The sequence below is a fragment of the Ranitomeya variabilis genome, chromosome 1 (genome assembly GCF_051348905.1).
Source record: "Ranitomeya variabilis isolate aRanVar5 chromosome 1, aRanVar5.hap1, whole genome shotgun sequence".
NCBI classification, from domain to species: domain Eukaryota; kingdom Metazoa; phylum Chordata; class Amphibia; order Anura; family Dendrobatidae; genus Ranitomeya; species Ranitomeya variabilis.
The window spans coordinates 187,124,913-187,269,091 of NC_135232.1; positions in this window are offsets into that span (position 1 = coordinate 187,124,913).

Below are 144,179 nucleotides of genomic sequence, written 5' to 3' on the forward strand. Positions count from 1 at the left end.
AACAAAAAAATAGATAATTGCTCCTTGCTGGTTTTGGCATCAGAGAGTATGATATACAAGGCAGCATTTAAAGTTCTGGTAGATGGAATTAGATGCAAAACACAAAATTATCATCCTATTTTAGACACGTTTTCATTAAAAAAAAAAAAGTTCTTGTGGTGACTATCAGATAATATCAATAGATAAATAATAAAATCAATAGATACCAGAGCAAACAGACATTATGGAGGTGGAATAAAGGGAAGAAAAGGTATTGTTTTTTTCTCATATTACAATAGTTATTGTTACCAATATTATTAATAATAATGCAATTTTCACTCTGGCCTCTCCATTTTTTTACTTCATAAATCCTGTTGTTTTAGGAAGATTTTTCAGTAAGGCTCCATATTATGGCTATATTCACACGCCTGCATCGTTGCAGCATTTTTTTTCTGCAGTCAAAACCTGCTCTCTTGGCAGTACAGATGATGCATTCAAAAAACCTGCTTTTTTGCGGTTTGACATAATTTTTTGCAGATGAAAAAAAAGGAGGTTAAAGTAATACTAGCATTTCTTGCAGTGTTTTTGTTCACTTTTTCACTGCCTGAAAACTGCAGTGAAAAAATGATGCAAAAAGCTGAAAACTCACTAAAAGAAATAACATGCTGCATATTTTAAAAATGCTACAGTTTTCAAATTCACTAATGAAAATAATAAACAGGATTTAAGAAATCTCATAGCTCTCGCTGGTACAGTAGAAAGGAGAGTTAATGTACATAACAAATGCTGAAAAAACACTGAACATAACCTACAAGGACACGTATCACCTCTATACACATCTACACAGGATCCACCAATTACAAAAGGTGATGTCACAGCTGACCCTGCTTTTCCTAGCTTCACAAATGACTTCGTTTGACATGCATAAAACTTGCCAAGAATTAAAAAAAAAAAAAAGAACTCCTCGCTCAGGACACCTTCAGTTTTGACACATGCAGAAATCTATGTGCCATTAATGCACAACAGCTTATAAACAATCTAGAGTAATCTTTAGCTCCAAACTCCCCTCTCTTCTGTTCAGACTCAGAATTATCCCATTATAATAATACATACTAGATATTTTTGCACAATCTACTCAGAACCTGGATCTGCATCTCTCTCCCATCTCAAGCTCACTTTCCACCTTTGAAACTGTTACAGTAGAAGAAGTTACCAGGCTTATTGCTTCTTCATACTCGATAACATGCACCAGCGACCCTACTGTCTCACATTTCCATCAGTCTTTCTCCTTGGCTGTTACTGCCCACCTAACTAAAATATTTAGCATCTCTCTTTCTTCTGCTATCTTTCCCTCTTCATTTAAACATGCCAACATAACCCCTTTACTAAAAAAGAATGCCTTGTCCAAAACTGGACTTCTAACTAATCTTCTATTCAGTTGAAACTCCTGGAATACGTGGTTGACTCTTGTTTAATCCACTATTTTTCAAATAACTGTCTTCCTACGATTTGATCCATGTGGTTTCCGTTCTTTACAATTTACTGAAACAGCCCTTACTAATGTCTCTAATGATCTAATAACAGCTTAATCTATTGGTGACTGCTGCTTGCTGATTCTCTCGGATCTCACTGCAGCATTGGACACTGTGGATCACCAGCTCCTTCTCACAATTCCCTTCTCTTTTGGCCTGAAGGACACTATTGTCTCTTGGTTCTATTCCTACCTCCATGACAGCGTCTTCAATGTATCTGTTGTGAATTCTGCTCTTGGGTTCCCTCCGGTGGTTGTTGATAGTAATGCAGTTGTCCCTGGGTTGCAATCCTGGGCAGGTGTCCCTGCTGATTGCAGCTCTGACTGGGATATTTAGGTGTGCAGGATTCATTAGCCCTTGCCAGTTGTCCATTGTTCTTGGAGGTTTTGCATCTCTGTCTGGTTCCTCCTGCCCTGCTGCCAAATCAGCAAAGATAAGTGTCTGGTTTTTGTTTCTACAGCACACATGCTGTGTGCTTTACAATTCAGTGCTATTCATGGTTTCTTCTTGTCCAGCTTAGACTGTGTTTGGATATTTTCAGTCAAGTTGGATTCTCTGGAGAAGCAGATATACATTCCATGTCTTTAGTTAGATGGTGGAATTTTTGTATTATCTGCTGTGGATATTTTTAGGGTTTTAATACTGACCGCTTAGTATTCTGTCCTATCCTTTCCTATTTAGCTAGCGTGGCCTCTTTTTCTAAATCCTGATTTCTGCCTGCGTGTGTCTTTTCCTCTAATACTCACAGTCAGTATTTGTGGGGGGCTGCCTATCCTTTGGGGTTCTGCTCTGAGGCAAGATAGAATTCCCATTTCCATCTATAAGGGTATTTAGTCCTCCAGCTGTGTCGAGGTGTCTAGGATGTGTTAGGTACACCCCACGGCTACTTCTAGTTGCGGTGTCAGTTTAGGGTTTGCGGTCAGTACAGGTTCCACCTACTCCTGAGAAAGTCCCATGCGGCTCCAAGGTCACCAGATCATAACAGTATCACCTACTGGCTCTTCTTCCTCTTCTTCCTCTTATTGTTGGGGTTCCCCTGGGCTCAGTTCTAAGTCTCCTCCCCCTCTCTCTATACATCCCTCCTATTGGATAAACATTCAGCAGATTTGGTTTCTAGTACAATCTCTATGCTGATGACACCCCCCACTTTAATTCAAAATGCTAGGAATTGTCTGTCGGCCTTCTCTAACAACATGTTCTCCATTTAGTTAAAACTAAATCTCTCCAAAACAGAACTTTTTGTGCTTTTTCCCCCTCTACTACCTTACCTATACTCCATATTGAAATTGCCTTGGGTGGTTAACTATAACTCGTAAGCAGCATGTTCGCTCTTTTGATGTCATATTTGACACAAAATTATCCTTTATATCCAAGAAAAATATTTAGAATTAAGAGTTCTCAGTGGTTGATACCTTTTAATGGCCAACTAAAAAGATGGTAACAAATTGCAAGCTTTCGATACTACTCAGGTCTAATATGCCTGATGAAGGGACCTGAGTAGTCTGAAATGCTTGCAATTCATTACCATCTTTTCAGTTAGCCATTAAAAGGTATCAAGTACCACTGAGGACTCTCAATTCTAAATATTTTTCTATCTACTGGCTAACACAGTACCAAGATACAGTATATATCTTTCCTATACCTTTACATCCAATCACTTACTTATTCTTGTCTTGGCTACTGCAACTCTCTACTGATCGGTGCCCCTCTAATCAAATTTTTTCCTCTCCAATACATCCTTAGTGTGACAGCCAGGGTCATATTTTTGTCCAACCCCTACTCCGGTGCCTCAACCTTGTGCAAGTCATTGCACTGGTTGCACATTCGGTACAGAATGTAAATGGAAACATATTTATCTCAAAAATCAAACTCTCCACAGTTGTGCATCACCCTATATCTCCATCATCACTATCTATCACCCTACATGTGCTCTCCACTGATCTAAAGGTACCTTCACACATAACGATTTCTTTAACGAAATCGTTGCAACATCACGCTTTTGGTGACGTAGCAACGATCCCGCTTAACGTTCTCATTATGTGTGACAGCGACCAATGATCAGGCCCCTGCTGGGAGATCATTGGTCGTAGGGAATGATCAGGACCTTCTTTTGGTCGCTGATCACCCGCTGTCATCGCTGGATTGGCGTGTGTGATGCTGATCCAGCGATGTGTTCACTTGTAACCAGGGTAAATATCGGGTTACTAAGCGCAGGGCCGCGCTTAGTAACCCGATATTTACCCTGGTTACCATTGTAAAAGTAAAAAAAAAAAACCACTACATACTCACATTCCGATGTCTGTCACGTCCCCCGCCGTCAGCTTTCCTGCACTGACTGTCAGCGCCGGCCGTAAAGCAGAGCACAGCGGTGACTTCGGCATCGTTGAAGACAGTTTCAACGATGCCGAAGTTGTTCCCCTGATCGTTGGTCGCTGGAGAGACCTGTCTGTGTGACAACTCCCCAGCGACCACACAACGACTTACCAATGATCACGGCCAGGTCGTATCGCTGGTCATGATCGTTAGTAAGTCGTTTAGTGTAACGGTACCTTAAGACTAACATCCTCTATAATTAGAACCTCACACCTCCATCTCCAAGACTTCTTTCATGATGTGCCTGTTTTCTGGAATGCACTACCCTGGAAGTTCAGACTAATACCCAGCCTGCACATTTTTAAGCACACTTTCAAAATACATCTATTTAGATGAGCTTATCACATCACTTCACCAATTTAACTATTCACTGTTTCCTGTTGCCACAACATTGCTGCATATAGCAAAAATCACAGTCTTCTTCTAAGTCAGGCTACAAGCAGGGTATCAAAATAGCTCCATGATAACAGGCACAGGGGCCATAAGCTGACCACCAACTGTCAAGACTATCCATCATGTCACGGCCCCAGAGATGTGTGGACAAAATGATGCTTTCATAGCAGCAAATGTTAAATGCTGCTGTCAGAGATTGACATATCACATTATGATCACATAGTACCAAAAGTGTCTACAAAAGATTGTGCCAGTCTATGATTAGTCTATGGAGCCTATTAGTTTTTATTGCTCAGTCTGATGGATAGAATCATTTGCTGCCAATAGCACCATAGTATTAGAACCACCATGCATAGAATAATTTATTACAGTATTAATTACCTGTAGAGGCAGAATATTCCATTCAAATACAACGACTCATAGCTGTTACCTTAACCCTTAAGCCCAAAGGGTGGTTTGCACTTTTATGACCGGGCCAATTTTTACAATTCTGACCACTTTCCCTTTATGAGGTTATAACTCTGGAACGCTTCAACGGATCCTGATGATTCTGACATTGTTTTCTCGTGACATATTGTACTTCATGATAGTGGTAAAATTTCTTCGATAAAACTTGCATTTATTTGTGAAAAAGTGGAAATTTGGCGAAAAGTTTGAAAATTTCACAATTTTCCAAATTTGAATTTTTATGCCCTTAAATCACAGAGATACAGTACAGACCAAAAGTTTGGACACACCTTCTCATTTAAATATTTTTCTGTATTTTCATGACTATGAAAATTGTACATTCACACTGAAGGCATCAAAACTATGAATTATCACATGTGGAATTATATACTTAACAAAAAAGTGTGAAACCACTGAAAATATGTCTTATATTCTAGGTTCTTCAAAGTAGCCACCTTTTGCTTTGATGACTGCTTTGCACACTCTTGGCATTCTCTTGGCATTTCTCTCACGGAAACACCACACTGGTAAATATGTAACCTTTTTATATTTTTTTATGCTAAATAGCGCTGTATATAATTTCAGTAACAGACAGCAAAAAAAAGTGGTCTTCTGACCTACAATGACAAAACTTGGAGCAAGCAGATATATGAGGGCTGTCATGGAAATACCACACTGGCAAATATGTGGCCTTTTTGTAATTTTGGTAAATAGTGCTGTATAGAATTAGAGTCTCTGACAGCCAAAAAAGGGGTCCACCGACCTACAATGCCCAAAGTTGGAGCACGCAGATATATGAGGCCTTTTTCGGTGAATTTAAAACACACAAAAAATGTGGCACAAGGCTAGAACACACAACTATGCTACGTATGCCTGACAAACTATGATTTTTCAACAGGCCTCAGTCTGACAGAACAGACTGTATATTATTGTTTTTTTAGGGGTGAATTTTTTGGGGAAAAAATGCAACTAGGTATATAGTAAAGAAGCTGCAGCAGCAGACAGTTATGGAGCTTTGGGAGGGATGCAGTGGGAGCAATGGATGCACATACAGTGCCTGCAGGCCTTCCTCTTATGTGGATATGCTGTGCATTGCCTACCTAACGCTGCAATATCGGGACCCACGAATTAGCCTTACAAAGGACTTTTGGTTTCTGAGGAGTTGTGGATTTAAGAGTTGCAGACCTACACTAACTCTAAAACCATGATTCTGACCATATCTCGGCACCAGAATGCAGTGAGCAGGGCGGCGCCAGGCCTCTTATACACGGGATCATGCTATGCGGTCAGGCCAATCACCACACGACCACAACAAAGATGGCTGCGGCGTTTTATGGCCCGGCAGACAATCCCTGCACCATGATTGGGTCTCTAAAGTCAGCCAAAAATGCTGGGTGGAGACACCAGTTACCGCCGAATAATCCCAGAAATGCTCACTGCTCCCCGAGTACACCGAGCATAGTAATACTCGTACGAGTAACAAGTAGTGGCGAGTACATTCACTCATCTCTAGTTATAACAGATAGACACTTTCACATGTCAATGGAAAGTGCTGACAGGCTCACTCTGATTAAAACTTAAGGTACCGTTACACTAAACGATTTACCAACGATCACGACCAGCGATACGACCTGGCCGTGATCGTTGGTAAGTCGTTGTGTGATCGCTGGGGAGCTGACACACAAACAGCTCTCTCCAGCCACCAACGATCAGGGGAATGACTTCGGCATCTTTGAAACTGTCTTCAACGATGCCGAAGTCCCCCTGCAGCACCCGGGTAAACAGGGTAAACATCGGGTTACTAAGTGCAGGGCCGCGCTTAGTAACCCGATATTTACCCTGGTTACCATTGTAAAAGTAAAAAAAACAAAACACTACATACTCACATTCTGATGTCTGTCACATCCCCCGCCGGCGTCCACAGGGTTAAAACTGCTTTCGGCAGGAGCGCTTGCTAATGCTGTTCTGCTGCCGAGAGCTTCCTGCACCTAATGTGTCAGTGCCGGCAGTAACAGCGATGACGTCACCTGTTATGATCCCAGTGGCTTAGGATCACAAATCTAACCAGCTAAGTCAGAGATAATAGGACAAGCTCTGGGGATGTGGTAACTGGACTGACTGCAAACCTGATCCTAACCAAACACACTAAAGGTAGTCGTGGAACGTTTCCTGAAATCCTAGACGTCTCTTCACGGCCTGAGAAACTGACTACCCCTAGAGATAAAGTAAGACCTCACTTGCCTCAGAGAAATAACCCCAATAATATAGAACAGCCCCCCACAAATAATAACGGTGAGTTAAGAGGAAAAGACAAACGCAGAGATGAAACAGGTTAAGCAAATGAGGCCCGCTAACACTAGATAGCAGAAAATAGCAAGGGATCTGTGCGGTCAGTAAAAAACCCTATACAAAAATATCCACGCAGAGAATGCGAGAACCCCCACACCAACTAACGATGTGGGGGGAGCAACTCAGCACCCCAGAGCTACCAGCAAGCAGAGAAATCACATATTAGCAAGCTGGACAAAACTCATAATATTCTAGGAAACATATTGAACATAGATGAGCAAGAATAAGCAAACAGAACTTAGCTTCTAATGGAGAGACTGATAACGGATGTAGACAGGAGCAATCAGAATAGCACTGAATACAACGACAGCAGGCATAGACTGATAGTCCAAGTGAGCTTAAATAGAAAACCAGCCCACAGATAACGAGACAGCTGATGCCAGTCACAAACCTGCAGAAAGACAGCACTCACACAGTACCACTTGTGACCACAAGAGGGAGCCCAGAAATAGAGTTCACAACAGTCACCGCTGTGCTCTGCTTTACGGCCGGCGCTGACACAGTCAGAGCAGGAAGCTCTCGGCAGCAGCGCAGCATGAGCAAGCGCTCCTGCCGAAAGCAGTTTTAACCCTGTGGATGCCGGGGCACATGAAATACATCAGAATGTGAGTATGTAGTGGTTTTTTTTTTAACTTTTACAATGGTAACCAGGGTAAATATCGGGTTACTAAGCGTGGCCCTGCACTTAGTAACCCGATGTTTACCCTGGTTACAAGTGAACACATCGCTGGATCGGCGTCACACATGCCGATCCATCGATGACAGCGGGTGATCAGCGATGAAATAAAGTTCTGGACTTCTAGCTCTGACCAGCAATATCACAGCGGGATCCAGATCGCTGCTGCATGTCAAACACAACGAGATCGCTATCCAGGACGCTGCAATGTCACGGATCGCTGTCTAGCTGATTAGCCCTGACTCCTCCACACCACCATATGACAGCAGCACATAAAGTGTTTTTAATCTTCAAAATCTGAATGAGACCCACAAGTTGTTGCCTTCAAGGGTCTTTAGATGACTATATTACCCTCTTTGTAATTTTTTTTCGTGGTGTTGCACTTAGTGCAAAGCCTTTATGCATGCAGGAGTACCAATACATGAAAATTTGAACATAATGTGTATAAGGTTCCTTATTATTCCTCTTTTTGTTACTACCAAACTTTCCTTCCTTGCCATCACCGAAACCTGGCTCACCCCTTCTGACACAGCCTCCCCTGCTGCACTCTCTTACGGTGGCTTCCACCTTTCTCACACACCCCGCCCCAGCAGCAAGCATGGCGGAGGAGTTGGTTTTCTCCTGTCAGATAACTGCTCCTTCACCCCAATCCGACTGCCACCCTCTGTTACCCTCCCTTCCTTTGAGGTGCACTCTGTGTGCATCTACTCCCCCTCCAACCTCCAACTGGCTGCCATTTACCGCCCCCCAGGGCCAGCCACCACCTTCTTTGACCACTTCACCACCTGGCTACTTCATTTCCTTTCTGCGGACATCCCCACTATCATCATGGGCGATTTCAACATCCCCATTGACACTTCCCTCTCAGCTGCCACTAAACTTCTATCTCTCACTTCCTCCTTTGGCCTCACTCAATGGTCTTCTGCAGCCACTCACAAAGATGGTCACACACTGGACCTCATCTTCACCCGCCTCTGCTCCCTATCTAACCTCGCTAACTCACCTCTTCCACTCTCTGACCACAACCTTCTCACATTCTCATCTCTCTCCACTCCATGTCTACAATCCCCACCCCACAAACTTTCACATCCTCGCAGAAATCTTAAACATCTTGACCTACATTAATTCTCCGAATCCCTCCTCCCTCTCACAGACATAAGTTCCATACACAATGCGGATGATGCTGCCGCTCTATATAACACCACAATAGCTGTAGCTTTGGAATCTGCTGCCCCACTTACACATACCAAAGCTCGCAAAATCAACAGACAGCCCTGGCACACCAGCCTGACCAAAGAACTGAGGCGAGCTTCCAGGGCTGCTGAGCGCAGATGGAAAAGATCCCACTCCAACGACCACTTTATCGCATTCAAACAGTCCCTCACTACTTTCAAGACCACACTCGCCACAGCTAAACAAACCTACTTCTCATCTCTCATATCCTCCCTGTCTCACAACCCTAAACAGTTATTTAACACCTTCAATTCTCTCCTCCGTCCCCCAGCACCTCCTCCCTCCCCACTTATCTCCGCTGAAGACTTTGCCTCATTCTTCAAGCAGAAGATTGATAGCATCAGAGACAGTTTTGGTCAACAAGCCCCAGAGCCCTTCCTCCCGACTTCCCTGCCCTCCACCTCCAAAACCAACTTCTCCACCATTACAGAAGATCAACTCTCCACTCTACTCTCAAGATCGCATCTCACCACCTGTGCGCTTGACCCGCTCCCATCCCACCTCATCCCAAACCTCACCACAGTCTTCATCCCAACCCTAACCCATCTCTTCAACCTATCACTGACAACTGGTGTTTTACCCTCAAGCTATAAACATGCCTCCATCACACCTATCCTCAAAAAGCCCTCTCTTGACCCATCCTCTGTATCTAGCTATCGCCCTATATCACTTCTCCCTTATGCCTCCAAACTACTGGAACAACACATCTACCTTGAACTGTCCTCCCATCTCTCTTCTTGCTCCCTCTTTGACCGCTTAAAATCTGGCTTCCGGTCACACCATTCCACTGAAACTGCCCTATCTAAGGTCACCAACGACCTCTTAACCGCAAAGAGCAAGCGACACTACTCTGTTCTCCTCCTCCTCGACCTGTCGGCTGCCTTTGACACAGTGGACCATTCCCTCTTATTACAGATCCTCTCATCCCTTGGCATCACAGACTTGGCCCTATCCTGTATCTCATCATACCTAACAGACAGGACATTCAGCGTCTCCCACTCACACACCACCTCCTCACCTCGCCCCCTATCTGTCGGAGTCCCACAAGGTTCAGTCCTTGGGCCCCTGCTCTTCTCCATTTACACCTTTGGCCTGGGACAGCTCATAGAATCTCATGGCTTCCAGTATCACCTCTATGCTGATGACACACAGATCTACATCTCTGGACCAGATATCACCTCACAGTCCCTACTAACCAGAATCCCTCAATGTCTGTCCACTATTTCATCCTTCTTCTCCGCTAGATTTCTGAAACTTAACATGGACAAAACAGAACTCATCATCTTTCCCCCATCTCACGCGACCCCCCCAACGAACCTAACCATTACAGTAAATGGCTGCCCACTCTCCCCAGTCCCACAAGCTCGCTGCCTCGGGGTAATCCTTGATGCTGATCTCTCCTTCAAACCACATATCCAAGCCCTTTCCACTTCCTGCCGACTTCAACTCAAAAATATTTCATGAATCCGTTCATTCCTCAACCAAGAATCTGCAAAAACCCTAGTCCATGCCCTCATCATCTCTCGCCTTGACTACTGCAACCTCCTGCTCTGTGGCCTCCCCGCGAACACTCTCGCACCCCTCCAATCTATTCTAAACTCTGCTGCCCAACTAATCCACCTGTCCCCCCGCTATTCTCCGGCCTCTCCCCTCTTTCAATCCCTTCACTGGCTCCCCATATCCCAGAGACTCCAGTACAAAACCCTAACCATGACATACAAAGCCATCCACAACCTGTCTCCTCCATACATCTGTGACCTCGTCTCCCGGTACTTACCTACACGCAACCTCCAATCCTCACAAGATCTCCTTCTCTACTCCCCTCTTATCTCCTCTTCCCACAATCGCATACAAGATTTCTCTCGCGTATCACCCCTACTCTGGAACCCTCTACCACAACACATCAGACTCTCGCCTACCATCGAAATCTTCAAAAAGAACCTGAAGACCCACCTCTTCCGACAAGCCTACAACCTGCAGTAACCACCGATCAACCAAACCGCTGCATGACCAGCTCTATCCTCACCTACTGTATTCTCACCCATCCCTTGTAGATTGTGAGCCTTCGCGGGCAGGGTCCTCACTCCTCCTGTACCAGTTATGACTTGTATTGTTCAAGATTATTGTACTTGTTTTTATTATGTATACCCCTCCTCACATGTAAAGCGCCATGGAATAAATGGCGCTATAACAATAAATAATAATAATAATAATTTATGCTTACTTCATAATTACACTGAAATTTACAATTTTTAATAAAAATTTATAAAAATATAATGCAAGTTAATGAAAAAGTTCAATTGTTGTTTACTTAAAGTATTATTTTTTAAATCCTTTTTATATTTTGCCTTGTTTGCAAGTCATTAATATGACACCATTGTAAATGTTTGGACTAAAAGTGTGACGCCATTGTTCTCAGCAGTGATCTGGGAGACTGAGCTGCTCCCAGGGGTCTACCACATGCTGTTCTTCCATTTCAAAATTTTCACTGCCCACAGACCTCCTTGTAGGGTCTGCCAGAAATATGCTTGGATTTCCCTTTGACTACCATTATACTCATTACTCGAAACAAGCATTCGAGCATTAGGAATTACTTGAATTGAGTAACGAATTTCCGAGCATTTTAGTGCTCATTCATCTCTAATAGCAAATAAAATATAGGGTGCAAAAAATATATAATAATACTTACCTTGCTTCTCACCTGTTCCACAGCATCTCACCCTTAGGCCCTTTGCTCTGTCTGGCCTCTTCTCTACTCATTTCTGCTATGCAAAATTTGTGATAAAGCCATCTTTATTCTGTGTTTGGAATTTGGGCACTAATCTCAAACATCACAGCGCATGTTATTACATCATGACTTCATAATGTACTTTGCCCAAGTTCTAGTCAGTGCCGTGCATATCATTCTTGGTGCTGGGAACCGCAGCGCAGAGAGAAGATTGTCGAAGAGGTTGTTGAACGCAAGAAGAAAAGAAGAGATTGGATGTAGCAGAAAACTGAACAGTGGCATGTGGCTTTGGGGAAAAAGGAGACCTGCAGTGTCAATACTAATTTATTTTACCCTTTCTCAGTCATTTATGATTTGAGGCAAATTGTAAATAATGTGGAGTCAGTAGAAACTTATTTATTCTTGAACAATTTGCTCATCTAGCAATATTGAAAATACTATGTTGAAACCATCTTGGTAATGATATCAGACAGCACAGACAGATGGTATTTATTGCTGCAGCTGTAATTTCTCTTGCAGTTTATTATGCAAACTATGTTTCAATGATCTAGCTATGACACAGGCTGAATATCCTTTTTATACCCATATTCTTTCTATATTTTATTATATTGTGACAAAAAGCAGGATAGAATGGCCTGCTGGGCCTCTTCTTTTGTTTTTGGCAACAGAACGTGGATGTACATTATATAACACTTAAGCTTCATGCTACAGGCCATATTCAGGTCGCTTTAGAAGGGTTTATGATGACATCCCTATAAATTTAAGCTATGAAACGAAAGTATAAGGTACTAATGTGGGGTGCCATATTATGACATTCAATACAGAAGTATAGTATTGGCCCATAGGTTTCTATGGGTGCCTTGTTAGTTTTATACAACTCATCATTGATATAGAACCATTACATGGCCATTTGAATGCGGTCTACCACTGAACTGTAAGAACAGGGCAAAGCTTGGAAACTAGTTAAAAGAGTCAAAAGCACAAAAATGTTTGTATGCGGTAACTGTTGGGACGATCTGCATAAAATTTCTATGGCGATATCAATATTCATAGCTATATTATTTTATGTAGTTTCAAATTCAAAATAAAAATAATATTTGCAGAATAATTTTGATCACTGCATTAAAATAGCTATGCAGTTTTTATGTTTTTCACTTACTGAATAAACAAAATAAAATTAAAAACACAAATGATGAGATGTAACTTAGAACCACCATTTCATTACCATACTGCAATTATTTTTCAGCTTTCCTTTATCTACTCCACTATATGCTACATAGTGTGCACACTGAGTCACATACAAAATAGGAATGAGCCCTCGTGTGAACATTAGATTATTTACTTTCTCAACCAATCAATAATTGTTATAATTAAAATTGATAGTTGCAATAACATGACAGAAGGCTACTGCCAGAATACTGATTGTATATTTGGCTTGGATAGATCAGCAGCCAGAGTGTAGAACACTTATTTTCCAATTTGTTTTTTGCTGTGTGCAAATTGCTTTAGCAGTAGCCAGCTGATTCAGTCCTTGCCTAGAGGTACGCTAGATTAATTGAGAACCACGTATTCATTCCATACTGAATAGACTGCATAATTGGTGAATTTTCTGTTCTGGTTACCAAGTTGTTGTTTTTTTAAAGCATTTGACTTTGCTTTAGCATAATTGTGTTCTAAAAAACAAAAGCTGTAAAATAAAAAAGTAAAATATATTTTAAAAGGAATTTAACTATTTTTACTATAAATATTAATGATGACTCAATCATTTCAAAGCAAATCGAATTCATGTCAAATTGTTCAAATTTGCAGGTCCTCAGGAATTTGAACAATTAGCATTTTGATTTACATAAATTGCCTAAAAAATGCCCAATGTCATGTTGCAAATTGCATCAACGAAAGAAGGCTCACTTGACATGAAGTAAAACCATATAGATTTCCTATAATGACTTGAAGATATCACATCACAGCAGCCAATGAAAATGAACTATCAGAGACTCTATTAAAACCCAGGCAGGGAATGCAGCAATCATTTTAAGGTGATTAAGGATAGTAAGAGGACATCAGAACTCACAGTTTAACAACAAAAGATAGGAAGAGAAAGCCCTAGAACATGGAAGAAAAAACACAGACAGTAATATGTAGTACAACCGAGGCACTGAATGAGATTAGTTTATTAGTGTGCAAATAGTTGAGCATTATTCAGTGATATGGTGCAGCTGCCATTTGACCTGCTGCAATTGAATTACAATTACAATCTGTCATGCTGCTGCAGTGCAGTATAACACAACCTTCACCAGAGGGAGCTTGAGAGGGAAGTGGGACTTCCTACACAGAGAAGCACCACAGAGCAGCAGCATAGGTGCCACCAAGTGATGAGAGAGTGGTCAAACAAGCCGAGTCAAAAAACAACAGAAGTACTAAAGGGATCAGCAATACATGTGGTCAGGAACAAGCCAGGAGGTTCAGCAAGGGTCAGAAGCAGATAAGGCAAAGTCAGAAGGCAGAAGAGAGTCTGAATAAAAGCCAAGTCAGAAACCAGAGAATCAAAACTGAAACACAGGGAAACGCTGGGAAAAGGGCAGACATGGGGCAAGTCAGGGATCACAGCAGGACAAACCAAGAGCTCCCAGAGTCAGGTTTACATGCCAAAGACAGAACTATAGCTGACACCGCCAGCAGGATGCATGGGAGCTAAATAGCAAACCTGAGTCAAGAATGAGGCAGAGCAAAGTTAACCCTTGACATGATCCACCCCAGAAAAAGGGCAGACAGGATTAAACCCTGGAATGGATCATGACACAATCTTTCTTCTTTCTAAATGCACTAAAAAACAGCAGCTAGCTACACAACAAAAATCTAATGTCAGTAATTGTTGGAGATCGTATGTGTTAGGGCTAGTGGAACGCACCGAGCAAATAGATGAAGTTATTGGTGCGTTCGCAGCCCGGTGTCCACCGTGCAGGAGGAACCTGCTGCTAGCAAATGTTACTATATGGCTGTATAAGCGAACTCTGTTACTTCACAGAGTCACCGACAAAAGAAAGCACTTCCCCTTTTAGACTCACAGGAGTACACAGCTAACTGCTGAGCTAATAGCAGTCAGTGGTCTTGCACACACACAAACTCCTCACCGGAGGTGCCAGTATACTAGGGGCTTATTTCAGCCGGGGCCCTAAATACATACACACAAGACCACACTGGCGCAAAGCACATAACATAGATTGATACTAGCGAATGCAAACCTTTTATAGCTGCAGCAACTTCAGGACCTTCCCACAAGGACCAATGGGAGGCTGACACAGAACTTGAGCAACTTCAGGACCTTCCTAGAGGACCAAATGGGAGTTGCTGCAGTACCTGAGCATGTCACCCTTGATCTCCAATGAGAGATCTTACCCTGGGCATGCTCAGAAGGGGAAAAGTAGGACTTAGTCCCAAAGACATCTGCTCGCCGCTGACCAGTACTGGCTACAATGGCAGATGCTGGAAAGGCAGCAGTAACCCTTTGCACAGTAGCAGACTGAGCGAGACGCTGGGACCGATGCCTCCGCTGAGCAGGCTCCACTGCAGCAGGAGAAGAATGGGAGACCGCAGCGGAGATGGCTCGAGATTCCCCCTGTGAAGAGGTGGGAACTTGACCCCTAACAGTATGCTTAATAATCACAAGCTACTATACTAAGCTGCTTTATTTATTTTGCAATTCTTTTTGGGAAGGTAGTCACAGCTAAAAATATTTTCTGTACAGGAAGGATGAAACAATTAATTCACCGTGTGAAAATACTGTACTTATAAATGTTTATTAATGTCTTGATGCAAACATTTGTGATATTAAAAAGAGACCACAATCAACATTAAAAAAGATAAAGATAGAAACCAAGAGGTGCCTATACCTATCAGGTAGCTAGACTGCTCCTACCTGCCAGCAGAGGTTGGCACCCTAAAACCTGCACACTGGAGCCCCCACTCACCATCGGCTGTCCCTTCTTTCCCTACTCAGCCCATGGGAATTAGGAAGAGATTGGAAAGGAAGAAGGGGGGTTGATGTATAAATTGCAAAAAAAGCTAATATGTATATTATATTGCACCAGTTGGATGTAACCTGTGAGTGATATAATTGTGTATATTTGATATTACTACTCACAGTTATATATTTAGTTTTTTGATGTGTAATTTCTATTAGCTCATATCCCGGTAATATGAATCTTTTTTACGAGCCTTTTTTTCTCACATGCCTGTATAGAGTTACATGTGATTTAATTTCTATTAGCTTCCTTTTTGATATTTTGCAAATTTTCTGAGCTAATTGGCATACATGTTTAACATTTGGGATGGTGCAATATTATATTTGGATTCCTGAACATAAGTTTGAAACTATATGTGATTGCTAGGCACTCCTTACTTTTCTAACCATTTACTCAGTGCCCAACTCTTGTTATCTTTTATAGATACATGAGTATTTAAGGAAAGGAGGGACAGCCATCTGCAGAGAGGGCGCCAATTTTGTTTTATCATTTAGGGTGCCAACCTCCACTGTTAGGCAGGGGATAGATGTAGGAAATTTGCCCAAACCCTATTCTATTAGATTTGATCATCTATGAATGATAGCAATGCACCTAATATAGCTGTGGGTAGTAATATCACATATACACAACTATATCAAACTGTGCAATATAATATAAATTTTGACCTTTTTTGCAATTTATACATCATCCCCTCTCTTCCTTCTTCCTTTCCAATCTATTCCTAATTTCCACAATGCTGAGTAGGGATAGAGGGATAGAGGGGACAGCCGACGGTGAGCAGGGGAGCCAGTGCGCAGGTTTTAGGGTGTCTCTATCAGTGGTGGCAGGCAGGTAGGTCATGCACTTGGGTAGAAGTAATAAGATGTATAACTATGTGCTTAATTCTAAAACTCTGGGCAAAACCGTCAATGAAAAAGACCTGGGTGTATGGGTGGATGAGAAACTCATATTCAGTGGCCAGTGTCAGGCAGCTGCTACAAAGGCAAATAAAATAATGGGATGCATTAAAAGAGGAATAGATGCTCATGAGGAGAACATAATTTTACCTCTATACAAGTCACTAGTTTGACCACACTTAGAATACTGTGCACAGTTCTGGTCTCTGGTGTATAAGAAAGACATAGCTGAACTAGAGCGGGTGCAGAGAAGAGCGACCAAGGTTATTAGAGGACTGGGGGGTCTGAAATACCAAGATAGGTTATTACACTTGGGGCTAATTAGTTTGGTAAAACGAAGGCTAAGGGTGATCTTATGTTAATGTATAAATATATGAGGGGACAGTACAAAGACCTTTCTGATGATCTTTTTAATCATAGACCGGTGACAGGGACAAGGGGGCATCCTCTACGTCTGGAGGAAAAAAGGTTTAAGCGTAATAACAGACGTGGATTCTTACTGTAAGAGCAGTGAGACTATGGAACTCTCTGCCGTATGATGTTGTAATGAGTGAGTCATTACTTAAATTTAAGAGGGGACTGGATGCCTTTCTGGGAAAGTATAATGTTACAGGGTATATATATTAGATTCTTTGATAGGGCGTTGATCCAGGGAACTAGTCTGATTGCCGTATGTGGGGTCGGGAAGGAATTTTTTTCCCCATGGTGGAGCTTACTCTTACCACATGGGGTTTTTTGCCTTCCCCTGGATCAACATGTTAGGGCATGTTAGGCAATGGGTTGAACTAGATGGACTTAAAGTCTTCCTTCAACCTTAATAACGATGTTACTATGTTACTAGCTACAGGCACTTCTTGGTTTCTATCTTTATCTTTATTAATGGTGATAGTGGTCTCTTTTTAATATCACAAATTTTTACATCAAGGCGTTAATAAACATTTATAAGTACACTTTTTTGTGAAAAATGTAATTTATGATTTTTTTAAACCCTTAATCCCATATGACGTACTATCCCGTCGAGGTGGGGTGGGCCTTAATTCCCACCGACGGGATAGTACGTCATAGCGATCGGCCGCGCTCACAGGGGGAGCGCGGCCGATCGCGGCCGGGTGTCAGCTGCCTATCGCAGCTGACATCCGGCACTATGTGCCAGGAGCGGTCACGGACCGCCCCCAGCACATTAACCCCGGCACACCGCGATCAAACATGATCGCAGTGTACCGGCGGTACAGGGAAGCATCGTGCAGGGAGGGGGCTCCCTGCGTGCTTCCCTGAGATGATCGGTACAAGGCGATGTACTCACCTTGTGCCGAGCGTCTCCTCCCTGCAGTCCCTGGATCCAAAATGGCCGAGGGGCTGCATCCGGGTCCTGCAGGGAGTACTTCCGGGTGCCGTGCAGGCGCTGGTAAGCCTGCAGCGATGTGAGTGAGATCGCCAAAGTAAAAAAAAAAATTTGCACATGTGTAAAAAAAAAAAAAAAAAAAAATTCCTAAATAAAGAAGAAAAAAAAAATATTCCCATAAATACATTTCTTTATCTTAAAAAAAATAAAAATAAATAAAAGTACACATATTTAGTATTGCCGCGTCTGTAACGACCCAACCTATAAAACTGTCCCACTAGTTTACCCCTTTAGTGAACACCGTAAGAAAAAAAAAAAAAACGAGCCAAAAAACAACGCTTTATTATCATACCGCCAAACAAAAAGTGGAATAACACGCGATCAAAAAGACGGATGTAAATAACCATGTTACTGCTGAAAACGTCATCTTGTCCCGCAAAAAACGAGCTACCATATAGCATCATAAGAAAAAAAATAAAAAAGTTATAGTCCTCAGAATAAAGCGATGCCAAAATAATTATTTTTTCTATAAAATAACTTTTATCGTATAAAAGCGCCAAAACATAAAAAAATGATATAAATGAGATATCGCTGTAATCGTACTGACCCGACGAATAAAACTGCTTTATCAATTTTACCAAAGTGGAACGGTATAAACGCCTCCCCCAAAAGAAATTCATGAATAGCTGGTTTTTGGTCATTCTGCCTCACAAAAATTGGAATAAAAAGTGATCAAAAACTGTCACATGTCCGAAAACGTTACCAATAAAAACGTCAACTCGTCCCGCAAAAAACAAGACCTCACATGACTCTGTGGATCAAAATACGGAAAAATTCTAGGTCTCAAAATGTGGAGACGCAAAAACTTTTTTGCTATAAAAAGCGTCTTTTAGTGCGTGACAGCTGCCAATCATAAAAATTTGATATAAAAAACGCTATAAAAGTAAATCAAACCCCCCTTCATCACCCCCTTAGCTAGAGAAAAATAATAAAATTAAAAAAATGTATTTATTTCCATTTTCCCATTAGGGTTAGGGTTAGGGCTAGGGTTAGGGGGTTAGGGCTAGGGTTAGGGCTAGGGTTAGGGCTAGGGTTGGGGCTAGGGTTGGAGCTAAAGTTAGGGTTGGGGCTAAAGTTAGGGATAGGGTTGGGGCTAAAGTTAGGGTTAGGGTTGGGGCTAAAGTTAGGGTTAGGGTTTGGATTACATTTACGGTTGGGATTAGAATTAGGGGTGTGTCAGGGTTAGGGGTGTGGTTAGGGTTACAGTTGGGATTAGGGTTAGGGGTGTGTTTGGATAAGAGTTTCAGGTAGAATTGGGGATTTTCCACTGTTCAGGCACATCAGGGGCTCTCCAAAAGCGACATGGCGTCCGATCTCAATTCCAGACAATTCTGCGTTGAAAAAGTAAAACAGTGCTCCTTCCCTTCCGAGCTCTCCCATGCGCCCAAACAGGGGATTACCCCAACATATGGGGCATCAGCGTACTCGGGACAAATTGGACAACAACTTTTGGGGTCCAAGTTCTCTTGTTATCCTTGGGAAAATAAAAATTTGGGGGGCTAAAAATCATTTTTGTTAAAAAAAAAAAAAATAATTTTTATTTTCACGGCTCTGCGTTATAAACTGTAGTGAAACACTTGGGGGGTTCAAAGTTCTCACAACACATCTAGATAAGTTCCTTGGGGGGTCTAGTTTCCAATATGGGGTCACTTGTGGGGGGGTTGTACTGTTTGGGTACATCAGGGGCTCTGCAAATGCAACGTGACGCCTGCAGACCAATCCATCTAAGTCTGCATTCCAAATGGCACTCCTTCCCTTCCGAGCTCTGCCATGCGCCCAAACAGTGGTTCCCCCCACATATGGGGTATCAGCGTACTCAGGACAAATTGGACAACAACTTTTGGGGTCCAATTTCTCCTGTTACCCTTGGAAAAATAAAAAACTGGGGGCTAAAAAATTATTTTTGTGGAAAAAAAAAGAATTCTTATTTTCACGGCTCTGCGTTATAAACTGTAGTGAAACACTTGGGGGTTCAAAGCTCTCAAAACACATCTAGATAAGTTCCTTAGGGGGTTTTCTTTCCAAAATGGTGTCACTTGTGGGGGGATTTAATGTTTAGGCATCAGGGGCTCTTCAAACGCGACATGGTGTCCCATCTCAATTCCAGTCAATTTTGCATTGAAAAGTAAAATGGCGCTCCTTCCCTTCCGAGCTCTGCTATGCGCCCAAACAGTGGTTTACCCCCACATATGGGGTATTGTTGTACTCAGGACAAATTGCACAACAACTATTGTGGTCTAATTTCTTCTCTTACCCTTGGGAAAATAAAAAATTGGGGGCAAAAAGATCATTTTTGTGAAAAAATATGATTTTGTATTTTTATGGCTCTGCATTATAAACTTCTGTGAAGCACTTGTTGGGTCAAAGTGCTCACCACACATCTAGATAAGTTCCTTAAGGGGTCTACTTTCCAAAATGGTGTCACTTGTGGGGGGTTTCAATGTTTAAGCACATCAGGGGCTCTCCAAACGCAACATGGCGTCCCATCTCAATTCCAGTCAATTTTGCATTGAAAAGTCAAATGGCGCTCCTTCGCTTCTGAGCTCTGCCATGCACCCAAACAATGGTTTACACCCACATATGGGATATTAGCGTACTCAGGACAAATTGCACAACAATTTTTGGGGTCCATTTTCTCCTGTTACCCTTGGTAAAATAAAACAAATTGGAGCTGAAATAAATTTTGTGTGAAAAAAAGTTAAATGTTCATTTTTATTTAAACATTCCAAAAATTCCTGTGAAACACCTGAAGGGTTAATAAACTTCTTGAAAGTGTTTTTGAGCACCTTGATGGGTGCAGTTTTTAGAATGGTGTCACACTTGGGTATTTTCTATCATATAGACCCTTCAAAATTACTTCAAATGAGATGTGGTCACTAAAAAAAATGGTGTTGTAAAAATGAGAAATTTCTGGTCAACTTTTAACCCTTATAACTCCCTAACAAAAAAAAAAATTTTGGTTCCAAGATTGTGCTGATGTAAAGTAGACATGTGGAAAATGTTACTTATTAAGTATTTTGCGTGACATATCTCTGTGATTTAAGGGCATAAAAATTCAAAGTTGGAAAATTGTGAAATTTTCAAAATTTTCGCCAAATTTCCGTTTTTTTCACAAATAAGCACAAGTTATATCGAATAAATTTTACCACTAACATGAAGTACAACATCTCACGAGAAAACAATGTCAGAATCGCCAAGATCCGTTGAATCGTTCCAGAGTTATAACCTCATAAAGGGACAGTGGTCAGAATTGTAAAAATTGGCCCGGTCATTAACATGCAAACCACCCTCGGGGCTTAAGGGGTTAAATACATAAAAAATCATCCAAGTCAAGAAATGTTACTGTAACTAACTACCTTGGAAAGTGTATGGGTATCAAACATATCTTTTTCACATTTTGCCAATACATTGCAAGTGCTGGCAGTTTGTATGTGTAGCTAGCATTTGCTAATTCATCATTTTGGGAAGGGGGTTAAATTATTAAAAAAATTTTTTTTGTATTTCTGAATGTTTGTTTTTTTTTCATATTTTTAGCCTACCACCACATTTTGCTTTCTGCATGTGTACTAACCTCCCTAACAATTCTTATCATGTTTTTCTATAGCAGTTGAAAATATTATTAAAAGTTAATTACAGTGTGGTACTACATGAAAGGGAATAGTGCTACTGGAAATGGACTGGTTATTGTAAATGAAGAAGAACTCCATATCACAGCTAAGTATGTCTGAGCCACCAGCAGCATCAAAAGTTCTTGAACCCCTTAGTGACCACCAATATGACTTATAACTGACCCTCAATGGATAAAAACTGGAGCAGATGTCAACTGTACACTATAGCTAATACCCTGCTGCATCAGTCACGATCCGTGTTGACAGTGACCATAGTTAATTCCTTAGATGTTGCTCTGACTAGGGCATAAATATGGTCAACAGAGTGTGGGAGCTCCCTCTTTAACCTCTTCGACTCACTGGATGGTCATGATGGCTGCCATGACAATACATAGCAAAATAATGGCCAGCTACTAGCTACTGTATATTAAAGATAACATTTTTCTTTTCCATCATGTCACTTTGCATTAATTCCTGAAAAGCATCTGAAAGGTTAATAAATTATCTGAGAGCAGTTCCAAATATGTGGGGTGGTGCTGTTTTAATATGGTATTATTTTTGGGGGTTTATAATAAATAGTTAACCCAAAAGTGGCTTCAAACCTTCAAGTCCCTAAAAAAATAAGCTTTGTCAATTTTCTTGAAAAAATGAAAAATTGCTTCTAAAATTTTAAAGCTTCTTACATCATAATATAATAAAAGAACATTTTATAGATTGTGCTGATGTAAAGCAGACATGGGATAAATTATTTATTAAAGCAAACCTGTTAGTACGATATTGCTAAGTAACCTAAAGACACTGTCAGATTGGCAATTATACTGATTAAAGGGAACCTGTCACCTGAATTTGGCGGGACCCGTTTTGGGTCATATGGGCGGGGTTTTCGGGTGTTTGATTCACCCTTTCCTTACCCGCTGGCTGCATGCTGGCTGCAATATTGGATTGAAGTTCATTCTCTTTCCTCCGGAGTACACACCAGCGCAAGCAATCTTGCCTTACGCAGGCATGTACTCCGGAGGACAGAGAATGAACTTCAATCCAATATTGCGGCCAGCATGCAGCCAGTTGGTAAGGAAAGGGTGAATCAAACACCCGAAAACCCCGCCCATATGACCCAAATTTGGTCCCGCCAAATTCAGGTGACAGGTTCCCTTTAAAATGATAACTGTGGTGAAGAAATCTGTATTATGGTTCTTGTGTAATCAGTGTTAAAAGATTGCAGCTAACGAGATGCTCATGCTTTGTGATGGGACTGTAGGCAGTGTCTTATCTTCCTACTATATACTGCTCTAAAGCTGGAGTCACACTAAACGACTTACCAACGATCACGACCAGCGATAGGACCTGGCCGTGATCGTTGGTAAGTCGTTGTGTGGTTGCTGGGGAGCTGTCACACAGACAGCTGTCTCCAGCGACCAATGATCAGGGGAACGACTTCGGCATCATTGAAACTGTCTTCAACGATGCCGAAGTCCCCCTGCACCACCCGGGTAACCAGGGTAAACATCGGGTTACTAAGTGCAGGGCCGCGCTTAGTAACCCAATATTTACCCTGGTTACCATTGTAAAAGTAAAAAAAAAAAAAAACACTACATACTCACATTCTGATGTCTGTCATATCCCCCGCCGGCGTCCACAGGGTTAAAACTGCTTTCGGCAAGAGCGCTGCTAATGCAAGCGCTGCTGCCGAGAGGTTCCCTGCACTGAATGTGTCAGCACCAGCAGTAACAGCGGTGACGTCACCGCTGTGCTCTGCTTTACGGCCGGCGCTGACACAGTCAGTGCAGAGAAGCTCTCGGCCGGAGCGCGTGCATTAGCAGCGCTCCTGCCGAAAGCAGTTTTAACCCTGTGGACGCCGGGGGACGTGACAGACATCGGAATGTGAGTATGTACTGTTTTTTTTTAACTTTTACAATGGTAACCAGGGTAAATATCGGGTTACTAAGCGTGGCCCTGCGCTTAGTAACCCGATATTTACCCTGGTTACAAGTGAACACATCGCTGGATCGGCATCACACATGCAGCGATGACAGCGGGTGATCTGCGACCAAAAAATGGTCCTGATCATTCCCCAACGACCACTGATCTCCCAGCAGGGGCCTGATTGTTGGTCGCTGTCACACATAACGAGATCGTTAGCGGGATCGTTGCTACGTCACCAAAAGCGTGACGTTGCAACGATATCGTTAACGATATCGTTATGTGTGACTCAGCCTTTAGCCAGAGAAACCAAGATAAGACTCAGAGCACAAACATATCAATAATTGAAAACTTCTAACACTGATTACACTAGATGGATTTCTTCACCCCAGGTATCATCTTAATCAGTTTAACAGCAGCAACCTGACAGTGTCTGTAGATTGCTAAGCAAAATCCTGCTGACAGGTTCAGTTTAACTATTTTGCGTAGCATTATTTGTATTAAAAGGAGGAATGTTCAAAGTTTTAAAATTGCCAATTTTTAGACATTTTTGTCTAATTTCTGCTTCTTTTATAAGTAAACGCAAAATATATAAACCTAAATTTACCATTATCATAAAATGTCATGTGTCATGAAAAAACAATCTCAAAATCACTGGGATATTTTGAAACATTCCAAAGTTATTGCCACATAATGTGATCATTATTAGGCTTGAAAAAATTGTGCTGCCACTAAGTGGTTAATGGGTATGAGGTGGAGGGTATTATGGAATAAATGGAACATCACTTGTTATGTGCAAAAAGAAAAAAAAAGAGCATGAACCGCACATCCCAAAATCATACGTTGATCTAAAGCCGCTAGGCAAAAATTTAAATACTGAACATGAGGTTTTCAGTTTAACATTCTGATCAGACTGTATGAAGCCCACTGCCCCTTCACGGCAAACCTCGTAGTGGGTCCTAACGCCCTAACGGAGCGGAGCCGTGCGGCGACCACCGCCGCAGCGGCCATGCACCAGCAGGGCGGACGGCCTGTTGCCCCACAGCACCCATGCTGCGAGACTGAGTCCCCAAGACTCCAGACCGCGCCGCCCCACCAGCACAAAGCCACAGCAACAATGGCCGCCACACAGCACCAGCACCAAAATGAAGGGAGCATTTCAACTCACCTTCCTCCAGCTCTTCAGTGAGAGCCAAAATGGGCTAGACCCCTTACTTTGCAGTCTCCTGCTAATTAAAATCACCTGAGCCAAATGGGAGGAGTGCTGGTCCAAAAAAAGAGACAAGTACATGCTATGTGCAAAAAGAAAAAAAAGAGCATGAACCGCACATCCCAAAATCATACGTTGATCTAAAGCCGCTAGGCAAAAATTTAAATACTGAACATGAGGTTTTCAGTTTAACATTCTGATCAGACTGTATGAAGCCCACTGCCCCTTCACGGCAAACCTCGTAGTGGGTCCTAACGCCCTAACGGAGCGGAGCCGTGCGGCGACCACCGCCGCAGCGGCCATGCACCAGCAGGGCGGACGGCCTGTTGCCCCACAGCACCCATGCTGCGAGACTGAGTCCCCAAGACTCCAGACCGCGCCGCCCCACCAGCACAAAGCCACAGCAACAATGGCCGCCACACAGCACCAGCACCAAAATGAAGGGAGCATTTCAACTCACCTTCCTCCAGCTCTTCAGTGAGAGCCAAAATGGGCTAGACCCCTTACTTTGCAGTCTCCTGCTAATTAAAATCACCTGAGCCAAATGGGAGGAGTGCTGGTCCAAAAAAAGAGACAAGTACATGCTATGTGCAAAAAGAAAAAAAAGAGCATGAACCGCACATCCCAAAATCATACGTTGATCTAAAGCCGCTAGGCAAAAATTTAAATACTGAACATGAGGTTTTCAGTTTAACATTCTGATCAGACTGTATGAAGCCCACTGCCCCTTCACGGCAAACCTCGTAGTGGGTCCTAACGCCCTAACGGAGCGGAGCCGTGCGGCGACCACCGCCGCAGCGGCCATGCACCAGCAGGGCGGACGGCCTGTTGCCCCACAGCACCCATGCTGCGAGACTGAGTCCCCAAGACTCCAGACCGCGCCGCCCCACCAGCACAAAGCCACAGCAACAATGGCCGCCACACAGCACCAGCACCAAAATGAAGGGAGCATTTCAACTCACCTTCCTCCAGCTCTTCAGTGAGAGCCAAAATGGGCTAGACCCCTTACTTTGCAGTCTCCTGCTAATTAAAATCACCTGAGCCAAATGGGAGGAGTGCTGGTCCAAAAAAAGAGACAAGTACATGCTATGTGCAAAAAGAAAAAAAAGAGCATGAACCGCACATCCCAAAATCATACGTTGATCTAAAGCCGCTAGGCTCCGCTCCGTTAGGGCGTTAGGACCCACTACGAGGTTTGCCGTGAAGGGGCAGTGGGCTTCATACAGTCTGATCAGAATGTTAAACTGAAAACCTCATGTTCAGTATTTAAATTTTTGCCTAGCGGCTTTAGATCAACGTATGATTTTGGGATGTGCGGTTCATGCTCTTTTTTTTCTTTTTGCACATAGCATGTACTTGTCTCTTTTTTTGGACCAGCACTCCTCCCATTTGGCTCAGGTGATTTTAATTAGCAGGAGACTGCAAAGTAAGGGGTCTAGCCCATTTTGGCTCTCACTGAAGAGCTGGAGGAAGGTGAGTTGAAATGCTCCCTTCATTTTGGTGCTGGTGCTGTGTGGCGGCCATTGTTGCTGTGGCTTTGTGCTGGTGGGGCGGCGCGGTCTGGAGTCTTGTGGACTCAGTCTCGCAGCATGGGTGCTGTGGGGCAACAGGCCGTCCGCCCTGCTGGTGCATGGCCGCTGCGGCGGTGGTCGCCGCACGGCTCCGCTCCGTTAGGGCGTTAGGACCCACTACGAGGTTTGCCGTGAAGGGGCAGTGGGCTTCATACAGTCTGATCAGAATGTTAAACTGAAAACCTCATGTTCAGTATTTAAATTTTTGCCTAGCGGCTTTAGATCAACGTATGATTTTGGGATGTGCGGTTCATGCTCTTTTTTTTCTTTTTGCACATAGCATGTACTTGTCTCTTTTTTTGGACCAGCACTCCTCCCATTTGGCTCAGGTGATTTTAATTAGCAGGAGACTGCAAAGTAAGGGGTCTAGCCCATTTTGGCTCTCACTGAAGAGCTGGAGGAAGGTGAGTTGAAATGCTCCCTTCATTTTGGTGCTGGTGCTGTGTGGCGGCCATTGTTGCTGTGGCTTTGTGCTGGTGGGGCGGCGCGGTCTGGAGTCTTGGGGACTCAGTCTCGCAGCATGGGTGCTGTGGGGCAACAGGCCGTCCGCCCTGCTGGTGCATGGCCGCTGCGGCGGTGGTCGCCGCACGGCTCCGCTCCGTTAGGGCGTTAGGACCCACTACGAGGTTTGCCGTGAAGGGGCAGTGGGCTTCATACAGTCTGATCAGAATGTTAAACTGAAAACCTCATGTTCAGTATTTAAATTTTTGCCTAGCGGCTTTAGATCAACGTATGATTTTGGGATGTGCGGTTCATGCTCTTTTTTTTCTTTTTGCACATAGCATGTACTTGTCTCTTTTTTTGGACCAGCACTCCTCCCATTTGGCTCAGGTGATTTTAATTAGCAGGAGACTGCAAAGTAAGGGGTCTAGCCCATTTTGGCTCTCACTGAAGAGCTGGAGGAAGGTGAGTTGAAATGCTCCCTTCATTTTGGTGCTGGTGCTGTGTGGCGGCCATTGTTGCTGTGGCTTTGTGCTGGTGGGGCGGCGCGGTCTGGAGTCTTGGGGACTCAGTCTCGCAGCATGGGTGCTGTGGGGCAACAGGCCGTCCGCCCTGCTGGTGCATGGCCGCTGCGGCGGTGGTCGCCGCACGGCTCCGCTCCGTTAGGGCGTTAGGACCCACTACGAGGTTTGCCGTGAAGGGGCAGTGGGCTTCATACAGTCTGATCAGAATGTTAAACTGAAAACCTCATGTTCAGTATTTAAATTTTTGCCTAGCGGCTTTAGATCAACGTATGATTTTGGGATGTGCGGTTCATGCTCTTTTTTTTCTTTTTGCACATAGCATGTACTTGTCTCTTTTTTTGGACCAGCACTCCTCCCATTTGGCTCAGGTGATTTTAATTAGCAGGAGACTGCAAAGTAAGGGGTCTAGCCCATTTTGGCTCTCACTGAAGAGCTGGAGGAAGGTGAGTTGAAATGCTCCCTTCATTTTGGTGCTGGTGCTGTGTGGCGGCCATTGTTGCTGTGGCTTTGTGCTGGTGGGGCGGCGCGGTCTGGAGTCTTGGGGACTCAGTCTCGCAGCATGGGTGCTGTGGGGCAACAGGCCGTCCGCCCTGCTGGTGCATGGCCGCTGCGGCGGTGGTCGCCGCACGGCTCCGCTCCGTTAGGGCGTTAGGACCCACTACGAGGTTTGCCGTGAAGGGGCAGTGGGCTTCATACAGTCTGATCAGAATGTTAAACTGAAAACCTCATGTTCAGTATTTAAATTTTTGCCTAGCGGCTTTAGATCAACGTATGATTTTGGGATGTGCGGTTCATGCTCTTTTTTTTCTTTTTGCACATAGCATGTACTTGTCTCTTTTTTTGGACCAGCACTCCTCCCATTTGGCTCAGGTGATTTTAATTAGCAGGAGACTGCAAAGTAAGGGGTCTAGCCCATTTTGGCTCTCACTGAAGAGCTGGAGGAAGGTGAGTTGAAATGCTCCCTTCATTTTGGTGCTGGTGCTGTGTGGCGGCCATTGTTGCTGTGGCTTTGTGCTGGTGGGGCGGCGCGGTCTGGAGTCTTGGGGACTCAGTCTCGCAGCATGGGTGCTGTGGGGCAACAGGCCGTCCGCCCTGCTGGTGCATGGCCGCTGCGGCGGTGGTCGCCGCACGGCTCCGCTCCGTTAGGGCGTTAGGACCCACTACGAGGTTTGCCGTGAAGGGGCAGTGGGCTTCATACAGTCTGATCAGAATGTTAAACTGAAAACCTCATGTTCAGTATTTAAATTTTTGCCTAGCGGCTTTAGATCAACGTATGATTTTGGGATGTGCGGTTCATGCTCTTTTTTTTCTTTTTGCACATAGCATGTACTTGTCTCTTTTTTTGGACCAGCACTCCTCCCATTTGGCTCAGGTGATTTTAATTAGCAGGAGACTGCAAAGTAAGGGGTCTAGCCCATTTTGGCTCTCACTGAAGAGCTGGAGGAAGGTGAGTTGAAATGCTCCCTTCATTTTGGTGCTGGTGCTGTGTGGCGGCCATTGTTGCTGTGGCTTTGTGCTGGTGGGGCGGCGCGGTCTGGAGTCTTGGGGACTCAGTCTCGCAGCATGGGTGCTGTGGGGCAACAGGCCGTCCGCCCTGCTGGTGCATGGCCGCTGCGGCGGTGGTCGCCGCACGGCTCCGCTCCGTTAGGGCGTTAGGACCCACTACGAGGTTTGCCGTGAAGGGGCAGTGGGCTTCATACAGTCTGATCAGAATGTTAAACTGAAAACCTCATGTTCAGTATTTAAATTTTTGCCTAGCGGCTTTAGATCAACGTATGATTTTGGGATGTGCGGTTCATGCTCTTTTTTTTCTTTTTGCACGGAACATCACTTGTCTTTGTCAAATCTGAATGATTTCACCAATGATAGATACACCAACAGTTTGAGTCAGTGTTCTTCAAAGAACAAGAGGTATAATTTCAGGACCATTATTTTTATTTAAAAAAAATGAAAATTTGCATTTTGACATTAAATGGGCTGTCTTTTTACTATTGAGTTCATTTCTGTTTCTATGGCGAGGTCACATTGATAATATTAAGGCTGTGTTTGTGTTAAAGAGCTGGAAATGGATTGGATACAGTTCTACGAAATCTCAGAGGGGTACACTGATTTTTTCAGAGCAATTGAAGGCTTTACTGTATATTATTTTGACTCACGAGAATTGATTCACTGCAAATCAGAGATCATTTATGTTTCAAAAGTCTTCAAGTGATCCTCTCCAAACAGCCAAAAATTGCTGTCAAAGACAAAGAGAGAGATTTACAAAGCTGCTGCAGAGAAAAAGTGGACTTATTGCCAAAAGCATCAAATCAGATTTAAGCTTAATAATTTGATTGAACCTTTCTCCAGCTTTCTGGTGCAATATTAATGATAAATCTTCTCCCAGTGGGTATTGGCACATCTCCTTGAATATGGCTATAATTTCACCATGTATATGGTGGTGCTATACAAAAATTCATTGTGATCCCAAACACCAGTATGTATAATTGACACTCATAAAGAAGAGATATTCTTGTGTTGAAGAGTGTGAACAATTGTATACAAAATTATTTCTCTATTGAGAAGAAGAGAGTGGAGCTCTCTTTCAGCTATTATACAGATTAAATGCCTAAGTTATGGTTAATGAGGGTGCACAAACTGTTGATTGCAACAATAATGATGTGGAATGAGATCAAGTTGCGTTATGTCTGAAATATACACTTTCACATAACCCGGACCTTTTAGGCCCTTTTGCAAATCATATGGAGATGCTCGAACAAATAACTTTTACAAATTTAATTCAAAATTGCAGAATAAGATATAAAAAATGCACTAAATTAATTTTGCATTCTAGGGAAGGATAGTGAATAGTGTTAAAAAAGAAAAATTTGGTGTAAGGACTTTCCATTAAAAAGCAGCCATTGGAAATGATTTTGAAACTCTGTTTAGAGGTATTCAGGTGGTTAATAAAGATTTTTGAGCATTTTCTGGAGGGTGTAAAAATTTGGCATAACTGGCTGCTGACTAGTGATCATTCAACCTGCGAAAGTTGGAGTCTGGCAGGTCCAGCCAAACAGCTAAAAAAAGTTCAGTTTGGGTACCAGAATGGTACACGAACCTGAACCCAGACCCCGTTTAGATAAAAGGGAGGTCCGAATATCTGTTGTTTGCCAAGCTGTCATCTATGTGACAGAGCAGCAAACCCGGCGTCTGATCACGCAGTAAGATCATTATCGCTGGTCATGGAGCTGTGGTTTCCACACTGCCAGAAGACAGCATCAGCCAGCAGCTGTGACGGCGGTAAAAAGGTTACGGTGATCATAGGTGTTGGCTGATGAGAGAGTACTACTCTCATCATCGTATGTCTGCTGTTGCCAATAACAGCAATAGCCGGCACAGCTGATGTGAGTATTCATCAGCCTGTGCTATAACGAAATAAATCTAAAAATAAAATTATTGGGGGCCTTTACTATTTTTGATAACCAGCGCAGGCAAAACCGACAGCTGCAGGCTGCAACCCTTAGCTCTCAGCTTTATCATGGCTGGTTATCAAGAATAGAGGGGTCCCATGCTTTTTTTATTTATTTAAATAAATAATTTAAAAAAATGCCATGGGATCCCCACATTGTTGATAACTAGCCAAGCTAAAGGAGACAGCTGTGGGCTGGTATTCTCAGATTGGTAAAGGGCCAAGGATATTAACCTCCCAGCCTAAAAATAGCAGACCACAGCCACCCCAGAAAAGGAGCATCTATTAGATGCCCCAATTCTGAAATTTTCAGAACAAACTTGAGTGAATGGCACCAGGACGCACAATATTATAATGGAGCGGATGTATGTAACCCTTTTCAGACCCACAGCATGCAAGGGTAATTTGTAACTGCAAAGTGGTGCTCAGCTTTCAAAAATACAAAAGCATGCAACACAAACAAAGAGCCGAGAACAGAAAAAAGCGGCACTCACCAATGTCAGCGCAGTGATGTTCTTTAATGTGTCATATTTGTTAAAATACAACAGCAGGTTGTAGGCGATGAGGGTGCGGGGAGGGTGAACTGGACGACGGCCATTTCACGCAATCAGCGCTTCAGCGCATTGGTGAGTGCCGCTTTTTTCTGTTCTCGGCTCTGTACTTCTGAAATTTTGCTCAGCTCTTCCCACTTGCCCTGGTGCAAGTGGACTAATATTTTTGGGGTTAATGTCATCTAGTTTATGGCCACTGACATCCAGCCCATCAAGCTGACAGGTTAGTAATGGAGAGGTGTTGGGAGATGCTATTTTTAAGCTGGGGGGCAATATCCATGACTGCTTGCCAACCTGCATTTGTGTGCATATACACTTGTAGGCCTAATTCATCAAGGCCTGCATTGGTCACGCCAGTCTTAGTGAGATGTGCCTCTGTATACCTCTGTGTGTGCCTTGCCACAAATCCTACTCTAGTTCCTGCTCCAGTAAGAGTTGTGGCATATCAAAAGTTGCTCCTCATTATGAATTTTATGAGTGGTGGTCACTGTGCCCCTTCAGGTCCAAGCTCTGCTCACTTTTCAGAGCTGGGTGAAAGTGGCATGTGAATGTAAAAGTAGCCAAAGATTTTGCATAGCCTCAAGTTGCACAAAAATTACGTGACTTTTCAAAGCTTTTTATGCCAGAATAATGGAAGAATAGTTTTGAGGAATGAGGCCCATAATGGCTATCTGCCTTTGCACTGTTTTCAGAAGTTAATGAGGAATTTTATGAATATAAGTAGCTATGAAAAAAGACTGACCATATCTTGATGCATCAAGATGTTGCCATTTATTTCAACAACATGGTCATGTTTTCTTTCAGAGTCTGTGCTTAGATCTCTTTAATGACATTGTAGTCACACTACCATAGAATACCGGTGAGTACTATGCGAGAAAATGTTGTATAGCACTCAGTCCAGTGTTAAGCTAAAAGGCAGCTCACATCAACGTTTTTTCCTCAGGCGTATTTGATGTACGTGTTAAATTGCAGCATGCTGGGATTGGCACTGAGACTCGGCTGAGACTCGCCAATGAAAGTCTATGGGTGCGTGAAAAAAATCACACAGCACTCCGACCATGCGAGTGCTGTCCGATTTTTACGCATCAATGTCCTTTGAAAAGTCGGCAATTCATCTACCGCATACAGTTAAATAACAGAGTGACAGGTTAGAATAGAATAGATAGAATAGATATATGCACATAGAACACATAAATATATAGATATCAGTTGCACACCCATATACTGTATATATATATGTACAGTATATATATTACATAGATAACATAACAGCTGGCAATTCAGCAGCCACGTACTGTAGAATCACTTCAGGACACGACAGCATACAAAAGATGGATTACATACAGTAAATACATATAGAATAGATAGATGTACAGATGTAAGTGACATTTACAATTAATACAGTGTGTGTGTGTGAATCTTACTGTACATGTATTTAATTAATAAAAGATTATTTTTCTGAAAAAAATGGTGTGGGCACCTGCATAATTTTCTTAGCCAGCAGAGGGAAAGCTTATGGCTGAGGGCCGATGTTTATAGGCTGGGAAGGGGGTAAATAATACCCATGGGACTTCCTAGGCTATTAATATCAGCTGACAGCTTTATTCTTAGCCTTTACTGGCTACTAAAATGGGGGACTCTAAAAATATGATGTAGGGTCCCCCCATAATTAATTACCAGCTAAGGCTATAAAGACAGGAGTGGGCTGATATTAATAGCCTAGGAAGGGACCATGGATACGAGCCCCCTCAGGCTAAAAACATCAGCTCTCAGCCATCACAGAAAAGGTGCATCTCTAATATGTGCCAATTCTGGCACTTAGCATCGCTCTTCCAAATCGCCCTGTAGCAGTGGCAAGTGTGGTGATAGTTGAGGGGAGTTGATGTCACCTTTGTATTGTCAGGTGTTAAGGCTAGCGGAACGCACCAAATAATTATAAGGATGGCATCAGGTGCTTTCGCAGCCCGGGGTCCACCGTGCAGAGATGGAACCTGCTGCTGAGTAATGACGGACTATATGGCGGTATAATGTGGATACACACACAGGTTAGCTTCACCCGGTATGAAGGAAGCAAACCCTGTTGCATCACAGGGCCGCGGTACCGCACAATGAGCGCAAGCAAAGAGTCACAGAACTCTGTCCCAAGACTCAGGGAAAGCTTTCGTCTAGATCTCTTGCACTCGACACCGCTACTGGGGTGTCAGAGATTAAAAGAACTAATAATTTATTGCACAAGAGTGCGTGCAGTGCCGCTCTGGCAGACGCTACTAACCACCCAGACTTGGGTCAGGAAAGTGCTCTATTAGCGTATGGCACTGCACTGGACGTCACTGCTATCAGACTCTGTATCATGTGCTAGCTGTGCGGGATAGCACTGTCAGGTGCTAGGTAGCTTCCATCATTCGCGAACAGTCAACAACACTAGGGATGGGAATGATTCTGAGCTTTCATCCATCGACAGGCATACATTCACACACACAATAATAAATTTATATTAGCTCATGGCCGTGCGGCCATGCAAACCTTTTATAGCAGAAGCTCTCCAGGACCTTCCTAGTGGTCCAATAGGAGCTGCTACAGGACTTGAGCATGTGACCCCCTGACCTCCAATGAGAGGTCGTGCCTTGGGCATGCGCAGAAGAAGAAAAGCAGGACTTAGTCCCAGGGATGCCTGCTTGCCGCTGATCTGTACTGGTTACAATGGCTGAGCCTGGAAGGACAGCAGTAACCAGCTGCACAGTATCAGCTTGAGCCAGATGCTGGGACCGATGTCTTTGCTGAGCAGGCTCCACTGCGGCTGGAGGAGAATGGGAGACCGCAGTGGAGATGGTTTGAGATTCCCCCTGTGCAGTGGTGGGAACTTGACGCCTAACAGTCAGGTGACACCAAGCCCCAAGGTTAGTAATGGGACCAACGTCTGTGCTGAGCAGCACCCTTCTTGGCTGAACCTAAATGGGAGCATCAGGCAATGTTTGGGATCTCTGCCACGCAGCGGGAGAATTCTCAATGCTTATCATACCCTGAAAAATTCCATTAATTGAAAGAATGACACATACTCCTTTATTAAATCTTAATTAAACCATACTTACAGCTTTGCCCTTTCCACTGACACCATTGTCTTCTGAAAAAAGAGTTAAAAGAGCAAACAACAATATTCCTTAACTTTTCGCAGAGAAGATGATAATCCATTTGTCTCACGATGGGTCTAGACTTCTAGATGGCAGGCTGCATGGTTGCATGATGCAACTATACAGCCTCAAAGATAAAGCCGTGTGCACTACTACTAGTGGTGCCCAGGTAGGTTCCCACACCATGTAATATTAGAAGAAAGAACCTGGCACTCAACTTAATGCTTGTGAGATGCTTGTAGTAACTGATGAAGGTCCAGATATAGGACCGAAACGTTTTTGGCTACTACGATTAAAATCTCACAAGCATTAAGCTGAGTGCCAGGTTCTTTCTTCTATTGCAACTATACAGCCTGTCATCCAGCAGAGACACTGAGCAGTGTGTGCTCAGTATCTCCATGTGAACTCCTATTCCCTGTCTGATGGCACTGTGAGTGTGGAAAAGGTCTCCTGCTTGCGGTGCCGCCATATCCTGAGAGTTCACAGTCAGTTAAGACACTTCACCTTTTTGATGTAAGTGTGAGCGCCATGGCAAAATTTCCACTGTCACTAACATCTATGTATCTATCTATTCTATTATAATCTTTCACGCTGTGATTTTACTATATGTGGCAGACGAATTGTGAGCTTTTATTCTATTCTATCTATCTATTATATATAATATATAATATATACAGTATATATTTATATATATATATGTGTGTGTTTTGAAGACTATTTCCTTTGAAAACAATGTGTAAATGACAGAGAATTGCTCTATGTAAAAGCTCATTTTAAAATCACATTGCAGTCAGACAGCAATCACACTGCATTTGGATGTAAATTGGATGCTAGTTGTGAACAATTGGATTGTACTCCCATGACACTCACATGACACTTGCATTGCACTCATGCGACTCTCGATAGTAAGAATTGGACCAAATTTTTCATACATTTATTGTTACTCTAGCCTTAAAGTTACACTCTGTTCACATTTCCAGGTGTTGCCTGTAACAAATGAAATAGAAAAAATGGGCACTTTTCCCATGCCTATGATATTGTGATTGGGGATGCAGCCCCTATATTTGGGACTTCTTTAAATATTGATGCACCTTGTTTGAGCCTTCCTAGCCTGGTAATCCTACTTGAAAATACATCAATAGGATAAGGGTTTTTGTCTCTACAAATAGCCTAGTACTTAATAAATCTAACATTTTTTTTCTTTCCAGCTTTAATAACATTGTTTTTTTAAATTGCAGTAAAATGTGAAATGTATAAGGGAATACATAAAATTACAGTTTTCAGAAGGTAGCACATATATTCAGACTTTAATAAGGAGAGTGGGAATATATAACATAAGCTGCTTGTGCTAACATGCTGCAGAGATGGGAGGTGAATTGGAGCTTCATACTTGTCTTCCTTTGATTATGTCTATTTGCTTAGGACAAGATGAAATAGAACAAGGTAGAGATTAATAATGCACACAGAAAATCAATAAGCTATATTATTAGTCACAGTGAAGATTGATTTAATGTCTAAAAAAGGATATCAATTTGGGTTTATTAATGATGAATTTGCCACAATTATATATTAGTACCAATTACAACAGCCTGGGATTTTTAATTGATCTTTTGATCAATCTACCATCTCAACACATAATATTCTGCTTTATGTAATAATTATATTTAACCTTGCTGAGTTATAGCCAAGATCAAACAACAACCATGATAACATGGGTTGATAATAAAGTATCAATAGAATAGCAACATGAAAAATGTACTTGTTTAACCATTTATGACAAGGAATTTTTTCATGTTTTCACTTTTGTTTTGTCCCTTGTTCCAAAGCCATAACGTTTTATTTTACCATGCATATAGTTGAATAAGGGCTCTATTATTGTAGTTATAGTTTTGAGACAACACCATTCATTTTACCATACAATATACTGGAAAATGGGAAAGCTCCAACCAAGTTTAAATTGAAAAAAAAAAACAACTCCTTCATTTGGGTTTTGTTTTTAAGGCATCCATTGTATGGTAAAATGACCTGTCAACATGATTTTCGGGGTCAGTGCAATTTAATGGATACCAAACTTGTCCATTTTTTTATTATTTTAGTATTGAAGAAAAAAAAATCTTAAATGTAAGCTCTTATCATCAGCAAGATTCTGTCTCTCTCTGCTTTCACCATGTGTATTTTCCGAGCGATTACAAGCATTTTAACATTGAGATTCTTGAGGATTTATTCTCTGCAAATCAAATTTTTTGAGAAAAATTTGTTGAAGCCAGCAAACTTGAATTTCAAAAGATCTGCTCATCTCTAGAACTCTAGTAGTGATGAAAAAATAGCAGTTCTGGAATTACAATTATTCTTGCATTTAACTCCTTCAGTCTCGAACCTGTTTTCACCTTTTTGACCAAGCCAAACTTTACAAATCTGACCAGTGTCAATATATGTGGTAATAACTCTGGGACGCTTCAATATATCCGATTGATTCTGAGCCTGTTTTTTATGACACATCATACTTTATGCTAGTGGTAAATTTAGGTTGAAAATGTTTGCTTTAATTTGTAACCAGTGGAGGAAAATACATGACAAACCTGTGCTGCTGAAAGATCCAGGATGTCAGCTTTATTCTTTAAAATTGTTTATTCTGAATTGGCTTAGCAATCGCGTTTTAAAGTCACATATGTTAGGGGTTGAGTTCCTGCCTCTGCACAGGGGGAATATTGGGCCATCTCCGCTGCGGTCTCCCATTGCTTCTCCTGCCGCAGTGGAGTCTGCTCAGTGGAGACATCAGTCCCAGCATCTCGCTTGGCCTGACTCTGTGCAAAGGGTTACTGCTGCTTTTCTAGCTTCTGCCATTGAAGCCAGTGCTGGGCAGCGGCGAGCAGACGCTTTTGGGACTAAGTCCTGCTTTTCTCCTTCTGAGCATGCCCAGGGTAAGATCTCTCATTGGAGATCGAGGGTCACATGCTTGGATACTGCAGCAAAGCCCATTGGTTCTCCAGGAAGGTCCTGAAGGTGCTCAGGCTCTGTGGCAGCCTCTCATTGGTCCTTCTAAGAAGTTCTTGTACTTCCTGCAGCTATAAAAGCTCGCATGGCCGCACGGCCATGCGCTAGTATCAATCCAAATATGTGCTTTGCGCCACTGTGGTTATGTATGAATGTATTCAGGGACCGGCTGAAATAAGCCCCTAGAATACCAGCACCTCTGGTGAGGAGATTGTATGAACGTATTCAGGGACCCGGCTGAAATAAGCCCCAAGAATACCGGCACCTCCGGTGAGGAGATTGCGTGTGTGCATAGCCACTGACTGCTATCAGTTCGGCAACAAGCTTTGCTCCTGTGAGGCTAACAGGGCACAGTGCTTTCCACTCATGGCTACTATGTGAAGTAACAGAGCTAGTCTATACCGCCAAACAGTGCCACCATTCACTAGCAGCAGGTTCCTCCTGCACGGTGGACCCTGGGCTGCGAACACACCATTTATAATAAACATCTATTTTTACTCGGTGCGTTCCGCTAGCCGTAACAGAATACTATCGCCAGGGTCTGGCTAGTAAATGGCAGACGATCAGCGTTTACAGTGGTACATCCAGCAGCTGGAGGGTAGTTTGGCAGCTCTTGAGCGCACAACCTCAGCTGTGGATGTTACCGCAGTCGCTGTTCAGGCTGCAAGTGTAGCTGCAGCCAGTTTGTCCTCGGCCACCCCTGCTCCAACTTTATCCCATCTTCTGCTTCCAGACAAGTTTGCTGGTGAGAGTAAGCTATGTCGTGGATTCGTGAGTTAGTGCTCCATACATCTAGAGCTCCTGGCTGCACGTTTTCCTACGGAACGGGCGAAAATGGGATTTATTTTATCCCTTTTGTCGGGCAGGGTGTTGGAGTGGGCAACGCCGCTATGGGAGCGTAATGATCGTGTGGTGCAGAGTTGCTCCTCTCTTCCTGGATGCTCTGAAACAGGTCTTTTTTGGACCTCGTGTCACCCACGATACTGCGCTCCAATTGTTGGCAATAACACAGGGTTCGTCCATGGTCTGTCAGTTCGCTGTCCAATTCCAGACTCTGGTCTCAGAGCTCGAGTGGCCAGATAAAGTCCTTATTCTGGTGTTCTGGAAAGGACTGGCAGACCATGTGAAGGATGCCTTGGCCACCAGGGAGATTCCCGCCACACTAGAGGAGCTCATTTCTATATCTACCCACATTGACCTCCGTTTTAACGAGCGGAGGTTAGAGTGGACCCAGTATAGGCAGACGTTTCGGCTCACTCCCACCTTCACCAGACTGTTATGATCCTAGTGGCAAGGATTGCAGGTCGGACTAGCTAAGTAACTGAACAGACTACAAGCTCTGGGGAAGTGGTAACTAGATTGACCGCAACCTGATCCTATCCGCAAACAACTATAGGCAGCCGTGGAACGTTACCTAAAAATCCTAGACGTCTCGTCACGGCCTGAGAAACTGACTATTCCTGGAGGGAAAGTAAGTCCTCACTTGCCTCAGTAGAATGACCCCAAAGATATAGAATAGCCCCCCACAAATATTAACGGTGAGTTAAGGGGAAAGCACAAACGCAGAGATGAAATCAGATTTAGCAAATGAGGCCCGCTAATACTAGATAGCAGAAAATAGGAAGGAAACTGTGCGGTCAATAAAAAACCCTATTCAAAATATCCACGCAGAGATTGCTCGAGCCCCCCGCACCAACTAACGGTGCAGGGGAAGCAACTCCGTACCCCAGAGCTTACCAGCAAAAAGAAATCACATGTTAGCAAGCTGGACTAGACTCATCATACACAGAAATCATATTGCAGGCAGATGAGCAAAACATATTCAAACAGAACTTAGCTTATCCTGAAGAGGCAGAAAACAAGATAATCAGGAGTAATCAGAATAGCACTGAATACATTGACAGCCGGCAAAAAGTGGAAGTGAAGCAGAGCTAAATAGGAGCCTCCCTGGTGAATAACGAGGCAGCTGATCCAGCAGACCCGCAGGATAATAAACCAAACCACCAGGGGGAGCCAAAAAACCAAAGTCACACAATACCATCTGTGACCACAAGAGGGAGCCTGAAAACGGAGTTCACAACAGTACCCCCCCCCCTTGAGGAGGGGTCACCGAACCCTCATCTAAACCCCCAGGGCGATCAGGGTGAGCCACATGGAAGGCACGAACCAAATCGGCCGCATGAACATCAGAGGCGACAACCCAGGAATTATCCTCCTGACCATAGCCTTTCCACTTAACCAAATACTGAAGCCTCCGTCTAGAAATACGAGAATCCAAGATCTTCTCCACCACGTATTCCAATTCTCCCTCAACCAGCACAGGGGCAGGAGGCTCAACTGAAGGAACCACAGGCACCACATACCTCCGCAACAACGACCGATGGAACACATTATGAATAGCAAACGATGCCGGGAGGTCCAAACGAAATGACACAGGGTTAAGGACTTCCAAAATCTTATAAGGACCGATAAACCGAGGCTTAAACTTAGGAGAGGAGACCTTCATAGGAACAAAGCGAGAAGACAACCACACCAAATCCCCAACGCGAAGTCGGGGACCCACACAGCGACGGCGGTTGGCAAAGCGCTGAGCCTTCTCTTGTGACAGCTTCAAATTGTCCACCACATGATTCCAAATCTGATGCAACCTATCCACCACAACATCCACTCCAGGACAGTCAGAAGACTCCACCTGACCCGAGGAAAAACGAGGATGAAACCCTGAATTACAAAAAAAAGGCGAAACCAAAGTAGCAGAACTAGCCCGATTATTAAGGGCAAACTCGGCCAATGGCAAAAAAGTCACCCAGTCATCCTGATCAGCAGAAACAAAACATCTTAAATAGGTTTCCAAAGTCTGATTAGTGCGCTCGGTTTGGCCATTCGTCTGAGGATGGAAGGCCAACGAAAAAGACAAATTAATGCCTATCTTAGCACAAAAGGTCCGCCAAAATCTAGACACAAACTGGGATCCTCTGTCGGAAACAATATTTTCAGGGATCCCGTGCAAACGAACCACATTTTGAAAAAACAGAGGAACCAACTCGGAGGAGGAAGGCAACTTAGGCAAGGGCACCAAATGGACCATTTTAGAAAAACGATCACACACCACCCAAATGACCGACATTCTCTGAGAGACAGGGAGATCTGAAATAAAATCCATGGAAATGTGCGTCCAAGGCCTCTTCGGGACAGGCAAAGGCAACAACAAGCCACTGGCACGAGAACAGCAAGGCTTAGCCCGAGCACAAATTCCACAAGACTGCACAAAGGAACGCACATCCCGCGACAAGGAAGGCCACCAGAAGGACCTAGCCACCAAATCTCTGGTACCAAAAATCCCAGGATGGCCTGCCAACACCGAAGAATGAACCTCAGAAATAACTCTGCTGGTCCATCTATCCGGGACAAACAGTCTCTCCGGTGGACAACGGTCAGGTCTATCCGCCTGAAACTCCTGCAGCACTCGTCGCAAATCTGGGGAGATGGCAGACAAAATCACCCCTTCTCTGAGGATACCAGCTGGCTCTGAATCACCAGGAGAGTCAGGCACAAAACTCCTAGAAAGAGCATCAGCCTTCACATTCTTCGAACCAGGCAGGTATGAGACCACGAAATCAAAACGAGAGAAAAACAACGACCAACGAGCCTGTCTAGGATTCAGCCGCTTGGCCGACTCGAGATAAATCAAATTCTTGTGATCAGTCAAGACCACCACACGATGCTTAGCTCCCTCGAGCCAATGTCGCCACTCCTCAAATGCCCACTTCATAGCCAACAACTCCTGATTACCAACATCATAATTCCGCTCGGCAGGCGAAAACTTTCTTGAAAAGAAAGCACATGGCTTCATCACAGAGCCATCAGAGCTTCTCTGCTACAAAACAGCCCCCGCTCCAATCTCAGAAGCATCAACCTCGACCTGGAAAGGAAGGGAGACGTCTGGCTGACATAAGACCGGAGCCGAAGAAAACCGGCGCTTCAGCTCCCGAAAGGCCTCCACAGCCGCAGGAGACCAATTAGTAACATCAGAACCCTTCTTGGTCAAATCCGTCAATGGCTTAACAACACCAGAAAAAATAGCGATGAAGCGACGGTAAAAATTAGCAAAACCCAAGAAATTCTGAAGACTCTTAACAGATGTAGGCTGAGTCCAGTCATGAATAGCCTGAACCTTGACTGGGTCCATCTCAATAGCAGAAGGAGAAAAAATGAAACCCAAAAAAGAGACCTTCTGGACTCCAAAAAGATATTTTGAGCCCTTCACAAATAAAGCATTGGCACGCAGGACCTGAAACACCATCCTGACCTGCTTAACATGGGACTCCCAATCATCCGAAAAAACCAGAATATCATCCAGATACACAGTCATAAATTTATCCAGATATTCACGGAAGATGTCGTGCATAAAAGACTGAAAGACAGAAGGAGCGTTAGAAAGTCCAAAAGGCATCACCAAGTACTCAAAATGGCCTTCGGGCGTATTAAATGCAGTTTTCCATTCATCACCCTGCTTAATACGCACAAGGTTATACGCACCACGAAGATCTATCTTGGTGAACCAACTAGACCCCCTAATGCGAGCAAACAGATCAGATAACAATGGCAAAGGATACTGAAATTTGACCGTGATTTTGTTTAGAAGGCGATAATCAATACAAGGTCTCAGGGAACCATCCTTCTTAGCCACAAAAAAGAACCCCGCACCAAGAGGGGAGGAGGAGTGGCGAATAAGTCCTTTCTCCAAAGACTCCTTTATATAACTCCGCATAGCAGCATGCTCCGGCACTAACAAATTGAAAAGTCGTCCCTTAGGAAACTTACTACCAGGAATCAAATTTATAGCACAATCACAATCCCTATGAGGAGGTAGAGAACTGAGTTTGGGCTCATCAAATACATCCTGGTAATCTGACAAAAACGCAGGGACCTCAGAAGGAGTGGATGAAGCAATTGACACCACAGGAGCGTCGCCATGAATTCCCTGACAACCCCATCTTGACACAGACATTGCTTTCCAATCCAGGACTGGATTATGAGTCTGCCACCATGGCAGGCCCAACACGACAACATCATGCAAATTATGCAATACAAGAAAGCGAATCACCTCCTGATGAACAGGAGTCATGCACATGGTCACTTGTGTCCAGTACTGAGGTTTATTCGTAGCCAATGGTGTAGCATCAATTCCCCTTAGTGGAATAGGGAATTTTAAAGGCTCCAAAACAAAACCACAGCGCCTGGCAAATGACAAATCCATCAGACTCAGGGCAGCACCTGAATCCACAAAAGCCCTAACCGGGTAAGATGACAGGGAACAAATCAGGGTAACAGACAAAATAAACTTAGGCTGTAAAGTACCGATGGTGACAGATTTATCAATCTTTTTTGTGCGCTTAGAGCATGCTGAGATAACATGAGCTGAGTCACCACAGTAAAAGCACAACCCATTTTGCCGTCTATAATTTTGCCGTTCACTTCTGGTCAGAATTCTATCACATTGCATAGACTCAGGTGTCTGTTCAGAAGACACCGCCAAATGGTGCGCAGGTTTGCGCTCCCGCAAACACCGATCAATCTGAATGGCCAGAGTCATTGACTCATTCAGACCTGCAGGCGTAGGGAACCCCACCATGACATTCTTAATGGCTTCAGAAAGACCTTTTCTGAAATTTGCATCCAGGGCACACTCATTCCATTGAGTAAGCACCGACCATTTCCGAAATTTCTGGCAGTACACCTCTGCATCATCTTGCCCCTGAGAGAGGGCCAACAACGCTTTTTCAGCCTGGTTCTCAAGATTAGGTTCCTCATAGAGCAATCCAAGGGCCAGAAAAAACATCCACACTGAGCAATGCAGGATCCCCTGGAGCCAATGTGAAACGCCAATCTTGAGGATCGCCACCCAAGAAAGAAATAATAATCTTAACTTGCTGAACAGAATCCCCAGAGGAACGAGGTTTCAAAGAAAGAAACAACTTGCAATTGTTCTTAAAATTCAGGAACCTAGATCTATCTCCAGAAAACAACTCCGGAATAGGTATTCTAGGCTCTGACATAGGACTGTGCACAACAAAATCCTGAATACTTTGTACCCTTGCAGCAAGATGATCTACACTGGAGGCTAAACTCTGGATATCCATATCAGCAGCTGAACTCAGAGCCACACCAAGAATAAGAGGAGGAGAGAAGCCAGACACACAGCAGCTAGACACACGGCAGCAAAAAAAATAAAAAAATCTCCAAGCTTCTTTTCTCCTGCTTCTGCCATGCAATTAACACTTTATAGGCCGGCTGTACTGTTATGATCCTAGTGGCAAGGATCGCAGGTCGGACTAGCTAAGTAACTGAACAGACTACAAGCTCTTGGGAAGTGGTAACTAGATTGACCGCAACCTGATCCTATCCACAAACAACTATAGGCAGCCGTGGAACGTTACCTAAAAATCCTAGACGTCTCGTCACGGCCTGAGAAACTGACTATTCCTGGAGGGAAAGTAAGTCCTCACTTGCCTCAGTGGAATGACCCCAAAGATATAGAATAGCCCCCCACAAATATTAACGGTGAGTTAAGGGGAAAGCACAAATGCAGAGATGAAATCAGATTTAGCAAATGAGGCCCGCTAATACTAGATAGCAGAAAATAGGAAGGAAACTGTGCGGTCAATAAAAAACCCTATTCAAAATATCCATGCAGAGATTGCTCGAGCCCCCCGCACCAACTAACGGTGCGGGGGAAGCAACTCCGTACCCCAGAGCTTACCAGCAAAAAGAAATCACATGTTAGCAAGCTGGACTAGACTCATCATACACAGAAATCATATTGCAGGCAGATGAGCAAAAAATATTCAAACAGAACTTAGCTTATCCTGAAGAGGCAGAAAACGAGATAATCAGGAGTAATCAGAATAGCACTGAATACATTGACAGCCGGCAACAAGTGGAAGTGAAGCAGAGCTAAATAGGAGCCTCCCTGGTGAATAACGAGGCAGCTGATCCAGCAGACCCACAGGATAATAAACCAAACCACCAGGGGGAGCCAAAAAACCAAAGTCACACAATACCATCTGTGACCACAAGAGGGAGCCTGAAAACGGAGTTCACAACACCAGACCTCTAGAATCTTCCGTTCAGGCGTCCAACTCCCATGAGGCCATGGAGGTTTCTCGAGCAGGGACCTAAGTCCCGGGCCACTCGGGTACCCGTGGTTTGTAAAAATTGCAAACAACTAGGACATTATGCCAATAAATGTCCATGGTGGTCGGGAGAACGATCACGTCTAGTAACCATTGGAGGAGGTTCACTAGACACAGCGGCATTTTCCTCCAAGTTGTCCTTTAAAGGGACAATCACGTTAGGCTCATCTCCTCTAACAGTCGAGCTTTGTGTAGACTCTGCTTTTGCTCTGCACCATGCAATACCTCAGATGATGCTCGCCAAACTGGTGACTGTTAGAGTATGAATGGGTTGACACTTCCCACACAAATCACACCCCAGACTGTCCCTTTCACGTTATCCATGTCCCCTTCCCACCAGGAGATTATTTCCCTTCTTGTCCTTCCCGAGGGAATGGATGAAATTCTGCTGGGAATACCCTGGCTCCGTTTCCACTCCCCACATATTGAGTGGACCTCTGGGAAGATATTGGGTTGGAGTGAATCATGTAAGGGCAGATGTGTGAGAGAGTGCGTTCAGGTTTCCACCACTGAGATACTCGCAGATCTTTCTTCTCTTCCCAAATGCTATTGATCCTATGCAGACGTCTTCTCCAAAAAGGCTGTGGAGACCCTTCCGCCTCACCGTCCCTATGACTGTCCTATTGATCTCTTGCCTGGAGCAGAACCTTCTCGGGGATGTGTCTATCCCCTCTCTCTCCCGGAAAGGAGGCTATGTCCCAATACATCCAGGAGAATTTGGCAAGAGGGTTCATTAGGAAGTCAGTGTCACCTGAAGGGGCGGGGTTCTTCTTCGTGCAGAAGAAGAACAGAGAATTACGTCCTTGCATAGATTACAGGGGTCTTAATTCCATCACCATTAAGAATAAGTACCCGCTGCCCCTGATTTCTGAGCTCTTTCATAGGCTATGGGGAGTAAGGGTATTTAACAAATTAGATATGCAGGGTGCTTATAACCTAATTCGCATCCGTGAGGGGGATGAATGGAAGATGGCGTTTAATACCAGGGATGGGCACTATGAGTATCTAGTGATGCCCTTCGGGCTCTGTAAAGCCCCAGCTGTTTTCCAAGACTTTGTCAATGATATCTTTCGGGATATGCTCTCCACCTCGGAACGTAGTCTATCTGGATGATATTCTCATCTTTCCAGATATTGACTCCCACCGGAGAGATGTTGGCAGAGTCTTCGACCTCTTACAGGCAAAGTCACTCTATGCAAAGTTGGAGAAGTGTATGTTTGAGCAGGAGTCTTCACCTTTCCTGGGCTATATCATCTCTTCCCAGGGATTGGCTATGGATCCTGCCAAACTACAGGCTGTGATGGACTGGCAAAAACCCCATTCTCTAAAAGCGGTGCAGTGCTTTATGGGGTTCATTAATTACTATCGCCAGTTCATTCCCCACTTCTCAACTTTGGTAGCTCCCTTGGTAGCCCTCACCAAGAAGGGAGCAAATCCCAAATTGTGGTCTGAAGAGGTATCCAGGGCCTTCTCTTATAATAATAATAATAATAATAATTTTATTTATATAGCGCCAACATATTCCGCAGCGCTTTACAACTTATAGAGGGGACTTATACAGACAACAGACATTACAGCATAACAGAAATCACAGTTCAAAACAGATACCAGGAGGAATGAGGGCCCTGCTGCTCGCAAGCTTACAATCTATGAGGAAAAGGGGAGACACGAGAGGTGGATGGTAACAATTGCTTTAGTTATTTGGACCAGCCATAGTGTAAGACTCGGGTGTTCATGTAAAGCTGCATGAACCAGTTAACTGCCTAAGTATGTAACAGTACAGACACAGAGGCTATTAACTGCATAAAGTGTATGAGAACATGATGGAGGAACGTGATTATGTTGTTGTTTTTTATTAATAGGCCACACAGGGATAATTAGGTTAATGCGTTGAGGCGGTAGGCCAATCTGAACAAATGAGTTTTTAGTGCACGCTTAAAACTGTGGGGATTGGGGATTAATTGTATTAACCTAGGTAGTGCATTCCAAAGAATCGGCGCCGCACGTGTAAAGTCTTGGAGACGGGAGTGGGAGGTTCTGATTATTGAGGATGCTAACCTGAGGTCATTAGCAGAGCGGAGGGCACGGGTAGGTTGGTAGACTGAGACCAGAGAGGAGATGTAGGGTGGTGCTGAGCCATGGAGTGCTTTGTGGATGAGGGTAGTAATTTTGTACTGGATTCTGGATTGGATGGGTAGCCAGTGTAATGACTGGCACAAGGTAGAGGCATCGGTGTAACGGTTGGCGAGGAATATGATCCTGGCAGCAGCATTCAGGACAGATTGGAGCGGGGAGAGTCTGGTAAAAGGTAGGCCAATTAGTAGAGAGTTACAATAGTCCAGACGAGAATGAATAAGTGAGACAGTAAGAGTTTTTGCAGAGTCGAAAGTAAGAAAAGGGCGAATTCTGGAAATGTTTTTGAGATCTATTAAGTCTCATTTTGCTAGCGCTCCCATCCTACATCGTCCCGATGTTGATAAGTCGTTTATAATGGAGGTGGATGCCTCATCTGTTCGTGCAGGAGCAGTCCTCTTCCAAAAGGATGCTCAAGGTCGGAAGCATCCATGCTTCTTCTCCAAGACCTTCACACCAGTGGAGAGGAATTATTCCATCGGTGACAGGGAGTAGCAATGAAGTTTGCTTTCTAGGAGTGGAGACATCTTTTGGAGGGGGATCGCATTCCCTTTCAAGTCTTCATGGACCACAAAAATCTGGTATATTTGCAAACAGCCCAGCGGCTAAATTCTCGACAGGCCAGATGGTCCTTGTTCTTCTCCCGGTTCCACTTCACCCTCTATTATCTCGCTGGGGAGAAGAACATTCATGCTGATGCCCTCTCTCGCTCCGTTGTGTCATCTCAAGAGAAGGAAGGGAAGCCTCGGCTTATTGTCCCTTCTGAGAGCCTGAAAATCATAGTTCTGGTTTCGCTAGAGTCTGTGCCTCCGGCAAGACTTTTTTACCCATTAATTTGCAACCAGAGGTTCTCTCTTGGGCTCATTCGTCCAGGGTGGGTGGACACTTTCGGACAAAGAGGACATCTGAACTGCTGACGAGGACGTACTGGTTGCCACATATGATCCGTGACGTCGGAGATTATGTTTGGGCATGTGTCTCCTGTGCCAAAAATAAGTCTCCTCGACTATGGCCAGCAGGGTTACTCTATCCCTTGCCGGTGGCAGACAGGCCCTGGGAGATGGTTGGGTTGGACTTTCTGGTGGGTTTGCCCAAGTCTTGTGGCTGTACCATCATTTGGGTTATCACCGATCATTTTTCTAAAATGGTGCATTTGGTGCTGCTTCCACGGCTACCTTCTGCACGGGCCTTGGCAGCGCTGTTTATAAACCGCCTACACGGTATGCCAGACAAAATTGTCAGTGACCGGGGTGCCCAGTTTGCGTCTCGGTTCTGGAGAGAGCTTTGTCGTCTTCTCAGCATTGAGTTGAATCTCTCTTCCGCATATCATCCCGAGACAAATGGGTTGGTAGAGAGGGCCAACCAGACCTTGGTCACATATCTGTGACATTTTGTCTCAGCCAGGCAGGATGACTGGGCATCCTTGCTACCGTGGGCGGATTTTGCACTGAACAATGCCGTAGCCGATTCCACTGGACAAACCCCATTCCTCCTTAACTATGGTCAGCATCTGCGGGTACCTGTGCCTATGCCCGTGTTTTCCACTGATTCCAGGGTGGCATACTGGGCTGTGGAGGCACGGGATATTTGAGACCGCACTCAGGATGCCATTCGGGCCTCCAAGGAGAGAATGAGGTCCTCCGCCGATGCACATCAGCGCCCTGCTCCGACCTTTGCTCCAGGCGACTTGGTGTGGCTCTCCGCCCGCAACATCAGGCTGCGAGTTGAGTCCACTAAGTTTGCACCTCACTACTTGGACACTTTCAAGGTCCTCGAACAGGTTAACCCTGTGGTCTACCATCTGGCCCTTCCACCACGCCTGGGTATCACCTACACCTTTCATGTGTCCCTCTTGAAACCCCTACACATGTCCCAGTTTTCCAAATCATCTGCCGGGACATCAGGTTCGTCTACGGATGATTACAAGGTGAACGCTATTTTGGGGTGCAAGGTGGTACGTGGCAAAAAATTTTATTTGGTGGACTGGAAGGGTTATGGTCCTGAGGACAGGTCCTGGGGGCCTGCTGAGCACATTCAGGCTCCGCAGCTCATTGCTTCCTTCGAGCGTAGTGAGGTCCAGGGGGGGGGCCCTAGGAGGGGGGTAATGTTAGGGGTTGAGTTCCTGCCTCTGCACAGGGGGAATCTCGGGCCATCTCCACTGCAGTCTCCCATTCTTCTCCTGCCGCAGTGGAGCCTGCTCAGCGGAGACGTCGGTCCCAGCGTCTCGCTCGGTCTGACTCTGTGCAAAGGGTTACTGCTGCTTTTCCAGCTTCTGCCATTGAAGCCAGTGCTGGGCAGTGGTGAGCAGATGCTTTTGGGACTAAGTCCTGCTTTTCTCCTTCTGAGCATGCCCAGAGTAAGATCTCTCATTGGAGATTGAGGGTCACATGCTTGGATACTGCAGCAAAGCCCATTGGTTCTCCAGGAAGGTCCTGAAGGTGCTCAGGCTCTGTGGAAGCCTCTCATTGGTCCTTCGAGGAAGGTCTTGTACTTGCTGCAGCTATCAAAGGCTCACATGGCTGCACGGCCATGCGCTAGTATCAATCCAAATATGTGCTTTGCGCCAGTGTGGTTATGTATGAATGTATTCAGGGACCTGGCTGAAATAAGCCCCTAGAATACCGGCACCTCCAGTGAGGAGATTGCATGTGTGCATAGCCACTGACTGCTATCAGTTCGGCAACAAGCTTGTGCTCCTGTGAGGCTAACAGGGCACAGTGCTTTCCTCTCATGGCTACTATGTGAAGTAACAGAGCTAGTCTATACTGCCAAACAGTGCCACCATTCACTAGCAGCAGGTTCCTCCTGCACGGTGGACCCCGGGCTGCGAACGCACCATTTATAATAAACATCTATATTTACTCTGTGCATTCTGCTAGCCGTAACAACATAGGACCATCTTCAGGACTAAAAAGTAGGGGTCCTGTGCGACTTTGAAACTTGTTGACTGCTAAACCTGTTCAGACTAAATGATTTTAAAGAATAAAGCCAACATGCTGGTTCTTTCCGCTGCTGAAGTTTGATGCGTATGTTCCTCCACTGGTTGAATCTGTTCCTTGGTCCATGGAACCGTGTTTTGCTGCAGCTGATTTAAGTTTCTGTCCATGTTGCTATTTTGCAACCCCATCAGGTGAGTTAGCACTTCATTGGTTTTTACCATTTTTACCAATTAAGTTCCTGTTGCGCTTCTGTTTGCTTCTCAGTTTTCTACACTACTGTGTCTACTTGTAAAAATTTCAAAATTTTCGTAAAAATTTAGAAAAATTGTCAAACTTTCCATTTTGTTTTTCCTTAAACCAGTTAGATATGCTGTACAAAATCATCTATAAATAACATTTCCCATATGTCTGATTTATATCTGCAAAATTTTTGAAACATAATTTTTTTTGTTAGTAAGTTAGGGGGGTTAAAATTTTTCCAACAAAATGTATAAAATCGCTTTCTTAGAGACCACATAACATTTCAAGTGACATTGAGCCTATATGACAGAAAATAAACTAAAGTGACACCAGTTTAAAAATTGCACACTTCAAAGTGCTCAAAACTACATTCAAGAAGTTTATCAACTGTTTAGGTGCTTCACAGGAATTACAGCAATGTGGAAGGAAAAAAATATATAAATGTTTCCCACACAAATGTTTCTGTTTCTTCAAATTTAGCATTTTTAAAAGGGTAGCAGGAGAAAATGGACCATATATAAGTTGTTGTGCAATTTCTCCTGGTTACGTTGATATCTTGTTGTGGAAAACTACTGTTTGGGTACATAGCAGGGTTCGGAACAGAAGCAGTGCTATTCCATTCTTGGAGCACAAAATTTGCTGGAATAGATAGCCGATGCCATGTAGCATTTGCATAGCCTCTGAAGTGCCTAAAAATTGGAAACCCCCACAATTGTCACTGTTTTGGAAACTATCCCCTCAAGGAACTTATACAGAGGTGCAGTGAGCACTTTGAACCCACAGGTGCTTCACATAATTTTATAACGTTGAGCCTTGAAAATTACATAAATGCCATAATTTTTGGAAAATAAGAAGCGCTTTTTTCCCCAAAATTTTTTTGGGAAAATGGGGATGCATCTTATAATCCAAATATATGTCACCAGGTGGGAAGGATACTAAGGTGTAGTGGGATATTACGAGGCTGGTATTCGCAATGTCCACCACAGTGAAACTAATGGAACATCTCCCAACATTTTCAGAAGTGTGTGTCCCTGCAGCACCGAACACACCCTCATTCCAGCTGGGGACCCACAGCATCGCTCCACTCCTGCCACCTACAGCTTTCTGCAGCAGCGACCCTGCCTCCTGGGACACCACTCCAACGCAGATGCCCCCAAGGCAAGCTGCCATAAAAGAAGACTATAAGACGCATCACCATTTTATAAAAAAAAGTTTTCCTATTTTCCCTTACAAAATTTGAGATGCATCTTATGGTCTAGTGCATCTTATAGTCCGCAAAATATGATATATATTTTTTTCACAATCACAGAGTCATAGAATCATAGAATGTTAGAGTTGGAAGGGACCTCAAGGGTCACGTGTTCAACCCCTTGCTCTATGAAGGATTCACTAAACCATATCAGACAGATGTCTGTCCAGCCTCTGCTTGAAGACTTCCATTGAAGGAGAACTCACCACCTCTCTTGGCAGTCCATTCCACTCTTTAATCACCCTCACTGCCAAAAGTTATTTCTAATATCTAATATGCATCTTCTCCCTTTCAGTTTCATTCCATTGCTTCTCATGTTTACATGTGCAAAAGAGAATACAGATGATTCCCTTTATGCTGTGACATCCCTTCAGATATTTGTAGACAGCTATTAAGTCTCATCTAAGACTTCCTTTTTGCAAGCTAAACATTCCCAGATCCTTTTACTTTTCCTTGTAGGACATACTTTGCAGTCTGCTCACCATTCTGGTAGCTTTTCTCTGAACTTCCTCCAATTTTTCAATGTCTTTTTTAAAATGTGGTGCCCAGAACAGGCCACTATATTCCAGATGAGGCCTGATCAAGGAGGAGTAGAGGGGGATAATTACTTCACGTGATTTAGACTCTATGCTTCTCTTAATACATCTTACAATTGTGTTTGCCTTTTTTGCTGCTGCATCTTGATAATGACTCATGTGCAGTCTGATATCTATTAGCATACCCAATACTTTTTCACACGTGCTGTTGCTTAGTGCTATTCCTCTTATTCTGTAGATGTAATTCTTGTTTTTCTTACCCAGATGTAGATTCTTGCATTGATCCCTGGCAAATACCATTCTTCTAGTCGCTGCCCATTGTTCAAACTAATCTAGATGCTTCAGAATACTTTCTCTGTCTTCTCTAGTATTAGATATCCTAGCTTTACATGGTCTGCAAATTTTATTAGTTTAAATAACTAATCAAGATTGATTAGTCAGTGATTCCATCATAAAAGCAAATTAGATGAATCTGGCATGACTTGTTTGTTACAAACCCATGCTGGCTCTGGTTAATTACTGTATTCTTATCCAAATACTTGCTTACATGCTGTATAATAATTTTTTTCAAAGATCTTTCCTGGTATAGAAGTAAGGCTCACTGGCCTGTAATTTCCTTGCTCCATCTTCTTTCCCTTTTTGAAGATAGGGACAACATTTGAACTTCTCCAATCTTCTGGGAAGTCTACTATTCTCCAGGATTTCTCCAGGATTTTTCTTAATGCCCCCTAGGGAAGTTGAACTTGCGATTGTTTGATACCTCATACTAAAATACCACAGTATTGCAATACAGAGGAAAAATAATAAAATTGTTGTCATTCTACAAAGTCTAACCATCGTCTAAGCTTAACAAAAAGACTAATATTATAGATAGGTGAGCCTTCAGCAGATACACGGTGATCATGTCTTCATTGAAATGCTGCTGTGAAAGATTAACAGCATTGTTTAAATGGTTAAAGTGAAGAAATTAGAGCAAGCGCTGATTGCTTCAGTTACAGGCAGAAGGCAGGCATGTAATACAGCTGGCTTTATACTTATCTTACTGATTTATGACAAAAATGTGCAATAGGTTGTTAGCCAATTTTAAAAACCTATGTGTTTACAATAATATTAGATGCTATATTCAAAGTAATTAAAAAACATGTATTATTTTTTATTTTGATTCACTAAAATTTTAATTAGGGATGAGCGAGCACTAAAATGTTCTGTTGCTCATTATTTGAATCAAGCAATCCCTAATGCTCGGATGCATGTTTCAAGTAACTTGTATAATGGGAGTTAATGGGAAATTGGAGCTTTTTTTGGAAGACCCTACAAAGAGAAAATGTTAAAATGGTTATAAAAAGTGCTGAATGGAAGGAGAATAGCATGGGGAAGACCCTTGAAAGCATCTCTGACTACAAGATAGCTGCTGAGAACAATGGTGTCACACTTTTACTCCACTTTAAGGACTGACAATAAAATATTTAAAATCAACTAAAAACTGGAGTTTACAGGAAAAAAATGTTAACATTCTTTCCTGTATAATGACTTGTATGCAATGCAACATTTAAAAAGGATTTTAAAAAATAATAATTTATGTTAATCAAAAATTATTAATTTATATAATTTATACATAACTTTTTGCGTGTGTTAGTAAAAAAATGAAATTTCAGTGTAATTTATGAAGGAAGCAAGAACTGCCATAAATTGCATGGAAGAGGAATTCATATTCACTCTGTACTAGACAAAAAGGAGGGCCTCATGCACATTTTGTTCAAATTGTCTTCTAGTGGTACTCCTAGACTCATAAAGGCTATGCACTAAGTGCAAAGCCTGCCAAAAGTTACAAGTAGGGTCATACACACACCCTTGAAGGCACCAACTGTAGTGCCTCATTCAAATATTGTTGCAAAGTGTACTTTTGGTACTCGTAACTCATAAAAGCTCTGTCCACAGTGCAAAGCCTGCCAAAGATTACAGGCAGGGTAATCAACACATGCTTGAAGGCACCAAGTGTAGAACCTTATTCAAATATTGTGGTACTCCAAAACTCATAAAGGCTCTGCACACAGTGCAAATCCAGAAACAATTATGAGACTGGTTATCCATACATGCTTGAAGGCACCAAATGAAAAAAAAATCTAGAAAGAGTAGTTGTGTGCAATGCCAGAAAATAATGATAAGGATGGTAATACAGTAATCCATATACCCTTCAAGGCAACAACTTGCAGGCCTCATTAAAATATTTTGAAAGTGTAGTTGATGTAATGCTACACTCATAAAGGCTTTGCACAAAATGCAAAGCTAAGAATAAATTATAAGGAGTGTCATAAAGTCATCCATAGACTCTTGAAAGGCAACAAATTGAAAGCCTCATTCAAATATTCTAAAAATGAAGTTGATGCACTTAAACACTCATAACAGTTTTGCACAAAGTACAAAGCCAGGAATAGATTTTCTACAGTAATCATCTTCAGGTGTCAGCTTCTACTGCTTCCTCAGGTGGTTGGGGGACTAGCTCCACCTGCTTCCTGGAGCCGAATTTCCTGGTGCCAGGGCTGTAAGTGACCTGGCTTTGGGCAGTGCCAGAGCCTCCAACATGTAGAAATGGACAACAGCCTGCTGTGTCATCTGCACCATTGGCAACTCCAGCATGGAAGATGGCAAATCCCAAGGACAGTCCTGTGTCTCGGGGGAGGTAGCATCATCTAGAGCCATCTCGAGTAGCCTCTTCCTGGCCTATTCATCTTGCATGAAGGGTTCATCCTGCACCTTTCCTTCTTGAATCACACCCACTGCAAACCAGCAATTTTGCCCCTCCATATTGAGGAACGTGATCCTGGTTCCAGCCATCACCTCTTGCAGTCTTCAAGGCAAGTGTTCTGTCTCTACTGCCTGCTGTTAAACAAATGTAATGACAGGTTCTAAACTCTTGAATGGACCCCCATCTCGGCTGCCAGTCATACATAACAACATTCTCCCCACGGGATGGCAACTCTCAGTACCTTGTGGCTAGCGAGCCCACTAGCATGTCTTCAGCCATGATTCTGGCTCACCTCTTTCTTTCTTCTGACAAGCCTAGGCCCGCAGTTCACTCAGCAGTTGCTGGATCCTGGCTCTCCCATTTTCAGTCCACAAGAACTCCATCAGTGAAGGTTGTGGCCTGGTTTAGGGCCTCAGTGTTTCCGTAAAAGCAGATGGTTCCGGTTCACAGTCTCCTCCTACCTCTATTCTTGTGCCTCGAGTTGCTCCTTCAGAAGTCTCGTGGGATTTTGACATGTTTGTAGCCTTGTCGAACACTAATTATGTTACAATTTATGGATTACTAATTCAATCCAGAAAAAAAATTAACGCTTTTTTGGAATGTTATGTTATATATCACTGAAATGTAAAACAAAGCATGTAATACTCCATGGATAACCAAGTGAATCCAGAAAAATTCTTGAATGTTTTTCTGAAGTGTTATATACCACCAAAATGTAATATAAAGCATGTAATACTCTATGGCCAGCAAATTAAATCACAAAAAATGTGAACACTTTTTATAGTGTTTTATACCACCAAAATGTAACACAAAGCATGTAAAACTCTACGGATAAGAAATTAAATCTAGAAATTTTTTTTAATTTTTGGAGTGTTATATACCACCAAAATGTAAGTCAAAGAACATATTACCCTATGGATAACAAATTGAATCCAGAACATGTTTGAATGCTATTTTGCTATTTTGAATTGCTATTTTGGAATGTTAATAAATACTGAAATAAATGCAAAACAAAGCACATAATACTCTATGGATAACAAATTGTATCCAGAAAAAAATTTGAATGCTTTTTTGCAGTATTATATACCACTGAAATGTTAAACAAAGCAAATAATACTATATGGATAACAAGTTGAATACAGAAAAAAATTTGACCACTTTTTTGGAGTTTTATATACCACCGGAATGTAAAGCAAAGCATGTTATACTATTTGGATAACAAATTGAATCTAGAAAAATGTTTGAACGCTATATTGGAGTGTTATATACCACTGAAAGATTAAACATAGCACATTATATTCTATCAATGACTAGTGAATTTGTTCGGAAAATGATCGCCAAACAAATTCATCATGAACATGGCACATTTGGATTCGTGATAGGAAACATGAGCAAAATTTTATAAAATCGGTAACGTTCAGTAAAGAGTGCAGGAAAATATTTGTGTTGCCGCAAAAGTATTTCCAGCAATTTTTCAATGATAATAATGGTGTATCATGGGGGTAAGGCATGTGTTTGATGAGAGGGAGGGTGCTTGCAGAGCTCTGAGGCATAGCGTAATTGTAAACAGTATTTTATTTTTCCTAAGTTTATGTGTGCCCATTGTGGCTAGACAATCAGGAAACATCCACTATGTCCTTACAAACTGGCTTGTGTCATTGGCTGCTGAAATCATATGTTCCTCTCCAAATAAAGAGTGGAAATCTTGCTTTAGCACCAATTTGACACTGTAACAGAGCAGAGAGGCTTCTCTTGATGCTGGCACTGTTAGCAGCTAGGTTTTAGATAGTTAGCTAGGCATTTGTTTCTTACTCAGATAGTTTAGCTAGCTAGTGTCCTGTGTGGCTGTGAAATCTATCTTCCAGCATTTTTTTTGCCATTATTGAGATCCACAGACAAAGACAGCAGGGCACATGTCATACACAAGTGTGGCACAAGTGTGGTGTGCACTGCTTCTATAGCACAAATATAGTGTTCTAAATCTTTTCAATAGCTAAATCTGAAAAAGCATGCCATATTCCACTATGTTATTTAGTGATGTGGTGCCATTGTTCTGTGATTTGAGCTGTTGTGCATCAAGAAATATGTTTTGGGGCAGCTGCTAGCATGATTCACCATGCCATATTTCACATTGTTATTTAGACGTGGTGAAATTCCACAGCGTGCATAGCTCATGCACATTAACCCCTCTCTGACATCAGACGTACTGTCCCATCTGAGGTGACCTGGGCCCGTATGACCTTTGATGAAATAACACGTTATATGTAGTGTTGAGCATTCCGATACCGCAAGTATCGGGTATCGGCCGATACTTGGGGTATCGGAATTCCGATACCGAGATCCGATACTTTTGTGGTATCGGGAATCGGTATCGGAAACACATTAATGTGTAAAATAAAGAATTAAAATAAAAAATATTGATATACTCACCTGTCCGGAGGCCCCTGCACCTTACCGCTGTTAACCAGCAGCTTCCGTTGCTTAAAATGAGCGCGTTTAGGGCCTTCCATGACGTAATGGCTTCTGATTGGGCGCGTGCCGCTCATGTGACCGCCACGTGACCAATCACAAGCCGTGACGTCATTCTCAGGTCCTAAATTACTAGAATTCAGAATTTAGGACCTGAGAATGACGGCACGGCTTGTGATTGGTCGCGTGGCGGTCACATGAGCGGCACGCAACCAATCAGAAGCCGTGACGTCATGGAAGGCCCTAAACGCGCTCATTTTAAGCAACGGAAGCTGCCGGTTAACAGCGGTAAGGTGCAGGGGCCTCCGGAGAGGTGAGTATATCAATATTTTGTATTTTAATTCTTTATTTTACACATTCATATGGATCCCAGGGCCTGAAGGAGAGTTTCCTCTCCTTCCGACCCTGGGAACCATCAGGATACCTTCCGATACTTGGTGTCCCATTGACTTGTATTGGTATCGGGTATCGGTATCGGCGATATCCGATACTTTTCGGGTATCGGCCGATACTATCCGATACCGATACTTTCAAGTATCGGACGGTATCGCTCAACACTAGTTATATGCGATCAGCTGCGCTCAATGTCCCACTAGTTAACCCCTTCAGTGAAAACCGTAAAAAAACAAAGCAAAAACAATGCTTTATTATCATACGCGGAACAAAAAGTGGAATAACACACGATCAAAAAAACAGATATAAATAAACATGATACCGCTGAAAACATAATCTTGTCCCGCAAAAAACGAGCTGTCAGACAGTGCCCTCAGCAAAAAAATAAAATAGTTATAGCTCTCAGAATAAAGCGATGCAAAAACAATTATTTTTAATATAATATAGTTTTTATTGTATAAAAGCGCCAAAACATAAACATGAATTGCTGTTTTTTGTTCATTCTGCCTCCCAAAAATTGTAACAAAAAGCGATCAAAAAAAGTCATGGGCCCGAAAATGGTACCAATAAAAATGCCAACTTGTCCCGCAAAAGGACAAGGATTTGGCATGTGTTGGGGTTAGGGTTGTGGTTAGGGTTGGGATTAGGGTTACGGGTGTGTTCGGGATAGGGGTATGGTTATGGTTAGGGTTGAGATTAGGGTTAGGGGTGTGCTGGGGTTAAGATTGGAGTTAGAATTGGGGGGTTTCCACTGTTTAGGCACATCAGTGGCTCTCCAAACGTGACATGTGTCCGATCTCAATTCCAGCCAATTCTGCATTGAAAAAGTAAAACGGTGCTCCTTCCTTTCTGAGCTCTGCTGTGCGCCCAAACTGTGGTTTACCCCCAAATATGGGGTATCAGGGTACTCAGGACAAATTGGACAACAACTTTTCCCATCGAATTTCTCTTGTTACCCTTGGGAAAATAAAAATTTGGGGGCTAAAATTCATTTTTGAGGGAAAAAAATGATTTTTTATTTTCACAGCTTTACTTTAGTGAAACACTTGGGGGTTCATAGTTCTCACAACACATCTAGATAAGTTCATTGGGGTCTAGTTTCCAATACACAGTCACATGTGGGGGGTTTCTACTGTTTAGGTACATCAGGGGCTCTGCAAATGCAACGTGTTGCCCGCAGACCATTCCATTAATGTCTGCATTCCAAAATGGAACTCCTTCCCTTCCGAGCTCTCCCAAATGGTTGTTACCCCCCACATATGGGGTATCAGCAAAAGGTGACTACTTTGAAGAACCTAGAATATAAGACATAATTTCAGTTGTTTCACACTTTTTTGTTAAGTATATAATTCCACATGTGTTAATTCATAGTTTTGATGCCTTCAGTGTGAATGTACAATTTTCATAGTCATGAAAATACAGAAAAATCCTTAAATGAGAAGGTGTGTCCAAACTTTTGGTCTGTACTGTATATATATATATATATATATATATATATATATATATATATATATATATATATATATACTATATGGTAGCCATTAAGTCTAAATAAACACCTACATAAAGAGTAAGACTCCAGACAAGAGCAAATAATGATAAAAATAAGTTTATTTTCAAAACACAATAAAACAAGATGAAAAAAGTCTTAAAAATCAATGTCAATTACAATTGAGAACCACACATACAAAATACAAGGAAAAAACAGGTGGAAAAGCCTGGAAAAATTCAAAAACAGAAAATACAAATACAAGTGTATATATCAGGTAATAAATGCTATATAGCACATAAAAAATCACAAAATGGCACAGCTTACTCAGTGATAATAATAATAATAATAATAATAATAATAATTTTTATTTATATAGCGCCAACATATTCCGCAGCACTTTACAATTAAGCGGGGACATGTACAAACAATAAATTCAATACAGATTAAGACAATTTAAACAGTGACATTAGGAGTGAGGTCCCTGCTCGCAAGCTTACAATCTACAAGGAAATGGGGGGACACAATAGGTGAAAAGTGCTTGTTATTTCAGGTCTGGCAATTATAATACATAGGGATTTTCATACAAAGCTGCATGATCCGGTCATCAGCCCGTGTGTTTAAGTGCAATAGTCAAGTATCAAGTGCAGTTATCGTGTGCATGGAGGGTGTGGAGACAGATGAATAGTAGGGTGCAGATTCAGAGTAATATTTGGAAGGAGGGAACAGGGCTAAGTTAGTTTACTGAGTAGTTGGTGTAGTAGGCTTGTTTGAATAGATGGGTTTTTAAAGCTCACTTGAATAGGTCGGGGCTAGGTATCAGTCTGATCATCTGGGGAAGTGCATTCCAAAGAGCTGGCGCAGCACAAGAGAAGTCTTGGAGACGGAGGTGTGAGGTTCGGATTATGGGGGATGCTAGTCTTAGGTCGTTTGTAGAACGGAGGGCACGTGTAGGGCGATAGACAGAGATGAGAGAGGAGATATAAGGCGGTGCAGAACTGTGGAGAGCTTTGTGGGTGAGAGAGATGAGTTTATACTGGACCCTGTAGCGAATGGGTAGTCAGGGTAGCCAGTGAAAACCAGCACAATGTTGCAAATAGCAAAAAACATGTATTGCAAAGAGGAATATGCCTATCAAATAAGCCTGAGTGTACGCAATAAAGTATTTAAGCACACACATTTGAAAGAGTAATCAAGTATAAGGCCGATGGGAGGTCCAGCATATTCTATTCAGCCATTATTAGATACATATATAATAGAATAAAAAAGAGGGAGTCCAGGCATCCACCGCACCCGACACGCGTTTCGCTCTGAAATGCTTCGTTCAGGGTTCATTAACGTGCAAACCACCCTAAAATGGTTAAAAATATATTATTTTATTCTATAGCTAAATGTAATACAGCCTACTGTTTTCCCTGTTGTCATTTTGTGACAGTGATTTGAAGCTGTCTGCAGACCTAATGCACATTAAAAGAAATAAATGATAACTTTTTCTGTTGCAAAACGTGATATAGCCCGTCGTATCCCACATTGTCATTTTGTGGTGGTGATATGAAGCTGTCTGCAAACCTAGTGCACATTAAAGAAACAAAATTATATTTTTTTCTGTTGCAAAACATGATACAGCCTGCCATATCCCATGTTGTAATTTTATGGTGGTGATGTGAATCTGTCTGCAGACCTAATGCACATTAAAAAACAAGAAATATTTTGTTCTGTTGCAAAACGTGATACATCCCGCTGTATTCCACATTGTCATTTTGTGGCAGTGATATTAAACTCTCTGCAGACCTCAAGTACATTAAAAAATGTATGTTTTTTTTCTTGTCGTGAAAGTTGAACAGCCCTCCGTGTTGAATGTTATACTTTTTTGGTGGTGATATGAAGCTGTCTTCAGGCCAAACACACATTTAAAAAAAATAATATTTTTTTCCGTTGCAAAACGTGATACAGCCCAACGTATTCCACGCTGTCATTTTGTGGCGGTGATATGAAGCTGTCTTCATATCTAATGCATATTATTTTTTTTTCTGTTGGTAAACGTGATACAGCTTACCGTATTGTTGTGAATTCCGCTCTTGGGCTCCCTCCTGTGGTTGTAAGTAGCACTTTTGTGAATTCTGCTCTTGGGCTCCCTCCTGTGGTTTTGAGTGGTATAGCTGCTTCTTGGATTTAGCATTAGCAGCTGCTTCCACTGATCTTCTTTCTGCTCAGCTATTTTAGTCTCTTTTATCCCTCAATCAATGCCAGTTGTCAATTGTTCCTGCCTGGAGGCATGGCTCTTGGATTTCCCTGACACTCTGACCCGTTCAGCTAAGATAAGTCCTTGCTTGTCCTTTTGCAGTCCACTTGTTGTGGACTTATTGTTCAGCACATTTATGTTTTGTTCATTTGTCCAGCTTATCAATATGGATCTATTTGGCTAAGCTGGAAGCTCTGGGCTGCAGATTTTGCCCTCCACACCTTTAGTCAGGTGTGGAGATTTTTGCATATCTCTGCAGTGGACTTTTTCTAGTTTTTATTACTGACCGCACACTGTTTCTTTCCTTACTGTCTATCTAGCTAGAATTGGCCTCCTTTGCTAAATCTTGTTTCATACTACGTATGTCATTTCCTTCTCCTCTCACAGCCAATATTTGTGGGGGGCTGTCCTATCCTTTGGGGATTTTCTCTGAGGCAAGATAGCTTTCTGTTTTCTACCTTTAGGGGTAGCTAGTTCTCCGGCTGTGACGAGATGTCCAGGGAGTGACAGGAACATTCCACGGCTACTGCTAGTGTTGTGTTAAGATCAGGAACTGCGGTCTGTATAGTTACCACCTGCCCAGAGCTAGTCTCATGTCGCTCCTAAATTACCAGTCCATAACACCTTATTTCATGTTTGGCGGTGATATGAAGCTGTCTGCAGACCTAATACACATTAAAAAAAATTAATAATATACATATATAAAAACTGCAAAGACTAATTTCTATACCTTATGCGACAAAACAACTAGGCCCATTGCCCAGAGACAAAATAGAATTAAAAATAGGATAAACAAAATCAATGCATCAGATGGCAAAATAAACATCCATCGAGAGGAAATAGGGAACTCCTTTGCTGAATTTTATCACAAACTGTACAACCTAAAAGAAGGGTCAAACACCCATCCAACTAAAAAAAGATATCAACAGTTTTCTTTCTAAGGTGAACCTCCCACCTATACCGCAGGAATGCCTAGTACAGGTAAACACCCCTATAACAAAATCAGAAATATCCAAAACTATTGGCAAACTAAAACTAAGGAAATCACCAGGACCAGTTGGTTTTATTAACGAGTACTATACAAACTTTTCATCACTCCCAGTACCTCACCTGTTAAAAATATTCAGAAAAGTTTCAGTCACAGGCAGTTTTCCTCATGAAATGCTTCAAGCTAACATTATCCTTATTCTAAAACCTAAAAGAGATCCTGAACAGCTAAAAACTACAGACTAATCTCACTCATTAATACAGATATCAAAATTTATTCAAGGATCCTTGCTAACAGATTGAAAAACACTCTACCTTTAATTATAAATAATGACAAACTAGGATTTGTTGGAGGTCGTCAAACATCAGACAGCACAAGAAAAACGTTAAACATACTAAATATAATGAACACCTCAAAACTTCCCTGTATGTTAGTAACACTAGATGCCGAAAAGGCGTTTAATAGTTAGTTGGGCTTTTTTAAAATCATCCCTATCAAAATGTGGATTTAACAATAAATGTATTCAAACAATTCTGGCACTATATTCCAACCCATCAGCTAGAATTTATGCCAATTGCCATCTTTCAAAGAATAGACCTATAACTAATGGATCGAGACATAGGAACATAGTAACATAGTTATTAAGGTTGAAGGAAGACTTTAAATCCATCTAGTTCAACCCATAGCCTAACCTAACATGCCCTAACATGTTGTTCCAGAGGAAGGCAAAAAAACACATGTGGCAAATAGTAGACTCCACTTTGGGGAAAAAAATTCCTTCCCGACTCCACATACGGCAATCAGACTAGTTCCTTGGATCAACACCCTATCAAGGAATCTAGTATATACACCCTGTAACATTATACTTTTCCAGAAAGGTATCCAGTCCCCTCTTAAATTTAAGTAATAAATCACTCATTAAAACATCATACGGCAGATTTCCATAGTCTCACTGCTCTTACAGTAAAGAACCCGTGTCTGTTATTATGCTTAAACCTTCTTTCCTCCAGATGTAGAGGATGCCCCCTTGTCCCTGTCTCAGGTCTATGATTAAAAAGATCAGCAGAAAGGTCTTTGTACTGTCCCCTAATGTATTTATACATTAAATTAAGATCACCCCTTAGTCTTCATTTTTCCAAACTAAATAGCCCCAAGTGTAATAACCTATCTTGGTATTTCAGACCCCCCAGTCCTCTAATAACCTTGGTCGCTCTTCTCTGCACCCACTCTAGTTCAGCTATGTCTTTCTTATACACCAGAGACCAGAACTGTGCACAGTATTCTAAGTGTGGTCAAACTAGTGACTTGTATAGAGGTAAAATTATGTTCTCCTCATGTGCATCTATGCCTCTTTTAATGCATCCCATTATTTTATTTGCCTTTGTAGCAGCTGCCTGACACTGGCCCCTGAATATGAGTTTGTCATCCACCCATAACCCCAGGTCTTTTTCATTGACGGTTTTGCCCAGAGTTTTAGAATTAAGCACATAGTTATTCATCTTATTACTTCTACCCAAGTGCATGACCTTACATTTATCCCCATTAAAGCTCATTTGCCATTTATCAGCCCAAGCTTCTAGTTTACATAAATCATCCTGTAATATAAAATTGTCCTCCTCTGTATTGATTACCCTGCAGAGTTTAGTGTCATCTGCAAATATTGAAATTCTGCTCTGAATGCCCCCTACAAGGTCATTAATAAATATGTTAAAAAGAAGAGGGCCCAATACTGACCCCTGTGGTACCTTACTGCTAACCGCGACCCAGTCCGAGTGTGCTCCATTAATAACCACCCTTTGTTTCCTATCCCTGAGCCAGCTCTTAACCCACTTACACATATTTTCCCCTATCCCCATTATTCCCATTTTATGAATCAACCTTTTGTGTGGCACCGTATCAAAAGCTTTTGAAAAGTCCACTGGGGTCCACTGGATTTAAGCTTACTGGCCTATAATTACCGAGTTCAGTTTTTGTCCCCTTTTTGAATATTGGCACTACATTTGCTATACGTCAGTCCTGTGGTACAGACCCTGTTATTATGGAGTCTTTAAAGATTAAAAATAATGGTCTATCAATGACTGTACTTAATTCCTGTAGTACTCGGAGGTGTATCCCATCCGGGCCCGGAGATTTGTCAATTTCAGTGATTTTTAGATGCCGCCGTACTTCCTGCTGGGTTAAGCATGTGACATTTAATGTTTAAGGTTGTCCCCTTTTCCCACTACTCTTCACTCTCATTATGGAACCACTAGTGGAAATGATCAGATCAAATACTAATATAGAAGGGATTTACACACCTAAGTGTAACTTCAAAATTAATCTCTTTGCAGTTGATATATTATTATCCCTAGCAGAGTCATCACGTTCAATTGGAGTAGTACAATCTATATTAAATATGTATGCTAATGTCTCATACATCAAAATAATTTTGGAAAAATCAAAAAGTTTTGATTTTAACATAGACATTAAAAATTAAGAATAACATCAAAAGCTTTTCTGAAATTGAATGGGATGAGAAATCAATCTCATATCTAGGGATTCTGCTGTCAAAAAATATCAAAATGACTTTAGAGACTAACATGGAAAAAATTACTAATGCTATAATGAAAGAATTGAACGGTATGTCTACTGTTGACATTAGGCTAGTTTCACATTTGCGTTTAAAAACGCAGCGTTTAAAACACAAATGCAGGTGGTGAAAAAAACGCATGTAAATGCGACAAAAGGCCGCGTTTTTTAGACGCATGTGTTTTCACCGCGTTCACATGCGTTTTTTCCTGCGTTTGCGTTTTTTAAACGCATGCTGAGAAGTGTGTGACAGCTGCCAATCATCAAAATCAACAAGAAAACCCACTATAAATAGAAATAGCTAGGGTTAGGGTTAGGGTTAGGATCCCTAGGGTTAGGGTTAAGGTTAGGGTTAGGATTAGGGTTGAGCGACTTTTCCTTTTTTGTGGTCGAGGGTTAGGGTTAAGGTTAGGGTTAGGATTAGGGTTGAGTGACTTTTCCTTTTTTGAGGTCGAGTCGGGTTTCGTCAAACCCCGGTGAATGAAGGTAATGTAGGTCAATGAACTGTAGTTACCTTCATTCGCGGTGATGCGCCCCCTGCTGGATGTCCCTCGAACGTGGGAAAATATTCAGAAAAGTTACCAGGCTCGAGGTCATATGAGGACATCCAGCAGAGGGCGCATCACCGCGAATGAAGGTAACTACAGGTCATTGACCTGCATTACCTTCATTCACCGGGGTTTGACAGGCACGAGCACAGCTGCATTAGCAAAGCTCCTGCCTGTAAAATATTTTAACCCCTTCAGATGGATTTACATCGTGGGACGTGACAGATCATCGGAAGGTATGTATATTGTTGGTTTATTATTTTTCCTTTGTTACAGAGCGAGGGCATTCAGGTGGATTGAGAGAGCAATAAAATATTAAAACAACCTGTGTGTTTATTTCATTAAAATACTTTGCAATATTGTGTGTGTGTTTTTTTTTAACATTTCATACAATTGGATTAATAATGGATAGGTGTCATAATTGACGCCTCTCCATTATTAATCTGGCTTAATGTCACCTTACAATAGCAAGGTGACATTAACCCTTCATTACCCCATATCCCACCGCTACACGGGAGTGGGAAGAGAGTGGCCAAGTGCCAGAATAGGCACATCTTCCAGATGTGCCTTTTCTGTGGTGGTTGGGGGCAGATGTTTGTAGCCAGGGGGGCCAATAACCATGGACCCTCTCTGTTATGATCCTAGTGGTAGAGGATCTCAGAAGTTCAAGCTAAGTCCGCAAGCACAAAAACCAGCTCATAGGGAGGTGGTAACTTGGCTGACTGTATATCTGATCCTAGCGCAACAACTAGAAGTAGCCGGGGAACGTACCTACGTTGATTCTAGACGTCTCGCACCAGCCGGAGAACTAACTAACCCTTTTAGAGAAAATAAGACCTCACTTGCCTCAAGAGAAAGGACCCCAAAGTTATGATACAAGCCCCCAACAAATAATAACGGTGAGGTAAGAAGAAAAGACAAACGTAAGTATGAACTAGATTTAGCAAAGAGAGGCCCACTAATTAATAGCAGAAAATAGGAAGAGAACTTATGCGGTCAGCAAAAACCCTACAAAAATATCCACGCTGAATATCCAAGAACCCCCGCACCGACTAACGGTGTGGGGGGAGAATATCAGCCCCCTAGAGCTTCCAGCAAAAATCAGGAATCACATTGTAACAAGCTGGAACAAAATAGCAGAAATGCGAATAATCAAAAATAAGAAAGCAGGACTTAGCTTATCTTGCAAAAAGCAGGAGACCAGGAGTCAGGAGCAAACAGACATAGACTGACTACATCGATTCCAGGCACTAGACTGAGTTTCCAGGAAGTCTAAATAGGAACACCCAAGGCCTAACGAACCAGGTGGGTACCAACCTGGAGAAAGACAATCCAAGTGTCATACCGCTAGTGATCACAAGAGGGAGCCAAGAAATACAGTTCACAACACCTCTCTAGGCTATTAATATCTGCCCTCAGTCACTGGCTTTACCACTCTGGCGGAGAAAATTGCGTGGGAGCCCACACCAATTTTTTCCACGATTTAACCCTTAAATTTAATAGCTACAGCGCTGAAATTTTGCACATACACACTACTATTAGTAGTGTGGAATATGCAAAAAAAAGGGGGATATGACATGGTTTACTGTATGTAAACCATGTCTCATATCATGTCGGGTTTAGGCAGGAGAAATGAAAAGCAGGCAATTAAATTACCGGCTTTTCTGCTATATCGCGCTGAAGTAAATATAAATATAGATATATATATATGTGTCTCAATGACATATATATATATATATATATATATATATATATATATATAAAAACAAAACCTGACTTTGGAGCGAAGATCGCCGACCGCCGACCCGATCCCACAGTGAGATTGGGTCGGGTTTCACGAAACCCGACTTTGCCAAAAGTCGGCGACTTTTGAAATTGGCCGATCTGTTTCGCTCAACCCTAGTTAGGATCCCTAGGGTTAGGGGTAGGGTTAGGGGTAGGGTTAGGGGTAGGATCCCTAGGGTTAGGGTTAGGGGTAGGGTTAGGGTTTGGATCCCTTTATCACCTTGATGGTGGGGGGTGGCTTATGGGTTAGGGTTAGGGTTAGGGTTTGGATCCCTTTATCACCTTGATGGTGAGGGGTGGCTTATGGGTTAGGGTTAGGGTTAGGATTAGGGTTCGGATCCCCTTATCACCTTGATGGTGGGGGGTGGCTTATGGGTTAGGGTTAGGGTTAGGGTTTGGATCCCTTTATCACCTTGATGGTGGGGGGTGGCTTATGGGTTAGGGTTAGGGTTAGGGTTTGGATCCCTTTATCACCTGGATGGTGGGGGGTGGCTTATCAGTGTGTATTCTTGTTTTTTTCTATTAAAACGCATGCGTTTAAAATGCAAGCAAATGCATGTGCTTAAAAACGCATGCGTTTACATAGACAGCAATAAGTTTTTTTGCGGCAAAAAAACGCCTCTAGAAATTACTACATGTTACATTTATGCAACCAAACGCAAGCATAGAAACGACGCATGCGTCGTCAAACGCGGCAAAATGCATACAAAAAAAACGCATGCGTTTTTAATGTTAAATATAGGAAAAAAAACGCATGCGTTTTTTTGCGCTAAAACGCAGCTGCAAAAAACGCAAATGTGAAACCAGCCATACATGGACAGGGAGAATAGTTGCATTTAAAATGATAAGTCTTCCTAAGATTTTATATATCTTTAGGGCTATTCCACTAATAATTCCAAATGAAAATTCCAAATTTTGAAAGCTACTATAATGCTAATCTCATTAAGCAAAGCCAAAGATGGTTAAGTGCCAATTCAAATACAGCTTGGATAAAATTAGAATCAGCAGCTAATGAATATCATCCTCTCTGCAAATTAATATGGAAGCATCTTACCAACCCTTTATTCCCGGATTCACCTCACCCTATCTTAAGAGCCACAATGTCAGCCTGAAAAAATATAGCAAAATCTTCAAACAGGATTTTGAAATATCAATATACCTAATTTGGACGTGTCCGTGTGTCTGTGCGCAATAAGTCGTTCACAGTTGGGCGTAACCATGGATACCTAAGGAGAGGAGCTCTCCCTGGTGGCGAGTTAAGGCATAAGCCTGTTTTGAATGTTAGCCTGTGAGGCAACATTGCGAAAATGGATCAAATTGAGCTCGCTGCTGCTCATAGAGAAGCAAATCGCATACAAATGCGTAACCTGCATCTCAATGAAGCAGAAGATGAACGAAATTGTCAAAGAACTGCTGATGCAGCCCGACAGAGGGTGGACAGAGCCATAGAAATGAATGAAGTAACTGAATAATGTAGAGCATCTAATGCTGCACGACAACAAGCAACATGCAATGCACAAAGTGATACACATATTTCATAAAAAAGAGAACAAGATAGAATATGTGTCCAAAATGCAAGAGCCACTCGATGACGGCAATTTACATTTGCTGCTAGAGGACTTCTCAATCAAAGTGATGAGACACGTATTGAAGAGCACTATGCTGGCGAACTGACATTTCGATGTCAGTTCTGCCAATCTAAAAATTTCAAAGACGAAATGGCGCAGGACAAAACATTCCCTTCCTGCTGCAAGAGAGGGCACATCCAATTAAGTCCCATTCGTATGGATGGTCAATTAGTCAAGTTGATGAAAGGAGAGCATCAGCACTCCAATAACTTTATGGCTAATAAAAGGGAATCCAACAGCTCGCTTGCTTTGGTATCAATGGGAGCACAAGTAGCGCCACCTCCTGGGCATGGTCCATACTGTTTTCGAATTCATGAACAAATTTTCCAAAGAACTGCCCCATTGCATTCTGCTGTGGGTAGTACTCCCGAGTTTGCCTAGATTTAGATCTTGGATAGTGAAGAAGCATTAGGTACAATAAGTCAAGCAAATAAAAAGTGCCTCCCAGCACTGCTATCATCTCTTTGAGAGAAAATTAAAGCAATTTACCCACTCCCAAGAGCCTTCACAATGATGAGGGAATTTGAAATAGAGGAAGAGGGGATTGCTGAATTAGAAAATTGTGATCCACTCGAAATAACAATGTCAATTATAAATGACTACAATGATGACCAGAGGCGCTACAATGCACCAAGGTGCAATGAAGTAGCTATAATTTATCAAAATGCAAAGGGTGAACCCCCATTTAATAGGGACATCAGAGTTCACCTCAAAAGTGAAAACCAAACTGTTCAAATCAGCTTTCTTCACAGAAAGTGTGATGCAATGACATATCCACTTCTATTCCATATGGGGACAGTGGATGGAAAATAAATTTGACAACTCCAATTGCCCTAAGTGTGCAACATCAAGGAATTGGTAACATTCATCTACCATCCATACCAGTGGATCAAGATAGACAAGAAAAAATCACCCTGTTGCAGTACTATGAATACAGGCTTGCCATTCGTGACAAGTTCAATCCCCTTTTAAATGCTGGGAAGTTGACGCAACAATTTATCGTTGACAGTTACGTCAAAATTGAATCCAACAGGATCGAACATATAAAACAAAATCAAAAGGCATTACGCGTCGACAGTTATGCCGGCGTTATGGATCACATCCATAATGCTGCATTACATCACGGCTAAAAGCTGGGAAACCAGTAATTTTACCATCCACTTTCATTGGAAGCCCAAAAGCTATGCAGCAAAAATACCAAGACGCCATGACAATTGTGCAAAAATTTGAAAAGCCAGATATTTTTGTTACGATGACCTGTAACTAGTGTTGAGTGATACCGTCCGATACTTGAAAGTATCGGTATCGGAAAGTATCGGCCGATACCGGCAAAGTATCGGATCTAATCCGATACCGATACCCGATACCAATACAAGTCAATGGGACTCAAGTATCGGACAGTATTCCTGATGGTTCCCAGGGTCTGAAGGAGAGGAAACTCTCCTTCAGGCCCTGGGAACCATATTAATGTGTAAAATAAAGAATTAAAATAAAAAATATTGCTATACTCACCTCACCGAGGGAACCGGCAGCGTTGTTTGCTTAAAATGCGCGCTTTTCCTTCCTTCCGTGACGTCACGGCTTCTGATTGGTCGCATGCCGCCCATGTGGCCGCGACGCGACCAATCACAGCAAGCCGTGACGTAATTTTCAGGTCCTTCCAGGCATTCAGTATTTTAAAATTACGTTCCGGCTTTGTGATTGGTCGCGTCGCGGTCACATGGGCGACGCGACCAATCACAAGCCGTGACGTCACGGGAGGCTGGACACGCGCGCATAAAATGCGCGCGTGTCCAGCCTCCCGTGACGTCACGGCTTGTGATTGGTCGCGTCGCCCATGTGACCGCGACGCGACCAATCACAAGCCAGAACGTAATTTTAAAATCCTGAAGGACCTGAAATAACATCACGTCTCCTGCCTCCCGTGACGTCACGGCTTGTGATTGGTCGCGTCGCCCATGTGACCGCGACGCGACCAATCACAAAGCCGGAACGTAATTTTAAAATACTGAATGCCTAGAAGGACCTGAAAATTACGTCACGGCTTGCTGTGATTGGTCGCGTCGCGGCCACATGGGCGGCACGCGACCAATCAGAAGCCGTGACGTCACGGAAGGAAGGAAAAGCGCGCATTTTAAGCAAACAACGCTGCCGGTTCCCTCGGTGAGGTCCAGGCTGCGTCAGAGAGGTGAGTATAGCAATATTTTTTATTTTAATTCTTTCTTTTACACATTAATGTTGTTTCGATACCGATACCCGATACCACAAAAGTATCGGATCTCGGTATCGGAATTCCGATACAGCAAATATCGGCCGATACCCGATACTTGCGGTATCGGAATGCTCAACACTACCTGTAACCCAAAGTGGAAAGAAATTACTGAAAACTTAGAGCCATGGCAAAGGCCAGAGTTCAGACCAGATTTGGTTGCACGAGTATTTAAAATCAAACTCCAAGCTGTACTTAATGAGCTTTGAACAAACAAATTTTTGGCCGTGTAGTTGCCTATATGCCATGTAATAGAATTTCAAAAGCATGGACTACCACACGCTCACATGCTCTTAATCCTCGGAGAGGAAGATAAAACGAGGGACAGAGAAATAATTGACAAATTGGTCTCTGCTGAAATCCCAAATGAGACAGCAAATCCAAAAATGCATGAGGCAGTGATGAAGTACATGATTCATGGTTCATGTGGCGAAAATCAACCTGGTGCTATATGCATGACAGATGGTCACTGCGCAAAAAAATTCCCAAAGGAATTTAATACAGAGATAAACCCCAATGTTGATGGTTACCCACAGTGCCATCAACGCAATACTGGGAAAACCAGACGAGGAACGCGAGAAATCGACACTAGATGGGTAGTTCCATACCACCCTTATTTATTACTCAAGAACAATTGCCATATCAATGTTGAGATATGTGCTTCAATAAAAAGTGTTAAATATATTTTCAAATATGTATACAAAGGATATGACTGTGACAATATCAAGTTTGATACATTAAACTGGAATGAACCAGCCATGTACCTAGATTCTCAGCATATAAGCCCCCCTGAGGGCTTGTGGAGAATCAGAAAAAATAAAATGCATGATGCTTCACATACCATTACCCCTTTCTGACTTCGGACGGGATAGTACGTCCAAGGTCAGAAGCCCCTCTTTGATGCGGGCTCCGACGGTGAGCCCGCATCAAAGCTGGGACATGTCAGCTGTTTTGAACAGCTGACATGTGCCCACAGTAGGCATGGGCAGAATCGCGATCTGCCCGCGCCTATTAACTAGTTAAATGCCACTGTCAAACGCAGACAGTTGCATTTAACTACCGCATCCGGCCGGGCAGCCAGAAATGACGGCATCGCCGACCCCCGTCACATGATCGGAGGTCGGCGATGCTTCAGTATTGTAACCATAGAGGTCCTTGAGACCTCTATGGTTACAGATCCCCGGCAGCAGTGAGCGCCACCCTGTGGTCGGCGCTCACAGCACACCTGATTTTCTGCTGCATAGCAGCGAACAACAGGTCGCTGCTATGTAGCAGAGGCGATCGTGCTGTGCCTGCTTCTAGCCTCCCATGGAGGCTATTGAAGCATGGCAAAAGTAAAAAAAAAGGGAAAAAAGGGAAAAAAATAAAAAAAATATAAAAGTTTAAATCACCCCCCTTTCGCCCCAATCAAAATAAATCAATAAAAAAAATCAAACCTACACATATTTGGTATTGCCCAATCTATCAATAAAAAAGCATTAACCTGATCGCTAAACAGCGTAGCGAGAAAAAAATTTGAATCGCCAGAATTACGTTTTTTTGGTGTCCGCGACATTGCATTAAAATGCAATAATGGGCGATCAAAAGAACGTATCTGCACCAAAATGTTATCATTAAAAACGCCAGCTCGGCACGCAAAAAATATGCCCTCAACCGACCCCAGATCATGAAAAATGGAGACACTACGAGTATCGGAAAATGGCATGTTTTTTTTTTTTTTTTTTAGCAAAGTTTGGAATTTTTTTTCACCACTTAGGTAAAAAAATAACCTAGTCATGTTAGATGTCTATGAACTCGTAGTGTCCTGGAAAATCATAACGGCAGGTCAGTTTTAGCATTTAGTGAACCTAGCAAAAAAGCCAAACAAAAAACAAGTGTGGGACTGCACTTTTTTTGCAATTTCACTGCACTTGGAATTTTTTTCCCATTTTGTAGTACACGACATGCTAAAACCAATGATGTCGTTGAAAAGTACAACTCATCCCACAAAAAATAAGCCCTCACATGGCCAAATTGATGGAAAAATATAAAAGTTATGGCTCTGGGAAGGAGGGGAGTGAAAAACGAACACGGAAAAACAAAAAATCCCAAGGTCATGAAGGGGTTAAAAGGCTTGCTGTTCACCTTGAAAACATGCAGCAAGTGTTTTTCGAAGATGGTAATGTGGATATTGATATTTCAGACTCAAAAGTCTCTACTCTGAAGGCTTATTTTGAGCTAAATAGAGTTGACGCTTCCACCCGTCAGTATTTGTACAGTTAAATCCCTGAACACTATGTTTGGGATAGAAAAGCTGTACTAGAAGGATAGAAAAAACGACGGGCTCAATTTGGGAAAACAATTGCCCGAATGTATACAGTCTCTTTAACAGATGGTGAGCTGTATTACCTATGACTTCTTTTGCTTCACGTAAGAGGAACAAAGTCTTATGCTGACTTAAGGACTGTCAATGGAGTCGTACATGACACGTACAAAAATGCGTTCATTGATCTTCATCTTTTTTAAGATGATTCCCAATGGGAAGAAGGTATAACAGATGCAATCGCTTTCGAAATGCCCTACCAACTTTGCAAATTATTTGCTATAATTTGTGAATATGGGGATCCAGCTAAACCACTGGCATTATGACAAAAATATAAAACCGAATTTATGGAGGATTATATCAGGCGGTATACTCCAGAATTTGCTGAGCAACTGGCTCTTCGTGATATTAATGAAGTGCTCTTAAGCAATAAAAAGTGCAGTGCTGATTACGGATTGCCAACTCCACTAAATGTTCCAGATGAAATACTGGACCAACTGAATTATGCTGTAATAAAGCAGGAGGCTGAGCAATTGAAAGCTATGCTTAATGAAGCTCAGAAATCAGCTTTCAATGCAATTATGCAAGCAGTCAATGCTGCATCACAGCCAGATGACACTAGCTCATACTAATTTTTTTCTGGATGGCCCAGGAGGAAGTGGGAAGACATTTTTGTACAACTGCTTGCACAAGACACTACAAGCAGAAAGGAAGTCTATTTACTCAGTAGTCTCCACTGGATTGGTGGCTACATTACTCCAAAACAGTAGCACCTACCATTCTAAGTTTGGCCTTGGAATTACAACAAATGAGGCCACAGTGTCAAAAATTAAGCCAACCTCACTTCAAGCAAAGGAGCTTAGGGAGTCATCTGTCGTTATTTGGGACGAAGTAACATTGACTCCCTGTTTTAATATGAATGCTGTGGATAATTTGTTCCAAGACATATGTGGAAAAAAAGACCATTTGGTAGAAACGTTTTCATAAACGGTGGTGACTTTCGTCCAACCCTACCAATAGTGAACGGTGGAAAAAGAGCCCAAATTGTACAGTCCACCATTAAATACTCAAAATCCTGGAATCAGATTTCACGGTTCCAGTTACAGCAGAATATGAGAACGTCTCAGGACGAAGTTGAGTACAACTCATGGTTACTGAAACTTGGCAATGGAGAGTTGTCAAATGTATATGGTCTACCAGAAGACACAATTGAAATCCCAAATTCTTTAATTGAAGAGGGTGATTTAATTACAGCTATTTTTGGTGACTCAATTGAGATTACCGATGCAATGGTAGAGGCAATTGCCAATAAAGCAATTCTTATTGAATGATGACGTTCATGCCTTGAACAACAAAATTCTTAGTCAAGTTCAAGGTGAACACTCAACATATCGCTCCATCGACACAATTGCAGAAGAGGAAGGTGTGGTTCTCACAGATTACCTTGTAGAGTTTCTTAACTCTTTGAATCCCACTGGGATGCCTCCCAGCTTGGATTATGCCCCTGCGTAATCGTAACAGAAAGCGTTGCCTTTGTAATGGCACAAGGCTTTATGTGAAAAGCTTAAAAGCAAACGTCACTCATGCCGTTATTCATGCTATTGCTTTAAATGGAAAAGCAAAGGGTCAGACAGTTCTTATTCCAAGAATTGACCTGATTTCCAAAGATAAAAAATTTGCCAGTCCTGATGTGACGGCGTCAGTTTTCTGTCATGTTGGCTTTTGCAATGACCATCAATAAATCTCAGGGACAGTCCTTGGATATTGTAGGAATTTATTTGCCTCTCCCAGTGTTTTCACATGGGTAGTTATATGTGGTTTTCTCCAGGGGAAGGAAAAGCCAACAAATAAGGGTCAAAATATTTGAAACACAGAAGTAAGGTTAACTTTTTCCTAACGTTGACAAATGGTTTACTTTCAACTGTGTGTACAAAGAAGTCTTTTATTGAGCTTTTTAGCAATTTTAAAAGCCAAAAAATGTTGTACACAAAAGCGGGACTAACCCCTAGCCACGTTCTACAGACCAAACATTGGGTTTGGGCAGGGCCTTGGGGGCAGATCCCAAGTGCGCTCAACCATGTGAAATAGCTTACGCTCAGGAACATTGAGAAATAGCGATATTGGATAGCTCTTTCCATTCATTTCCATTAGGAATAGGGCTATGGGATTGCTCTAACCGTTCATTTTCTTCATGGATAGCGCTATCGGATAGCTCTACCCAAACAGTATTAACTACAGAGCTTTTTCTTACACAAGGTAGAAGTGGCAGGAGAGGTACACCAGGTATTTATGTTTGCTATTAGTCTGTACATACGCCAACCTGGTGTGTGGGTATACCCCATTGCGTGGTTCCTCCATCCCTTTTCCCTTCTTATTACATTTCTGTTAATATTTAAAAATGTAATAAAAATTATTGAAACACAAAATATGATACAGCCCGCTGTATCTCACGTTGTCATTTTGTGGTGGTGATATGAAGCTGTCTGCAAACCTAATGCACTTTAAAAAAATACAATTATATTTTTTTCTGTTGAAAAACGTGATACAGCCCGCCGTATCCCATGTTGTCATTTTGTGGTGGTGATCTGAAACTGTCAGCAGACCTAATGCACATTTAAAAAAATTATCATTTTTTCTGTTGCAAATGGTGATACAGCCTTCTGTATCCCATGTTGTCATTTTGTGGTGGTGACATGAAGCTGTCTGCAGACCTAATGCACATTAAAAAACAAAATTATAATCTTTTCTTGTACAAAACATGATACAGCTCACCATATCCCATGTTGTCATTTTGTGGCAGTCATATGAAGCTGTCTACAGTCCAAACGCTCATCGACAGGCTCCAAAACTTTTTTTGGTTACTAATGTCATACAGTGGGGGACATCTAATTTAAAAAAAAAATTTGAGCACATCTTCTTTGTCATCCAGCACTCATCCACCCTTAAACAATTCTTTCTTCTGTTACTAACATTATACAGTAGGGGACATCTTACTTAGAAATTGTTTGTAGCATGAAGTCAATGTTATACAGGCCTCATCGACAGGCCTCCCAAAATATGTCAGCTAGTAACATCATACAGTAGGGTGCATCTACTTAAACTTTTTTTGACTATATATTCTTTGTCATCCAGTCCTCATCCACACTTAACCCCTTTCTGACATCGGACATACTATCCCGTCGAGGTGGTATGGGCCTGTATGACCACCGATGGGATAGTACGTCATCACCGATCTGCCGCGCTCAAGGGGGGAGTGCGGGCAATCAAGGCCGGGTGTCAGCTGACTATCGCAGCCACGGACCGCTCCTTGCACATTAACACCCGGCACACTGTGATCAAACATGATCGCAGCATTCCAGCGGCATAGGGAAGCATCGCGCAGGGAGAGGGCTCCCTGCGTGCTTCCCTGAGACCCTCGGAGCAACGCGATGTGATTGAGTTGCTCCGAGGGTCTCTTATCTCCTCCTCCCTGCAGGCCCGGATACAAAATGGCTGCGGGGGGCCATCCGGGTCCTGCAGGGAGGTGGCTTCCAAGCGCCTGTTCAGAGCAGGGGCCGGGAAGCTTCCTTGCTGTGCCTGTCAGATCACTGATCTGACACAGTGCACAGCAAAGTGTCAGATCAGCAATCTGACCCTACATAGTCATGTCCCCCCTGGGTCAAAGTAAAAAAGTAAAAAATATATATTTACATGTGTAAAAAAAAATCCTAAATAAAGAAAAAAAATATATATATATATGTTGTTCCACTAAATACATTTCTTCATCTAAATAAGAAAAAACAATAAAAGTACACATATTTAGTATCGTCGTGTCTGTAGCCACCCGACCTAAAAAACTGTCCACCTAGTTAACCCCGTCAATGATCACTGTAAAAAAAACGAGTCAAAAAACGACGCTTTATTATCATATGCCAAACAAAAAGTGGAATAACAGGCGATCAAAAAGACAGATATAAATAACCATGGTACCGCTGAAAACGTCATCTTGTCCCGCAAAAAACAATCTGCCATACATCGTCATCAACAAAAAAATAAAAAAGTTATAGTCCTCAGAATAAAGGGATGCAAAAATAATTATTTTATATATAAAATAATTTTTATCGTATAAAAGCGCCAAAACATAAAAAAATGATATAAATGAGGTATCGCTGTAATCGTACTGACCCGAACAGTAAAACTGCTTTATCAATTTTACCAAACGTGGAACGATATGAGCCCCCCAAAATAAATTCTTGAATAGCTGTTTTTTGTTCATTCTACCTCACAAAAATCGGAATAAAAAGCGATCAAAAAATGTCATGTGCCCGAAAATGGTACCAATAAAAATGTCAACTTGTCCCGCAAAAAAAATGACTTCAAATGACTCTGTGAACCAAAATATGGAAAAATTATAGCTCTCAAAATGTGGAGACGCGAAAACTATTTTTTGCAATAAAAAGCGTCTTTTAGTTTGTGACGGCTGACAATCATAATAAACCGCTAAAAAACACTATAAAAGTAAATCAAACCCCCCTTTATCACCCCCTTAGTTAGGAAAAAAATAATAAAAATAAAAATTAAAAAATGTATTTATTTTCATTTTCCCATTAGGGTTAGGGTTAGGGTTGGGGCTAAATTTAGGGTTAGGGTTGGGGCTAAAGTTAGGGTTAGGGTTGGGGCTAAAGTTAGGGTTTTGGTTGGGGTTAAAGATAGGGTTGGGGTTAGGGTTAGGGTTGAGGCTAAAGATAGGGTTGGGGCTAAAGTTAGAGTTAGGGTTGGGGCTAAAGTTAGGGTTTGGATTACATTTACGGTTGGGATTAGGGTTGGGATTAGAGTTAGGGGTGTGGTTGGGGTTAAAGTTGGGATTAGGGTTAGTGGTGTGTTTGGGTTAGGGTTGTGATTAGGATTATGGTTAGGGTTGGGATTAGGGTTAGGGGTGTGTTGGGATTAGGGTTGGAGTTAGAATTGGGGGGTTTCCACTGTTTAGCCACATCAGGGGCTCTCCAAATGAGACATGGCATCCGATCTCAATTCCAGACAAAAAAGTAAAACAGTGCTCTTTCCCTTCCGAGCTCCCCCGTGCGCCCAAACAGGGATTTACCCCAACATATGGGGTATCAGTGTACTCAGGACAAATTGGAAAACAACATTTGGGGTCCAATTTCTCCTGGGGGTTAAAAAATAATTTTTGCGGAAAAAAAAGATTTTTTATTTTCACTGCTCTGTGTTATAAACTGTAGTGAAGCAAATAGATCAATGGCTGCACTCAAAATTTACTGTGCTAAGACAAGGAAATGTGCAATATATGAAATGTGAATAGCATAATGGCTAGGGAAATTTATGAAAAAACACATGAGATTCTTAGCACAATATTTGGCCAAACGTTGTGAGCCCATCCACCAAAACGTCAAGGTGATCTCAGATCGGATGGGTAACTGAGCTGACTGCCTAGTGTGAACACTTACCTATGGCTAATAACATGGTAAAGCCTGCTTTTATAGGGAGCTCAGAACCAACTGTGTATGGATGTAATTAAAATCACAGCATGGTGAAGGGCGAGGCGTTCAAGCCAGAAAAATAGTATATACTAAGTATAAGAAAACTGACTGAACAACAATATAATCTGAACTGGTGCATAACCAAAAAAAGTCATATAGCAAATAGATCAATGGCTGCACTCAAAATTTACTGTGCTAAGACAAGGAAATGTGCAATATATGAAATGTGAATAGCATAATGGCTAGGGAAATTTATGAAAAAACACATGAGATTCTTAGCACAATATTTGGCCAAACGTTGTGAGCCCATCCACCAAAACGTCAAGGTGATTTCAGATCGGATGGGTAACTGAGCTGACTGCCTAGTGTGAACACTTACCTATGGCTAATAACATGGTAAAGCCTGCTTTTATAGGGAGCTCAGAACCAACTGTGTATGGATGTAACTAAAATCACAGCATGGTGAAGGGCGAGGCGTTCAAGCCAGAAAAATAGTATATACTAAGTATAAGAAAACTGACTGAACAACAATATAATCTGAACTGGTGCATAACCAAAAAAAGTCATATAGCAAATAGATCAATGGCTGCACTCAAAATTTACTGTGCTAAGACAAGGAAATGTGCAATATATGAAATGTGAATAGCATAATGGCTAGGGAAATTTATGAAAAAACACATGAGATTCTTAGCACAATATTTGGCCAAACGTTGTGAGCCCATCCACCAAAACGTCAAGGTGATCTCAGATCGGATGGGTAACTGAGCTGACTGCCTAGTGTGAACACTTACCTATGGCTAATAACATGGTAAAGCCTGCTTTTATAGGGAGCTCAGAACCAACTGTGTATGGATGTAATTAAAATCACAGCATGGTGAAGGGCGAGGCGTTCAAGCCAGGAAAATAGTATATACTAAGTATAAGAAAACTGACTGAACAACAATATAATCTGAACTGGTGCATAACCAAAAAAAGTCATATAGCAAATAGATCAATGGCTGCACTCAAAATTTACTGTGCTAAGACAAGGAAATGTGCAATATATGAAATGTGAATAGCATAATGGCTAGGGAAATTTATGAAAAAACACATGAGATTCTTAGCACAATATTTGGCAAAACGTTGTGAGCCCATCCGATCTGAGATCACCTTGACGTTTTGGTGGATAGGCTCACAACGTTTGGCCAAATATTGTGCTAAGAATCTCATGTGTTTTTTCATAAATTTCCCTAGCCATTATGCTATTCACATTTCATATATTGCACATTTCCTTGTCTTAGCACAGTAAATTTTGAGTGCAGCCATTGATCTATTTGCTATATGACTTTTTTTGGTTATGCACCAGTTCAGATTATATTGTTGTTCAGTCAGTTTTCTTATACTTAGTATAAACTGTAGTGAAACACTTGGGGGCTCAAAGTTCTCACAATTCATCTAGATAAGTTCGTTGGGGGGTCTAGTTTCCAATATGGGGTCACTTGTGCGGGGTTTCTACTGTTTAGGTACATCAGGGGCTCTACAAATGCAACATGATGCCTGCAGTCCAATCCATCTAAGTCTGCATTCCAAACGGCATGCCTTCCCTTCTGAGCTCTGCCATGCGCCCAAACGGTGGTTCCCCCACATATGGGGTATCAGCGTACTCAGGACAAATAGGACAACAACTGCTGGGGTCCAATTTCTCCTGTTATCCTTGGGAAAATACAAAACTAGGAGCTAAAAAATAATTTTTGTGGAAAAAAAATAATTTTTTATTTTTTCACCGCTGTGCGTTATTAACTGTAGTGAAACACTTGGAAGTTCAATGTTATCACAACATATCTAGATAAGTTCCTTAGGGGGTCTTCTTTCCAAAATGGTGTCACTTGTGGGGAGTTTCATTGTTTAGGCACGTTAGGAGCTCTCCAAACACGACATGGAGTCCCATCTCAATGCCAGTCAATTTTGCATTGAAAACTCAAATGGCGCTCCTTTCCTTCCGAGCTCTGCCATGCGCCCAAACAGTGGTTCACCCCCCACATATGGGGTATCAGCGTACTCAGGACAAATTGCACAACAATTTTTGGGGTCTAGTTTCTTCTGTTACCCTTGGGAAAATAAAAAATGGGGCAAAAAATCATTTTTGTGAAAAAATATATATTTTTTATTTTTACGGCTCTACATTATAAACTTGTGTGAAGCGCTTGGTAGGTCAAAGTGCTCACCACACATCTAGATAAGTTCCTTAGAGGGTCTACTTTCCAAAATGGTGCCACTTGTGGGGGGGTTTCAATGTTTAGGCACATCAGGGGCTCTCCAAACGCGACATGGCGTCCTATTCCAATTCCAGTCAATTTTGCATTGAAAAGTCAAATGGCGCTCCTTCCCTTCCGAGCTCTGCCATGCACCCAAACAGTGGTTTACCCCCACATATAGGGTACTCAGTACAAATTGCACAACAACTTTTGGGGTCCAATTTCTCCTATTATCCTTGGTAAAAATAAAACAAATTGGAGCTGAAGTAAATTTGTTGTGAAAAAAAGTGAAATGTTCATTTTTTTTTTTAAACATTACAAAAATTCCTGTGAAACACCTGAAGGGTGAATAAGCTGCTTGAATGTGGTTTTGAGTACCTTGAGATGTGCAGTTTTTAGAATGGTGTCACACTTGGGTATTTTCTATCATATAGACTCCTCAATATATACTCCTCCTAAAAAAAATGGTGTTGTAAAAATGAGAAATTGCTGGTCAACTTTTAACCCTTATAACTCCCTAACAAAAAAAACATTTTGGTTCCAAAATTGTGCTGATGTAAAGTAGACATGTGGGAAATGTTACTTATTAAGTATTTTGTGTGACATTTCTCTGTGGTTTAAGAGCATAAAAATTCAAAATTGGAAAATTGCAAAATTTTCTAAATTTTCGCCAAATTTCCATTTTTTTCACAAGTAAATGCAGGTAATATCAAATAAATTTTACCACTCTCATGTAGTACAATATGTCTAGAGAAAATATTGTCAGAATCATCAGGATCCGTTGAAGCGTTCCAGAGTTATAACCTCATAAATGGACAGTGGTCAGAATTGTAAAAATTGGCCAGGTCATTAACGTGCAAACCATCCTTGGGGTAAAGGGGTTAAACACTTCTTTCTTCTATTACTAACGTCATACAGTAGGGGACATCTAACTGTGAAATTTGGGGGGCTTATCTTCTTTGTCATATAGGCCTCATCCACACTGAAACAATTCTTTCTTCTCTGAGTAACGTGACTCATCATGCCATATTTTACCTTTTAATTTTGTGCCACTGAAATTTATCTGTGTGCAGAGGTTGGGCAGAGTTAAAAACCTAATTTTAGGTTGCTAATAGTGTGCTCCTTGCACACTATCTGAGCAACGTGACTGGGAAAAAGCAAAGTCGTGGTGGAAGGGGGATTTGGCTTGGTGGTCGAGGTGTCTGTGGAGTAGGTGTTAATGTTTCTGAAAGCACTAGTGAATCAAGAACATGACGTACTATCCAAAAACAATTGACAACTTCTGTTACTGGATGGTGTAGTTGTTAGTGTGCTGCATTGTTCTCACATAATTGCAGTCTTTCATGTGTTTTTTGGCAGGATGACACTCAAACTTTCTTCCTCCATCCCCTCCTGACAAACACGGACAACATAGAGGGAATCATTATTGTCTTCATCTCCTAACTGTAGCGCATCCATCACCTCTTCCTCCTTGTCCTTTTCATGTTCATTCTCCATCTTTTCCTCCCATGGCAACCGCCTGTGAGATGACAGACCTGAACTTACAGATATTGTTAACCCAAAAGGTATCCTCCTCTGCTTCCTCCTCTTTCCCTGGGACAACCACCACCACCTCTTTACCCATACTATTTAAAGTGTGCTCCAGCATGTAAATGACAGTAATAGTGATGCTGGTGATGGCATCATCACAGCTAACCATCTTAGTAGCCATTAAGAAAATTTGCACAAGGGTGCAGAGGTCAATCATCTGCGTCCACTATGCAAGTGTGAATTGCTTTGCTATCTCCAAAGCATATTAATGTAAATATTGCCTGATTGCGATGAGCCCTGGCTGCGCAGTACGGAAGAGGTGGTAGATTCTCTCTGCAGTGTTGGAACATATGTTTCATTAAGACAGAGGTTGAGGGCACAGGTTGAGGCCATAGAGGAGGTGGAGGAGGCAGAAGCACTAGAGGACTGTTACATACAGAGGTTTGTTCTGCAAGCCCTGCGGATACCAAGACTTGGTGTCTAGTGATACCTTGGTGTCTAGTGCTTTAGTTCTTCATCCCCTGGTGTGTACTAGTTTAGTTCTCCAACCCAAGCTGTTTAGTAGTTTAGTTCTCCAGTCTCTGTTGTCTATTAAGTTCTCCATGTTGCTGTGTATTTCTTTCCTTCTGCAATCATAGTTGCTTAGTAGTTTAGTAATTCACACCTGTTATCTATTAATTTTGTTCTCCATGTTCTGGTGTTAATTTGTGTTGTTCTGCAGTCATAACTGTTTAATAGTTTAGTTCTCCATCCTCTGTTGTCTATTAGTTTAGTTATCCATCTTATGGTGTGTAGTGGTTTATTTCTCCATCCCCAAGTGCCCTGCAAGCCTTGGGGATTGCAAGACTAGTGTAGCAGCCCCTTCCCCAACTGCACTCACAGCAACCAGAGTCACCCAGTGCCCAGTTGTCGAGATGTAACTCCCCTGTCCATGCTTGTTTGTCCAGATGTCAGTGTTAAAATGCAACCTGAATGACATAGAATTTTTCAGGGAACAGGTGATGTTGTCTGCAACTTGCTGCTGTAGCGCAGGCACATATTTCTTAGAGCAATAATGGAGACTAGGTAACTTGTACTGGGGGACTGCGATGGCCATCAGCTTTTGAACACCATCTGTATTCACATTTCCATGGCCAACATATTGAAGTGGCCATGAAATAATTCCAGAGATCACAGGCTGTGAGTGATGCAGATAAAAAGCATTGTGATTTTTGTAGTGAATAACTGTCATCTTGCCCCTATTTTTCAGACAATTACACAATTGGGGACGATCATCCGAAAAGGCCACAGACTGTTCACACTAATTAGTTCTCTGAAAAGTAATAGTGAGCATACAGCTAATCCACGTCCGGATTATAACACATGGAAAATGTGTATATCCGGCTGTACGATCACTGCAAACTTCACGATAACCCTACACTCCTCACTGCCAACAACAATCCTGTTTTTAACCAAATAAATAAATACAGGCTGATTGGACACCATTGTACTTTTGATGTTTACACCATCAGGGTGTTCCATCCCCTCTCCCTTATAGTAGCAGTCATACACTGTCCCCCAGGCTCACCCACCCACTTCCTTGACCACTTTTATGCATTGTTGCCAACCATCACATCCTCAGAATTGATAATCCTTATCCTGGGAGACTTCAACAACTCCACCTCCCCAACTGCATCCTAGCTTCTATCTTTAGTCACTTCTTGTGGCCTCTCACAACTTTCAACCTCTCAGACACACAAAGACTGTAGCACCTTTGATCTGGTCTTTGTCCATTTCAGTTCAATCTCCTACCTTGATAACTCACCCTTTACCCTTTGTCCCCCATGAAATTAGGAGCATAACAACAACTTATACCTTTTTAGGTGCTCCATAAAAATATATTTGTTTAGGGCAGCCTATCACGTTTCCTAATCAAAGTCATGTTTATATATGTAGCCTATTCTCTAACTTCTCTGAACATAATTCGCCATCAAACTCAACCGTAGCCAAAAGCCTCATTGACCCTTTATCTACTCCCCATTCCCTAAAGATGGTTGGACCATCATTGTAAATAAACACCTGTAATTTGTGTCACCCACATCTCATTGTAGATTGTAAGCTCTGAAGAGCAGGGTCATCATTATTTTTGCTTAAATTGTTTGATTATCTTATACTTTGTAACTTTTGACTGTTTCATGTGAACTGCTGACTTGTAAAGCTATGCGGAATATGTTTGCGATATATAAATAAAGATTAATATTATTAGCAAATTGAAGATGGTGAAGTTCAACTCTTAGCTTTGCCATGTGTAAGAGGAAAGATTTTATTACGTGAGCACAACTGCAGAAAAGAGGGCTCGCTGCTGTGCTGACACAGGGTGGAGTAGGGTGAACATGACAAGCTGCTGGACTGTGAGAGACATGCAGGCAGAATTGTTACAGTGAATTGAGAAAGATAGGGTGTGCTTGGTATGTAAGATCAGTCAAGTAAGATCACAGGCGAGTATTTGAGGAGAAATATGTGTATGCTTTACAAAACCCTTTTTTGAAACATATTAGGCTTTATATGAGATTTGTGGATGATGTCTTTATGTTGTGGGATGGGACACAGGATATCTTCAATGATTTTGTCCAGTACCTCCATACATCTAATACCATGAATATGAGGATTACTTCTAACTTTGGGGGATCCCGGTTGGAATTTCTAGATGTTTTAGTCTGTTGATCAGGGGCATCTCACCACAGAAATTTTTTGAAAACCTTCATCCCTCTTACATTTTAATAGTGGACATCCAGTCCATGTTAAAAAATCTTTGCCCTATAGCCAATTTATAAGGTTAAAAAGGATTAACAGTGACCCTGATCGCTGTTAGCAACAATCATTAGGTCTGTATAAAAGGTTTGTGGCCAGAGGGTATCCAAAGCTTCTTTTGGATGCAGCTTAGATAAGGTAAAATCTTCCTCAAGCTCCACCGTTTCCCCTAGGAGATTTATTTTTAGCTTTACATTTGGCCCGATAGATAGGCAAATTAGATCCATCATCAATAAACATTGGCATTTGTTAGAAAAAGAAGAGGGAATTGCGGACATTGTCTCAGGAGGACCTTTTATCTCCAATAGGCAAACAACAAATCTTAAGGATTTGCTGGTACAGAACCATATCAAGCATAGATCACAAAATTGGATAGAAGATGGCATCCCAATGGGGCATTTTAAGTGAGGCCATTTTTCTTTTTGTCCATATCATTTGACATCTAAGGAACTAAATATAGGAGGGGTAAAGCAATAGGTGCTTGACTTCATCTCGTGTCCTACTTGTCATACTATATATGTGATTTTTTGCCCTTGTAAGTTTTTTCATATAGGCAAGACCATCCGACCTTTGTTTGTACGTATTAGGTAGCATTTTAACTCCATACAATCCAGTAAGGTGGCTCTCAGGTTAATTAAGCATGTTAGAGACCACCATGGGGGGAATTCTGCAGTTTTGATCTTTGCGGGTATTGAAAGAGTTAATCCACCAACCGAGGGAGGTGATCACCATAGGTTGTTGCTTAGGAGGGAGGCTGAGTGGATTTTATGAACATGAGTGCAGGGTCCAGCAGGCTTCAATGATAAGGTGGATATGTCTGTTTTCTTATGATTTAACAATATCTGTTCATCTGTGTTTGTTTATATTCTGCACATGTATGGTTTTAATTGTGTGTGTTTTCATGTTGTCATTAATCTAAGTTATAGCAGGTGGATTATAGTCTCCATTGGTTGTGGATGACGCTGGGAGTGGGGCGGCTCTGTTCACTCAACTGTATACGAGCCCCATCACTCACCTCTCACCTCCACCTAGGGTCCACCTAGGGACCCATAGAAGCATATTCCGGTGGGAAATGGCCTTCATCCTGATGTTGTGTCCACAGCGAACTCTCCTGCTTCTGCTGATTCACATGATTCCGCAATAAAGTACTGTTTTTAAAGGGATGGTGAGTGACAGTACTCTCTTTTCTCAAGCAATTGAAATTTATGGCTCTTGGCATCATATCATCCTATGAAAGCAGGACATGTGTCGAGAACATTGATCTATTAATGGTCATTCTGTGCACATTGAAAGAGTCGTTGGCCTGAATAAACAGGCAACTAAAAGATGACCGATCGGAAAACATTTAAAAAAAATCATAGAATGGTAGAGTTGGAAGGGACTGCCAGGGTCTTCTGGTCCAACCCCCTGCTCAATGCAGGATTCACTAAATCATTCCAGACAGTTGTCTGTACAGCATCTGTTTGAAGACTTCCATTGAAGGAGAACTTGCCACCTCTCGTGGCAGCCTGTTCCACTCATTGATCACCCTTACTGTCTAGAATTTTTATAATATCCAATCTGTATCTTCTCCCATTCATTTTCAACCCACTGCTTCTAGTCTTTCTTTGTGCAAATGAAAATAAAGCTGATCCCTATACACTGTGCCACTTGATATATTTTTAGACAGCTATTAAGTCTCCTCTCAGTCCACATTGGTGGTTTGCAGGTCATCTAATGTCAGCCAGAAGAAACAAATTTGGTATAGATTTGGTGCATTTAGGTTTAGTGGAAGATGACGGGAAATCCAAATATTGATCTTTTTGAACTTATCATATTTTAAAAAATAAATATAAAAATATTTTGGTGCATTTTTTTTTACTGTGAGACTCTGAACCAAAAGAAAACATGTCATCACAAATATACACTAACACTGACTATCTCTTGGCAATGACACTTGTGACGTCATAAATGTTTTTTTCTAAAGCAGAAAAATGGACAGGCGTTTAAATCTCAGCAACGTTGACAGGTATTAAGTAGGATAAAAGGTGAACCAACAAAAAAGTGCTTGGTATACACTGACATCAATATTACTAAAGATTCGGAACATGAGCGCTAGACTTCTTGACCAGCGACCTGAACTCTAAAATACTACTTAGTACTGAATTGGCATCAACACTACACTGATACCGATTGGTCTTTTGGTAGAGCAGAGAGCGATTAGCCTCCTGTCGTATTACTATCCGTCTTGAAGGTGTGGAGTCCCATTGCAAGCAATACAATGGCATTGCAGCATTGTGGCATCAGACTTCTCTTATATGCAGGACTGTATAAGACATGAAGGCTGTAAATTGTGGGGGAATAAAATTATATAAATTTAAACTATATTTGTGGGGGCTGCAGCACATTAGAAGCAATAGTTTGAGAGAGCACTCACAGGGCCTAGTTATTAATAATAATAATTGTATTTATATAGCGCCAACATATTCCACAGCACTGTACATTATAGAGGGGACTTGTACAGACAATAGACATTACTGCATAACAATAAACACAGATGAAAACAGATGCCAAGAGCAATGAGGGCCCTGCTCGCAAGCTTACAAACTATGAGGAAAAAGGGGAGACAAGGGAGGTGAAAGGTAACAATTGCTTTCGTTGTTCAGACCAGCCATAGTGTAAGAATCAGGTGTTCATGTAAAGCTGCATAAACCAGTTAACAGCCTAACTATGTAACAGTACAGACACAGAGGGCTATTAAATGCATAAAGCGTATGAGAACATGATGTGAGGAACCTGATTATGGTTTAGGGTTTTTTTTTTTTTTTTAATGGGCCACACTGGGATAGTTAGGTTAATGCGTTGAGGCGGTAGGCCAGACTGAATAAATGCATTTTTAGGGCACGCTCAAAACTGTGGGGATTGGGGATTAATCGTATTACTCTGGGTGCGCATTCCAAAGAACTGGCGCAGCACTTGAAAAGTCTTGGAGATGGTAGTGGAAGGTTCTGATTATAGAGGATGTTAACCTCAGGTGATTAGCAGAACAGAGAGCACGGGTAGGGTGGTAGGCTGAGACCAGGGAGAAAATGTAGGATGGTGCTGAGCCATGGAGTGCTTTGTGGATGAGGGTAATAAGTTTGTACTGGATTCTGGAGTGGATGGGTAACCAGTGTAATGACTGGCACAAGGTAGAGACATCAGTATGATGATTGGTGAGGAATATGATCTTGGCTGCAGCATTCAGGACAGATTGGAGAGGGGAGAGTTTGGTAAGAGGGAGGCCGATTAGTAGAGAGTTACAATAGCCAATGTGAGAATGAATAAGAGAAACATTAAGAGTTTTTGCAGAGTCGAAAGTAAGCAAAGGTTGAATTCTAGAAATTCTTTTGAGGTGCAGATAACAAGATGGAGCCAGTGATCGGATGTGGATGGTGAATGAAAGCTTGGATTCAAGTAAGACCCCGAGCTTTCATTAGTTAGTAGAAGAAGGATTTCAGTGACCATTATTTCTGAAAAGGACACTCAGTAAGTATAGTCATTATTATATAAAGGGTTCAGCCTGGGCATATTAAAGTTCAAAAGAGCACAAAAGGGCATTTATACTTTCAAGGGGGATTTATTACTGTTGAAGCATAAATGGGTATTGTTACTTTTGAGGTAGCATATAACATGTCTATAGGATACAACATGATAATTTTTTACTGTCTAGAGAGCAGGTGGAGATATTACCAGTGTGTGTGAGCAGAAAGGGGCACTATCACTGTGTGTGTGTCACAAATGGGGCACTATTATTCTGTGTGACACAAAAGGTGCAATATATGATGAGCAGAAAGTAGGTATTGACAAAAATGACACTTTTACTGTTTAAGGTACAAAAGATAACACTTTTACTCTGAAGCCAACTAATACCATCTGTTTGGCACTATCTATCTGGGACCATGCAATGCCAGCATGCTTTTTTTGTGGGGTAATTATGTTTATAACACATTTTCTAAAGTATTGGAATCAATGTGCAACACAATGGTTGAATCAATAGAGCAATTGAAGCAGCAGAATTGTGAATTTGTCTGGTGGGGATGGTGTTGGAAATGTGGGAAGAATTTCAACTGTGTGTCACTATAAATAAAAGTATTGCAATCACTGATACTGTCTGCAGAGCTGGTACCTACAAGAATTTGATCACTGTATGGTGGTAATACTGCTCTTCTTATGTTTATTTTCTTATTTAGTTTTATTATGGTACGTTTCATCATTATATGGAGGTACAATATGTGTATAATGGTAATGTTAGTAAAATTGGTGTTGGGTGTCAAGTTCCTGCCTCTGCACAGGGGGAATCTCAAACCATCTCCACTGCGGTCTCCCATTCTTCTTCAGCCACAGTGAAGTCTGCTCAGCGGAGACATCGGTCCCTACGTCTTGCTCAGTCTGTGCAATGGGTTACTGCTGCCTTTCCAGCTTCTGCCATTGCAGCCAGTACTGGGCAGCGGCGAGCAGACGTTTTTGGGACTAAGTCCTACTTTTCCCCTTCTGAGTATGCCCAGGGCAAGATCTCTCGTTGGAGATCAAGGGTCACATGCTTAGATACTGCAGCAAATCCCATTGGTTCTCTAGCAAGGTCCTGAAGGTGCTCAACTTCTGTGGCAGCCTCCCATTGGTCCTTCTGGGAAGGTCCTGTACTTGCTGCAGCTATAAAAGATTTGCATGGCCGCACGGCCATGCGCTAGTGTACACTTGCAAATGTGTGTGTGTGTGTGTGTGAAAGTTGTTCATTAACCCCTTCATGACCCAGCCTATTTTGACCTTAATGACCTGGCCATTTTTTGCAATTCTGACCAGTGTCCCTTTATGAGGTAATAACTCAGGAATGCTTCAACGGATCCTAGCGATTCTGAGTTTGTTTTTTCATGCCACATTGGGCTTCATGTTAGTGGTAAATTTAGGTCAATAATTTCTGCGTTTATTTGTGGAAAAAAAAACGGAAATTTGGTGAAAATTTTGAAAATTTCGCAATTTTCACGTTTTGAATTTTTATTCTGTTAAACCAGAGAGTTATGTGACACAAAATAGTTAATAAATAACATTTCCCACATGTCTACTTTACATCAGCACAATTTTGGAAACCAAATTTTTTTTTGCTAGGAAGTTAAAAGGGTTAAAATTTGACCAGTGATTTCTCATTTTTACAACAAAATTTACAAAACCATTTTTTTAGGGACCACCTCACATTTGAAGTCAGTTTGAAGGTTCTATATGGCTGAAAATACCCAAAATTGACACCATTCTAAAAACTGCACCCCTCAAGGTGCTCAAAATCATATTCAAGAAGTTTGTTAACCCTTCAGGTGTTTCACAGCAGCAGAAGCAACATGGAAGGAAAAAATGAACATTTAACTTTTTAGTCACAAAAATGATTTTTAGCAACAATTTTTTTATTTTCCCAGGGGTAATAGGAGAAACTGGACCACGGAAGTTGTTGTCCAATTTGTTCTGAGTACACTGATACCTCATATGTGGGGGTAAACCACTGTTTGGGCACATGGTAAGGCTCGGAAGGGAAGGAGCACCATTTGACTTTTTGAATGAAAAATTATCTCCATCGTTAGGCGACACCATGTCGCGTTTGGAGAGCCCCTGTGTGCCTAAACATTGGAGCTACCCCACAAGTGACCCAATTTTGGAAACTAGGCCCCCCAAGGAACTTATCTAGATGCATAGTGAGCATTTTAAACATTCAGGTGCTTCACAGAAGTTTATAACGCAGAGCCCTGAAAATTAAAAATAATTTTTCTTTCCTCAAAAATGATATTTTAGCCCGGAATTTTTTATTTTCCCAAGGGTAACAGGAGAAATTGGACCAATATGTTGTTGTCCAGTTTGTCCTGAGTACGCTGATACCCCACATGTGGGGGTAAACCACTGTTTGTGCGCACGGCAGGGCTCGGAAGGGAAGGCACGCCATTTGGCTTTTTGAATAGAAAATTAGCTCCAATCATTAGCGGACACCATGTCGCGTTTGGAGAGCCCCTGTGTGCCTAAACATTAGAGCTACCCCACAAGTGACCCAATTTTGGAAACTAGACCCCCCAAGGAACTTATCTAGATGCATAGAGAGCATTTTAATCATTCAGGTGCTTGAAAAATTGATCTGTAAAAATGAAAAAGTACTTTTTCTCACAAAAAATTTTGTTTAGCCTCAATTTTTTCATTTTCACATGGGCAGCAGGATAAAATGGATGCTAAAATGTGTTGGGCAACTTCTCCTGAGTACGACAATACCTCATATGTGGGGGTAAACCACTGTTTGGGCGCACGGCAAGGCTCGGAAGGGAAGGCGTACCATTTGACTTTTTGAATGGAAAATTAGCTCCAATCGTTAGCGGACACCATGTCGCGTTTGGAGAGCCCCTGTGTGCCTAAACATTAGAGCTCCCCCACACGTGACCCCATTTTGGAAACTAGACCCCCCAAGGAACTTATTTCGATGCATAGTGAGCACTTTAAACCTCCAGGTGCTTTACAGAAGTTTATAACGCAGAGCCGTCAAAATAAAAAAATAATTTTTCTTTCCTCAAAAATGATATTTTAGCCCGAAATTTTTTATTTTCCCAAGGGTAACAGGAGAAATTGGACGCCAAATGTTGTTGTCCAGTTTGTCCTGAGTACACTTATACCCCATATGTAGGGGTAAACCACTGTTTGTGCGCACGTCAGGGCTCGGAAGGGAAGGCGCGCCATTTGGCTTTTTGAATGGAAAATTAGCTCCAATCATTAGCGGACACCATGTCGCATTTGGAGAGCCCCTGTGTGCCTAAACATTGGAGCTCCCCCACAAGTGACCCCATTTTGGAAACTAGACCTCCCCAGGAACTAATATAGATGTGTGGTGAGAACTTTGAATCCCAAAGTGCATCACAGAAGTTTATAACGCGGAGCCATGAAAATAAAAAATAATTTTTCTTTTCTCAAAAATGATTTTTTAGCCCGCAATTTTTTATTTTCCCAAGGGTAACAGGAGAAATTTGACCCCAAAAGTTGTTGTCCAGTTTCTCATGAGTACGCTGATACCCCATATGTGGGGGCAAACCACTGTTTGGGCACACGTCGGGGTTCGGAAGGGAAGTAATGATGTTTTGAAATGCAGACTTTGGTGGAATGCTCTGCGGGCGTCACATTGCGTTTGCAGAGCCCCTGAAGTGCCTAAATAGTAGAAACTCCCCACAAGGGACCCCATTTTGGAAACTAGACCCCCAAAGGAACTTATCTAGATGTGTGGTGAGCACTTTGAACCCCCAAGTGCTTCACAGAGGTTTATAACGCAGAGCCGTGAAAATAATAAAAAAGTTTTCTTTCCTCAGAAATAATTTTTAGCCCCGAATTTTTTATTTTCCCAAGGGTAACAGGAGAAAGTTGACCCCAAAAGTTGTTGTCCAGTTTCTCCTGAGTACGCTGGTACCCCATATGTGGGGGTAAATTACTGTTTGGGCACTTGCCGGGGCTCGGAAGTGAAGTAGTGACGTTTTGAAATGCACACTTTTATGGAATGCTCTGCGGGCATCACGTTGCCTTTGCAGAGCCCCTGATGTGCCTAAACAGTAGAAACTCCCCACATGTGACCCCATTTTGGAAACTAGACCCCCAAAGGAACATTTTTCTTTCCTCAAAAATAATTTTTTAGCCCCTCAATTTTTTATTTTCCCAAGGGTTACAGGAGAAATTGGACCCAAAAGTTGTTGTCCAGTTTCTCCTGAGTATGCTGGTACCCCATATGTGGGGGTAAACCACTGTTTGTGCACGCGTCGGGGCTTTGGAAGGGAGAGAGCACCATTTGACTTTTTCAACGCAAGATTGGCTGGAATCAATGGTGGCGCCATGTTGCGTTTGGAGACCCACTGATGTGCCTAAACAGTGGAAACCCCTCAATTCTAACTTCAACACTAACCCCAACACACCCCTAACCCTAATCCCAACCCTAACCCCAACACACCCCTAACCCTAGTCTTAACCCTAATTACAACCCTAACTCTACTCTAATTCTAACCCTAACCCTAAGGCTATGTGCCCACGTTGCGGATTTGTGTGCGGATTTTTCCGCACCACTTTTGAAAAATCTGCAGGTAAAACGCACTGCGCTTTACCTGTGGATTTACCGTGGATTTCCAGTGTTTTTTGTGTGGATTTCACCTGCGGATTCCTATCCGCACAAAGAATTGACATGCTGCGAAAAATACAACGCAGCATTTTCGTGCTGTATTTTCCACACCAAGGGCACAGCGGATTTGGTTTTCCATAGGTTTATGTGGTACTGTAAACATGATGGAAAACTGCTATGAATCCGCAGCGACCAATCCGCCGCTGATCCGCAGCCAAATCCGCACATAGCCTAATTCTAACCCTAATTCCAACCCTAGCCCTAATTGTAACCCTAACCCTAATTGCAACCCTAACCCTAATTGTAACCCTAACCCTAATTGCAACCCTAACCCTAATTCTAACCCTAATTCTAACCCTAATTCTATCCCTAACCCTAAGTGCAACCCTAGCCCTAAGTGCAACCCTAGCCCTAAGTGCAACCCTAACCCTAAGTGCAACCCGAACCCTAAGTGCAACCCTATCCCTAAGTGCAACCCTAAGTGCAACCCTAGCCCTAAGTGCAACCATAACCCTAAGTGCAACCCTAAGTGTAACCCTATCCCTAAGTGCAACCCTATCCCTAAGGGCAACCCTAACCCTAAGTGCAACCCTAAGTGCAACCCTAACCCTAACCCTACCCCTAACCCTAACCCCAACAGAAAAACAAAAATAAATATATTTTCTGTATTTTATTATTGTTCCTACCTGTGGGGGTGATAAAGAGGGGGTTTATTTACTATTTTTTTTATTTTGATCGCTGTGATAGGTTCTATCAAAATGTACAGCGAACGAATCTGCCGGCCGGCAGATTCGGCGGGCGCACTTCGCATGCGCCCGCTATTTTCCAAGATGGCGGTGCCCATGCGAGAAGACCGAGGACACCGGGAGGGACACCGGGACTTGGTAAGTATGGGGCGGTGTGATCGGACAGTGGGGGGGGGCAGAGGGGAGGATGGGGGAGGGTCGGAGGGGAGAGGAAGGCACTTAGGACAGGATGGAGGGGTACAGAACACTGACGGCGGCTGCAGATAACTGCCGTCAGTCGTGGGGGGACAGATTGGGGTCTCCAGCCATGGCAGATGCTATTGCAGCATCAGCCATGGCTGGATTGTAATATTTCAACAATTTTCATAGGTGAAGTATTACAGATTGCTCTGATTGGCTGTTTCACTTTCAACAAGCAATTAGAGCAATCGTAGCCACGGGGGGGCGAAGCCTGCAGGTCGGGTGAAATTGGAGTTAACCCTTTCACCCGATCTGCAGGGACTAGTGTTGAGCATTCCGATACTGCAAATATCGGGTATCGGCTGATATTCACTGTATCGGAATTCCGATACCGAGTTCCGATATTTTTGTGATGTCGGAAATCAGAATCGGAAGTTCATATAAGTTCCCAGTCATCTTAAAATAAGAAATAAAATAAAAAACAAGGATATACTCACCCCTCCGACGGCCCCTGGCTCTCAGCGGTGCAACAAGCAGCCTCCGTTCCTAAGAATGCAGTGAGTGTAGGACCTGTGATGACGTCGCTGTCTTGTGATTGGTCGCGTGGCCGCTCATGTGACTGCGACGTCATTGCAGGTCCTACACTCACTGCATTCTTAGGAATGGAGGCAGACGCTTGCACCGCTGAGGTCCAGGGTCCGCCGGAGGGGTGAGTATATCCATATTTTTTTTTTTTTATTCTTTATTTTTTACATGAATATGGATCCCAGGGCCTGAAGGAGAGTTTCCTCTCCTTCAGACCCTGGGAACCATCCAGGATAGCTTCCGATATTTGTGTCCCATTGACTTGTATTGGTATCGGGTATCGGTATCGGCGATATCTGATATTTTTTGGATATCGGCCGATCCAATCCGATACCGATACTTTTGAATATCGGAAGGTATCGCTCAACACTAGCAGGGACGCGATCATTCTGTGACACAGCATATGCATCACAGATCGGATTGGCACCGACTTTCATGACGCATACGCTGTGTCAGGGGGGTTAATTATCCCCTCCCTGGTGTATGACTGCTCATGTAAGGTGGATGATTGCTATCTAGCGCCCGACTTAGCCATCAGCACGTGACACACAATACAGCTTCAGATTGCTGTGACCGCTAGTGAGGCGCCATGCGCTTTCACAGCGCTTTCCTTACTCAAGCCTGGGTGGTTAGTGGCATCCACCAGAGTGGCACCACACGCACTCCCATGCATCTAAATTATTATTTTGGTTACGCTGACACCCCAGTTGCAGTGTCGAGCGCAAGAGGTCTAGTTGTACTCTAATCCCAAGTCTAGGGGTAGAGTTCTGTGACTCCTTGCTTGCGCTCTTTGTGCGGTGCCGTGGTCCTGTGATGCAACAGGGTTTGCTTTCTTCATACTGGGTGAAGTTAACCCGTGTGTGAATCCATATTGTACCACCATATAGTCTGTCATTACATAACAGCAGGTTCCATCTCTGCACGGTGGACTCTGGGCTGCGAACGCACCTTACTCTATCTTTCTAATTATTTGGTGCGTTCCGCTAGCCATAACATTAAACTAGCACCAGGGTCTGGCCAGTGATGTCGGACAAACAGCAATCCTTGCGGTACATCCAGCAGCTGGAGGGTAGGTTGGCGTCTCTTGAGCACACAATCTCAGATGTGGATGTAACCGCAGTTGCTGTTCAGGCTGCTACCATCCCAAACATAAACAGTCGAACTCAGAATTTCTTCAGAATTTTGTCAAAGTGATTGTTTTATTATTTGCAAAACACCAAAATAGAACACTTCACCGTAGTGTTGTAAGGTATCGTTTCGACCCGCTGGGCCCTTTTTCAAACCTTACTCATAGTAAAGGCAAGGAGAGGGTATGATCCGAGGAGAGGTACTGTAGTCCCGTTAGGGGCTATTTATGTGCTGCATCTGGTATCTGTGGTGGTGTTACCACCTACCGTGGCTGCAGCAACCTTGTCCACTGCCAACCCTGCTCCGACTCTATCTCGCCTCCCACTGCCAGAAAAATTTTCTGGGGAGAGTAAATCTTGCAGGGGTTTCGTGAGCCAGTGCTCTATACATCTCGAGCTTCTGGCCGCATGTTTCCCCACAGAGCGGGCTAAGTTGGGATTTATTGTGTCTCTCCTGTCAGACAGGGCGTTGGAGTTGGCTATGCCGCTGTGGGAGCATGGCCATGATACAGTGCTCCAACTGTTGGCATTGACTAAGGGCTCGTCCTTGGTCAGCCATTTTGCCGTCCACTTTTGCACCCTAGCATCTGAGCTGGAGTGGTCAGAAAAAGCACTTATTCCGATATTTTGGAGGGGGCTGGATGACCACGTGAAGGACGCTCTGGACACTTGGGAGATTCCCGCCACACTGGAAGAGTTAATATCTGTGTCTACTCATATTGGCCTCCGTTTTCACGAGCGGAGGTTAGAGCGAGCCCAGTATAGGCAGAGGTTTCGGCTGGCTCCCACCTTCCCAAAACCTTTGGAATCTCCAGTCCAGTCCCCTGAGTCACATGAGGATATGATAGTGTCGTGAGCGGGATCTAAGTCCTGGGCCCCTCATGCACTCCAGGTTTGTCATGTTTGCCACCAGTCAGGCCATCTTGCCACCAGATGTTCCCAGCGGTCGAGGAAACATCAGTGTCTAGTGGTAGTAGGTGGAGGTACACTAGACATGGTGACGTTTGCCTCCAAATTGTCCTTTAAGTGGACAATTACTATAGGCTCATTTTCCCACTCGGTAGAGCTCTGCGTGGATTCTGCGGCGGAGGGCAATTTTATGTCTTCTGCCTTCGTCCAACGTCACGCAATTCCCCTGGTAATGTTAGCTCAACCAGTAACCGTACAAGTGGTAAATAAGTCGACACTGCCCTCACATATAACACACCAGACCATCCCTTTTTCTCTGTCCATGTCACCATCTCATCAGGAAATTATATCTGCTCATCATTCCTGAGGGAATTGATGAGGTCCTGTTATCGATACCTTGGCTACGGTACCACTCTCCTCATAATAAGTGGTTCACAGGCAGAATTTTGGGATGGGGTGAATCTTGTGGGGATAGATGTCAGAGGGAAAAATGTTCAGTTTGCTACTACTGAGGTACCCGCAGATCTATCCTCTCTCCCCAAGCAATATTGGCCCTATGCGGACGTGTTCTCCAAAAGGGCTTCCGCCTCACCGCCCCTATGACTGTCGTATTGATCTCTTGCCTGGTGCTGAGCCTCCCCGCGGTCGAGTCTATCCGTTATCTCTCCCGGAGATGGAGGCAATGTCTCAGTACATCCAGGAAAATCTGGCAAGAGGATTCATTAGGAAGTCAGTGTCACCTGCAGGGGCTGGGTTCTTCTTCGTGCCGAAGAAGAATGGGGAACTACGTCCATGCATAGATTACAGGGGTCTTAACACCATCACCGTTAAGAATAAGTATCCTCTGCCCCTGATATCTGAGCTCTTTGATAGGCTTCGGGGAGCAAGGGTATTTACAAAATTAGATCTGCGGGGTGCTTACAACCTGATTCGCATCCATGAGAGGGACGAATGGAAGACGGCTTTTAACACCAGGGATGGGCACTATGAATATCTGGTGATGCGATTCGAGCTCTGTAATGCCCCAGCCATTTTCCAAGACTTTGTGAATGACATCTTCCGGGATATGCTCACCACCTCGGTCATAGTCTATCTGGATGATAATCTCATCTACTCTCCAGATATTGACTCCCACCGGAGAGATGTTTGCAGAGTCTTCGACCTCTTACGGGCAAATTCCCTCTACGCAAAGTTGGAGAAATGTGTGTTTGAGCAGGAGTCCTTACCTTTCCTGGGCTATATTATCTCCGCCCAGGGATTGGCTATGGATCCTGCCAAACTACAGGCTGTGATGGACTGGCAGGAACCCCTTTCTCTTAAAGTGGTGCAGTGCTTTATGGGGTTCATCACCAGTTCATTCCACACTTCTCAACTCGTGGTCTGAGGAGGTCTCCAAGGCCTTTCACTCCATTAAGTCACACTTCGCTAGCGCTCCCATCTTACATCGCTCCGATGTAGATAAGCCATTTGTAATGGAGGTTGATGCCTCATCCATTGGTGCTGGAGCAGTCCTTTTCCAAAAGGATGCTCAAGGTCGGAAGTATCCTTGCTTCTTCTTTTCTAAGACCTTCTCACCAGTGGAGAAAAATTATTCCATCAGGGACAGGGAGTTGCTAGCCATGAAGTTGGCCTTCTCAGAGTGGAGACATCTCTTGTGGGTGCTAATTTTTCTTTCCAAGTCTTCACAGACCACAAGAATTTGGTGTACTTGCAGACAGCCCAGCGGCTAAATTCTCGCCAGGCCAGATGGTCCTTGCTCTTCTCCCGGTTTCATTTCACCCTCCATTTTCTTTCCGGGGAGAAGAACATTCGTGCTGACACTCTCTCTCCCTCCATTGTATCATCTGAGGAGGAGGAAGAGGAGCCTCAGCTTATTGTCCCCGAGAGGCTGAGAACTGTGGCCCCGGTTTCGCTAGAGTCTGTGCCTCCGGGCAAGACTTTTGTACCATCCAACCTGCGTCTGGAGGTTCTCTCTTGGGCTCACTCGTCCAGGGTGGGTGGACATTTCGGGTCCAAAAAGACATCTGAGCTACTGGCCAGGACATACTGGTGGCCGCATATGGCTCGTGATGTCGCAGACTATGTTCAGGCATGAGTCTCTCATGCCACGAACAAGTCTCCTCGGCAACAGCCAGCTAGGTTGCTTTACCCCCTGCCCGTGGCAGACAGGCCCTGGGAGATGGTTGGGATGGATTTTGTGGTGGACTTACCCAAGTCTTGCAGCTGCACCATTATCTGGGTGATCACCGACCATTTTTCCAAAATGGTGCACTTGGTGCCTCTTCCACGGCTACCTTCTGCACGGGCTCTGGCAGCATTGTTCAACAAGCATGTCTTTTGCCTACACGGTATGCCGGACAAAATTGTCAGTGACCGGGGTCCCCAGTTTGCATCTCGATTCTGGAGAGAGCTTTGTCTTCTACTCAGTATTGAGTTGAATCTCTCCTCGGCATATCATCCCGAGATGAATGGGTTGGTTGAGAGGGCCAACCAGACCCTGGTCACATATTTATGACATTTTGTTTCTGCCAGGCAGGATGACTGGGCATCCTTGCTACAATGGGCGGAGTTTGTGCTTAACAACTCCATAGCCGACTCCACCGGTCAGACTTAATTCCTCCTAAATTACAGCCAGCATCCGCGTGTCCCTGTGCCCATGTCCGTGTCTTCCACCAACTCCAGGGTGGCAGACTGGGCTGTGGAGGCACAGGACATTTGGGACCGCACTCAGGATGCATTCGTGCCTCCAAGGAGAGAATGAGGACCTTCACCGATGCACATCGGCACCCCGCTCCGATCTTTGCTCCTGGCGACTTGGTGTGGCTCTCCGCCAATAACATCAGGCTGCGAGTTGTGTCCACTAAGTTTGCACGTCGCTACTTGGGTCCCTTCAAGGTCCTCGAACAGGTTAACCCTGTGGTCTACCGTCTGGAACTTTCTCCACACCTAGGTATCACCGACACCTTTCATGTGTCCCTCTTGAAGCCCGTATACATGTCCCGGTTTTCCGAGTCATCTGTCTGGACATCGGGTTCATCTACAGACGATTACGTGGTTAACGCTATTTTGGGGTGCAAGGTGGTACGTGGCAAAAAATTCTATTTGGTGGATTGGAAGGGTTATGGTCCAGAGGACAGGCCCTGGGAGCCTGCTGAGCACATTCGAGCTCATTTGTTGTGAATTTACCTTTTGGCTCCCTCTAGTGGCTACTAGTGTTTTTACTCTGGGTATGTCTATCATCCCTTGTATGCTCACCTGGGTCGTTAGGTCAGGGGTGTTGCTATATTAGCTCCCTGGACCTTCAGTTCAATGCCTGGCAACGTTGATATCAGAGCTAATCTGTAGTGCTCTTGTCTACTGATCCTGGTTCCTGCTTGATTAAGCTAAGTCTGCTTTTTTGCTTTTTGCTATTGTTTTGGTTTTGTATTTTTGTCCAGCTTGTACATAATCTGTATCCTATCCTTGCTGGAAGCTCTAGGGAAGCTGGAGTTCTCCCCCCGGGCCGTTAGACGGTTCGGGGGTTCTTGAATCTCCAGTGTGGATTTTTGTTAGGGTTTTTGTTGACCATATAAGTTATCTTACTACATTCTGCTATTAGTGAGTGGGCCTCTCTTTGCTAAACCTAGTTCATCTCTGTGTTTGTCATTTCCTCTTACCTCACCGTTATTATTTGTGGGGGGCTTGTATCCAACTTTTGGGGTCTATTCTCTGGAGGCAAGAGAGGTCTTTGTTTTCCTCTTCTAGGGGTAGTTAGTCCTCCGGCTGGCGCGAGACATCTAGCGACCAACGTAGGCATGTTCCCCGGCTACTTCTAGTGTTGGCGTTAGGAGTAGATATATGGTCAACCCAGTTACCACTGCCCTATGAGCTGGATTTTTGTACTTCGCAGACTTGCTGATATCTCTGAGACCCTCGCCATTGGGGTCATAACAGTTTGCCAGGCCAGTATTAAATGTTAAATGCATTGCAGAAGCGGGATTATAAGAAAGAAAGTTCTGAGTTTTTTTTTTCTCTCTCTCATTTTTTTTTTCTTTTCCCCTTTACCTCTGAGTGGCTTGTGATTGCTGCAGACATGAATGTCCAGACCTTGATTACAAGTGTGGACCAGCTTGCTGCTCATGTGCAGGGCATACAAGATTATGTTACCAGAAATCCTACGTCAGAACCTAAGATACCGATTCCTGAACTGTTTTCCGGAGACCGATTTAAGTTTAGAAATTTCAGGAATAATTGTAAATTGTTTTTGTCCCTGAGACCCTGTTCCTCTGGAGACTCCGCTCAGCAAGTGAAAATTGTTATTTCTTTTTTACGGGGCGACCCTCAGGATTGGGCTTTCTCGCTGGCGCCAGGAGATCCGGCATTGGCTGATATTGATGCGTTTTTTCTGGCGCTCGGTTTGCTTTATGAGGAACCCAATCTTGAGATTCAGGCAGAAAAAGCCTTGCTGGCTATGTCTCAGGGCCAGGACGAGGCTGAAGTGTATTGCCAAAAATTTCGGAAATGGTCCGTGCTGACCCAGTGGAACGAGTGTGCATTGGCTGCAAATTTTAGAAATGGTCTTTCTGAAGCCATTAAGAATGTGATGGTGGGTTTTCCCATTTCCACAGGTCTGAATGATTCTATGGCCCTGGCTATTCAAATCGACCGGCGGTTGCGGGAGCGCAAAACCACAAATTCCCTCATGGTGTTGTCTGAACAGACACCTGAATTAATGCAATGTGATAGAATCCTGACTAGAAATGAGCGGAAAATTCATAGACGCCAGAATGGCTTGTGTTACTACTGTGGTGATTCTACACATGTTATCTCAGCATGCTCTAAACGTCTTACTAAGGTTGTTAGTCCGGTCGTCATTGGTAATTTGCAACCTAAATTTATTCTATCTGTAACTTTGATTTGCTCACTGTCATCGTATCCTGTCATGGCGTTTGTGGACTCAGGTGCGGCCCTGAGCCTTATGGATCTGTCATTTGCCAAGCGCTGCGGATTTGTTCTTGAGCCATTGGAAAATCCTATCCCTCTTAGGGGTATTGATTCTACGCCATTGGCAAAAAATAAACCGCAGTTTTGGACACAGGTTACCATGTGCATGACTCCCGAACATCGGGAGGTAATACGTTTTCTTGTTCTGCATAAAATGCATGATTTGGTTGTTTTGGGTTTGCCATGGTTACAGACCCATAATCCAGTCTTGGACTGGAAGGCTATGTCAGTGTCAAGTTGGGGCTGCCGTGGAAATCATGGAGATTCCCTGCCCTTGTCTATTGCTTCTTCTACGCCTTCGGAAGTTCCGGCGTATTTGTCTGATTATCAGGATGTCTTCAGCGAGTCTAAGTCCAGTGCACTGCCTCCTCATAGGGAATGTGACTGTGCTATAGATTTGATCCCTGGCAGTAAGTTTCCTAAGGGGAGACTGTTTAATCTGTCGGTACCTGAACATACCGCGATGCGTTCATATATCAAGGAGTCTCTTGAGAAGGGGCATATCCGTCCTTCTTCTTCCCCTCTTGGTGCGGGATTCTTTTTTGTGGCCAAAAAGGACGGATCTTTGAGGCCTTGTATTGACTATCGGCTTTTAAATAAGATCACTGTCAAATTTCAGTATCCTTTGCCGTTGTTGTCAGATTTGTTTGCTCGGATTAAAGGTGCCAAGTGGTTCACCAAGATAGACCTTCGTGGTGCGTACAACCTTGTGCGCATTAGGCAGGGCGATGAATGGAAAACCGCATTCAATACGCCCGAAGGTCATTTTGAGTACTTGGTGATGCCATTCGGGCTCTCTAATGCACCTTCAGTTTTTCAGTCCTTCATGCATGACATTTTCCGGAAGTATCTGGATAAATTTTTGATTGTTTATCTGGATGATATTCTGGTTTTTTCTGATGATTGGGACTCGCATGTGGAGCAGGTCAGGATGGTTTTTGAGATTTTGCGTGAAAATTCTTTGTTTGTAAAAGGCTCAAAATGTCTCTTTGGTGTACAGAAGGTTCCCTTTTTGGGGTTCATTTTTTCCCCTTCTGCTGTGGAGATGGATCCAGTCAAGGTCCGAGCTATTCATGATTGGACTCAACCCTCGTCAGTTAAGAGTCTTCAGAAGTTCTTGGGTTTTGCTAACTTCTACCATCGTTTTATCGCAAATTTCTCTAGCGTTGTTAAACCGCTTACGGATATGACCAAGAAAGGCTCTGATGTAGCTAACTGGACTCCTGCTGCCGTGGAGGCTTTCCAGGAGTTGAAACGCCGGTTTACTTCGGCGCCTGTTTTGTGCCAGCCTGACGTCTCACTTCCCTTTCAGGTTGAGGTGGATGCTTCGGAGATTGGGGCAGGGGCCGTTTTGTCGCAGAGAGGCCCTGGTTGCTCTACTATGAGACCTTGTGCCTTTTTCTCTAGGAAGTTTTCGCCGGCAGAGCGAAATTATGATGTGGGCAATCGGGAGTTATTGGCCATGAAGTGGGCATTTGAGGAGTGGCGTCATTGGCTCGAGGGTGCTAAGCATCGGGTGGTGGTCTTGACTGATCACAAAAATTTGATGTATCTCGAGTCTGCTAAACGCCTGAATCCTAGACAGGCCCGCTGGTCATTGTTTTTCTCCCGTTTTGACTTTGTGGTCTCGTATTTACCAGGTTCTAAGAATGTGAAGGCCGATGCTCTGTCTAGGAGCTTTGTGCCTGATGCTCCTGGAGTCGCTGAACCTGAGGGTATTCTTAAGGAAGGAGTTATCTTGTCAGCGATTTCTCCAGATCTGCGACGTGTGTTGCAGAGATTTCAGGCTGGTAGGCCTGACTCTTGTCCACCTGACAGATTGTTTGTGCCTGCTAAATGGACCAGCAGAGTCATTTCCGAGGTTCATTCCTCAGTGTTGGCAGGGCACCCGGGAATTTTTGGCACCAGAGATCTGGTGGCCAGGTCCTTTTGGTGGCCTTCCTTGTCAAGGGATGTGCGGTCATTTGTGCAGTCCTGCGGGACTTGTGCTCGAGCTAAGCCTTGCTGTTCTCGTGCCAGCGGGTTACTCTTGCCCTTGCCTGTCCCGAAGAGACCTTGGACACACATCTCTATGGATTTCATTTCAGATCTCCCGGTGTCTAAAGGCATGTCTGTCATCTGGGTGATATGTGATCGTTTCTCCAAGATGGTCCATCTGGTTCCTTTGCCTAAGCTGCCTTCCTCTGCTGATCTGGTTCCTGTGTTCTTCCAGAACGTGGTTCGTTTGCATGGCATTCCTGACAATATTGTGTCGGACAGAGGATCCCAGTTTGTTTCCAGGTTCTGGCAATCCTTTTGTGGTAGGATGGGCATTGATTTGTCGTTTTTGTCCGCTTTTCATCCACAGACTAACGGACAAACAGAACGAACTAATCAGACTCTGGAGGCGTATTTGAGGTGTTTTGTCTCTTCTGATCAGGATGATTGGGTGACCTTCTTGCCGTTGGCTGAATTTGCCCTTAATAATCGGGCTAGTTCTGCCACCTTGGTTTCGCCATTTTTCTGCAACTCCGGTTTCCATCCTCGTTTTTCCTCGGGACATGTGGAGCCTTCTGACTGTCCTGGAGTGGATTCTGTGGTGGATAAGTTGCAGCGGATCTGGAATCATGTGGTGGACAACTTGAAGTTGTCACAGGAGAAGGCTCAGCGTTTTGCCAATCGCCGCTGCGGTGTGGGTCCCCGACTTCGTGTTGGGGATTTGGTATGGCTGTCTTCTCGATTTGTTCCTATGAAGGTCTCCTCTCCCAAATTTAAGCCTCGATTCATTGGTCCTTACAAGATATTGGAGATCCTTAATCCTGTATCCTTTCGCCTGGATCTTCCGGTGTCGTTTGCCATTCACAACGTATTTCATAGGTCCTTGTTGCGGCGGTACGTTGTGCCTGTGGTTCCTTCTGCTGAGCCTCCTGCTCCGGTGTTGGTTGAGGGCGAGTTGGAGTACGTGGTGGAGAAGATCTTAGATTCTCGTCTCTCCAGGCGGAGGCTTCAGTACCTGGTCAAGTGGAAGGGCTATGGTCAGGAGGATAATTCCTGGGTGGTCGCCTCTGATGTGCATGCGGCCGATTTAGTTCGCGCCTTTCACGCCGCTCATCCTGATCGCCCTGGTGGTCTTGGTGAGGGTTCGGTGACCCCTCACTAAGGGGGGGGGGTACTGTTGTGAATTTACCTTTTGGCTCCCTCTAGTGGCTACTAGTGTTTTTACTCTGGGTATGTCTATCATCCCTTGTATGCTCACCTGGGTCGTTAGGTCAGGGGTGTTGCTATATTAGCTCCCTGGACCTTCAGTTCAATGCCTGGCAACGTTGATATCAGAGCTAATCTGTAGTGCTCTTGTCTACTGATCCTGGTTCCTGCTTGATTAAGCTAAGTCTGCTTTTTTGTTTTTTGCTATTGTTTTGGTTTTGTATTTTTGTCCAGCTTGTACATAATCTGTATCCTATCCTTGCTGGAAGCTCTAGGGAAGCTGGAGTTCTCCCCCCGGGCCGTTAGACGGTTCGGGGGTTCTTGAATCTCCAGTGTGGATTTTTGTTAGGGTTTTTGTTGACCATATAAGTTATCTTACTACATTCTGCTATTAGTGAGTGGGCCTCTCTTTGCTAAACCTAGTTCATCTCTGTGTTTGTCATTTCCTCTTACCTCACCGTTATTATTTGTGGGGGGCTTGTATCCAACTTTTGGGGTCTATTCTCTGGAGGCAAGAGAGGTCTTTGTTTTCCTCTTCTAGGGGTAGTTAGTCCTCCGGCTGGCGCGAGACATCTAGCGACCAACGTAGGCATGTTCCCCGGCTACTTCTAGTGTTGGCGTTAGGAGTAGATATATGGTCAACCCAGTTACCACTGCCCTATGAGCTGGATTTTTGTACTTCGCAGACTTGCTGATATCTCTGAGACCCTCGCCATTGGGGTCATAACACTCATTGCTGTGTTTGAGCGTAGCGAGGTCCAATGAGGGGGGCCCTGGGGGCTAATGTTAGGTGTTGAGTTCCCCCCTCTGCACAGAGGGAATCTCAAACAATCTCTGCTGCGGTCTCCCATTCTTCTCCAGCCACAGTGGAGTCTGCTCAGCGGAGATGTCGGTCCCTACGTCTTGCTCAGTCTGACTCTTTGCAAAGGGTTATTGCTGCCTTTCCAGCTTCTGCCATAGTAGCCAGTACTGGGCAGCGGCGAGAAGACGTTTTTGGGACTAAGTCCTGCTTTTCCCCTTCTGAGCATGCCCAGGGCAAGATCTCTCATTGGAAATCAAGGGTCACATGCTTAGATACTGCAGCAAATCCCATTGGACCTCTAGGAAGGTCCTGAAGGTGCTCAACTTCTGTGGCAGCCTCCCATTGGTCCTTCTGGGAAGGTCCTGTACTTGCTGCAGCTATAAAAGGTTTGCTTGGCCGCACAGCCATGCGCTAGTGTACACTCGTAAACGTGTGTGTGTTGATGTGTGAAAGTTGTTCATTAATTATCCCCTCCCTTGTGTGTGACTGCTCGCGTAACGTGAATGATTGCTATCTAGCGCCATCAGCACGTGACACACAATACAGCGTAAGATTGCTGTGACTGCCAGCATTTTCCTTACCCAAGCCTGGGTGGTTAGTGGTGTCCGAGCGGCACCACAAGCACTCCCATGCATCTAAATTATTATTTTGGTTACGCTGACACCCCAGTTGCGGTGTCAAGCGCAAGAAGTCTAGTTGTACTCTAATCCTGAGTCTATGGGTAGAGTTCTGTGACTCCTTGCTTGCGCTCTTTGTGCGGTACTGCGGCCCTGTGACGCAACAGGGTTCGCTTTCTTCATACTGGGGGAAGTTAACCCATGTGTGAATCCATATTGTACTGCCATATAGTCCGTCATTACTTAGGAGCAGGTTCCATCTCTGCACGGTGGACCCCGGGCTGCGAACGCACCTTACTCTATCTTTCTAATTATTTGGTGCGTTCCGCTAGCCCTAACACTTGGTCTTTGTCCAGTTAGTCTTGTTCATAGAGGTATGGTAATATTAATTAATCACTACATAGTGGTTATGGTAGTGGTCATAGCATAGTTTTACTTATTAACATTCTGTTGTGGTAATGTTAGTAATATTGGTCTTTGCATTGTGTATTTTGTTCTGTGTTTTAGACTGTAGGTAATATTTACTTCTCTTATAGCAGCAACTGTGCTATGATAACTATATAAAAAATAAAATGTAATTTTAGTTGTGGTATAGGCGCTGTAAACGGGAGACATGTCCATTTGAGCTTCAGCAATCGATCTTTTTGGACTTTATCAATTCTTCTGGTACACAGGTTAGTACAACTTACTGCATATGAGTCCTGTTGCCTTTATAATTACATTACCCTAATATATAATAGTTAAACAAAGATTAAGATAATAAAATAATAATTGACTACATATTAAGTTTGCTTCCACTGAATATTTATACATTTTAAAAGAAATGTGTTTTCTGAATCATGCAGCAAGAAAATCTGCAGCATGAATCGGTTTAGTTGCTTTATTGCAGCCTATATGTTTTTTTGGTTGATCAGATGGAGGCAGGTGACCAGAAACTTCACCGCACTCCAATTCTTTTGACTGAGAGGTCTCTCCATATGCTCATATATAGGGAGAGACCTGTCAGTCAAGAATAGCATGATGGGGAGAAGATGCTGGACAGCGATCTTTCAGTAGTCATCCAAGATGCATTGTTGTAGGTCAATTTTACAGAGTATATTTTTTTCTGAAATGCCACAAAGCAACTAAAATTTGATTCATGTTGCCTTTAGTTCGTGCAGAATGAATTAAAAAACAGGTTCCCTTTAAAAATGCCACAAATAATGTGATCTTGTGGAGTCTATGCCACTTCTGATCTACAGTCTGCCTATAGACTGGTGTGCGCTCATTGGCGAATAGGATACACATGTCTTCATCGCATTTTACACTTTCTCTCTTATCACCAACATTACATTTCTCTTATTCTACACTAACATTCTGGAATTCTCTACCTTAGGGCCTCATGCTTATTTTTAAAATTGACTGCTCAAGGCTTTGGATACTATTTCTAGACAATATTTCTGAGTTTATCTGCCAGTAAAGAGCACTTTAGGTGAACTCGTCATTAACGCTCAAAGAAGTTTTACATAAATAAAATATAAATTCTCAAGGTGATATAAGGTGATATAAATTATATTTATTTACCAATTTCACAAAACTTCAACAAAGCCAGTTTGTCACGGAGAAGACATACCAGATGTTTAACCTGCACAGGGAATCAGGATGTAAGGGGGCCACTTCCACCTCCAGAGCAGGTAGAATTGTGCTTTATGATGATATAATGAACTATGCAACCAAATGTTGTTCTTGCACAGGCCCTCTTTTCACTGGTACATGGACAGCATTATTATCATGTTTAAATTGTATAACATTAATCTATATCCTCATACAAGATCTTTCAGAGTGAATAGTTATTTATTTTCCTTTCTTTCATCTTTCACACATTCCAGGATTTTAGTGCACCATAAAAATCTGTATTGATAAAATAGTTGTGATCTCTTGCAGTATGTCACTTGCATCATTTGTAAATTATCTTAAGGTAAAGAGACCCATCTTCATCAATGTCCAACTTGATGTGTTTTAAAATGGATCATTAAAAACTGTCACTGCTTAAATGTGGACAAAAGTTGAGACGCTAGTGTGAACAAAGAATTATGAGTTTTCAATGTGAAAATAATAATATTTCAATGTTATTGTATTGTAGCATGAACATGTTTTTTTTTTTAATTGATTAGTAGTTACTCTGCATTTTAGACTTAGAGGTCCTTTGACATGACTTTCTATAATTGCATGTTTTTAATTATGTAATTTCTTTTCAATCTCTTATGTTACTATTTTATTTGACATATAAGATAACTTAGATTCAAGATAAATATAAAAATCCTCTATTACATTGATAAAAATCTCACATATTCTTATATCCTTTATATAAATCCATCACAAAGCCCTGTTGGGGTGTGTGCACACAGGATCTTTTTAAGGCAAACATCAGGAATTGCTCCTCTTTCTCTCAAGTGTTCTACACTGTAAGAATCCTTTTTAATTTTTTTTGTTGCTTTTTCCTAAGTGCTTTTGTGACTTTTTGGGGGGAGCTTTTTCAGCTTTTTTTTGGCCATCTTTTAATGGTAGTTTTCATAAAAAAATTTTATTTCATTAAACAATGAAGACTCTAATGTTTTTTTTTTTTTTAAATACTGAGAAAACACTCGAATAAAACTCTCGGGCATTTTCCAGACGTGTTTTTAATCTTCCAAGTGACTTCTATTTTAAAATATTGGATGTCATTCTAGCTGAAAATGCCCGAAGAATGGTCTGCTCATTCCTTTTTGTTGCTTGGCATTTTTGAAAACCTGACGCAGTTAAAAGACGCTTAAAAGCCTGAACATACAGTATGAACAGCAGGCCTTTTTTATTACAAAGAAATGAATATGTTAATACTTTGGAGTGGTTTCAGGTAGTTTTCGGAGTGTACAGATTTCAAATCTACCTGAAAAAATTTGGTGTGTGTTAGTCAGCAAGTCAGTTGTATGTTAGTGACGTGTATATTAGGTGTATGTGTGTAGTCTTCTTCCTTTCCTCTACTGCTACTTTTTTGTAAATCTATTTTCTCTTTACACTGAGTGGGGTCTCTTTTGGGTGTGGTGTAAGTCTTCTTGATGTACTCACTTGTCTTCTCACTGTGACACATATTGAGAAAGAGCAGATGTTTTTCTCTACAACATACCAATTCTTGTCTTCTGTTGGTTGCGATACACTTGACAGATTTGTTGGTGTCTGAGGACACTTCTAAACATGTACAGTAAGACACAAGGAGGATCTACATGTAGTAGTTTCCCCACAAAGCATTCGCTTGTACCATAGATTTAAAAACTATAATTAAAAAGCATAAACAGAAGCATATTTTCCAAAAACTGCAATTTGTGCTTTTTATTACCATTAATATCCAGTAGAATTATTTTATTAATAGTGATGAGCGAATATACTCATTACTCGAGATTTCTCGAGCATGCTAGGGGGTCCTCCGAGTATTTTTTAGTGCTCGGAGATTTAGTTTTTCTTGCCGCAGCTGAATGATTACATCTGTTAGCCAGCTTGATTAGATGTGGGGATTCCCTAGCAACCTGGCAACCCCCACATGTACTTATGCTGGCTAGCAGATGTAAATCATTCAGCTGCGGCAAGAAAAACTAAATCTTCGAGCACTAAAAAATACTCGGAGGACCCCCTAGCATGCTCGAGAAATCTCGAGTAACGAGTATGTTCGCTCATCACTATTTATTAATAAAACTGCTAAAATTATAAATATTGAATGTATGTATTATATAAGAAATAACAGTCATATTTACCATTAGTTTTACAGAAAAATACCATACGATCATACAATATAAACTTTCCTGTTTGTGTAATGTTGGACCTTTTTTTTTGACAATGATTTTGTACAGCAATATGATTAGCCAATTTCAAAAGCAAAGTATTTTACATATTTATAAGATGCACTCAGAAATGACAAAAAATAAGTGTTATTTTTCATGAAACGCTTGTATAATTGGTATCAGATTCATCTATCACAAACAAACCTATGAAGCAAATCATAAATGATTGATTCTTAGGCATTTGTGCCTTTAATTTACAAATCAATGCAATAAAAGGCCAAAAAAACTCTCTATATAAAGAGCAATCATAGCTAGCATAGGAGACAATGGCCTTTATCACTTTTCAATATTTGCTTTTCTTCAGCTTTAATGCCAACTTGGCTATCTCAAATCCTGCAAATTAATATACATGATTTACAACATAAATATTTAAAATTAAGATAAAAAATACAGAGCAAAACAAGGCAGCAGTGTTACATAATGGGACACATCAGTGCTTGCCCAAATGTGAAAATAGCTTGGGAACAGATGCAATTGGAAGCTGTCCAGTGCTGAATATTAATGCGAGCAGATAAAAAAAACAGCTATAACAAGCAATAGAAAATAATAAAATAAAACAACTATTGCATAACAATATTTTTCTGAATATGGATTAAGCTGCATATCGTGTACCAAACATAATTAAAAGACAAGTCTGAAAAGTGTTTGCCATCTTTCACTTCAGCGTTAGCTGCTTTTATATATTTTTCTATAAAAGTTTTGGATTTCATTGGATGATCCTAGAACCTGGATGTTTTCTTTTTCACCTGTCTAAAAACAATTAACCCCTTAAAGAGATTCTCTGGTGAGTAATTGTTTTTTTGCACACTACTGAGAGTGTGAAAAAAAATAATAATACAAAAAAGAGATGTTTGCGCCATGAATAGTTAATTTTCAGCTGAAGTCTCTGAACACAAAAGATCATGTCATAGGGGTGCTTAAAGGGGTTATCCACTACTTGGACAATCCCTTATCATTCCTCACGTTTGGCCCCATTAAAATTAAAACAACTATACTCACCTCTGGTGCCGACGCCATTCCAGCAATGTTGGCACTCGCTCTTCCAGGAATCATGTGAGGTTGTTGCTGCATATATGAATTCCTGTTGATGCTCAATACATCCAAAGGCTGGGACAGTGAAGCCGACAGGGTTCATGGGACATAACATCTAGTGATGGGCGAATCCAAACAGTAAAGTTCGAGGTCCATACCAAACACCTACTTTTCAGGAATGGACCACGAACACTGACTTCTCCTGGAAGTCCATGCTACTGTTCGGGTTGGGCAACTGGAACATCGGCTGTTTCTCATGCTGTCATCTTTTACCGGTGGCTCTGATTGGCGGTAAGATCAGAAAGCCTCAGTTCATCTGACAGCCAGCAGCTGTAACCAAAGGTAAAAAGTTTACCTTTGGTCACAGAGTTGTTGGCTGATGAAATAGTACTACTCTCATCAGCCTCTGGCTGCTGCTGCTAATAACAGCAAGGGCAGGCATCACTGATGAGAGTATTCATCAGCCGGTGTCTGTGCTATAAAAAAAAATCCTTTTTTTTTTTTAAAAAATGACGTGCAGTACACTATGTTCCAAATTATTATGCGAATGATATTTTTCTCTGATTTTCCTAAATGGTCGGTGCAAATGACAGTCAGTCTAATAAAAGTCATCACCCGTTAGAGTATACATCAAATTTTATTGAATAAACCTCCCAATGATAACAGTATAATCTCCAAAATGAATAAAAACTCAAAATGCACTGTTCCAAATTATTATGCACAGTAGAATTTCTGAATATTTGATATGTTTTAAAGAACTGAAAATGCTCATTTGTGGAATTTGCTGCATTAGGAGGTCACATTCACTGAACAAAAAGCTATTTAACTCCAAAACATCCTAACAGGCCAAGTTACATGTCAACATAGGAACCCTTCTTTGATATCACCTTCACAATTCTTGCATCCATTGAACTTGTGAGTTTTTGGAGAGTTTCTGCTTGTATTTCTATGCATGAAGTCAGAATTGCCTCCCAGAGCTGCTGTTTTGATGTGAACTGCCTCCCACCCTCATAGATCTTTTGCTTGATGATACTCCAAAGGTTCTCTATAGGGTTGAGGTCAGGGGAAGATGGTGGCCACACCATGAGTTTATCTCCTTTTATGCCCATAGCAGCCAATGACTCAGAGGTATTCTTTGCAGCATGAGATGGGGCATTGTCAGCATGAAGATGATTTTGCTCCTCAAGGCATGTTTCCGCTTTTTATGCCATGGAAGAAAGTTGTCAGTCAGAAACTCTATATACTTTGCAGAGGTCATTTTCACCCTTCAGGAACCTTAAAGGGCCCTACCAGCTGTTTCCCCATGATTCCGGCCCAAAACATGACTCCTCCACCTCCTTGCTGATGTCGCAGCCTTGTTGGGACATGGTGGCCATACACCAACCATCCACTACTCCATCCATCTGGACCATCCAGGGTTGCTCAACACTAATCAGTAAACAGGAATGTTTGGAAATTAGTCTTCATGTATGTGTGGGCCCAATACAACCATTTCTGCTTATGAACACTGTTTAAGGGTGGCCGAATAGTAGGTTTATGCACCACAGCAAGCCTTTGAAGGAGCCTACACCTTGAGGTTCGAGGGACTCCAGAGGCACCAGCAGCTTCAAATATCTGTTTGCTGCTTTGTAATGGCTTTTTAGCAGCTGCTCTCTTAATCTGATGAACTTGCCTGGCAGAAATCTTCCTCATTATGCCTTTATCAGCACAAACACATCTGTGCTCAGATACAGCCACAAATCTCTTAACAGTACGATGATCAGGCTTAAGTTTTCAGGAAATTTCTAATGTTTTCATCCCTTCACCAAGGCATTGCACTATTTGATGCTTTTCAGCAGCAGAGAGATCCTTTTTCTTTCCCATGTTACTTGAAAACTGTGGCCTGCTTAATAATGTGGAACATCATTTTTAAGTAGTTTTCCTTTAATTAGAATCACCTGGAAAACTAATTATCCCATGTGTTTAAGATTGATTTCAGTGATCCATTGAGCCCTGAGACACAATACCATCCATGAGTTTATTTGAAAAACAAAACAATTAAATCTTTATCACACTTAAATCCAATTTGCATAATAATTTGGAACACAGTGTATTTCTATTTTTGATAACCAGCATTGCACAAGCTTTTTCATGGCTGGTTATCAAGAATAGAGGGATCCCCACAAAGTTTTTTTTAATTGTTTAAATAAATGATTCAAAGAAATGGCTTGGGGTCCCCCCATTGTTGACAACCAGCCAAGCTAAAGCAGACAGTTGTCGGCTGGTATACACAGGCTGGTAAGGGGCCACGGATATTGCCCCCCCTAGCCTAAAAATAGCCTCCACAGCAGCCACAGAAAAAGCGCATCTATTACATGCTCCAATTCTGGCACTTTGCCTGGCTCTTCTTACTTGCCCTATGGAAGAATTTCCAAGAAAGAATGGATGAAAATCTATAGGAAGCCTATCCATTACTAACTCTGTAGTCATATTGTCAATAAAAACTTCCAGAATTGTATTTCTTTTATTTTAAATAAAAATATACACTATTTTTTAAATGTGCTTAAAAATAACAATCACAGTTATGCTCACCTTATGCCCATACCTTTGAAGCCCTGGTCCCCTGTAAAACACAGAAAATAATAATTAACAAAAATACTCACCCAACGCCCATTCCATTAAAGTCCTGATCTCCTGTAATAAAGCAAAAAAAATAACAATATCCCTCACCTGTCCAAAATATTGTCTCCCACCATAACCCATGCCTGCAATCATTGATTTTCAACCTGGAGGGTGTCAAGATGAGACCGTCCAGGCTGAAAACCACAGGAGAAAGAACGGTGATGTCACATTGGTGTGAGCTGGGCACCTCAGTGAGATCCCTGCTAGCACCATGAGAAAAAGTTTCAATGCAGTGCTGAGCTCAGCAACATCACCACAGTTTGGAAAATACGCCTTAATGGCACTGTCATTTGAGAAAACAGATAGTTTAAGCACATACATTTTATTCAAGACTTGAAAAGATAACCTTTTTTGGGATAAATTCCCAGTCATCAAATTTATAAATCATATATAAAGCAGATATCCACGTGCTATATAAACTTATTTATGAAAAAAACAAATAGTAGCATGTAAAAGTTTGGGCACATCTGGTCAAAATTACTGTTATTGTTTACAGTTAAGCAAGTTGAAGATGTGGTCTCTAAAAGGCTTAAAGTTAAAGATGACATATTTCCTTTGCATTTTAGGAAAAAAATTATGTATATATACAGTATTTATATGTGTATCTCCATCTTTTACATTTTAAAAATTACAAAAAGGAAAATGGACAGATGCAAAAGTTTGTGCAACCTACATGGTTAGTACCTAGTAGCATTCCCTTTTGAAAGTTTCACAGCGTGTAAACACTTTTTGCATCCAGACAAGTGTCTTTCAATTCTTGTTTGAGGGATTTTCATCTATTCATCCTTGGAAATTCTTCCTGTTCTGTGAGATTCCTGAGTCATTTTACATTCTCTGCTATTTTGAGGTCTAGCCACAGATTTTCAATGATGTTTAAATCAGGGGACTGTGAGGGCAAATGTAAAACCTTTAGCTTGTGCAATTTGAGGTAATCTAATGTGGATTTTAACTTGTTTAAGATCATTATGCATTTGTAGAACCTATCCTCTTTTCAACCTCAGCTTTGGTACAGCTGGTGTTATGTGTTAGGTGTTAAGTTCCTGCCGCTGCACAGGGGAAATATCGAACCATGTCCACTGCGGTCTCCCATTTTTCTCCAGCTGCAGTGGAGCCTGCTCAGCAGAGATGTCGGTCCCAGCATCTGGCTTAGGCAGATACTGTGTGCTTGGTTACTGCTGCCTTTCCAGGTCTAGCCATTGTAACCAGCACTGATCAGCGGCAAGCAGACGCTCCTGGGACTAAGTCCTGCTTTTTCTCTGCCGAGCATGCCCAAGGGAGGGCCGAGGGTCACATGCTCAGGTCCTGTAGAAGCTCCTATTGGATCACTAGGAAGGTCCCGGAGAGCTACCGCTATAACAGTTTTGCATGGCCTCACGGCCATGCGCTAGTATAAACTTGAAAATGTGTATGTGCAGATGAATGACTAGCGATGGATGAAAACTCCTTAATCATTCCCATTCCTTGTGTTGTTGACTGCTCACAAATATTGTTGAGCATTCCGATACTGAAATATCGAGTATCGACCGATATTCACGGTAACGGAGTTCCGATACTGAGTTCCGATACTTTTAGAATATCGAATACCGGAATCAGAAGTTCCCATAATGCAATGAGCCAGTTTGATTTTATTCAGCCAATGAGGATCCTAAGAAGTGTGGGCACATCATGTTATGCATGTTAGGCATGTTAACTAATGGCATGGCTGTGATTGGCTGCTGAAATGATGTCAAGATGCATTATAAAAGCCGCTGCCGCCGTTTTGGGTTCACTCTGCTGTGAATTTACTTAGGGAGAGGACGCTGCTGTTCTGACTCTGAGGGACAGTTTGAGCTAGCGATTTGCTTTATTGCGCTGTAGTGTGTTCTGCAGCTACCTCCGGTTGTAGTCCGCTCAGTGTGCGTCACTGCCTCATACATTGTTGTTTTTTGCATTAGTGCTGCTCATTTTTCCTGATTTCTCCTATTAGTGTTGTTCCATCCGCATCCAGCTAGATTGTTTGCAAACACTATGTAGGAGTAGATAGAGGAGCCTTTCTGCTGGCTTGTGCCCTGCAGCCCCAGCCAGATTAGTATTAGCCTATTTTTGGAGCCTCATCTATTGCATTGTAAGTTACCTTCCTGCATTGTAATAGCTACATAAAGATTGTGATACTATCGGTTTTACATCTTTGGGCACATCCAGTTTCTTTTTGTGAAAAAAAGGAAATAAAGTTCACCAAACACTCCACTTTACAGTTGTGTAGGCCACATTAGCTCATATTAAAGTCTAGTCTACACTTTATAAAACTAGCATTTCTTGTACCTGTTAGCAGCTGTTTAGGAATAAGCACACTAAGCCCTTGGTACTTTTCTGCCTATATTTATCAGTCTACAAAGATGAAGAAGGCAGGGAGTGAGGCACGTGGTCGTGGGTGTGGAGTTTCTGCAGGGAGAGTACGTGGGGATTCTGTGCCTGCTGTGGGCACCAGTGACTCAGCATTCCCCAGTTTTACCAGATAACAGTCCTTTATGCGCAGCTTTGTAGGAGCTCGCGGTAGCCCACTGCTGCGCGAGGACCAAATTGAAGTCGTTGTCGGATGGATGGCAGCTAACGCATTGACTTCAATTAGTTCCACATCCTCTCAGGTCCTGAGCACTGAAGAGCACCCATCTGTCTCTTCACCACCTGCCAAATTGCCCAGGCAGTCAGAGAGCCTTGGACAGGAGCCATCTCTACTTCTGTTCTCTGAATCTCTTGGCTTTGAAAGAGGGGGCCAGCCAAGCAGCATTCTAGAATCTGAAGAAGAGGTAGTATGCAGTGATGTGCAACAGCTTTGTCTCTTTGAATCTGAAGAGGCGGGTGGGCCAGTGCCTATGGTCAGCACACCTCAGTACGCATCTGATGATGAGACTAAGGTGCCACTTTCTGGTGCATTCTGTGCTGTCAAGGCTACCCAGGAGAAGATGTTGGAAGAGGGTAGTGTAGATGATGGGGTTCTTGACCCATCATGGCGTGAGGTACAGGAAGGTGGTGGGAGCAGCTCTGAGGAAGAGATTCCCCGAACGGCCAAAAAAGGAGAGGGAGGGGGCAGACTCGGTTGCCTGTAGCCTCCACTTTGGCACCCATTAGGAGTATGCATCCTCCAAAACCCAAAATGGGCGCTCCCAAGACTTGCAGTGCCTGGTCCTTTTTTGACACAGGTGCAGATGACATTTGCTTTGTCAAATGAAAGCTGTGTAATCAGAAAGTGAAAAGAGGGAAAAGTGTCAGCAACCTCAATACCACAAATATGTGGAAACATGTGCGGACCAAGCACGTGGTGGAGTTACAAAGACACACTGAAGACCTAGGCCAACCTACAGTGCCACCTACCACCTCTTCAGCTCGTGTTGTAGCTTCTTCCTCCAGCTCACTCACAGCTGGTTCGGCTTCCTCACAGGATCGCCATGGAAGAACCTCTGGCACTGTTGTACAGAGACGTAGTGTCATTCCACCCAAAGCACGTTCCCTGTCATCCTCACTCCTAGGCCAGTCTACAGCCATGGGAGAAAAGGCACCCATATTCAGCAAACCACCCCTGAGCACAGGCTCTGAATGCTGACATTGCAAAACTACTGGCCCTTGAAATGCTCTCATTCAGGCTGGTGGAGACTGACACCTTCCGTAACTTCATGGCATTGGCAGTCCCACAATACAACGTGCCCAGCCACTTTTATATCAGCAGGCAAGCCGTCCCTGCCCTGCAAAGAATGTGGAGGGAAACATTAAACATGTGCTACTAAACGCCGTCAGTAGCAAGGTCCACCTAACCACCGATGCGTGGACCAGTAAGCATGGACAGAGACGGTACATTTCCCTTACTGCCCATTGGGTAAATGTTGTGGAGCCGGGTACAGATATTGAGAGTGGCGCTGAATGTGTTCTGACTCCTCCTCATACTCCAGTTCCTCTGAATCAGTGCTGCAGGAGCCGTCACGGTCTACCTCCACATGGACCCATGAACGCTTACTTGTTATGACCGATATGAGCACAGCCATGGCCAAACGTCAACAGGTCGTATTGAAACTAATTTCTTTGGGGAATCAAAGCCACACAGCGCAGGAGCTCTAGAATGCCATCAAGCAGGAGAGTAACATGTGGTTTGTGCCAGCGAATCTCCAGCCAGTCATGGCAGTGTGTGACAATGGCCGAAATCTGGTGGCAGCTCTGGGCCTAGGCAACCTCACTCACATCCCATGTCTGGCACATGTGCTCAACTTGTTTGGGCAGAGTTTTTTGAGGGACTATCTGGATCTTGATGCACTGCTGCACAAGGTCCGCATAGAGTGCACTCACTTGTGGCGTTTTAGCATGGCAAGATCGCGCATTGCAGGTCTGCAGCGCCGATTCCCACTTCCAAAACATTGCATCATATGTGACCTACCCACCAGGTGGAATTCAACGTCACATATGTTGAAGCGGTTGTGTGAGCAGCAGGCAGCAGTAATGGAGTACCAGCTGCATCAGGCGCAAATAAGTCGCACTGCGTGCTGTTCACACTTCACCACTAGGGATGAGCTAAACAGATCGGCACTTTTCAAAAGTCGCCGACTTTTAGCAAAGTCGGGTTTCGTGAAACCCAACCCGATCCCACTCTGGGATCGGGTCGGCGGTACACGATCTGTAATCCAAAGTCGGGTTTCGTTTTTTATATATATATATATATATATATATATATATATATATACACTCACCGGCCACTTTATTAGGTACACCATGCTAGTAACAGGTTGGACCCCCTTTTGCCTTCAGAACTGCCTCAATTCTTCGTGGCATAGATTCAACAAGGTGCTGGAAGCATTCCTCAGAGATTTTGGTCCATATTGACATGATGGCATCACACAGTTGCCGCAGATTTGTCGGCTGCACATCCCAAAGATGCTCCATACAAGGCAGGATGGATCCATGCTTTCATGTTGTTTACGCCAAATTCTGACACTACCATCCGAATGTCGCAGCAGAAATCGAGACTCATCAGACCAAGCAACGTTTTTCCAATCTTCTACTGTCCAATTTCGATGAGCTTGTACAAATTGTAGCCTCAGTTTCCTGTTCTTAGCTGAAAGGAGTGGTACCCGGTGTGGTCTTCTGCTGCTGTAGCCCATCTGCCTCAAAGTTCGACGCACTGTGCGTTCAGAGATGCTCTTAGGCCTACCTTGGTTGTAACGGGTGGCGATTTGAGTCACTGTTGCCTTTCTATCAGCTCGAACCAGTCTGCCCATTCTCCTCTGACCTCTGGCATCAACAAGGCATTTCCGCCCACAGAACTGCCGCTCACTGGATTTTTTTTCTTTTTCGGACCATTCTCTGTAAACCCTAGAGATGGTTGTGCGTGAAAATCCCAGTAGATCAGCAGTTTCTGAAATACTCAGACCAGCCCTTCTGGCACCAACAACCATGCCACGTTCAAAGGCACTCAAATCACCTTTCTTTCCCATACTGATGCTCGGTTTGAACTGCAGGAGATTGTCTTGACCATGTTTACATGCCTAAATGCACTGAGTTGCCGCCATGTGATTGGCTGATTAGAAATTAAGTGTTAACAAGAAGTTGGACAGGTGTACCTAATAAAGTGGCCGGTGAGTGTATATATATATATATATATATATATATATATATATATATATATATATATATATATGTCATAGAGACACATATATATATATATATATATATATATATATATATATATATATATATATTTATATTTACTTCAGCGCGATAGTGTTGAAAAGCCGGTAATTCAATTGCCGGCTTTTCATTTCTCCTGCCTAAACCCGACATGATATGAGACATGGTTTACATACAGTAAACCATGTAATATCCCCCTTTTTTTTGCATATTCCACACTACTAATGTTAGTAGTGTGTATGTGCAAAATTTCGGCGCTGTAGCTATTAAATTTAAGGGTTAAATCGCGGAAAAAATTGGCGTGGGCTCCCGCGCAATTTTCTCCGCCAGAGCGGTAAAGCCAGTGACTGAGGGCAGATATTAATAGCCAGGAGAGGGTCCATGGTTATCGCCCCCCCCCGTGGCTAAAAACACCTGCCCCCAGCCACCCCAGAAAAGGCACATCTGGAAGATGCGCCTATTCTGGCACTTGGCCACTCTCTTCCCACTCCCGTGTAGCGGTGGGATATGGGGTAATGAAGGGTTAATGCCACCTTGCTATTGTAAGGTGACATTAAGCCAGATTAATAATGGAGAGGCGTCATTTCTGACACCTATCTATTATTAATCCAATTGTATGAAAGGGTTAAAAAAAACACACACACATGATTAAAAAGTATTTTAATGAAATAAACACACAGGTTGTTTTAATATTTTATTGCTCTCTCAATCCAACTGAAGACCCTCGCTTGTAAAAATAATAAACCAACAATATACATACCCTGTGATGAACTGTCACGTCCCACGAGGTAAATCCATCTGAAGGGGTTAAAATAGTTTACAGGCAGGAGCTCTGCTATAATGCAGCTGTGCTCGTGCCTGTAAACCCCGGCGAATGAAGGAAATGTAGGTCAATGACCTATAGTTACCTTCAGTCGGGGTGATGCGCCCCCTGGTGGATGTTCTCATGAACTGCAGCCTGGGAACTTTTTCGTTCAACCCTATTCACCACCACTGAGTTGGCCTCTATGAAGGACATCTGCCACGTTTTGCATGCCTTCTATGATTCCACGCAGGTGGCGAGTGCAGATAATGCACTAGTTAGCATGACTATCCCCCTTATCTGCCTGCATGAAAAAACACTGAAAGCACAAAAGGAGGAGGTTTTGGAAGAGGTGGAGGATGAGGAGTCACAAATGCCATCTGCTTCTGGACAGTCTGTGCAATGTGGTTCCTCACAAAGGCCTAGGCAGGGGACACTTTGTGAGGAGGATGAGGAGGAGTCAATGGAGGAGGAAGACATCTGTCCAGAGGAGGGAGATACACAATGCTCTAGTAGTCAGTATGTAGAGCAAGGGTGGGGTGATGCAGAGCAGGCAGAGATCACGCCTTAAGCAGGGGACAGCATTTCTTGGCCAGTTGGCAGTCTGCAGCCCATGGTTGATTTCATGCTGCAGTGCCTGAGAAACGACCACCGCATCACCCACATTCTCAACACGGCCAATTATTGGGTGTCCACCCTCCTAGATCTTCGCTACCGGGAAAGCTTACAAAGCCTCATAGCACCATTGATCCGGGAGCGTAGAAATGCAGGAGTACCAAGACGCACTGGTGCATTCCATCATGTTCTCCATTCCACCCGATAGCAGTGCTGCTAGTGCTTTACAAAGCAGCTCAGTGCGTCGAGGCAGTGGAGGAAGCTCTGTACAAAGAGGGAGCAGAAGCAACGCCTCTGCACAAGGGAAGACCAGTATGGCCCAAATGTGGCAAAGTTTTGTGTCCCCGCCACAAATATCTACACCATCACAGACAGCTCCAGTAAGCAGGAGGCAACGTTTCCGTCAGATGGTGACAGACTACATGTCTTGCCCTCTCAGTGTACTCCCAGATGACTCTTCCCCCTTCAAGTTTTGGGTCTCTAAGCTGGATACATGGCCAGAGCTTAGCCAGTATGCATTGGAGGTGCTGGCTTGCCCTGCTGCTAGTGTATTATCGGAACGCGTCTTTAGTGCCGCAGGTGGTGTACTAACCGACCGTCGCAAGCAACTATCCTCAGATAACGTTGACCGGCTTACTTTTCTGAAAATGAACAATGACCGGATCTCGCCAGAATTTGCCAGTCAATTTGGGATTTGCTCCCTTTTTGGTGAGGGCTACCAAGGGAACTACCAAACTTGAGAGGTGAGGAATGAACTGGCGATAGTAATTAATAAACCCCATAAAGCGCTGCACCACTTTGAGAAAATGGGTTTCCTGCCAGTCCATCACAGCCTGTAGCTTGGCAGGATCCATAGGGAATCCTTAGGCGGAGATGATATAGCCAAGGAAAGGCAAGGACTGCCACTCACACACTCCTCCAACTTGGCACAAACTTGGGGAGTTTGCCCGTAGGAGGTCGAAGACTTTCCAAACATCTCTCCGGTGGGAGTTTATATCTGGAGAGTAGATGATAATATCATCCAGATTGACTACGACCAAGATGGAGAGCATATCCCGGAAGATATCATTCACAAAGTCTTGGAAAACGGCAGGAGCATTACAAAGCCCGAAGGGCATCACCAGGTATTCATAGTGCCCGTCCCTGGTGTTAAATGCCATCTTCCATTCGTCCCCCTCATGGATGCAAATCAGGTTGTAAGCACCCCGCAGATCTAGTTTAGTAAATACCCTCACTCCCCGCAACCTGTTGAATAGATCTGATATCAGAGGCAGAGGGTATTTTTTCTTAATGGTGTTGGCGTTAAGACCCCTGTAATCAATGCATGGACATAGTTCTCCATTCTTCTTCTGCCCGAAGAAGAACCCTGCCCCTGCATGTGACACTGACTTCCTAATGAATCCTCTTGCCTGATTCTCCAGGATGTATTGGGACATCGCCTCTGTCTCCGAGAGAGACAGGGGATAGACTCGACCCCGGGGAGGCTCTGCACCAGGCAAAAGGTCAATAGGACAGTCATAGGGGCGGTGGGGCGGAAGGGTCTCTGCAGCCCTCTTGGAGAATACATCCGCATAGGACCAGTAGTGCTTGGGAAGAGAGGAAGGATCTGTGGATACTTCAGTAGTAGCAACCTGAATGCACTCCCTCTGACATCTGCCCTCTCAAGATTCACTCCATCCCAAAATTCTCCCTGAGGACCACTCTATATGAGGAGAGTGATAACGTAACCAGGGTATCCCTAGCAGGATCTCGTCTACTCCCTCAGGGATGACAAGGAGGCACATAATCTCCTGATGAGATGGAGACATAGATAATGCAAATGGGATGATCTGGTGTGTTATTTGTGAGGGTAGTGTTGACCCATTCACCACTCATACAGTCACCTGCTTGGTGAGCATCACCAGGGGTATTGCGTGGCGTTGGGTGAAGGCTGAGGACATAAAATTGCCCTCCGCCCCAGAATCCACACAAAGCTTGACTGTAAGAGTGGAAGGGCCTAAGGTAATTGTCCTCTAAAAGGACAGTTTGGAAGAATTTGCCATTGTGTCTAGCAAACCTCCTCCTACTGTTACTAGACGTGGTCGTTTCCCAACTGCTGATGACATTTCTTGGCATAATGTCCTATCTGCTGGCAGACATTACAGACCATGGGAATTCGAGTGGCCTGGGACTTAGGTCCTGCTCGAGACACCTCCATGGCCTCATGGTACTCAGACGCCTGAACAGGAGATTCCAGAGGAGTGGTTATGGTAGGAGCCAACCGGAACCTCTGCCCACACTGGGTTCGCCCCAACCTTCATTCGTTAAAATGAAGGTCGATGCAGGTGGAAATAGTTAAAAGCTCCTCCAGTGTGGCAGAATCTCCCTTTTGGCCAAGGCATCCTTCACATGGTCAGCCAGTCCCTTCCAAAACACCGGGATAAGGACTTTATCCGGCGACTCCAGCTCAGAAGCTTAAGTCCGGAAGTGGACAGCGAATTGACTGATATATAAATAGGCTGTTGTCCTTATACAATTGTCACATAGCGACGGGTGGTTCCTTGATAGAGCACTGTGTGCTAAGGGATAGTGTTCAGTAATATACAGTTAGGTCCATATATATTTGGACAGAGACAACATTTTTCTAATTTTGGTTACAGGCATTACCACAATGAATTTTAAACAAAACAATTCAGATGCAGTTGAAGTTCAGACTTTCAGCTTTCATTTGAGGGTATCCACATTAAAATCGGATGAAGGGTTTAGGAGTTTCAACTCCTTAACATGTGCCACCCTGTTTTTAAAGGGACCAAAAGTAATTGGACAATTGACTACAAGGCTATTTCAAGGGCAGGTGTGGGCAATCCCTTCGTTATGTCATTCTCAATTAAGCAGATAAAGGGCCTGGAGTTGATTTGAGGTGTGGTGTTTGCATTTGGAAGGTTTTGCTGTGAAGTAAACATGCGGTCAAAGGAGCTCTCCTTGCAGGTGAATCAAGCCATCCTTAAGCTGCAAAAACAGAAAAAACCCATCCGAGAAATTGCTACAATATTAGGAGTGGCAAAATCTACAGTTTGGTACATCCTGAGAAAGAAAGAAAGCACTGGTGAACTCATCAATGCAAAAAGACCTGGGCGCCCACGCAAGACAACAGTGGTGGATGATCGCAGAATAATCTCCATGGTGAGGAGAAATCCATTCACAACAGCCAACCAAGTGAACAGCACTCTCCAGGAGGTCGGCGTATCAATATCCAAATCTACCATAAAGAGAAGACTGCATGAAAGTAAATACAGAGGGTTCACTGCACGGTGCAAGCCACTCATAAGCATCAAGAATAAAAAGGCTAGACTGAACTTTGCTAAAAAACATCTAAAAAAGCCAGCACAGTTCTGGAAGAACATTCTTTGGACAAATGAAACCAAGATCAACCTCTACCAGAATGATGGAAAGAGAAAAGCATGGCAAAGGCGTGGTACAGCTCATGACCCAAAGCATACCACATCATCTGTAAAACACGGCGGAGGCAGTGTGATGGCTTGGGCATGCATGGCTGCCAGTGGCACTGGGTCACTAGTGTTTATTGATGATGTGACACAGGACAGAAGCAGCAGAATGAATTCTGAGGTATTCCGAGTAGTGTTGAGCGATACCTTCCGATATCGGAAAGTATCGGTATCGGAAAGTATCGGCCGATACCGTCAAAATATTGGATCTAATCCGATACCGATACCCGATCCCAATGCAAGTCAATGGGACGAAAAAATCGGAATTAAAATAAACCCTTTATAAACTTGTAGGTTCATTCTACATGAAGGAAAACAACTAAGAATAATGTAGGATGTATTGGGGGACGTGGCGGAGACATTAAAGGCACAGAGGTTTAGCCCAATGTAATAGAATAGCAGGATTTTGTTTTGTTTTTTATGACGTTCGGCGTTAGAAAGATTTTGACTATTTTAATTTTTTTTTATTTTGTCAGATATTGATGTTTCACTACTTCCACGCCCTTCACCTTCTTTTTTACTTCTCCCACACTTTCTTCTTCATTATATCCTCATCATCAGCTTCTTTGACATCAACTTCTTCACCTTATTCATCTTCTTCTTCTTCTTCTACCTATTATTTTTTTGGTTACATTGTTCATATTCTTTTTATTTTACTATTATCTTCATCATATTCTACTTCTTCATCATATTCTTATTTGTGACAGGCATTCCCGTAGTTGTTATCTATAAAAGTTTGAAGATTACACCTTCCGTTCTGCCTGTCACAAAACAGTTACATTTTTCCGCGTTCAGTTTGGCCTGCAGCATCAGGCTTTATCCAGGGGCACCACGAGGAGGAACGGACTCACCCCCATACACTGCTTAGTCTTCTTCTGCTTATAATTTAGATAATATTTTTTGCTCTGATATTTAGTGTTATGCTTAATGTTCTTCTGCTCTTTGTTCTGCAGCCTCTTGTTCTTCTGCTTCTCGGTCTTCCAGGTCGTCGTCGTCTCCAGGGTCGTCGTCTCCGGGGTCGTCGTCATCGGGGTGGTCTTCAGGGTCGTCGTCTCCGGGGTCGTCGTCATCGGGGTGGTCTTCGGGGTCATCGTCTCCAGGGTCGTCGTCATCACGGTGGTTGTCGTCTCTGGTGTCGTCGTCATCTTAAGGGTGGTCTTCCTGGTCATCGTGTTTAGTCTCTTGAACTTGGAAATGTAGCAGAAGGTACAAGAAGGCTGAGAAAATGCCGAGAACCAGCTGATGGAACTGGAACTCGGATGGCTACCCGAAGGTCCAAGAGCCAATGGAACTACCGAGGACCAGCTGACGTTACTGGAACCCGGTTACTAAGCAGGAGGTACCCGTGCTTGAAAGCACTACCAAGGACCACCTGACGTTGGTGGAACTCGGATACCCAGAGGGAGGCACCTAAGCCAAAGGCTCTGCCCGGAACCAGCTGACGGTACTGGAACCAGGATGGGGAGCAGAAGGTACAAGAGCAAAAGACAGTGCCGAGAACCAGCTGACGGTGCTGGAACCCGGATGGGTAGCCGAAGGTCCAAGAGCCAATGGAACTACCGAGGACCAGCTGACGTTACTGGAACCCGGTTACTAAGCAGGAGGTACCCGTGCCTGAAAGCACTACCAAGGACCACCTGACGTTGGTGGAACTCGGATACCCAGAGGGAGGCACCTAAGCCAAAGGCTCTGCCCGGAACCAGCTGACGGTACTGGAACCAGGATGGGGAGCAGAAGGTACAAGAGCAAGTGTCTGCGTGGCTTTTGCAGGACACGATGCCGGCTGCACAGCAGGGGAACAGCTGGCGGTGCTGAACCCCACTGACACATTGGCTGGTGTTTTTCTCTGTGCAGCTAGCAGTACCGGGCCCCAACTGGCAGTGTTAGAGCCCGGGGTCAGCAGGAGGAGGAGAGGGAGCAGAGTGTAGGCCGAAGCCTGCACTGGCGGCAGCTTTGGGTCTGTTGTGCCTGCGTGGCAGTTGCAGGACACGTTGCCGGCTGCACAGCAGGGGAACAGCTGGCGGTGCTGAACCCAACTGACACATTGGCTGGTGTTTTTCTCTGTGCAGCTAGCAGTACCGGGCCCCAACTGGCGGTGTTGGAGCCCAGGCTCTGCAGGGGGAGCAGAGTGTAGGCCGAAGCCTAATTGAACCAATTTCAAAGGTAACCTTTAACCCCCCCTCAGGGGTTACAAAGTAGAAGAGCCACAGCTTATGCAGCAGTAGTGCTGCACAAGTCAAAGGTTGCTCTTTTAATTTTGCTCCTTGCACACGCTGAATGAAACACGTATAACATTTAGCCCTTTATACAGTCAAACTGTGTTGGAGGCGCGAGTTCCCTTTGTAATGAGACGCAGCACAGATGTCAAGAATCCCACCTTGGTGCTGGGTGCAGCCTCCTGAGCGTTGTTATTTGCTGTACAGGAGTCTGCGCTGTCGTGTTATCCCCTGGCCTAGCGCTGTTAGCGCTGCCCATCTTCTGACCTCATTTAATGTCGGCCGGTACGGTTCGCGATGACCATGAATCCCAGCCCCGCGGTGTCTTAACATTGTTAAAACACTGCGGGGCAGGGATTCATGGCCTGGCGCAGCACATATGTTCGCCTCTCGCACTCGGGTCCTTACACCCGCTTCAGACTGTGCGGCGTCAGCTGATCCCTTATCGCATGCCACGGCCATGAAGCCGCACAGTCTGAATAAGGCGGAAGGAGATGAGGGACAGGCGAACTGATGCACTGATCATGCCCATCAATCACACCCTCGCAGTCCCAATAAATAATACACCGAGGGGCGTTGTGTGGGTCAGGGCGGCCGCAGAGGCGCAGGCAGCCAAACAATGATGCCAGAAGACGGGCAGCGCTACCAAGGGGGTTGCAGCGTGTCATTACAAAGGAAAGTCACACCTCCGGGACGGTTAAATGGTCACACAGAGGACACATTTCAGACGTGTTTTCAGTTCCACATGTGCGAGGAGAATACGTTTATGAGCCACCTTGCACACATGCAGCATTACCGCTGTACAAGGTGGCTGTAAAACGTACAAACGCCTGGGGGAGGGGGGACAGGTTCCCTTCAATTTCAGTTCTGGTGTCTGCGTGGCTTTTGCAGGACACGATGCCGGCTGCACAGCAGGGGAACAGCTGGCGGTGCTGAACCCCACTGACACATTGGCTGGTGCTTTTCTCTGTGCAGCTAGCAGTACCGGGCCCTAACTGGCGGTGTTAGAGCCCGGGGTCAGCAGGAGGAGGAGAGGGAGCAGAGTGTAGGCCGAAGCCTGCACTGGCGGCAGCTTTGGGTCTGTTGTGCCTGCGTGGCAGTTGCAGGACACGTTGCCGGCTGCACAGCAGGGGAACAGCTGGCGGTGCTGAACCCCACTGACACATTGGCTGGTGTTTTTCTCTGTGCAGCTAGCAGTACCGGGCCCCAACTGGCGGTGTTGGAGCCCGGGCTCTTCAGGGGGAGCAGAGTGTAGGCCGAAGCCTAATTGAACCAATTTCAAAGGTAACCTTTAACCCCCCCTCAGGGGTTACAAAGTAGAAGAGCCACAGTTTATGCAGCAGTAGTGCTGCACAAGTCAAAGGTTGCTCTTTTAATTTTGCTCCTTGCACACGCTGAATGAAGCACATATAACATTTAGCCCTTTATACAGTCAAACTGTGTTGGAGGCGCGAGTTCCCTTTGTAATGAGACGCAGCACAGATGTCAAGAATCCCACCTTGGTGCTGGGTGCAGCCTCCTGAGCGTTGTTATTTGCTGTACAGGAGTCTGCGCTGTCGTGTTATCCCCTGGCCTAGCGCTGTTAGCGCTGCCCATCTTCTGACCTCATTTAATGTCGGCCGGTGCGGTTCGCGATGACTATGAATCCCAGCCCCGCGGTGTCTTAACATTGTTAAAACACTGCGGGGCAGGGATTCATGGCCTGGCGCAGCACATATGTTCGCCTCTCGCACTCGGGTCCTTACACCCGCTTCAGACTGTGCGGCGTCAGCTGATCCCTTATCGCATGCCACGGCCATGAAGCCGCACAGTCTGAAGAAGGCGGAAGGAGATGAGGGACAGGCGAACTGATGCACTGATCATGCCCATCAATCACACCCTCGCAGTCCCAATAAATAAGACACCGAGGGGCGTTGTGTGGGTCAGGGCGGCCGCAGAGGCGCAGGCAGCCAAACAATGATGCCAGAAGACGGGCAGCGCCATCAAGGGGGTTGCAGCGTGTCATTACAAAGGAAAGTCACACCTCCGGGACGGTTAAATGGTCACACAGAGGACACATTTCAGACGTGTTTTCAGTTCCACATGTGCGAGTAGAATACGTTTATGAGCCACCTTGCACACATGCAGCATTACCGCTGTACAAGGTGGCTGTAAAACGTACAAACGCCTGGGGGAGGGGGGACAGGTTCCCTTCAATTTCAGTTCTGGTGTCTGCGTGGCTTTTGCAGGACACGATGCCGGCTGCACAGCAGGGGAACAGCTGGCGGTGCTGAACCCCACTGACACATTGGCTGGTGTTTTTCTCTGTGCAGCTAGCAGTACCGGGCCCTAACTGGCGGTGTTGGAGCCCGGGCTCTGCAGGGGGAGCAGAGTGTAGGCCGAAGCCTAATTGAACCAATTTCAAAGGTAACCTTTAACCCCCCCTCAGGGGTTACAAAGTAGAAGAGCCACAGCTTATGCAGCAGTAGTGCTGCACAAGTCAAAGGTTGCTCTTTTAATTTTGCTCCTTGCACACGCTGAATGAAACACGTATAACATTTAGCCCTTTATACAGTCAAACTGTGTTGGAGGCGTGAGTTCCCTTTGTAATGAGACGCAGCACAGATGTCAAGAATCCCACCTTGGTGCTGGGTGCAGCCTCCTGAGCGTTGTTATTTGCTGTACAGGAGTCTGCGCTGTCGTGTTATCCCCTGGCCTAGCGCTGTTAGCGCTGCCCATCTTCTGACCTCATTTAATGTCGGCCGGTGCGGTTCGCGATGACCATGAATCCCAGCCCCGCGGTGTCTTAACATTGTTAAAACACTGCGGGGCTGGGATTCATGGCCTGGCGCAGCACATATGTTCGCCTCTCGCACTCGGGTCCTTACACCCGCTTCAGACTGTGCGGCGTCAGCTGATCCCTTATCGCATGCCACGGCCATGAAGCCGCACAGTCTGAAGAAGGCGGAAGGAGATGAGGGACAGGCGAACTGATGCACTGATCATGCCCATCAATCACACCCTCGCAGTCCCAATAAATAAGACACCGAGGGGCGTTGTGTCGGTCAGGGCGGCCGCAGAGGCGCAGGCAGCCAAACAATGATGCCAGAAGACGGGCAGTGCTACCAAGGGGGTTGCAGCGTGTCATTACAAAGGAAAGTCACACCTCCGGGACGGTTAAATGGTCACACAGAAGACACATTTCAGACGTGTTTTCAGTTCCACATGTGCGAGGAGAATACGTTTATGAGCCACCTTGCACACATGCAGCATTACCGCTGTACAAGGTGGCTGTAAAACGTACAAACGCCTGGGGGAGGGGGGACAGGTTCCCTTCAATTTCAGTTCTGGTGTCTGCGTGGCTTTTGCAGGACACGATGCCGGCTGCACAGCAGGGGAACAGCTGGCGGTGCTGAACCCCACTGACACATTGGCTGGTGTTTTTCTCTGTGCAGCTAGCAGTACCGGGCCCCAACTGGTGGTGTTAGAGCCCGGGGTCAGCAGGAGGAGGAGAGGGAGCAGAGTGTAGGCCGAAGCCTGCACTGGCGGCAGCTTTGGGTCTGTTGTGCCTGCGTGGCAGTTGCAGGACACGTTGCCGGCTACACAGCAGGGGAACAGCTGGCGGTGCTGAACCCCACTGACACATTGGCAAGCTGTTTGGCTCTGTGCAGCCAGCACTTCCGGACAGCAACTAACGGTGTTGGAGCCCGGGCTCTGCAGGCGGAGCAGAGTGTAGGCCGAAGCCTAATTGAACCGATTTTAAAAGTAACCTTTAACCCCCCCTCAGGGGTGAAAAACTACAAGAGCCACAGCTTGGGCAGCAGTAATGCTGCACAAGTGAAAGGTTGCTCTTTTAATTTTGCTCCTTGCACACGCTGAAAGGAACACGTACAACATTTAGGCCCTTACACAGTCAAACTGTTTTGGAGGCGTGAGTTCCCCTCGTAAGGAGACGCAGCACAGCTTGCAAAAATGCCACCTTGGTGCTTTGCGCGGCCTCCTGAGCATCGTTATTTGTTGCACAGGAGTCTGCGCTGTCGTGTTATCCCTTGGCCTTGCGCTGTTAGTGCTGCCCGTCCTCTGACATCATTTGATGTCGGCCGGTGCGGTTCGCGATGCCCAAGAATCCCAGCCCCACAGTGTCTTGACATAGTTAAAACACTGCGGGGCTGGGATTAATGGCCTGGCGCAGCACATATGTTCGCCTCTCACACTCGGGTCCTTACACCTGCTTCAGACTATGCGGTGTCAGCTGATCCCTTATCGCATGCCACGGCCATGAAGCCGCACAGTCCGAAGAAGGCGGAAGGAGATGAGAGACAGGCGAAGAAATGCACCGTTCATGCCCGTCAATCACACCCTCGCGGTCAAAATAAATAAGACACCGAGGGGCGTTGTGTGGGGCAAGGCGGCCGCAGAGGCGCACCCAGCCAAACAATGATGCCAGAAGACGGGCAGCGTTACCAAGGAGCTTGTTGCGTGTCAATACAAAGGAAAATCACACCTGAGGGACGTTTTAATGGTCACAGAGGACACATTTTAGACGTGTTCAGTTCCACGAGTGCAAGGAGAATAAGTTTCTGAGCCACCTTGCACACATGCAGCATTACTGCTGTACAAGGTGGCTGTAAAACATAGAAACACCTGGGGGAGGGGGGACAGGTTCCCTTCAATTTCAGTTCTTGTGTCTGCGTGGCGGTCGCAGGACACGTTGCCGGCTACACAGCAGGGGAACAGCTGGCGGTGCTGAACCCCACTGACACATTGGCTGCTGTTTTTCTCTGTGCAGCTAGCACATCTGGGCCAAAACTGGCGGTGTTAGAGCCCAGGGTCAGCAGGAGGAGCAGGGGGAGCGGAGTGTAGGCCGAAGCCTGCACTGGAGCAAGTTGAAAGGAAACCTTTAACCCCCCCGGCGTTTGTAGCTGAAAGAGCCATTGTGTACAGCACTAATGCTGGAAAAGGTAAACTTAGCTCTTTTAATTATGGTCCTTGCACATGCTGAACCTAACACTTATGAAATGTGTCCCCTCACAGCGTTAAACCGTCCGGTAGGTGGAACTTTCCTTTGTCGTGTGACGCAGCACAGCCATCATTTTTACCCTCTTGGCGCCGTGCGCCGCCTCCTCAGCGTTGTTTGAATCTGTCCCGGAGCCTGCGCTGTTAGGTTAGCCCTTGGCCATGCACACATGTTGCGCTGCCCGTCTTCTGACATCATTTGGTGTCAGGCTGGCTGCGCCTGTGCGGGTGCGCTGGCCGAGATCCCGCCTCGCAGTGTCGTCTAATGTAATCCCACCGCGGGCCTGGGATCCGTGGCCATGCGCAGTGCATATCCTCGCCTCTCACTCCCCTCCCTACAGCTTCTTCAGACTGTGCGGTGTCACGGCCGTGGCATGCTATTAGGGATCAGCTGACATCGCACAGTCTGAAGAAGCCGTAGGGAGGGGAGTGAGAGGCGAGGATATGCACTGCGCACGGGCACGGATCACAGGCCCGCGGTGGGATTACATTAGACGACACTGCGAGGCGGGATCTCGGCCAGCGCACCCGCACAGGCGCAGCCAGCCTGACACCAAATGATGTCAGAAGACGGGCAGCGCAACATGTGTGCATGGCCAAGGGCTAACCTAACAGCGCAGGCTCCGGGACAGATTCAAACAACGCTGAGGAGGCGGCGCACGGCGCCAAGGGGGTAAAAATGATGGCTGTGCTGCGTCACACGACAAAGGAAAGTTCCACCTACCGGACGGTTTAACGGTGTGTGGGGACACATTTCATAAGTGTTAGGTTCAGCATGTGCAAGGAGCACCACGAAAAGAGGCACTTTTTCCCTTTGCATCATTACTGCTGCACAAGGTGGCTCCTTCAGTAACAAACGCCTGGGGGGGGGACAGGTTCCCTTAAATTTAACTTGTTGTGCCTGCGTGGCGGTCGCAGTACACGTTGCCGTATACACAGCAGGGGAACAGCTGGTGGTGCTGAACCCCACTAACACATTGGCGAGGTGTTTGGCTCTGTGCGTACAGCACTTCTGGATGGCAACTAGCGGTGTTGTAGCCCAGGGACAGGTGGAGGAGGAGGAGGTAGGAGGAGGTAGGAGGGATTGCCACACACACAGCTGGGGAACAGCTGACGTTACTGAACCCCAATAACAGAGGAGCGACTGTTGGGACTGTGCGGACAGCACTTCTGGACGGCAACTAGCGGTGTTGGAGCCCAGGGACAGGTGGACGAGGAGGAGGTAGGAGGAGGTAGGAGGGATTGCCACACACACAGCAGGGGAACAGCTGACGTTACTGAACCCCAATAACAGAGGAGGGACTGTTGACTGTGCGTACAGCACTTCTGGATGGCAACTAGCGGTGTTGGAGCCCAGGGACAGGTGGAGGAGGAGGAGGTGGAGGAGGTAGGAGGGATTGCTACACACACAGCTGGGGAACAGCTGACGTTACTGAACCCCAATAACAGAGGAGGGACTGTTGGGACTGTGCGGACAGCACTTCTGGACGGCAACTAGCGGTGTTGGAGCCCAGGGACAGGTGGAGGAGGAGGAGGTGGAGGAGGTAGGAGGAGGTAGGAGGGATTGCCACACACACAGCAGGGGAACAGCTGACGTTACTGAACCCCAATAACAGAGGAGGGACTGTTGGGACTGTGCGGACAGCACTTCTGGATGGCAACTAGCGGTGTTGGAGCCCAGGGACAGGTGGAGGAGGAGGAGGTGGAGGAGGTAGGAGGAGGTAGGAGGGATTGCCACACACACAGCAGGGGAACAGCTGATGTTACTGAACCCCAATAACAGAGGAGGGACTGTTGGGACTGTGCGGACAGCACTTCTGGACGGCAACTAGCGGTGTTGGAGCCCAGGGACAGGTGGAGGAGGAGGAGGTGGAGGAGGTAGGAGGAGGTAGGAGGGATTGCCACACACACAGCAGGGGAACAGCTGACGTTACTGAACCCCAATAACAGAGGAGGGACTGTTGGGACTGTGCGGACAGCACTTCTGGACGGCAACTAGCGGTGTTGGAGCCCAGGGACAGGTGGAGGAGGAGGAGGTGGAGGAGGTAGGAGGAGGTAGGAGGGATTGCCACACACACAGCAGGGGAACAGCTGACGTTACTGAACCCCAATAACAGAGGAGGGACTGTTGGGACTGTGCGGACAGCACTTCTGGACGGCAACTAGCGGTGTTGGAGCCCAGGGACAGGTGGAGGAGGAGGAGGTGGAGGAGGTAGGAGGGATTGAAACACACACAGCTGGGGAACAGCTGACGTTACTGAACCCCAATAACAGAGGAGGGACTGTTGGGACTGTGTGGACAGCACTTCTGGACGGCAACTAGCGGTGTTGGAGCCCAGGGACAGGTGGAGGAGGAGGAGGTAGGAGGAGGTAGGAGGGATTGCCACACACACAGCAGGGGAACAGCTGACGTTACTGAACCCCAATAACAGAGGAGGGACTGTTGGGACTGTGCGTACAGCACTTCTGGATGGCAACTAGCGGTGTTGGAGCCCAGGGACAGGTGGAGGAGGAGGAGGTGGAGGAGGTAGGAGGAGGTAGGAGGGATTGCCACCACACAGCTGGGGAACAGCTGACGTTACTGAACCGCAATAACAGAGGAGGGACTGTTGGGACTGTGCGGACAGCACTTCTGGACGGCAACTAGCGGTGTTGGAGCCCAGGGACAGGTGGAGGAGGATGAGGTGGAGGAGGTAGGAGGGATTGCCACACACACAGCTGGGGAACAGCTGACGTTACTGAACCCCAATAACAGAGGAGGGACTGTTGGGACTGTGCGTACAGCACTTCTGGACGGCAACTAGTGGTGTTGGAGCCCAGGGAGAGGTGGAGGAGGTAGGAGGGATTGCCACACACACAGCTGGGGAACAGCTGACGTTACTGAACCCCAATAACAGAGGAGGGACTGTTGGGACTGTGCGCACAGCACTTCTGGACGGCAACTAGCGGTGTTGGAGCCCAGGGACAGGTGGAGGAGGAGGAGGTGGAGGAGGTAGGAGGGATTGCCACACACACAGCTGGGGAACAGCTGACGTTACTGAACCCCAATAACAGAGGAGGGACTGTTGGGACTGTGCGTACAGCACTTCTGGACGGCAACTAGTGGTGTTGGAGCCCAGGGAGAGGTGGAGGAGGTAGGAGGGATTGCCACACACACAGCTGGGGAACAGCTGACGTTACTGAACCCCAATAACAGAGGAGGGACTGTTGGGACTGTGCGCACAGCACTTCTGGACGGCAACTAGCGGTGTTGGAGCCCAGGGACAGGTGGAGGAGGAGGAGGTGGAGGAGGTAGGAGGGATTGCCACACACACAGCTGGGGAACAGCTGACGTTACTGAACCCCAATAACAGAGGAGGGACTGTTGGGACTGTGCGGACAGCACTTCTGGACGGCAACTAGCGGTGTTGGAGCCCAGGGACAGGTGGAGGAGGAGGAGGTGGAGGAGGTAGGAGGAGGTAGGAGGGATTGCCACACACACAGCAGGGGAACAGCTGACGTTACTGAACCCCAATAACAGAGGAGGGACTGTTGGGACTGTGCGTACAGCACTTCTGGACGGCAACTAGCGGTGTTGGAGCCCAGGGACAGGTGGAGGAGGAGGAGGTGGAGGAGGTGGGAGGAGGTAGGAGGGATTGCCACACACACAGCTGGGGAACAGCTGACGTTACTGAACCGCAATAACAGAGGAGGGACTGTTGGGACTGTGCGGACAGCACTTCTGGACGGCAACTAGCGGTGTTGGAGCCCAGGGACAGGTGGAGGAGGAGGAGGTGGAGGAGGTAGGAGGGATTGCCACACACACAGCTGGGGAACAGCTGACGTTACTGAACCCCAATAACAGAGGAGGGACTGTTGGGACTGTGCGGACAGCACTTCTGGACGGCAACTAGCGGTGTTGGAGCCCAGGGACAGGTGGAGGAGGAGGAGGTGGAGGAGGTAGGAGGGACTGCCCCACACACAGCTGGGGAACAGCTGACGTTACTGAACCCCAATAACAGAGGAGGGACTGTTGGGACTGTGCGGACAGCACTTCTGGACGGCAACTAGCGGTGTTGGAGCCCAGGGACAGGTGGAGGAGGAGGAGGTGGAGGAGGTAGGAGGGATTGCCACACACACAGCTGGGGAACAGCTGACGTTACTGAACCCCAATAACAGAGGAGGGACTGTTGGGACTGTGCGGACAGCACTTCTGGACGGCAACTAGCGGTGTTGGAGCCGAGGGACAGGTGGAGGAGGAGGAGGTGGAGGAGGTAGGAGGAGGTAGGAGGGATTGCCACACACACAGCTGGGGAACAGCTGACGTTACTGAACCCCAATAACAGAGGAGGGACTGTTGGGACTGTGCGGACAGCACTTCTGGACGGCAACTAGCGGTGTTGTAGCCCAGGGACAGGTGGAGGAGGAGGAGGTGGAGGAGGTAGGAGGGATTACCACACACACAGCTGGGGAACAACTGACGTTACTGAACCCCAATAACAGAGGAGGGACTGTTGGGACTGTGCGGACAGCACTTTTGGACGGCAACTAGCGGTGTTGGAGCCCAGGGACAGGTGGAGGAGGAGGAGGTGGAGGAGGTAGGAGGGATTGCCACACACACAGCTGGGGAACAGCTGACGTTACTGAACCCCAATAACAGAGGAGGGACTGTTGGGACTGTGCGGACAGCACTTCTGGACGGCAACTAGCGGTGTTGGAGCCCAGGGACAGGTGGAGGAGGATGAGGTGGAGGAGGTAGGAGGGATTGCCACACACACAGCTGGGGAACAGCTGACGTTACTGAACCCCAATAACAGAGGAGGGACTGTTGGGACTGTGCGGACAGCACTTCTGGACGGCAACTAGCGGTGTTGGAGCCCAGGGACAGGTGGAGGAGGAGGAGGTGGAGGAGGTAGGAGGAGGTAGGAGGGATTGCCACACACACAGCAGGGGAACAGCTGACGTTACTGAACCCCAATAACAGAGGAGGGACTGTTGGGACTGTGCGTACAGCACTTCTGGACGGCAACTAGTGGTGTTGGAGCCCAGAGACAGGTGGAGTAGGTAGGAGGGATTGCCACACACATAGCTGGGGAACAGCTGACGTTACTGAACCCCAATAACAGAGGAGGGACTGTTGGGACTGTGCGTACAGCACTTCTGGACGGCAACTAGCGGTGTTGGAGCCCAGGGACAGGTGGAGGAGGAGGAGGTGGAGGAGGTAGGAGGAGGTAGGAGGGATTGCCACCACACAGCTGGGGAACAGCTGACGTTACTGAACCGCAATAACAGAGGAGGGACTGTTGGGACTGTGCGGACAGCACTTCTGGACGGCAACTAGCGGTGTTGGAGCCCAGGGACAGGTGGAGGAGGAGGAGGTGGAGGACGTAGGAGGGATTGCCACACACACAGCTGGGGAACAGCTGACGTTACTGAACCCCAATAACAGAGGAGGGACTGTTGGGACTGTGCGTACAGCACTTCTGGACGGCAACTAGTGGTGTTGGAGCCCAGGGAGAGGTGGAGGAGGTAGGAGGGTTTGCCACACACACAGCTGGGGAACAGCTGACGTTACTGAACCCCAATAACAGAGGAGGGACTGTTGGGAGTGTGCGGACAGCACTTCTGGACGGCAACTAGCGGTGTTGGAGCCCAGGGACAGGTGGAGGAGGAGGAGGTGGAGGAGGTAGGAGGGATTGCCACACACACAGCTGGGGAACAGCTGACGTTACTGAACCCCAATAACAGAGGAGGGACTGTTGGGACTGTGCGCACAGCACTTCTGGACGGCAACTAGCGGTGTTGGAGCCCAGGGACAGGTGGAGGAGGAGGAGGTGGAGGAGGTAGGAGGGATTGCCACACACACAGCTGGGGAACAGCTGACGTTACTGAACCCCAATAACAGAGGAGGGACTGTTGGGACTGTGCGGACAGCACTTCTGGACGGCAACTAGCGGTGTTGGAGCCCAGGGACAGGTGGAGGAGGAGGAGGTAGGAGGAGGTAGGAGGGATTGCCACACACACAGCAGGGGAACAGCTGACGTTACTAAACCCCAATAACAGAGGAGGGACTGTTGGGACTGTGCGGACAGCACTTCTGGATGGCAACTAGCAGTGTTGGAGCCCAGGGACAGGTGGAGGAGGAGGAGGTGGAGGAGGTAGGAGGGATTGCCACACACACAGCTGGGGAACAGCTGACGTTACTGAACCCCAATAACAGAGGAGGGACTGTTGGGACTGTGCGTACAGCACTTCTGGACGGCAACTAGTGGTGTTGGAGCCCAGGGACAGGTGGAGGAGGAGGAGGTGGAGGAGGTAGGAGGAGGTAGGAGGGATTGCCACACACACAGCAGGGGAACAGCTGACGTTACTGAACCCCAATAACAGAGGAGGGACTGTTGGGACTGTGCGGACAGCACTTCTGGACGGCAACTAGCGGTGTTGGAGCCCAGGGACAGGTGGAGGAGGAGGAGGTGGAGGAGGTAGGAGGGATTGCCACACACACAGCTGGGGAACAGCTGACGTTACTGAACCCCAATAACAGAGGAGGGACTGTTGAGACTGTGCGGACAGCACTTCTGGACGGCAACTAGCGGTGTTGGAGCCCAGGGACAGGTGGAGGAGGAGGAGGTGGAGGAGGTAGGAGGAGGTAGGAGGGATTGCCACACACACAGCTGGGGAACAGCTGACGTTACTGAACCCCAATAACAGAGGAGGGACTGTTGGGACTGTGCGGACAGCACTTCTGGATGGCAACTAGCGGTGTTGGAGCCCAGGGACAGGCGGAGGAGGAGGAGGTGGAGGAGGTAGGAGGAGGTAGGTGGGATTGCCACACACACAGCTGGGGAACAGCTGACGTTACTGAACCCCAATAACAGAGGAGGGACTGTTGGGACTGTGCGGACAGCACTTCTGGATGGCAACTAGCGGTGTTGGAGCCCAGGGACAGGTGGAGGAGGAGGAGGTGGAGGAGGTAGGAGGAGGTAGGTGGGATTGCCACACACACAGCTGGGGAACAGCTGACGTTACTGAACCCCAATAACAGAGGAGGGACTGTTGGGACCGTGCGGACAGCACTTCTGGACGGCAACTAGCGGTGTTGTAGCCCAGGGACAGGTGGAGGAGGAGGAGGTGGAGGAGGTAGGAGGGATTACCACACACACAGCTGGGGAACAACTGACGTTACTGAACCCCAATAACAGAGGAGGGACTGTTGGGACTGTGCGGACAGCACTTCTGGACGGCAACTAGCGGTGTTGGAGCCCAGGGACAGGTGGAGGAGGAGGAGGTGGAGGAGGTAGGAGGGATTGCCACACACACAGCTGGGGAACAGCTGACGTTACTGAACCCCAATAACAGAGGAGGGACTGTTGGGACTGTGCGGACAGCACTTCTGGACGGCAACTAGCGGTGTTGGAGCCCAGGGACAGGTGGAGGAGGAGGAGGTGGAGGAGGTAGGAGGGATTGCCACACACACAGCTGGGGAACAGCTGACGTTACTGAGCCCCAATAACAGAGGAGGGACTGTTGGGACTGTGCGGACAGCACTTCTGGACGGCAACTAGCGGTATTGGAGCCCAGGGACAGGTGGAGGAGGAGGAGGTGGAGGAGGTAGGAGGAGGTACGAGGGATTGCCACACACACAGCAGGGGAACAGCTGACGTTACTGAACCCCAATAACAGAGGAGGGACTGTTGGGACTGTGCGTACAGCACTTCTGGACGGCAACTAGTGGTGTTGGAGCCCAGGGACAGGTGGAGGAGGTAGGAGGGATTGCCACACACATAGCTGGGGAACAGCTGACGTTACTGAACCCCAATAACAGAGGAGGGACTGTTGGGACTGTGCGGACAGCACTTCTGGACGGCAACTAGTGGTGTTGGAGCCCAGGGACAGGTGGAGGAGGAGGAGGTGGAGGAGGTAGGTGGGATTGCCACACACACAGCTGGGGAACAGCTGACGTTACTGAACCCCAATAACAGAGGAGGGACTGTTGGGACAGTGCGGACAGCACTTCTGGACGGCAACTAGCGGTGTTGGAGCCCAGGGACAGGTGGAGGAGGAGGAGGTGGAGGAGGTAGGAGGGATTGCCACACACACAGCTGGGGAACAGCTGACGTTACTGAACCCCAATAACAGAGGAGGGACTGTTGGGACTGTGCGGACAGCACTTCTGGATGGCAACTAGCGGTGTTGGAGCCCAGGGACAGGTGGAGGAGGAGGAGGTGGAGGAGGTAGGAGGGATTGCCACACACACAGCTGGGGAACAGCTGACGTTACTGAACCCCAATAACAGAGGAGGGACTGTTGGGACTGTGCGGACAGCACTTCTGGACGGCAACTAGCGGTGTTGGAGCCCAGGGACAGGTGGAGGAGGAGGAGGTGGAGGAGGTAGGAGGAGGTAGGAGGGATTGCCACACACACAGCTGGGGAACAGCTGACGTTACTGAACCCCAATAACAGAGGAGGGACTGTTGGGACTGTGCGGACAGCACTTCTGGACGGCAACTATCAGTGTTGGAGCCCAGGGACAGGTGGAGGAGGAGGAGGTGAAGGAGGTAGGAGGGATTGCCACACACACAGCTGGGGAACAGCTGACGTTACTGAACCCCAATAACAGAGGAGGGACTGTTGGGACTGTGCGGACAGCACTTCTGGACGGCAACTAGCGGTGTTGGAGCCCAGGGACAGGTGGAAAAGCAGAGGAACACAATGTAGGCCGAAGCCTGAGAAAGTCGAAAGGGAACCTTTAACCCCCCCCAAGGCGTTTGTAGCTGAAAGAGCCAGCTTGTGCAGCACAAAAGATGCAAAAGGAAAAGGTGGCTCTTTTCATCATGCTCCTTGCAAACACAGAACTAAACACTTATAAAATGTGTCCCCTGAAACCGTGAAACCGTCCCGGAGGTGGGACTTTCCTTCGTAATATGACGCAGCACAGACGTCATTCCTACCCCACCGGCGCCGCGCCCCGGCTCCTCAGCGTTGTTTGATTCCGTCCCGGAGCCTGTGCTGTTATGTTATCCCGTGGCCAGGCACACTTAGCGCTGCCCGTCTTCTGACATCATTTGGTGTCAGGCTGGCTGCGCCTGTGCGGCCGCGCTGGCCAAGAGCCCGCCTCGCAGTGTCTTCTGATTTAATCCCACTGGGGGCCTGGGATCCATGGCCATGTGCAGTGCATATCCTCGCCTCTCACTCCCCTCCCTACAGCTTCTTAAGACTGTGCGGTGTCACGGCCGTGGCATGCTATTAGGGACCAGCTGACACCGAACAGTCTGAAGAAGCCATAGGGAGATGAGTGAGAGGTGGAGGTTCAGATATGTACTGCGCATGTCCATGGATCCCAGGCCCCCAGTGGGATTAAATCAGAAGACACTGCGAGGCAGGCTCTCAGCCAGCGCGGCCGCACAGGCGCAGCCATCCTGACACCAAATGATGCCAGAAGACGGGCAGCGCTAAGTGTGCCTGGCCACGGGATAACATAACAGCGCAGGCTCCGGGACGGAATCAAACGACGCTGAGGAGCCGGGGCGCGGCGCCGGGGGGGTAGGAATGATGGCTGTGCTGCATCATATTACGAAGGAAAGTCCCACCTCCGGGATGGTTTTACGGTATCAGTGGACACATTTTATAAGTGATAAGTTCTGCGTGTGCAAGGAGCTAAACAAAAATAGCTACCTTTTCCTTGTGCAGCATTACTGCTGCACAAGGTGGCTCTTTCAGTAACAAACGCCTTGGGGGGGGACAGATTCCCTTACATTTCAGTTGTTGTGTCAGCGTGGCGGTCGCAGGACACATTGCCGGCTACACAGCTGGGGATCAGCTGACGTTACTGAAACCCATTAACACTGGGTCGTATGTTTTGACTGTGCAGACGGCACTTCTGAGCCTCAACTGGCGGTGTTGGAGCCCAGGAATTTAAGTTCAGGTGGTAGAAAGATGAACACAACAGGAGACCTGGATAACGTATACAGTGACCTAATTATTTAATCAGGAAGAGGAGTGGCAAATTCCTGCGAGATCCAGGCCTTGTTCATTTTCAGGAAAGTAAGCCGGTCAACGTTATCGGAGGATAGTTGCATGCGACGGTCAGTTAGTACACCACCTGCAGCACTAAAGACACGTTCCGATAATACACTGGCCGCAGGGCAAGACAGCACCTCCAATGCATACTGGCTTAGCTCTGGCCATGTATCCAGCTTTGAGACCCAAAACTTGAAAGGTGAAGAGCCGTCTGGGAGTACAGCAAGAGGGCAAGACATGTAGTCTGTCACCATCTGACGGAACCGTTGCCTCCTGCTGACTGGAGCCGTCTGTGATGGTGTAGACTTTTGTGGCGGGCACAGAAAACTGTGCCACAGTTGGGCCATACTGGTCTTGCCTTGGGCAGAGGCACTGCTTCTGCTCCCTCTTTGTGCAGAGCCTCCACCACTGCCTGGACGCACTGAGCAGCTTTGGAATGCACTAGCAGCACTTCTCTCAGTTGGAATGGAGAAGATGATGGAATTGACCAGTGTGTCTTGGTACTCCCGCATTTTTCGCTCCCAGTTCAACGGTGTGATGAGGCTTTCTACGTTGTCCCGGTAGCGAGGATCGAGGAGGGTGAACACCCAATAATCAGACATGTTGAGAATGTGGGCGATGCGGCGGTCGTTTCTCAGGCACTGCAGCATGTAATCCACCATGTGCTGCAGACTGCCAACTGCCCAAGAAATGCTGTCCACTGCTGGAGGCGTGATCTCTGCCCGCTCGTCATCACCCCACCCTCGCTGTACACACTGAGTACTGGACAATTGTGTAACTCCCTCCTCTGGACGGATGTCTTCCTCCTCCATTGACTCCTCCTCATCCTCCTCACAAACTGTCCCCTGCCTACGCGTTTGTGAGGAACCACGTGGCGCTGACTGTCCAGAAGATAATGGAAATGGTGAATCCTCATCCTCCACCTCTTCCACAACATCATCCCTTAGCGCTTGCAGTGATTTTTCAAGCAGGCAGATAAGGGGGACAGTCATGCTGACTAGTGCATCATCTGCACTCGCCATCCACGTGGAATAATCAAAGGGACGCAAAACCTGGCAGACGTCATTCATAGTGGCCCACTCTGTGGTTGTGAAGTCTGTACGGCGCTGAGTGCGACTTCTTTGCGCCTGAAGCAGCTGGTACTCCATTACAGCTTGCTGCTGCTCACACAACCGCTCCAACATATGTAACGTGGAATTCCACCTGGTAGGTAGGTCACATATGATGCGATGTTCCGGCAGGCGGTGTCGGCGCTGCAGAGCCGCAATGTGCGCTTTTGCCGTGCTGGAACGCCGCAAGTGAGCACACTCTAGGCGGACCTTGTGCAGCAGTGCATCAAGATCCGGATAGTCCCTCAAAAAGCTCTGCACGACCAAATTGAGCACATGTGCCAGACATGGGATGTGAGTGAGGTTGCCGAGGCCCAGAGCTGCCACCAGATTTCAGCCATTATCACACACTACCATGCCTGGCTGGAGATTTGCTGGCACAAACCACACATCGCTCTCCTGCTTGATGGCATTCCAGAGCTGCTGCGCTGTGTGGCTACGATTCCCCAAAAAAATTAATTTCAAGACGGCCTGTTGACGTTTGGCCACGGCTGTGCTCATGTCGGTCGTAACAGGTACACGTTCATCACGGGTCCATGTGGAGGTGGACTGTGACGGCTCCTGCAGCGATGATTCTGAGGAACTGGTGTAAGAGGAGGAGTCAATGCGTACAGAATGGATTCCTGCAATCCTTGGAGTGGGCAGGACACGTCCTGCGCCACTCGCACGGTCTGTACCCAGCTCAACGACATTAACCCAATGGGCAGTGAGGGAAAGGTATCGCCCCTGTCCATGTTGACTGGTCCACGCATCGGTGGTGAGGTGGACCTTGCTACTGACGGCATTCAGTAGCACGTGTTTTATGTGTCCCTCCACATGCTTGTGCAGGGCAGGGACGGCTTGCCTGCTGAAGTAAAAGCGGCTGGGCACATTGTACTGTGGGACTGCCAATGACATCAAGTCACGGAAGCTGTCAGTCTCCACCAGCCTGAATGACAGCATTTCCAGTGACAGAAGTTTGGCAATGCCTGCAGTCAGAGCCTGTGCTCGTGGGTGGTTTGACGAGAAAGGCCGCCTTTTCTCCCATGCCTGTACTACCGATGGCTGTAGACTGGGCTGGGAGTGTGTGGATGACTGGGAAAGTGGTGCTGCGGGTGGAATTACAGCGGGTCTCTGGACAACAGGGCCAGAGGTTCTTCCACGGCGATCCTGGGAGGAAGCCGAACCAGCTGCGTGTGAGCTAGAGGAAGAGGCAACACGAGCTGAAGAGGTGGTAGCTGCCGCTGTTGGTTGGCCTAGCTCTTCAGTGTGTTTTTCTAACTCCGCCGGGTGCCTGGTGCGCACATGTTTCCACATGTTGGAGGTATTGAGGTTGCTGACATT